Raw genomic sequence first — 143366 nt, forward strand, 5'->3', positions numbered from 1 at the left:
AAAAACTGAAAAATTGGGCGTGCAAAATTATTCAGCCCCCTTAAGTTAATACTTTGTAGCGCCACCTTTTGCTGCGATTACAGCTGTAAGTCGCTTGGGGTATGTCTCTATCAGTTTTGCACATCGAGAGACTGACATTTTTTCCCATTCCTCCTTGCAAAACAGCTCGAGCTCAGTGAGGTTGGATGGAGAGCATTTGTGAACAGCAGTTTTCAGTTCTTTCCACAGATTCTCGATTGGATTCAGGTCTGGACTTTGACTTGGCCATTCTAACACCTGGATATGTTTATTTTTGAACCATTCCATTGTAGATTTTGCTTTATGTTTTGGATCATTGTCTTGTTGGAAGACAAATCTCCGTCCCAGTCTCAGGTCTTTTGCAGACTCCATCAGGTTTTCTTCCAGAATGGTCCTGTATTTGGCTCCATCCATCTTCCCATCAATTTTAACCATCTTCCCTGTCCCTGCTGAAGAAAAGCAGGCCCAAACCATGATGCTGCCACCACCATGTTTGACAGTGGGGATGATGTGTTCAGCTGTGTTGCTTTTTCGCCAAACATAACATTTTGCCTTGTTGCCAAAAAGATCAATTTTGGTTTCATCTGACCAGAGCACCTTCTTCCACATGTTTGGTGTGTCTCCCAGGTGGCTTGTGGCAAACTTTAACAACACTTTTTATGGATATCTTTAAGAAATGGCTTTCTTCTTGCCACTCTTCCATAAAGGCCAGATTTGTGCAATATACGACTGATTGTTGTCCTATGGACAGAGTCTCCCACCTCAGCTGTAGATCTCTGCAGTTCATCCAGAGTGATCATGGGCCTCTTGGCTGCATCTCTGATCAGTCTTCTCCTTGTATGAGCTGAAAGTTTAGAGGGACGGCCAGGTCTTGGTAGATTTGCAGTGGTCTGATACTCCTTCCATTTCAATATTATCGCTTGCACAGTGCTCCTTGGGATGTTTAAAGCTTGGGAAATCTTTTTGTATCCAAATCCGGCTTTAAACTTCTTCACAACAGTATCTCGGACCTGCCTGGTGTGTTCCTTGTTCTTCATGATGCTCTCTGCGCTTTTAACGGACCTCTGAGACTATCACAGTGCAGGTGCATTTATATGGAGACTTGATTACACACAGGTGGATTGTATTTATCATCATTAGTCATTTTGGTCAACATTGGATCATTCAGAGATCCTCACTGAACTTCTGGAGAGAGTTTGCTGCACTGAAAGTAAAGGGGCTGAATAATTTTGCACGCCCAATTTTTCAGTTTTTGATTTGTTAAAAAAGTTTGAAATATCCAATAAATGTCATTCCACTTCATGATTGTGTCCCACTTGTTGTTGATTCTTCACAAAAAAATACAGTTTTATATCTTTATGTTTGAAGCCTGAAATGTGGCAAAAGGTCGCAAAGTTCAAGGGGGCCGAATACTTTCGCAAGGCACTGTACGTGTGTGTGGGTTTGTGTGAGTGTCAGCGTGTGAGTCTTTTGAGTGTGCATAGTCAGTGCAAAATAGTGTCAATACAGATAGTCTGGGTAACCATTTGATTAACTATTTAGCAATCTTATGGCTTGGGGATAGAAACTGTCTCCGACCCTGTTGGTCCGAGACCCAATGCTCTTGGGTTGGAAGTCTTTAAAGAAAATGTTCAGGCCTTCCTCTGACACCGCCTGATGTACTGGGCTGTCCGCACCACCCTCTGAAGCACTTTGTGGTCGAGGGCGGTGCAGTTGCCATACCAGGCGGTGATGCAGCTAGTCAACATGGTCTAGCTGCATGTAGTGTTTCTTGACCTAATGTTCATGAGCTGAAATAAACAATGTAATACGACCAAAAAGCTAATTTCGCTCAAATTTTGTGCACAAATGTGTTTATATCCCTATCCACATGACAGGTGTGACATATTACACAGGTGCACCTTGTGCTGTGGACAATAAAAGGCCATTCTATGATATGCAGTTGTCTCACAACACAATGCCACAACATATGTCTCAAGTTGAGGGAGTGCTACTTTAAGCCGCCTCTAAAGTAGTTTTAGACAATTTGGCAGTATACCCAACCGGCCTCACAACCGCAGACAACATGTAACCACGGCAGCCCAGGACCTCCACATCCGGCTAGGCAGGCCATTATTTGGGATGTACTGGACCGTCCGCACCCCCCTCTGTAGGGCTTTGCGGTCGAGGGCAGTGCAGTTGCCATACCAAGCAGTGTTGCAGCCATTCAAGATGATCTCAATGGTGCAGCTGTATAACTTTGAGGATCTGAGGGCCCATGGCAAATATTTTCAGCCTCCTGAGGGGGAAGAGGTACTGTCGTGCCCTCTTCACGACTGTCGGGTATGTGCGGACCATGTTAAGTTCTTAGTGACAGCCCAGTCGACGTGGATGAGGGTGTGCTCACTCCCCGTTCCCTGTAGTTCACGCTCTAACATTGAGGGATTGTTTTCCTGGCATCACACTGCCAGGTTATGTGCCTTTTCCTACCAACCAGGGTTTCAAGAAAGTTGACAAAGACCTCAAGTCTTTGTCCATAGAGAGCCTCTGAACTTACATGAATGTGTACTTTACAGGTTAGTCCTACTGTTGCTTAGGCTGCTGCTCAGTCAAGACTAAGATATTATCCTTCAACCATTTAATTAGTTCATTCAGAAAAACTTTGTACTCTGCTCTGAACTACTGCATATGACATACTGTACTCACCCATACTAGAATCTCTTTCTTTGCAGAGTCAATGAAACATTCTCAGCTCCTTGGCTCCAAAGCGGCTTCAAATCAAATTATTTTCCTCATTAAATGACATCGCATTATTTTTTGTTGCCATTCATTTGCATTTTAGTTGGGGATTGTGTGGTGACTAACCACAACCTGTGAAATAATTTAAGCAGATGAGAAGTTGTAAAATTATGCATCTGTTCTGCTGAAAAATGTAAATAAAGTGAATGTACACAAGTGCGTCAAATTAGTTGCAAGTGTCAAAACAGAATTCAAGAAAATCACTTAACAAATATTCCTTTTATTTTCAAGACAGCAAATAGCCAATCAAATATAAACATGAGTGAAATTAAATACACATTTCATTTGCAGGGAATAATTGTCTTGTCCAGCATCATGGCATCATTAGAGAAGCTAATTCACTACCCCAAAATGGAAAGGTTTAAAGACAAATGACATTCACCTGACACCACATTAGATAATGCATATCCACTAACACTGCCCAAGTGTTTCATACCTGTCAAGAGGATTGATATCAAAATATCAGTCCTCTTATTAAATATACTGAAAATTATGTGGAATCAAAAAGGAACTTAGCCTCCCCCTGCCTAGCAATGTGACACGGTTTGTTATAGTCAATGTTTTCTACATAAAATTATAAAAAAGACAAGACTTATCCGTTTTTTTTTTTTTTTTTTTATCGTCAAAAACAGCAACCGTCCTTGGGTGTTCCGGAGTCCACATTAAAATGTTAAACTAGACACGTTGTTGGGAGTTCTGGAGGCAGCAGAACATCGTTGGCGGTCAATCAAGGGCACTTTCTGTCCACACACTGCTTACCGCCCTCCTCGTACTCTTGTTTCGAGATCCACATTTGCTGGAAAGTTCCCTAGGGTAAAAGAAAACATGACACTTATTAGGTCAAAGTAATATAATGTTATAATATATATATATATATTTTTTTAAATCAGGCAAACACACAAATCATAGTGAGCTAGTGACCAGAAGCGTTGCAATACAGTAAAAGTATATGGAAGTGAACTCACTAGTGATGCCAGGATTGAGCCTCCTATCCAGGCACTGAACCTGCGCTCCACCGTTGTGTTGTTGGCTATCAACTTCAGCCTCATGCTCTGAACAGAGGAGAGAAGACGGGCACCATGATTACTAACCTTAAGAGTACCACAAATGGATGAAGTAAGTAATTGAGAAATAGTTTAGTGTAGCACTCACAGGGGGGGTCTTCTGAGAGAGTTCTCTGGTGAGACGGTCCGTGAAGCCAGAGATGAGTGTGTTGCCGCCGGTGACCACCACACTACCATAAAGACCCTGGGACAAAGATCAAAAGTAAGTTCTGTAGAACCTCTTCATTCAAGTGGGGGAAAAAGGTCAACTGGCCTCAACATGTCATTCTGAATAACATAAACATACCAAGTGTCACTCTCAAAATACATAGGTCTTGAATGTAGGCACCTACCGGCCGAATATCAATGTCACACATTCCCACACTGGTGGTCACCACGTGGCCGACTCCCAACATGGTGTTGCCAGACAGACCCTGTGGAGGAGAACCGGAACAGACGGTTAGAACACTGAACATTCTGAACACCACATTTCAGACAGGTCCGGTCACATAGGATGATTAAGGCTTTTTGACAATCAGCGATTCTTACCTTAGCATTGGAAGGGTCGAAAAGGCCCTCTGGAATCTTCAGCCTCTCTGCCCCAAAGTCACAGTTGTATCCATTGGGCAGCTCGTAGTGAACTGTGGGCATCTGGGCTGCAACTCTGTGGGAGAGAGGAATACATTTCAAAACAATGAGAAATAACCCTTTAAGGGACGGAACTATTCTGCGGTGGTTATTGTGAAATGTTTGAATGAAGTAGATTATGGTGGACTCACTGTTCATCGTACGGCGAGTCTGAGACCTGCAGCACGGAGGCCTGGAAGTCCTGGATCACAGTCTGGAGACAGGGCAAAAAACATCAAATACTCAAGCAGCAGGGCTTGACATTAACTTTTTTAGCCACTTGTAGGACAGATTTTTTTACTTGTCCAAAAGCTCAATTCACTTATCCCACCCCCCCAAAAAAGATCCGTTATAAATTAAGAGGGGCGATCTAAAGATGCATCAAAGAGCATGGGCAATATGACTCGGATTATGGCCTTTGACTGATTGTTGATTTGAAAATGAATAGAGTTGATTTGCAAATGAATAGAACATAAGAGAAATGATGGTTTCAATGACAAAGTGTTTTAAATAATTTTCATGGTCGTATTTTTGGTTAGGCTAGGTTACTTTAAAACAAGGTGAGACACGATTTATAAAATGACATAAAACGTTCAGGTTTTAAACAATAACATTTATGGTTAAATAGTTTCCAAATGCTGACCACCTACGCACAGACTCAAGGTGGGTGATGTGCAAACAGGCACTATTTTATCTAAATGAACCGTGCCTCGAGTACATCGACAGAAACAAGCCTTTAGATGTTAATGTTAATTATCCTTCATTATGTTTGTCAAAAAATGACTGGCATTGAGCGTATATTTATGTAATTAGAAAGTCTCATTAAAGTTTGGCTACATTTTCTGGCGCCTCGCTCGTGTCGGCATCAGTTTAGACATGAGCCTGTAGGCCATACGCACTTACAGGGCCTTCAGAAAGTATTCACACCCCTGTGACTTATTCCACATTTTGTTGTGTTACAGCATGAATTTAAAAAGGATTCAATTGAGATTTTATGTCACTGACCTAAACACAATAACATAATTCCACTTTGACATTATGTTTTAGATTATTTACTTTAGAAAATTAATACAAAATTGAAAAGCTGAAATGTCTTGAGTCAATAACTATTCAACCTCTTATGGCAAGCCTAAATAAGTTCAGTAGTACATTTTTTTTGCTTAAGAAGTAAGATAATAAGTGGCAAGGATGTACTCTGTACAATAGTGTTAAACATGATTTTTGAATGACTACCTCATCTTTGTAACCCACACATACAATTATCTGTAGGGTCCCCCAGTAGAGCAGTGCATTTCAAACACAGATTCAACCACAAAGACCAGGGAGGTTTTGTAATGCCTTGCAAAGGGCACCTATTGGTTGGTAGATGGGTAATAGAAAAATATATACACTACCGTTCAAAAGTTTGGGGTCACATAGAAATATCCTTGTTTTTGAAAGGAAAGCACATTTTTTGCCCATTAAAATAACATCAAATTGATGTTGTAAATGACTATTGTAGCTGGGTCAAAATGGCCAGAAACTAATAACTTTCTTCTGAAACTCGTCAGTCTATTCTTGTTTTGAGAAATGAAGGCTATTCCATGCCAGAAATTGCCAAGAAACTGAAGATCTCGTACAACACTGTGTACTACTCCCATTACAGAACAGCGCAATCTGGCTCTAACCAGAATAGAAAGGGGGTGGGAGGCCCCGGTGCACTGAGCAAGAGGTCCACCTGTACATTAGTGTCTAGTTTGAGAAACAGACGCCTCACGAGTCCTCAACTGGTAGCTTCATTAAATAGTACCCGCAAAATACCAGTCTCAACGTCAATAGTGAAGAGTCGCCTCCGGGATGCTGGCCTTCTAGGCAGAGTCCCTCTGTCCAGTGTCTGTTCTTTTGCCCATCTTTTCTTTTATTGGCCAGTCTGAGATATGCATTTTTCTTTGCAACTCTGCCTAGAAGGCCAGCATCCTGGAGTGGCCTGTACGAGATTTTCAGTTTCTTGGCAATTTCTCACATGGAATAGCCTTCATGTCTCAGAACAAGAATAAGACTGACGAGTTTCAGAAGAAAGTTCTTTGTTTCTGGCCATTTTGAGCCTGTGATCGAACCAACAAACGCTTATGCTCCAGATACTCAACTACTCTAAAGGCCATTTTTTTGCTTCTTTAATCAGAACAACAGTTTTCAGCTGTGCTAATATAACTGCAAAAGGGTTTTCTAATGATCAATTAGCCTTTTAAAATGATACACTTGGATTAGCTAACAAAATAAACTTAATCACAGAGCCAAATATACACTGGGGTTGCTTACCAAAGACGACATTGAGTGTTCCTGAGTGGCCTAGTTACAGTTTTGACCTAAATCAGCGTGAAAATCTATGACAAGAATTGAAAATGGCTGTCTAGCAATGATCAACAACCAACATGACAGAGCTTGAAACATTTTTTTTTTAAGAATAATGTGTAAATATTGTACAATCCAGGTGTTCAAAGTTCTTTGAGACTTACCCAGAAAGACTCACAGCTGTAATCGCTGCCAAAGGTGATTTTAACACGTTGACTCAGGGGGTTGAATACTTATGTAAGCGTTTTTTCATTGGTATTTTATTTTTTTGCCTTTTAAATCCATTTTAATCCTACATTGTAACAAAACATTTTGGAAAAAGTCAAAGGGTTGAGAATATTTTCCAAAGGCACTGTAATAATAAATCCCCTACACTTTGACATGTAGCTAGGTTTTATTGTTTATGTACATGAAAATGTGATTTGAATATTATTCCAATGTTGGCCTCTGATCCAGTTCTGATTGGAGTAATTGTTTGATAGGCCTACTGTGATTTCCCCCACCCCTTCTTGTCCATACAGACAAAGTAAATCTATATTCTTCTCCAACAAGAGGACAAGTGTTAACTCACGAGCCCTGTAGCAGTAATGAAAATTCACTAAAGAAAATGTAAATGATGAAGACAGGTTTATATCACGTCTATGATCCATATGATTCGGTGACACCTAGGACTGTTTATGACTTTCTGTTTATGATAGCACACATAACTACTTACATTACACATGTAGTTGTGCCAGGAACGGGTGACTTGGGGTAGTTTCTCCTTCTTCTTCCAGCTTGCTGGGGCTCCTTCACGTACTGCATCCTACAATGAGAAACGCTAAGATTAGCAGTGTGCCATCTCAATGAAAGAGAAGTACCCTGGTCCCAGATCTGTTTGTGCTGTTTATGGAAATGACCATAGGAATTGGCGAGACAGCACAAACAGATCTGGGACCAGGCGTAAGAGAGTGTAATAATACAGAGCCAGGGATAAAAGGCTACCAAGTCTTGATGTCAGGAATATCAGGAATTCCTGATAGATTCAGAGAAATCGCATCTCAGAGTGTGACGGGTGAAGACAATCACAGGAGAATGAAGACTGTCACATTTTGTGGTATGAGAAATCAAAATATGAAGGATGAATGGGATTCCTGTGAAGTCGGGTTCCTAATCATGCAGATACCCAAACAGACCCAAGTGACTAATGAAACGTCGAGCGGATGAAGGGAAATCCATGAGACAACATGAATATGTAAAGATATTTTTTAAATATCTAAGTACTTACACCACCCCACCACCGTAACTTGAGGAATAGCACCAAAAAAAAGTGAGATGTGGAATCTCTGAAATGAGTAGTTTTGACTTACTTTAGCAGGTCTCACCTTTGAGGCAATCATGTAAGGAGGGACTATTTCAACATTTAACTCTTGAAATAGCTCTCTACATTGCATGCTCATAAAATCCCCAGCAAGGGGAGACTTGACAATGCCTGAAACAAAATATCAAAAAGGTGTCACTGATTGTTTTGGGGAAAGGATATTGAAGACAGCATCATTTTCGTTTGTCGTCATGTCCAAAACACATATTTAGACAAAATAAATGCTGTATCATCTATCATTTTATTTTCCTATCATTGGAACATACACTCAGTGCACAAAACATTATGAACACCTGCTCTATCCATGACAGACTGGCCAAGTGAAAACTATGATCCTATATTGGCGGTCACCTCTTAATCTACACTGATTTAAGTGAATGTATGCTTTTTGCTGGGGTTTTCACGCTCAACATTATCCTGTGTGTGTGTATCAAGAACGGTCCACCACCCAAAGGACACCCAGAGAACTTTACAACTGTGGGAAGCATTGGAGTCATTGTACACTCAGTGTATACACCAGCTAGGATGGCTTATAACATCTATGACATATACACAGGCCAAGAAAACTGAATGACTTAGCACCATTGTGAACGGAGGCATCGTGTCCTCATGTTTGTCCTCTAACGACCCTAACCTAATACTCCTTTTCCGAATGAACATTCCCTCATATTATATCAACTAAAAAGGCTTCATTGATTTCTGGGTAACACAATCCCCTAATTAATATGCCAGCCTGGACTCCTTGTGCCATTCTCCTCAGTCTTGAATTTCAATGCAGCTCTGACTCAAATGGCCTCACTGCAGAAAGCCTAGCCCTTGATTCTTTGCCAAGATGGTTGCTATAACCTAATAAAAAAAAAATATATATATATCTTTACTGTAAGGGGATGATTTGGAGGTGGATACAATGTCAAACCTCTTTCCTGCGTCTCTTTACTTAATCTTACTGCTACCATACTTTCTATGGGGGTTCAATTTGTTGTAGGGAGGGACAGAAGTGTTACCCAGTTAATAGATTTTTGGGGTTTCCACAAGCTTGGTATTCAAAACCAAATCTGTATCTATATTAATTCATTTATACCCACATCATGAGACACAATGGCTTCAATGTGGATGGATGACATTTCTGGTCAAGTGTGTCCAAAAAGATTGTTATTGCAACTAACTCATAAGGGTAAGAGTTTATCATTCCTTTATTAGACAAATGTGTGGACATGGCCCATGAAAAGTAAAAACCACAAACCAAAATAGGAAGAGAGGGTGGTCGAAGAAGTGACAATTTACCTTGCTGAAGCACGTAACCGTCATGCACTGGAATGGCTGTTGTGTGTGTGGCTCCGCTGTCTAACACCAACCCTGTGGATCGTCCATTGGCAAAGCTCAGGCACTCAGAGTTAAGGAAAAGGCACATTTCCACAGAGATCAAAATGTATTTTAGCCCAAACCCTTGTGTCAAAGTCACATGAGCAATAGCTAATGGCAAAATACAAATCTACTTTGGATGAGAGAAGTTCTCAATGAGACAAACCTGGATAAATAAAGGTTAAATAAAAGGAATAGAAAAACAAAACTGTTAAGGAGATGTTGGGGGTCATTATTACACAGCAGATTAATCGAATTTGACTAGTGTTTTATTACAGTAACACCACCAATCCACCACTTCAACCTTCCAACAACACCCCCATTTCATGTCAATCTACTCTGCAAGCCTGGATGGCTTAAGGATACGAAGACAGCACTGCCGTTTTACACAGGAAGAAGGCGGGAATGTTGTAATGCTCAAACATTAGCTCGGTTAGCTTCTCCCGCTTGGCTCGTGTGTTCCACTGCACAGAGATGAGAGAAAGAAGGGAAAACAGTGCTGTGTTCATTAGGGCACCATAGCAAAACGTTTTTCAACTGAAAACGTGAACTAGGGTTTCTTACTGAACAAATATAGATAGTACCTTCTGTTTCAGAGTGTTTTCTTAATTTGGTGCCTAAACCAGCAGGACACCATATATACTTAATACCATATATCACAGTACTATATCACAGTATAGTAATTCCATAGTGGTTTGTTGTGATTCAAAATCAGGTGAGCCCCTTTGGACATTGATGGCACGAGTGGCAGTTGGTGTTCACTGTCATTTCAACTTACATGGGGCTCATTCCATACTGAATGAGGTTATCACAAAACCAAAGCACTATTACGGGGGGGTGTGAAAAAAATGACATGAGGCTCATTCCAAACTGAAGGTAAGGCATACTCACCGAGGCTTCTGACATGAGTACAGGATGCATGCTGGGTTCCGACTTGAAGTGCATCTTGTAGGTGTGGTCTAGGATGGCCTGGAAGCTGTCCCAGTCCTCGACTTCACAGATAAGAAAACAAAAATGCAAATGAATGAGTAAGAGGATGTCACTGGTAACCAGTGAAAAATTGGCACAAGAAAATCTATAGACAACAGGGTGGGCCAAGATAGTTTTCCTTGTATAAAAAATAATAATAGACCGGGCTCGACATTAACACAAAAAAATAGTCGGACAATAAGAATATATATTTGAGTTGTCTGAATGGACATGAAAAAAACAACACACAAATCGCAATATCAAACAATTACTCCAATCAGAATTTGATCATTGTTCTATGGATGCAATGTATTGCTGTTTTCCCAATTTCTGCAGAGCACATCAAGTAGGATTGTATTGCATTGACAGGCAGGAGAGGGCTTTCAATCATCCCCAGTTGTGCGCTTTTGAGATCAAAGCATGTGTGCACATTTGTTGATATTCCTTGCTAATTAGTGCGTTACTTGCACAGTTAAGAGTTGTCACGATAGCAGAATTTTGACTACGATGCCAGGTTTAGTCAGGCGTTGGAACTGGTTCAGGGAACAGAACTGAAAACAACTAAATTATTCAAGCAACAGAATCAGAACGAAAGTGAACTTTTTTTTTGTTCCGGGCATTTTATTCCAGTCCCACAAAAATCACAACAAAACGTTGTGAAAAAGTCCTTACTCGGTCACTTAGAAACATATTCCAGTGTCTGCCTGCCAGCTGGAAATCTTTGCCGGTGGGTGTAGGGTACCTGCCCCTCTTCCTCCAAAGCCTAGGTTGCAGTAGCCTACTGATGATGTAGAAGAATGGATAAACTTTTAATGATAACTTTAGTTGGGCTATCACGTTTCACATTGGATTAATTAACCACAAAAAGGTAAGAAGTGTTTTTAATTCTAGTGCTGCTCTGCACACACAAGCTAACTAGCTAAAGTTTGCTCTGGTCCAACGTTAAGACAAGTCTCTGAAGTTCAAAGACTTGTCTGTCCATGGTGACTGGCAGCACAGTGCACAGTGTGTACGTTTGTTTTTCATTATGATTAAACCATGCTTTTATGGCAGAAGACAATTTGCCCTTCACGGCTTTCCTATAAAGATTAAATAGTTTACCTGCTCTATAACAAGCTGCTCTATCTGCACTGATTGGTGAAGTAATTTAATGTCGAGCTAAATGAACAAAAAAAAAGATTGAGTTTTAAAAACTAACAGAGGAGCGATATGGGCCTCCCGAGAGGCGCAGCGGTCTAAGGCACTGCATCGTAGTGCTTGAGGCGTTACTACAGACCCGGGTTTGATCCCAGGCTGTGTCACAGCCGGCCGTGACTGTGAGACCCATGAGGCGGTGCACAATTAGTTTATCACTTTTGTGATTTTGGATATCTCAGAATTTGGGAGAAAAGGGGTTAAAAGTACAACAAAAATTATACAAATTATAATAATTGTATGAAAAAAAAGGAATGACTATAAACCAATACTTTTTTTGATACGAACCGGTTCAGAACTTTATTTTTCTGGTCAGAACAACAACACAAAAAATAGTTATGTTCAGAACGAAACGATGGGGAAATAATTTGTTTCAATTCCTGGGTTTACTATCACGAACACAGTACAAATATATAAAACGCAACATGCAACAATTTAAGATTTTACTGAGTTACAGTTCATAAGGAACACAGTCAACTGAAAGAAATCTATTCAACTCTAATCTATGTATTCCACAACTGGGAATACAGATTTGCATGTTTTGGTCACAGATACCTTAAAACAAAAAACAAAAAAGAGTTAGGGGTGTGGATCAGAAAACAAGTCTGTTTCTGGTGTGACCACCATTTTCATGCAGTGCGACACATCTCCTTTGCATATAGTTGATATTGCAAAGTTTGCTTGATATTGTCAGGAACTGGAACACGCAGTCGTACACGTCGATCCAGAGCATCCCAAATATGCTCAATGAGTGACATGTCTGGTGAGTATGCAGGCCATGGAAGAACTGGGACAATTTCAGCATCCAGGAATTGTGTACAGATCCTTGCGACATGGGGGAGTGCATAAGCATTCTGAAACATGAGGTGATGGCAGCGGATGAATAGCATGGCCATGGTACTCAGGATCTCATCACCGTATCTCTGTGCATTCAAATTACCATTGATAAAATGTGTTCGTTGTCGGTAGCTTATGCCTGCCCATACCATAACCCCACCATCGGTCACTTTGTTCACCCATCTACACTCAATACCCAATAATGACAAAGTTAACATGTTTTTAGCAAATATTAGCTAATTTATTGAAAATAGAAATATAGAAATATTTAATTTACACTAAATAATTTGTAGAAACACCTTGGGAGTTTTTCTGGGTAAGACTCGAAGAGCTTTCCACACCTGGATTGTGCAACATTTGCCCATTATTATTTTCAAAATTCTTCAAGCTCGGTCAACTTGGTTGTTGATCATTGCTAAACAACCATTTTCAGGTCTTTGCCAAAGAATTTAAAGTAGATTTAAATCAAAACGGTAACTCGGCCACTGAGGAACATTCACTTTCTTCATCGGTAAGCAACTCCAGTGTATATTTGGTCTTGTGTTTTAGGTTATTGTACTGCTGAATTCATCTCCCAGTGTCTGGTGGAAAGCAGACAATCAGATTTTCCTCTAGGATTACATTCATTTTTTTATCCTGAAAAACTCCTCAGTCCTTAACGTTTACAAGCATACCCATAACATGATGCAGCCACCATTGTGCTTGAAAATATGGAGAGTGGTACTTAGTAATGTGTTGTATTGGATTTGCCCCAAACATAACACTTTGTATTCAGGACAAAAAGCTTTGCCACATTTTTTGCAGTATTACTTTAGTGACTTATTGCAAAGAAGATGAATGTTTTGGAATATGTTTTATTCTATACAGGCTTCCTTCTTTAACTGTCAATTAGGTTAGTATTGTGGAGTAACTACAATGTTGTTGATTCATCCTCAGTTTTCTCCTATCCCAGCCATTAAACTGATAACTGTTTTAAAGTCACCATTAGCCTCACGGAGAAATCCCTAAATGCGGCTTCCTTTTTCTCCGGCAACTGAGTTAGGAAGGACATCTGTATCTTTGTAGTGACTGGGTGTATTGATACACCATCCAAAGTGTAATTAATGACTTCACCATGCTCAAATGGGTATTCAATGTCTGCCTTTAATTTGTATTTATATATATATATATATATATATATTTTTTTTTTAAATACCCTTCTAACAATAGCTGCCCTTCTTTGTGACGCATTGGAAAATCTCCCTGGTCTTTGTGGTTGAATCGGTGTTTGAAATTCACTGTTTGACTGAGGGACCTTACAGATAATTATGTGGTAGTCATTCAAAAATCATGTTAAATACTATTACTGCACACCGAGTGAGGCCATGCAACTTATTATGACTTTTTTAAAATATAAAATGTACATTTCTAATCCTGAACTTATTTAGGCTTGCCATAACAAAGGGGTTGAATACTTATTGACTCAAGATGTTCCTGCTTTTCATTAATAAAAAAAATTTATCATAACATAATTCCACTTTGACAATATGGGGAATTTTAAATTCAGGCTATAACACAACAAAGTGTTAAATAAGTCAAGGGATGTGAATACTTTCTGAAGGCACTGTATCTCTTTGGGCAAGTCATACAGGTCATTTGCTGCTACAAATAAGGCCCAGTACTTTTGAATAATTAAGGTGTGCATGCATAGTGCATACGTCTCGTCACACAACTGAATTTTATTAGCCTACCTCTCATCTCTGTTGCTGGGTCGGATACTGGAGAAAAAAAAAGAAGACTGATGAACTTTGCTAATTTTAGCGAAGTGTGCGAATAATGATCCAGGTCAGCACTCTAAGGAGGTCTCTGGTGCCATAGTGCTCCTCTGCGCCAATTAAGATTGCTGTCACACTTCTCTAAATAGTCCAACTCCCCTGTACTGAATTCAGATTAACGTCAGTCAGGTCATCATTACCTCCATATCGACAGCTTGAAGGACCATGTAAGCAATGTCCTAAATGGCAATCTCATAAAAATATTTCAAATGGGGTGGACAAAAACAACACCTCGTTTTCATTTACTTCCTATTTCCCATTTGAGATGGCTAGCCTGTTATATTTACTGGCATCAAATCAGCACCATGGAGAGTTCGTGAGAAAGAAACCCAACACCTACGCCATGATGGCTCTCAGTCTGACCAATGAACAACCATCATTTCTCTTTTCTAACAAAGACCATCATCTTCATAAACCTCGAATCACTGTTGAATGCTGATCATTTCAACATAGTGGCAAAGCATATACACAGGGGAAGCCTCTGGAAACACTGACCACAGACAAACTGAGCAGTCCAGATAAGGATCCTCTCCCAAAACATTGTGCAGTGTCATACATGATGAACGTTATCACTGAGCCTGGCATTCCCCCTACCATACTATCTAGGGGCCACTTCACAGGACCAGCAGCATTTGCTCCACCAACTTTGAGGATTTTAATTTCATCACAGCAGAATGCTGTCTATACAACTTACACATTGCCTACGATCAAGTCGGGGAAGAGAGACTCACTCATGCCGTTTTTGAGCGGTGACATGACCTCCATGTTCTCGCGGGCCACCCTCAGCTGGTTGGTGTCGATGAAGTAGTTGGTGCCCTGCTTGCCCTTGTCCCCACCGTCTGTCTCCATTGGGGTGCTGCCATCCTCTCTGTCCAGGGTCACGCCGATCACTGTGGGGAAGTCAGCCTATGTGCAGAAAGAAATGTATATAACATGGGCCAACTCAGAGGAATGGAGCAGGAGCACTCGGTTGTCTAAGTAGGCTAATACTTGGGGCAGGTCTGAGAGAATGGCATTTTAATCCATTGTTTCTATCACTACTGTCCAGAATACTGTCAGTGAAACATGACTGTATTTTCTCCAACTAAAGGTGGAACACCTTTTTGCTAGTTTGCAGAACAATGTAATTTGTTATGGCAAACAGCATCAGCAACAATGAAACAACTATAGCTTCGCCCTAGCCCTTGATCATGACTCTCAGTTCTATTACATTACACATGTGGGGGTCATAAGGCAACACGGAGAACACCAACGCGTTCGTGAGATTCTCATCTTTCCATATAGTGGTCATATATTAGGCTGTAGACCGCTTGGACGCTACAGACATTTTCGTGAGAAGACCAATTTTCGGGACGTTTCATGTTCTGACAAACACTGCTGTAGCCTGGCCGCCTTCCACCGCAGATGTAGAAGACTGACACAGGCAGATGGATTGAGACGCAGCCTATTAAAAAAAAACATATCTCTAGCGTAAACTAATTTTGATGGGGACTTTTTTTAAATTATGTTACTTGGATTGGTCAACAGACTTCTTAATAGAACATGTAAGGTCCTTGGACTAAGAAGTAATGTTAGGCTATCCTATAGTTCAATATAGTGTATTCACTGGGAACCAAACGGAAGCAAACGGCCAAAACAAGGAGGGACTAACCTAAACTTGCCCAATAAGAAACAACTTTTTGTTGATTATGGTTTACCGTTGCCAACTGTTTCGCTACTGTGTGCACTAATGAATAGACCCCTAGATAGTGGCACCTTCATGTCTACTGATGACAGAGGTGTTATTTCTATTAATGGAGTTGGGCAAATGGGCAATTCCAGAACAGTGATTCTGAGACTCAGATTTTGCAAACAAAAAAACAATTATTGCAATATTAAATCCTAAAACAATGCACAAGGACTGCTTTTAACAATTTCCACATCAAATGTTACAAAAACATAAAAGTTTTTGGTAACACACCATTTCAAAGTTTGGTAACACCATTCTGTTATCAAACTTTGTATGGACTGTTCTTCAAGTCTCAGCACTTTGTTACCATGGAATTGCCCAAAAGCAAGTACGACAGAAACTGACTACCTAAACCTAATTCATGCTCACTGTCATGGGTTACAGTCCTCATTTCCTGACATTGATATACTCTCTAAATTAAAATGTAGAGGAAGATGCATAGTTAAATCAGGTCACTAGACTAGGACACTTACCTTGGGACAATCCTCTCCAGCATAGCCAGCTCTCACTGTGTATGATCCTATGTCAAACACCAGGGCTCCAACCTCATCTGCAGAGAGAGTAAGCACAAGTGAATAAATGACAAAACAGTAAGCAATGTGTTTACTACGTCAAGACTAGAGGCTAGCTTAATTGACCACACTTGGCAACTAACGTTAGTTACATTTCTACTAAGACAGCTAGAGAACGTTTTAAAAAGTCACTGCATGCAATCTAAACTTGTTTTGGTAGAACTTGCAGATAGCCTAACTAGCTAGCTAAAATAGAAAGCAAGCTAACGTTAACGTGTAATTCATCTGCAAAGGGCTGTTAGCCATGCAGCTAGCGAGTTAGCTAGTAGCATCTTTCAGTCATTGTTGGCAGGCACGCTGGCAGTTATGTTCGGTAAATCACAAAGTAAGAAGTGCATGAGAGAAAATAAATGATTATGCCCGTCATTGATAACTAGCTATTAAGCTAGCTATTTGCTAAAGATAACACCAGTCTGCAGATCACCTACTAACAGGTTAGCTAGCTAGCAAGCTAGTTGTATGTAGTTGTCTCCTACTACTGTTAGCTAGTTACTGGTAGCTAACTACGGCACAACGTGGCGAGTTCATTCATTTAATTTTGACCACAAAATCACACTCACCGCCTCCATACACTCCGCCACTCATCCTCTCAAATTATAAAAACAGACAAATATAACTTTGCGGATAATACGATTTACGAAAATTTCCCGTCAGCTAGCTAAACGTTTTGTCACAACAAAAGAAATTCATAAACGTGAATCAACCTAACCGGCGCCACATAGCTGTTGCCAGGCAATCCAATCAAACGTTTAAACGGCACCACTAAATCCGCCTCTGTACGTGACGTCAAAGTTAAGTTACTATGAGAGGAAGAGGGGCTGTTTCAGATGACAGGGAATACAATTTGATAGAGTGAACCTAACTGTGTTTGGCATTGTGTAAAATTTGAGCACAATTCAGTCCCTATATATCAATGGTTAGAGACTTGAAGAATAGTATGGTAAATATGACCAGTCAAATTGTCCATATTTGTTCATTTGTTTTAGTGTAATGGGCCTTATTATTTGACTGTCAATTGGTAGGGCAACTAACTGTGTTTGTGTGTGTGCGCGCATGCATGTCAAAGACATTAATTTATAAATCAAAATAACATTGTATTTGTCATAAACTTTGTAAACAACAGGTGTAGACGAACAGTGAAATGCTTACTTACGGCCCTTCTCAACAATGCAGAAACAAAAAAAGAGAAATAGAAAAATAATAACACATGGAATAAATACACAATGAGTAACAGTAACTTGGCTACTATTAGCAGCCATTATCATGTATTTGCATATTTTGGCCAGGTGATTAATTGAATCAGGTTGCTGTCAGCTCTGACGGTTGCAGTGTGCAACTTGCATGGTATTTTAATGATTGCCATTATCAAGCTGCCCTCAGAAATAAAGTTATATCCCTTTAAAAAAAGAAATACTACCCACGGTCTCTTTTGCTCATGCCCCCCTCCACCACTCACCACCACTCACCCCCACCCACCCACCCACCGCCTGCCAACACACACACACACACACACATCCAGCCCTCAGCCTCATGCATCAGCTCTCTCTTACATTACTGCTCTTCCTTGCAACATCCACAGTCACTGAGCATAGAGGAAGAACTGAAACCACACACCGTCTGTCTGCTTACAGTCCATGTACTTAAGGACGTATGTGGAAAACGCCTACTTCCTCTCCCACTTATCTGCACTGAAAAAAAGGTAAAAGCTGAATGTGTTTTACTGTCAATGCTGTTTTTGTACATATTGTCTTATGTGTGTATGGCATGAGAAGATTTTGTAGTAGGCAAGACAGACTCACATCAGCTGTGAGTGTGGCTCCAAGCAAGGTGTGTTTGTGTTTGTGTGTGTGTGTGTGTGTGTGTGTGTGTGTGTGTGTGTGTGTGTGTGTGTGTGTGTGTGTGTGTGTGTGTGTGCGTGCGTGTGTGTGTGTGTGTGCGTGTGTGTGTGTGTGTGTGTGTGTGTGTGTGTGTGTGTGTGTGTGTGTGTGTGTGTGTGTGTGTGTGTGAGTATGTGTGAGTATGTGTGAGTATGTGTGAGTATGTGTGAGTATGTGTGAGTATGTGTGAGTATGTGTGAGTATGTGTGTGTGTGCATTTGTGTGTGCATCATTGCCACACAAGTCTGAGGTAATGGCTTGGTCTTTTCTTATGTCTTGAGCCTGGGGTGCACCAAAATGTCAAATCAAATTAATTGCGGGCTTATACTTACTAATGAATTAGTAATCGGGTATCACAGGGTTTCGACTGTGAAGGGAGGTGCAGTCTTTTTTTGTGTATCATTTTTTGATGAAGAGAGAGGGGCCAAGTGGAATTCATTTTTTAAATATCTTGACAGTTAATAGAATCAGAACAGTTACTGTCAATTCAGATCTGGAATGACCTTTTCCTAATTTCTCAAAAAGATATGGAGAGCATGTCTCTGTTGAACATTTCAGAGATTCAACAGAGACATGACTTTGTCCTGAGTCATTTCATGGGAAATATACTGCAGGTCAGCTCAAGTCTTGTATTGTTAATTACACCTCTGATTTGAGCAAGTCTTATTGGGATTCCCCTGGACTGCCACACTGTCCTTTTCTCACTTCTTCTCATAGTCCATTTCCTCTTGAGCTTCCTCCCTAAAAACAAAAACAAACACTCATGCAGTTTAAGAGGCTACATCGCCTCAATTTGGTTGTGGTCTTTGAATATGGAAACACTGCTGGTAGGTTCTCCCACAATGTCAGAACCATTTCAAGTAAGGCATCATAGCAACTTTCCAGTGTATGTGCTTGTGTTTATCCCCTGGCAGTGTACATCTGGTGTATACTTGGCCAACTCAATCTGCATAGTACTGAGGTGCACTATTTCGATAAGTGTCACGCTTCTCTAGTGTGTGACTCAGACACCGCACGAGAGGCATTATCACAGAAATGATGAGGACACTTCAGCAAGCTGCCACTGTGACAGCCTCTTATGGGCCAACAATAGCTCTGAGATAAGACATTAACCTTCCAATGGAGCAGAGGTATTGCCTGTAGTTATGCTTTATGTTCACCAAGATATTCGGATTGATTAATTGTTTTGGAAAACTACAGCATCAGTGGGTCCCGTTGGAATAGGTTATAGGGTTTATCACGTTTAGGATAGGGAGCGAGGTTTACTGTTCATCTTATTGTCTTTTCAGACTTTGTTTCAGTGAGTATACAATCATCTTATGCATACACATGTAGAAATACAGAGCAGGGCCCATATTTTCTATCATATGCAAAAGAGCACCAGTGTATATATCAGCAACGCCCGCACACAAGGCGAGACCAGCCATCGCAAAACAATGGATGACAAATTATATAAATGTTAAAGGATTTATTTTACAGTCTGTTCATCAGATGGCGAGATGGTTGATGAATAGTTGTTCCGAATGGCTCATTTCAATGGGTCGGGCCATGCCAGGCAGTGAAAGCATGTGCAACTCTAGATGTGTCAATGTCTATTCTCCTCCACAGATGTAGAGTGGCAGAGAGGGAGGCGCTGAACCAGAGAGGTGCGCATATTTTAAGTCACTTTAGCACTCTTCAAGAGGGCCTTTTTCAATGATCCATTATGCATACAACTCTGGCTCTCCCTGGTATTTCTCCTACCTTCTTGACGTCAGTTGCCATTTGTGAGGGTTGCCCAGGCAACGGCCAACCTCCCCTGGAGATATGTCTGATGGCCTGATATAGCCTTTTAAGGGTTTACTGTTTGCACACGTTTTAATTGCCTTTGATACACTGGCAGTACTACATGTAGGTCATTGGAGTACATCAGGCGTGAAAAAAAAAATGGGAACGCATATAAAAATAGCATATCAAAAGCTATTCTGGCATGATATCCCATTAGTGCTTCTCATCTCCTCTCAACTTGGGCACCTACATATTGTGTTAATGGCTGTTTCGGAGCAGTCCTCCAAGGGCATTACAGTATGTACCCTAAAATGGTAGCAATGAAGTTCAAAGTGAGATTATGTGATCTGGTATGATTGCTTGTTGCAGGCTATTAATTTGTAACACCCTATGTGTGCTATTATAGTGTATGTTATTAAAGTAGGCATTGCCAAATTATTTTACCTACACTTGTATTATTACAGTCACATTTTTTACCATAATGTAAATAATTTCAGCAATCAAGGGGACATTTGTTAATTAAGGATATCAATGCATCATCTTCATCAGATACAATATTTAAGCAAGCAAAATTCCCCAATCTCTCAATTTTCTCCTAAGTGTTTTACGAAGTGTTACTGTGTCTCAGTTTTAGACAGTTCCCATTGCAACGGTAGGTTAGGATGTGTGAAAATGGTTATCTGTCATGGCTGGAAGACAATAGAGATATTGTACACACAGGGTACCTGGTCCAGAGCTCTGAGGCTATTTATAGCTTCTGCAACATCTCTTTTTTTCCAGACATCAAGCTATTGATGTTCTATTTTTACAGTGCAATTCGCTCCCTCCCTCTCCTTTTGGTTGCCAAGCAATTGACCAAGGGATCAGATTGAAGAATGATGTGCCGCTTGCTGGACACCCTGACTCTGATTTTCAGTTGGTTAATGAACTCTTTCAATATGGGATGGATGACACCTATGAGATGGTTGGAGGGTTGATTACAAAAACGATTACAAAAAACCCCAATGTGATTTAAGATAATAAATGACATTGCTATTTTACCCTTCACATCTAATCACCAAGCCCGAAAGAAAGAAAGAAAGCCACTGGGATGCATTTCAGTTAATTTACTTGATAGTTTACTGACTTGATTGTTATGGCCTTGCTTTTATTGGAAATAGAAATCTGTTATGATTTTTCATAGATTCATCTGAATTTGATTATTGGCTACAAAGCTACTAACATTATTGTGTAGTTGTCAAGGTGAGCCAGGTTTGGTCTCAACAACATTTATATACGGCAATATTAGGGCTGCCCAGGCCAGAATATTGCATTTAGCCACACCTAGGTGAAAAGGTTACAAAACAAAACTAAATGTAATTTGCCCTGTGTTGTGTTACAGGGGACGTGACTAACACCTCTTTTTTTCGGAGAAACGAGAGATATCAGCTAATATTGGAATATATGACGTTGATATAAAACTGCGAGAGCACTGCCAAAATTTGACAGGAATAGATTATGTTCTGTCTTGTTGTGGTGATGTTCACACCTCAGAATAGTTAAATGTTACATCATTTCAGACATGAATTGGCAAAATCATTCAGTTGCATTTAAAATTATGACATCCTGTGATTTTCATCAGTCTTTTTGATTTATGTTAATGGCCTCCACAGCATATCAAACCCTGCAACATAGGCCTACATCCTCGAATTAACAACATGTGACTCTCTACTAGCTATTATTTTAATCCTAATCCCTATAATGCATTTAGGAAAAGGGATCGACTGAGGTAATCTACTGCTGTGTGAATTCAATTAGACTTAATCTGACCCCATGCTATTCCAAAAGGAAACCAAGGGCTGTGCAACTTTCATCTCCCCTTCATTGATTATAGCTCTCGCAGAGATGAGGAAAAGCCTATCCCACTGTTCTCTTTCATTGGCCCCATAAAAAATTCAGCATGTCCTAATGGAGAGAAATCCTATTCTACTATTTACCCCCTTTACACTGGAGCCAGACCAGACACACCTTTCCCTGGTGCTATCAAGAATGATCAGAAATGACTAAACACGTACATGATGAATCATATGATACAGGTTCAGAACACCAGAAACATATAGCTAATTTTAACTGGCACTTTTAGTGTGTGCACAATGTGAGAGATCTCCAGGATTGGATGAATGTGCAGGCCTATAGGTAGTCTGTATAAGTATGCCCTAGGTGTGTATAATGGTTATCCCAATAATCATTTTATTTCACTACTACAATATATCTAGATAATTAATTGGTACTTGCCTACATAAGCCAAAACATTTAGCCTATTACAGTAAGAACTAAGTGTTTTGTATTGTAAGAACATAGTATTCAATATGGCAATTCATGTTTTGGTTATGTTTTGCATATCAAGAGAAAAATAGTGAAGGCCTAATCACACAGAACTGACAAAGTCTTCAAAACAACTTGCATTGATAATCACTTATGAACATTTAGAAAACACTGAATTACATTGTAATTGCCTGATAGTAAAGCACTATGTCATCCCCTTCCTGCACACTTTAGCCTACTTCCCAATGCTCAATCCACTGTATGGCTCAGAAGCCACAACTGTAACCATACAACATGATGAAGAAAGGAATAAAACATGTAGTCGGCGTTACAAGCTCCTTAAACCAAGAATAACATTTTAAAACAATATCGTATCGTTCAGACCTCCGCGATAGGTGTTCACCTACACTGTAACAATTTGTTTCCTGTACTCAGTTATTTATTTTTGTTGAGGGAGCTGACAGTCAATACCATTTTCCTGTGGGTGAAACAAAGATATTGCGACACGATTGATTTGGTCCTTATTGTACAAGAAAACGGGACACTTCTCTAAGTGGAGAAAAATCACTGATATAAATCAAGATATTGTCTTAAGAATACGTTTAAACGTGTTTTAGGAATGAGTAAAATGAACATGTACGACATCTCTGCGAGTGCACCCCTCGGTGTAGGCTGTTGCCATGTTCCCAGTTTCTTCATGGGTGTGGTGATTAGATTGCTTGGTGAACGTTCAGTCTAATCCTGCCAGAGTTGCGCGACTGGCTGGCCCTTTAAATCTGTTAAATTGTCTGAAAACTAATAGCGCTATCTTGACATTTCTTTCACAGCTGGGACCATGTATGCCATTTGAAAACGGACTACTGTGGCACAGATTGGAACGACGTGGAAATCCCCCCCCCCCCCAAAAAAAAAAATCAAGTTTCAGGTAATAACGTGTGCTCTGGAGAGCTGTATCTCTTAGCATTTTCTTGCCTTTTATTTCCTGCTTTGGGTAAACCCTAGGCTATAGCCTACAATACTGCGTGATGTCGGCCTTTGTTTTGCATTGAGGTTGCAAAACATTAGGGGGGAAATTGATACGTTAAAAAGCGACGTGTTGAGTAGTGGTCATCTTAATAGCTAATTATATCTATTTCAAGGCTTGCTGTTTTTCTCGGTGAAGCTTTTATTGGTGAAAATTCGGTGTTATCGAAACGCGGCCTTTTACTGTCAAATCACCGTCGGACGGAAATTAACTAGCCTACTGTAGGCTATAGGATAAAAATATATATTCACGAATATAACGAAGCCTTATTCAGATATGTAGAGCAAGATACCGGGAGTATTATATATATTTACATTATTTACATTAATCAATTATAGATGACATTCTGCCTTCATTCGAGCGGCAATTTGTAGCAAGGCTGCCAATGTAACGGCGCGCATATTGCTTAGTTTCATAGTCTTGAAAATGCATGCCACCATCATTGATATTGTTTGGAGATTATATCAAATCTAATATATCTCAATATTTAATCTTGTCAAAGCAACACGTGTTCAAGATTCTGTCAGAACACTGAGAACAGATAACCTTCCAGTTCTCTCTCTCTCTGTGTGTGTGTGTGTGTGTGTGTGTGTGTGTGTTGTGGTGCTGTTACAATGTAACAATATTGTAACAACATTGTAACAGTATTGTAACAAAGTTGGAACTTTCATGTATCTGCTAACGTTATCTGTCTAAAATTATCCACAATCCGCATTGAAATTACAGCCATCTTTTTAATCGTTATAGTCTAAGCCTATAACTAGCCCAGTGTTTGTTTTAGCTGTATGCCTATCAGTTATTGTTATACTTCTGCAGTATTATAGAGTTTTAAGCAATATCCTGACAAGACGGCTTTAATGAGTCCTCCAACAAGATCAGTGAGGTACAGATGTAGGACCTTAATTTGATCGCCCTGTTGCAGGAGAACTTGCCTGCAATGCAGGACATTTAAAACGTGTAGTGTATTGGAGGTTTTAAAAGGCTTCTGAAGTTTGTAATTTTAACTTTGACATTTCAGACTTTATTTTCCCTTACGAAAATTGATCAACCCTTCCAAAAATGTCCATTAATTATAATTCACATAATAATTCACATTTCCTTATACTTTTTCTGCTGTAGCAAACTGGCTCAAATTAAGATCCTACATCTGTAGTGAAGTGTTGTAAAGGGTAAACAGCATTACAACTGCTGTTATCATAGTATGCAAACTTTGACCAGTAATACTGTAGCTCTTTGTGCACAGGTAGGCTGTAGAAAAAACATACTGGGCAAATATTTTCATGGTCACAATTACAGTGGATTTGTGGTAGGCCTAAGTGGCAAATGATTTATTAGAGAAGATATGAAGATCATGATTGATATCCATATGCGTCTGTCATATACTGAATGTATTTAATGTATTTCCCAATGGCTGCACTTGACCAATGTAAATACTCAGCTTGTCCAGCAAATCATTTGGGAAGTCAAGTCACCTGATATTTCCGCCATTCTCCAGATGTTTTGAATGTTCTGTGAACTGAACAAGTCGTCACCTGGTGGGGCTGCCCTGCCTCCTTTTGCTTTCACCCAATGTTTAGGCCACCTCCACCTCTCTGCAGAGATGTGTCACCTCATTGGAGCTAGAAGAACATACACATGGACATACGATTTCATCCCAAGAACATGTGCACCTACACCCGCTCAAACACAACACACACACACGTGTATGCACACAATGTTGTTTAATTCTCTCAAGACATTTCCTACTCATATCACACTTTCATTGCATGATATGACCAACATCTACCACTCCAAACATTAACAATAACAAACATGGCTTTAGCCTATTGCAGGGGTTTTAACATGAAATCACACACATATCAGACCAAACCCATGCATTACACGTTAATGATTCCTATTCAGCCAGCAATACCTATTCACCAGAGACAATGTTAATTGGAAAATCAATCAATATCAATTGATTGATCAATTGATCAATCAATATCAATATCAAATCAATTCAATATGAAGCTGGATACATTACACAAATATGAAACCATGGTAATCCCTAGGATTAGGTTACAGACAAGTCTGACATGGTGACCTTCCCAGGAGAGGTCATGTTAATGGCCTTGTGATCAGACACAATATTCCCAATAGTATTACACTTCAAAATTGTAACTAAAAGTGGGTGTGCTAATTTCAGGTGCAAGTGTAACGGTACAAATAAAAAATCTATTACTGCTCGGGCGACGTTGTTTAAATGGAGCGGATGTCAGGGAAGATGCAGCCTGGTAGTACTATGTGCTTTGAGGTCATCTAGGTGAATTCTGCTTTACCCCAGCAGACATAGCGTCAGTGTGTGTCTGTGTCTGTGTTTGAGAGAGAGTCATATGCACGTATTTATGTATTTCATGTTGATTTGTGAATGCATTTATGCGCACGCACGCGGGTGTGTGTCTCGGCATTGGTTACATTTGTGCTGAACAGGGCGGGCGGGCGGTGGCTGTCTTCACTGGGTAGAGTGGAGAGCTTCCCACCCATGGCCAGTCTTAGGGCCTGCCTGCTGAGGTGGTGCCAAGCAGCACTGCCACACACTAAACAATAGGGAGCCAGCGCAGAGCTCCCCTTTGTCATCCCTGTCTCTGTGCCATTCTCTGGGCCTCCCAATCTCCCACCACTGGAGGAAAGCTGCTCGGCCAGTCTGTATCCCACACACCACTAAATATGGGCAATTCGATTCTGGAACGGGGCATAATTTGACCACAAACTGAAGTTTTAGAGTAGTTTACAAAATGCGAGAACAATTCAAATTGAACCATTAGGGCCGACTTTTAAAGTCTGTTGTTGTAGAAATGTAGTACTTACCTATTGAGGATTGTTGTTTTCCATTTGCATGTCATATGCGCAAACAGGTTTAATTAAGCTTTTGTGCATAGTCTTCTGCCTAATAGTTTAAATTAAATGAGCTTTTATGTTGGCCAGTGAGACATGTACACTAGTGTATAGCATAGGACCCACGGATTATTGTTATATTCAACAGTGTTTAAGAAATATATTACCTTCAACAGTTTATTTATTTGATTTATTCTTATTTTCAACGATGGCAGTGTTTGTTGTTCAGGGGCAGAACGAGTTTTACCTCGTCAGCTCGGGGATTCGACCTCGCAACCTTCCGGTTACTAACCCAATGCTCTAACCACTAGGCTACCTGCTGCCCCTAACAGTGTAATCTTGTGATCAAGCCATGTTTTGTGATTACTGGTGTCGTAAAAATGTTAGCTAACGGGTTACCAATTAGCATGTTTGACATTTCAGTGGAAATACTACTACTATCAGCTTTTTGATAAGCGGTTTAGCAACAAAAATACTTCCCGTATTATCAGCAGTTATTTGGCTACCTTACTATTTTGTTCAATTACAAGATATATCTGTTTAATTTTGTTCTTAAAAGAGACACCAACCTCGTATCCGAAGTGTTTACTTGATAGTTGACTAAAGTTAGCTGCCTAGCCTTCCAGTAAAAAAAACAAAAAAAGACTTGCCTGTCAACTTTTCAGTGCGTAGCCTGGTGCGCCCTCCTGTAGACTTCTTCAGTGTTGTAACCAAATAATGTCTCATTATTTATTTTACAGATTAATCTTATGTTTTGAGAAAGTAGATTGACAGTTTAATACTAACATATAAATGAGTATGAATAATGTAGGTAAAAAATTGGTTATTAAATTGTGTAGTCTGTCGCGCAGTCGAATTTTACAATATACAGCGTGTCCCACAAAATGTGCATATATATATATATATATATATATATATATATATATATATATATATATATGACTTATTTGAAGACTCTCAAAACCTAACTTAACTATACATACGCTGCAATGAAATTGGTGGTCAGCTAGCTAGAAGGGTGTCTTTAGTAGCAAAACGTACCGTTATTTTCCCGGCCATTTAACTGTTGAGCTCAAAGTGATTTAATCCTCCAGCCGCTAGAGAGTGTCCGAAATTAGGGCGTGTCAGATGTTGGGGGGAAATGAGCTAGTGGATTATTTATTCAAGGATCAGATTGCATTAAGGCACCAGCAGCAGCATTTCACTGGTAAACTGACGTCAGGGGCTCTGCAGGTGGCTTGCGTCAGCAGGTGTCATGAAGGAAACGTAATTCCCAGGCAAAAGTCTTTCTTTCTCCACTGTCTTATTTTTGTCAGTGCGCTTCCTACCTGACGCCAAAAGCATGCAGACGTACATTTTTTGTAATTCTGCAGTCAGAAAAAATGGCAAACAGTCTTGACCTAAGCCCTAAATAATGTCGATTTTGAATGAAGTTGTAAAATAGCATTCAAGTGCATGTGCATTATGTAGGCTATATGGAAGGAGTATGCTGTTATGTAAATTAAGATTATTTAAAACTGGGCAACCTGACCAAATTCACATAGAAATGTGTGTTAGATCTGTCATTCTAAGAAGTCTTAAGAAGTGGTAAATCTGTTCTATGTGCGCAATTTCTGTGCTTCCCGTTCTTAAGTTTAGTTTTTAAGTTTAGTTTTTCCGTCTGTTCATTTCGGTTTTGTACACCAGCTTCAAACAGCTGAAAATACAATATTTTTGGTTATGAAAAATATATTTCACAGTGGTTTAGATGAAACAATGATTCTCTACACTATACTTGCTTGTTGTGTCACATAAACTGGAATTAGGCAAACTATTCAAATTTTAGCTACCAGGAAATAGTGGAGCGATTTCTGCATAGTGCAGAACATGGTTTAACATGGTTATTAGCGAAAAGGCCATTGACGCTTGGTTATTAATGCTTATTTAACACTTATTTGTTAACCTTATTTCATAAAGCATCATACACCCATGGGCATTCAATAAACAGAAATACCACCTGCTATGAATGCTTTGACGAGCACTATTAAATGTGTAGCAAATCTTTTTTTTTTACTACATCATGAACGTTATTTGTTTTCCAATGTGGAACAAAAAAAATACATCTTACAGGCATGCTGCCCTAGCTGCTAATTATAGAAATGGAACTAAAACATTAACCCAGGGCTGTAATTCTGGACAGCAGGCTGCAAAATGTCCTGGAAAATGAGGGGGGCCCAGCGCTCCAAAAATTTCTGGAGAGTGTGTAAGTGCCTCGTGACCCACATTCAGAATCCCCTAGGTAAAGGATGTGGCGACACACACACAGCCCAGTGTGTGTATGTACAGTATGTGTGCGTGCGAGCGTGGGTGTGTGTATAAACGCAATCCACTCAATAGAGCTACAGTACAGTTACACCCCTCCTTTGCACGTCAAATTATATTCAAACAGAATCAATTGCAGGACAGGGAGCTAAAACAGCACAATGCAAAACACCCGGTTGATTGAATTGAAAAGGTCAGCGACTCAGAGCCTTGTGCATTTAAATGGCCTTTTGAACCAGACTGGAGGTGATTGGTGCCTGTGTCTGGGCACAGGCCGGCGCCCCACAATTCAGGCTAAAGCAGCCCCATCCGCAGGATGTCCGTGTTTGTTACAGCCTAGGGAAGTGCTCCTCTGAAAGTGTGTCTGTCCGTCTGACTGACTGTCTATCTATCTGTCTGTGTTTTTCAGGTGTCAGCTGGTCTGTGTGATTTTTACAAACCCAGTTTTCCAAGTGGAGCGTGGCCTGAACACATCACAGAGGGACAATGAGCGAGCTGGAACAGTTACGGCAGGAAGCGGAGCAACTACGCAATCAAATCCGGGTATGGGGCGTGTGTGTGTTTGAGTGTGTGTGTGTGTGTGTGTGTGTGTGTGTGTGTGTGTGTGTGTGTGTGTGTGTGTGTGTGTGTGTGTGTGTGTGTGTGTGTGTGTGTGTGTGTGTGTGTATTGAATCCTTGACTCAAGAAATCTGAACAGTAAAGTTTCAGGTGATCATTTGATAGTATTGCTTGGCATTTTCAATCAGCCATTTAAATCATATTATAATATTAACACTAGACCACTTTCTGCAATATACTCTTTCTGTCTCTCGCAAACTCTGAACATTGCCATGTTGCTGTTGTGTTACAGGATGCTAGGAAAGCCTGTAGTGACTCCACTCTTTCGCAGGTAAGGGATTCAACAAATTAAGATTACACATTTACTTACAATACATTTAAATGCCGGTTATAGCTTGGATCAAGCTATCATGTGTGCTTGATATAAAATACAGCCAAACATTTACCTTTGTCTAAATAAACAGGACCCCCCTTAGGCTCTTTCCAATCACAACCAGTGAGCAGGTTTTTTTTTTTGTTACACTTGAATTTGATCCTCTTTTGACCACCTGAAATCCCAAGGTCTTTGTAGTCTTACCATGTACCATGTATCAGGGCGTACCATGTATGTCCAATCAAATTGTAGAAACATCTCAAGGCTGATAAATTTAATTTTTTTGCTTTGTCATTATGGGGCATTGTGTGTAGATTGATTAGGGGAAAAAACAATGTAATTCATTTTAGAATAAGGCTGTAACGTAACAAAATGTGAACAAAGTTGAGGGGTCTGAATAGTTTCCGAATGCACTGTAGGTATAAAGCAAATAGCCTAGCAATTAGTCTATGAAACTCACATGTACATATTTGGACTAGTGTGAAGTTTATGAATGATGTTGTTTCCTTTGGACCTGGCGTATTGGTAGATCACAGCTGGTCTGGACTCAGTGGGCCGGATACAGATGAGAACGCGACGCACTCTCAGGGGCCACCTCGCCAAGATCTATGCAATGCACTGGGGCACCGACTCCAGGTCTGACAATACTACTGCTACTACTACTACTACTGCAATACTTCTACTGCTACTATGCTTCTACTGCTAATATACTTCTACTTTTGCTGTTGTTACTTTACCCCCTTGATTCTAAATTATATTTTATTGTCTTTTTATTGTTGCATAAGTCCTATGAGGTAACTCTAATGAAAAGTACTATACAAATGAAATGTATTATTATTATTAGTACTACTACTAGTTAGTACCACTACTACTAGTACTACTACTGCTACTATCCTACTAATATACTACTACTACTACCACTACTGCTTCAAAACTACACAACTACTACTACTACTACTACTACTACTAAACCTCCATAGTCTTAAGCACTGGCTGCTTGTGTCCTGTGGGTTTTGGACAGAAACTTTGTTCCAAACCAAAGCCATTAACATTTTAATTACAAAAAAAAGTCCATAGACTGCTAGTTCAATACTACGGCACATAGAGCAGTGGCACATTTTTACCAGTCAGTGTACTGTTGCCAGTCACACTAGTACAGTTGGACCGACTGATTTCCAATTGAGGCTCGATTTATATGTGAGCCATGGGACTACAAGTATGTATGCTTACCAGCTCATTCTTACTGCTCCCAAATACTTCTGAGTGTGCGTCTGCACTCTGGGTGAACCACCTGGAGGACAAACAGCCTGTGTTTATTTTATATACAGCAGTTGACATTTCAGCGGCACAGCTCTCCCTTTATTGTGTGCTTGGCTCGCTACAGATGGGTGCCAACCCGCTTCCTATCACTGGAGAGACGGAAACACAAGCAGTTGGTGGCAGGGGGATGGGGGGTGGGGCAGGCTCTCTGTTTATCTTTCTCCCTCTCTCTTTCTTTCCTTCATTCTCTCTATCACCTCCCCTCTCTATTCTTCCTCCCTCTTTCTCTCTATTGTTTCCCCCCCTCTCTCTCCACTTTTCTCTTGCTCTCCATCCCCTCCTCTATCCTTCTCTCGTTCTATCTCCCTCTGTCTCTCCCTGCCCCCCTCTCGACTGTAGAGCCTTTCAGATGACTGAGCCCATGAATATTACATGAAATGGCTCATCCAAAGTGGTCGCTATCCTGGACGGTTCACACTGCGATCCTGGCATGTGGGGTGTCCCACCGGAGGGAAGGAGGGAGGGAGGGAGAGAAAGAGGGAGAGGGCTCTGGAGTTCACACCACATTTAAACTGCTTTGGAAGCAGCAGCTTTTCTGGCTACATTAGTTATGCATGCATTAGGTATGCTCTAACTAGTTTCATTGCTTTTTTGTTCCTGTGAATATATGCCAGTGTGCTGTGCTGACAGGTCAATCTCTTCAATATATTGAAACCATTCTCTTTTTTTAAATGGCGTCTAGGTTACTTGTAAGTGCCTCCCAGGATGGCAAATTGATCATTTGGGACAGCTACACAACAAACAAGGTGAGACCTACATTAAACTGCACCTGTGTAACCTTTCTCAAATAACATCAAAGACAAACAATCACCTGTAAAGTATCCTCTATATCTCCCCTCACACTGTAGCAAACAGTACCATCCTCGTTGTCCTTGATTCTCCTCTGTATACTGCATCACATTCCACTCCCCTGGGTGATTGAGCTAAGGCACGTTTGGGGTCAATTCAATTACCATTTAGGTTATATTAGGAAGTGAATTCGCCTGAAAATAATTTCCTCCTATTTTCTACCAGGATATTTCTATTCCCAAATTGAATGTCAATTCACTTCAGAAAGGTTCCTAACATAAGATCTGCACGCGTAACTTGCAGATCAGGTTACAGGTTATGCGTTCAGATCTCAAGTTAGGATTTGGTCCTTCCTTTCAAGTCTTAACGCTTATGAATTTTTGATTGCAACCCTGGAGGTAACAGACGTTGATCGTGTGTGTGTATTCCGTAGATGCATGCCATCCCGCTGCGCTCCTCCTGGGTGATGACCTGTGCATACGCGCCCTCTGGGAACTATGTGGCGTGCGGAGGCCTGGACAACATCTGCTCCATCTACAGCCTGAAGACCCGTGAGGGCAACGTGCGTGTCACCCGCGAGCTGCCCGGACACACAGGTACACACTGGAGAAGGCTCTTTTTAAGAGGCGGAATCCCTCAATTTTAGAAAGGAAATAGCACAATTTCACCTCATCAACTTTTTGGAGTGGTTTAAACCCAGATAACCTTTTTTAATTCCAAAAGCATTTCTCACCTCTGCCCTTATTCAATATCCCCTGCAGATCTTGGCCCGTTTCATAAAGCATCTCGGAGTAGGAGTGCTGGTCTAGGATCAGTTACACCCATAATTAATATAATCTTATTCATTATGATCTAAAAGGAAAAAACAATATTAGATCAGCAGTCCTACTCTGAGATAGTTTATGAATACGGGTGAGACTAGTTCTTCTCCATATTGTTTACACCTGTCCACTACTGTCAAATATGTGGGGTGAACAAGGGCAGTGGATGCACTGAAGACCACAGTGATGGCTTGTTATGGTATTGATGTGAATCGTGTGGATTAAGCCTGCATGGTTATTTTCATCCTTTATTTTTCAGGCTATTTGTCTTGCTGTCGTTTCCTGGACGACAACCAGATTGTGACTAGTTCCGGGGACACCACCTGGTGAGTTTGTTGATCTAGTGTGGGAGGAACACTTATTTGGGGAACACAACTTGTGTCTAGATGATATCCTTTGTCCAATAGCTTTGCATCCACCGCTCTTATAAGGCTTTGTCTTGGTTTTGTTCTGGTTTCTGGTGCTACAAAAGCCCTCTCTACGCCAGCTCCCGTGAATACTACTCACACAGACTATTAGGGTTATGATAATACGATAGCATCTTCTATTGACGATGATTGACATCCATCGTCAATGGTAACGGCATCGTGATGTGACCGACAATGCTTTAGCCTATTTGAACTTGACTGGTTGCCCCGCAGTAAAGAACGGGAGTCTCCAGCACACAGCAGGGCAGCACACAAGTGACATTCCAAGTAATTTGCTTATTCCTATTTGCTATAACCTATTTCAATAAATATGTTGTATACAGAATGCAAGGGAGGAATGTAGGGTAAACAGAGCAGAGAATTCCACCAAAACAGTACAAAAGGTCCAATATTCTCTCGCTCTCTCTCTCTGTCGGATGCATTGGCTTTTAGTCTATAGCCTGAACCTATTCATTTAAAAAACATTTTTTTTAAATAAGACAATCCTTATTAACTATCTTGTGTTTAGCTGTTTTAAAAGAACGTAGCCTATATTCCCTTCTCTCTCCATTCGATAGGCTACGCTTCATCATTTTATGCATGGCTTTCTCCCGATAAAACAATGAATGTAACGGCATTCCGTCTCAAAACGTAATTTGAGCCTAAAAACACAAGGTAGCCAGGGGACTAATAATGAGAGAGAACAAACAATATCAATAGCCTATAGAAAAATTTAAGGACAAGTTTAATCAAGTTTGAGTTTATTAAGAAAGAAATTATCCATATGGGCCGGGAAAATCCCTCCAAACGAGATTAAAAAACCAAATGGCCAATAACTTATCCTCATTCCTCTTACTGGCCTATCATAAAAGCTTTAAGGCCAATTCAAGTTATGAGCAGCGGTTTAATTCCCAAATATTCTAGCCTACGAAGATGTTGTCCTAAAGTTGTGGCTTTCAAGAATGAAAGTCTATAGCCTAAGCCTAGGCATTTATGATAGATTGTATGATAGATAGAACAAACAATATTATTTATTTTTCTATTATTTTACGAGGCAAAATAAAGCAATTATTATCCAGTTTTGAGGACTGTAGACTGTTTCTATCCAGCCAATGACGTCACTGCGTTAAGACAGCCCATTCCTCAGAGAATCACGGCTCCATCCCAGAGCTCCAAACAGACACACACAAACCTGCTCCATGCTGAAGCTCCTCCACCAGAAAGGAATATTAGGACAAGATTTGCCTGCACTTAGCCTCTGCCCAGGATATTGTTGTGACCCGTCCAGTCACATTCGATTTCACTCTATAGCCCAACTTATTTTCAATAAAAAAACCTCAATCAAATTGGGTTGGCCAATATGGGGCGATAGCATCGTATATCACAATGATTTATGGGTTACATAATCACGATAGGACAAAGGTTGACATCGCTCCACCCTACAGACTACACTGACACACACACACAGAGAGAGAGGAGAACCCAGTGCACCTCCCCATTCATCATCAATTCATTTCAAGTCTTAACATTTCCATTGTACACTCATACCTCCTCCCATCCCCCCCACTCTTGCTCTCAGCGCTTTGTGGGACATCGAGACTGGCCAGATGGCCACCAGTTTCACGGGCCACACGGGGGACGTGATGAGCCTGTCCCTCAGCCCTGACTTCAAGACCTTTGTGTCGGGGGCCTGTGACGCGTCCTCCAAGCTGTGGGATGTCCGGGACGGCATGTGCAGGCAGTCCTTCACTGGTCACGTGTCCGACATCAACGCCGTCTGCGTGAGTAGGAGGCACAGGAAATATATGTATCGTTTTGTTATGAAGAACCTTACATTGTAGGACGGTACTGTAAAGCAGACAAACATCTGTTACCAGACCGGTTACCAAACTAGATATTCAGTTTCTTTGCTAATACTGCAAGAATTTGACACAGATTTGTCTGACTATGTCATGTTAATCCTGAAAAGAGAAACTGAGCCTCAATTCGTTGGTGGTATGGACTCTACAAGGTGTCGAAAGCATTCCACAGGGATGCTGGCCCATGTTGACTCCAATGCTTCCCACAGTTGGCTGGATGTTCTTTGGGTAGTGGACCATTCTTGATACACACGGGAAACTGTTCAGGGTGAAAAATCTAGCAATGTTGCAGCTTGACACAAACCGGTGTGCCTGAGACCTACTACCATACCGCTACAGTGCCTTCAGAAAGTGTTCAGACACTATTTCCACAATTTGTTTTTACGTTACAGCCTTATTTTAAAATTGATTAAAACAATTTTTTCCCTCATCAATCTACACACAATACCCCATAATGACAAAGCAAAAACAGGTTTTTCTAATATTTTGCTAATAAACATTAAAAAAAAATGAAATGACATTTACATAAGTATTCAGACCCTTTGTTGAAGCACCTTTGGCAGCCATTACAGCGTCGAGTCTTCTTGGGTATGAAGCTACAAGTTTGGCACACCTGAATTTGGGGAGTTTCTCCCATTCTTTTCTGCAGATCCTCTCAAACTCTGTCAGGTTGGATGGGGAGCTTTGCTACACAGCTATTTCTAGGTCACTCTAGAGATGTTTGATTGGGTTCAAGTCCGGGCTCTGGCTGGGCTACTGAAGGACATTTAGAGACTTGTCCCGAAGCCACTCCTGTGTTGTCTTGGCTGTGTGCTTAGGCTCGTTGTCCTGTTGGAAGGTGAACCTTCGCCACAGTCTGAGGTCTTGAGCACTCTGGAGCAGGTTTTCATTAAGGATCTCGCTGTACTTTGCTCCATTCATCTTTGTCTCGATCCTGACTAGTCTCCGTGTCCATGCCGCGGAAAAACATCCCCACAACATGATGCTGGCACCACCATGCTTCACCGTAGATGGTGCCAGGTTTCCTCTAGACATGACGATTGGTATTCAGGTCAAAGAGTTTAATCTTGGTTTCATCAGACCAGAGAATCTTGTTTCTCATGGTCTGAGAGTCCTTAAGATGCCTTTTGGCAAACTCCAAGCGGGTTGTCATGTGCCTTTTATTGAGGAGTGGGTTTCGTCTGTCCATAAAGGTCGGATTGGTGGAGTGCTGCAGAGATGGTTGTCCTTCTGGAAGGTTCTTCCATCTCCACAGAGGAACTTTAGATTTCTGTCAGAGTGACCATCAGGTTCTTGTTCACCTCCCTGACCAAGGCCCTTCTCCCCAGATTGCTCAGTTTGGCCGGGCGGCCAGCTCTAGGGAGAGTCTTGGTGGTTCCAAACTTCTTCCATTTAAGAATGATGGAGGCCACAATGTTCTTGGGGGCCTTCAAAGGTGCAGAAATGTTTTGGTATCCTTCCCCAGATCTGTGCCTCGACACAATCCTGTCTCGGAGCTCTACGGACAATTCCTTTGACCTCATGGCTTGGTTTTTGCTCTGACATACACTGTCAACTGTGGGACCTTATATAGACTGGTGTGTGCCTTTCCAAATCATATCCAGTCAATTTAATTTACCACAGGTGGACTCAATGGAAATAGGATGCACCTGAACTCAATTTCGAGTCTGATAGCAAAGGGGCTGAATACTTATGTTATTAAGGTATTTCAGTTTTTTTCTAAACCTGTTTTTGCTTTGTCATTATGGGGTATTGTGTGTAGATTGCTGAGTATTTCCTTTTTCTTAAAAAAATAAAATCTATTTTAAAATCCACGTAACAAAATGTGGAAAAAGTCAAGGGGTCTGAATAATTCCGAAGGCACTGTACAATCCATTTCTCAATTGGTTTAAAAATCCTTCTTTAACCTGTCTCTTCCCTTTCATCTACACTGATTGAAGTGGAATTAACAAGTGACATCAATAAGGGATTATAGCTTTCACCTGGTCAGTCTTATGTCATGGAAAGAGCATGTGTTCTTAATGTTTTGTACACTCAGTGTATATTTACTGTTTGGGGTATCTCTACTCGCTCGACCCTGTCGTGTTACGGCATGCTTCCCAGCCGAAACAGTTCGGTAGAGTTCGTGCATATATTATGATGACATTTTGTGACGTTTTCGTTTCGACTTTTCGGGCACACAGCATTTATTCTGGATGCAAGCCGATGTTTGGAGCCGACGTCTTCGGCGGTGATTGGTCAACAGTAGGGATTCTTCAATAAAGTCTTTGTTGTCATTCAACGAGAGACGACTCGTTTTAATGTACATTTTTTCATTGTAAAATACTGCACCAACAATCTTAGTTAGATGTAAAATTGCGTGACTAACACCTCTTCGGCAAAAACGTCAAAATTAATGACAGATTTCTTGAGTTATCTTAAATTAATTCTGACTATTTTGAGGAAGTGTATACTGACTACGGTGTGGACAAACAGTGCTATTGCCGCTTTTTTGTCATTTTTCAAGCAAAGGTCTTTTAAGGGAGTATGCCAGCACGCTTGTTTGTTTCGGCTAGCCGAGTTCGCTTGGCGCCAGCTGAGCTAGAGCATGCTGACTGACGCCTTTAAAAAGGAACACCATAGAATATGACTGATACAGTAACACAAATTATTACAAAACATCATGTCATAGACATTAGATTAAACAGTGAGTATGACACAATACACTATAACAAAAATAACTTAATTCAATATACCTAACCCATTCTCTCTGTCTCTGTGGTGCAGTTCTTCCCCAACGGCAACGCCTTTACCACGGGCTCGGACGACGCCACCTGTCGACTGTTCGACCTGCGTGCTGACCAAGAGCTAATGATGTACTCGCACGACAACATCATCTGCGGCATCACCTCGGTGGCCTTCTCCAAGAGTGGCCGCCTGCTGCTGGCTGGCTACGACGACTTCAACTGCAATGTGTGGGACACCCTCAAGGCCGAGCGTGCAGGTACAGTGGGGGGAGCTGAGGGAGCTAGTGCACGGATTCCAATCCCTTTAAAAAATAAAATAAATGCAACCTTTTCTTGTTACCTCCCTTGAGGTTAGAGGAAGGGACATAATGCAGATTTTTGTGCTAGGCACTCTTTTGGCAGTCACACTTACGGACAGCAACTTACAGTCAGTACATACAGTAGTTGGTGAAACACTGTCTGTACTATGACTCACAATGCCTCCTAATCACCCTTAAATTGTTTCTTTCCCTCTCTCTTTCTAGGTGTCCTGGCCGGTCACGACAACAGGGTGAGCTGTTTAGGCGTGACAGACGATGGCATGGCCGTAGCTACGGGCTCATGGGACAGTTTCCTCCGAATCTGGAACTAAACCCTCCACATCACCTCCACCTCCTCCTCTATCCCCCCCTCCACCAACCCACCCACCCACACCACAGGGCTGGACTTGAGGGTGAACACTGTGTCTTCTCCCCTCCCCACCAACCCACCACCAACTCCACAACACAGGCAAAGTCCCCCCTGTCCAACTCATCCCCTCACCCAACCACCCTCCAAGCCACAGCCAGCGCCGCTGTGGGAAAGTAACAACTCTTTCTACCTTTCCAAGTGACGTTTTTTTACCCACCTATTACACAGAGGTTTTCAAGTACGTACAGTTAGTCCAATAAAAAATAAATGATGAGACGAGATTTTAAAACATTTGCAAAAAAAAAAAAAAAAAAAAACCTGGCATCCCCTCTTCTTTTCAGACAGGGGGAATAGAGCGCATGTTACCATGGTTACCGCCAAATTAGAGGACAGTCTGTGTATGTAAATGTATATATAAATACAGTATATATGTATAGCATTATGTGTGTATATATGCATCATATATCCACATATAATGTGTATGTATATACTTTTGTAGTTTATTTCCCACCCTTGAGTTTTTTTTGTTTTGTTTAGTTTTTTTTGCCTTATGTTTTACTTGTTTAATGTATATAATATTCACAGTACTACACGATAACACAATTCCGATTTTGTCACTTGCCCCATGTACAACATAATGTACATGTCAGTATGCATGTGTGTGTGAGTGTGTGTATGTGCGTGTGATGGTCTACCGGCAAAGGTATACACACGTTCTATAACTATAATACTGTATATTCATATGTTGATGATTGCGGTAACGATAGGAGTTGTGATCTGTTGGCATTCCTCTAAACAAACATGGCTTTCTTTTCTAAACAGAGCCGTTGTGGTCGTTTGTAGAGACAGCTTCTAGACTACAAAGGTTAGGTTTTAGTCTTGGCGGCGTTTTAGCCCAATCCCTTTTCTAGAAACTGGTTTAACTAGGTATTGATACACAGCTCCCGTAGTTGTTTGGAGGCGCAGTCTCGCTAAGCCCCTCTAACAAACTCAAACAGCGTGAAACGACAGCCTAGAGAGACTCGCAGGGGTCTCGGGCTGTGTTCAAAACCGCTGTTGTATGGCGAATAGTATAACATCACTCCCACGCCTTGCAAATCAACAACAGTGTGATATGGAATAAATATGTTGCGATCATTCACTAATAGAGACTTTACTGCATATACCCCAAAGCCTTTACGTCTCCACTGCGGATGGAGACGGGGGCCGGTCTGAAACCTAGGACCAAAAGGTCTGAAACGTAGGGCCCCAAACTGACAGGGGGGGGGGGGGGGGGGGGGGGGGGGTTACTAGGAATGTGATCCTGGAGCTAGCTCAAGCCTGTATCGTAAGACTAAATAAGTACTGAGAACCAGAAATGCTGGCAGTCTATACAATCTCTACCATAGGCTGGTCAGTAGAAGCATTGTGAAAAGATGTGAAAAGGAAAGACTGCTCACTATATGAGCAGTGAGTGACTCTCGTAATTCCTTCCCTATGAGTGGACATGAGGGAAGATGCCTGTAATAGCTTTTTGCTATGTCCTCTTCAATTCTAGGGATTTAAAAAAAATTCTTGATGACCATCAATAGGGTGGTTTAGTTGAGTGTGGAATGTAACGCTCTTGGTTCAGAAATCTCGTCAGCCACTCAAAATCACACTAGTGCCACCACGAGCCTGTAAAAAAAGAAATGCTTGAAAAAAAAATTGTCTGTATTTAACACGTAACGTTTCTTCTCACCAAAACAAATGTTATGAACAGTTTTAAATACTTAAAACTGCTAGCAAAGAAAGTACACTTGGTAGAGAGCTAGATAATACACAACAAACTGTAGTCCAAATGTAAGCAAAGAGCACATGCAACATACTCATCAATAGAGGAAAGGGAGTATCTCTCACAATACTTTGTTAGTTTGTGCATCAGTCATTTTCCGTTTTCCTCGCAAGATAACTTTGGTTGGGAGGCAACGCTTCAATAAGGGTGCCTATTTTTGAGTTATACACCATAACATCCTAAAATATCTAGATAACAGTACATGGATTGGATCCATGTGGAATGGATCAGAATGGTCTGTGGCTTGAGATCAGTTAAATCTCCATTCTGCCTTACTGTACATGCTACGAAGCCAATCCCATTGCCAACATTGACCGGAACTGGTCAGGAACTCAAATGTTGGGCCTGCTTGTTCAAGACTTTGGCTTTTTATCTCCACCTGTAGGCAGTTCACTTGACCTTTATCCCTTAGTCGCCTAATGAGGCTCCACTATTTCAAGTGGGCCCAAGAGAATGTGAAAGTAATTGTCCAGTGAAAATCTTATTTTTAAAAGTTAATATTCTGTCAACTTCTGTCGACTCATCCTATACTCGTATTTGTGGCCAAAGCTTAACTTGGGGACAAAACACTTTAAAAATAATAATAATAATAATTTCCTCATAGAGGATGAGCTGGCCAATCAGCGGGCTAATCTTTTTAATGATCGGTCAATGCCCACACAGTTCTGTTGTTGGGGTATGCCCACACCATTCCAACACAGAAAAGCTGCTTTTTAACATACAATAAAATAAGTGATTATAGGTCATATTTCATAGAAATCTGGAAACACTGGACAGTTACTTTAAAAGATAATTGTCTCCTTTTCAAATATTGGCACTGGGTAAAGAATGAGGCAGGCAGCAATAACCTGCTATAACAAAGTCAAATGATTTGCTGAAATCAAGCAATTGTGAAGCACAGAGACTTGTCAGTACTAGAGTAAACACTAAAAGCCAAGCTTACAGATGACCACAACCGAAGACCTGCAAACAGCATGCATCTTCCAATAGCTTCTCGAAAGTGCTGTACATTATTTTATACAATTCTGCTTTCTGTCGTACAATTTGTTGTATTTATTGATTACAAAGAAAACCCTTTGATCATTTAGTGATTTATAGTAGCCGTTTATTTGGTTGTACGTTTTTAGCTGTTTTACCTGGCTTTGCATTAATTAATTTGAGAATAAATGTAAAAGAAATGGCTGGCGGTTTATTAAGCCCCAAAAACACAAAACACATCCTTGAGCTGACTTGGATGTAAAATGTATTCCATATCAGTGTTGAAATTCTCACTGATCTGTGTGGGTAACATACATGCCGGTAATAAGTGTTACTTTTCGCATTTGTGCCAATGTTACCCACTGACCCTGAGCTGTGAACTGAAAACATGTCATAATTGACAACTCATTGTGTTTCTTCGCTTGCTTACAGAAAGTGCCAGCTTTTTCCCCCTGAATCAAAATCTAATCTGTGTCATTTTCTTTACACTTGGCCTGTAACAAGGTCCTCTGTTGACTTCATAAGGTGCCCAATAAAAGAGAAGTGTCCAGAACTTATGGATATTCCTTCAATGTTATTGAATCACTTTCTGTTTTGCTTTCATTTCCCCATATGAAATTAATCTACCCATTGTGAATGATGAGGATCCAATGAGAGAACGTAGCCCTTTTAAGACAGGAAATACAGATGGCAGATAAAAAGGCAGGATGAAGTTTGGTCATTTTACATCAACATGGCTGCCAGGGAACCTTACCCAAACTCCCGAAAGCAACTTTGAAGTTGGTTGTGTTGATTCTTCAGCTCAGACATCATCTGTGACAATACAGCACCACAGCCCTTACTAGCCAAAAAAAAGTATATTCTGTAACACAAAGAACACCCCAGAGGCTTGACCACAGTGCTCAATAAGATGCAACAGTATTATTACTAAAATAGTGACCGCATTAACATGTGCCTGTGCAGTCCCAATGACCAGGTTAGTTTGCTGGGACCAATGGTTTCTAGGCATCAATAGTCAAAGGTGCTCAATCTCCCTGTATTTGACCATGTCATTGTATTTCCTTTGTCTCCTTTAGTTGTATTCATCATATGAAACAACTATGTCATAAGAGCAGTCGTGACTGCATGTGCTCTACCGGATGGGATGCCGAGACCCAGTCTGCAACGAACGCAGCGTGTGTTGGTTTTCAAATCTCCTTGACATACATAGCCAAAGTAATTGAAAAGCCTGAGCTTGTACTTGCCTGGATTTACAGGTCTAAGGGAAAAGTAAGTAAGTAAATCAGCATGTGTTGCGTTTACATGTGAACTGTTTACTCGTGGACTGAGGTGGAATATTATCCATGCATCGAAGCAGTGTTTTAGAGGGGTTCTTTTAAAAATCGTAAAACGGAGTAGCGCATATCGAGAGAAACAAACACACGAGAATCAAACATTGAAGTTGTACCCCAGCTGTCCTTTTGATAATTAGCGTTACATTTTGCGATCACCACAAACACAAATGAATGCACTGCCTTTTGGCTCTGATCTATTCTGACAGTCTTATTTATTTTTTGTGTTTTAAAGCTAGTGAAAACCAGGGACATGGTGCCATGATTTCTCTTACAGTGCTATTGTGTGAAATTATAATCACTTGTTATGGAATAATTTTTTATAGTCTTTTTCACACCAATTCTTTTTGTGTATTTGTACAGTGGCTTGGTGATACTGATATGTTGCCATGAGTTGATATTGTAACCAATAAAAAAAGCTTTAACCAAGGATTGTGTTGAAGCCTGTTATGTAAAGAAAAAGAAACTTGAGGTTAACAAATTACTTTTCAAACATAGTTGCTTGAATGCTGACCATCTACCATTCAGTAAAAGTGCAGTCTGAAGATTGTTGTGAAGTTTAATGTTGTTTCCATTAGAGATTCTACAGCAAAGCTACCCCATGTGAAATAACAAACAGAATCAATGACATAGAATATTATTTTAATAGATTCAGGTAAATCAGGATGCATTTCAATTCAAATTCATCATGAAAGGAAAACACTTTTTTACAAAGTGGAGATTGTTCAAATGTATTCTCATGACATGTCAAATTAGTTGAAACGGCAGAGGAAGTTATACAATACTTCTATTTATCAAAACACTATCAGCCGGACGTTAGTAATTTTGATTGTTTTTTTCTGAATTCAAATGGATTTCCTCTGAATTTATGTAGGTCCTTCACAAAAAAACACACACAATTCTATTTTTTTTGTGTAAACCAGAACAAATTCAGATCTGAATGAAAATCACATGCCTACATTTTTCTACCACACACACACACACACACACACACACACACAGATAATTACTTCAGGAGTTAGTGAAAGGCATATTCACAGTTATAAGAACAGTAGTATCAATGTACAGGCTACAGCACCCAACCTTCAATCTCATGCCAACCGAGTTTATGTCCTGACCTTCGGAACTGTATTCACACGACTGATTCACACACTTACACAGAGTTTGTATTTGTGTTACAGGCAGTTTGGTTTGTTGAACTAATGGGCAGTTTGTTCTCTGCAAAGTGCTTTTCTAAAGTGTGTGGAAGACTGGACACACTTCGACAAATATCTTAGAGAAACATCTGTTCGGAGGTGGGGGAATCCCAGGAGCAATATTGTCGAGGGTGGACCTATTTTCTCTGAGTGGAGAGGGGAGGTCAGGGGGGGAGAGTCAATTCCATTTGCTAAGACTGAGTCGCTAGGGGAGCCAGTAGAGCCAGAGAGAGAAACCCAGTCCATCATTTATGGGGATTCAGATACTGGTCTGTAAAAGCCTCCAATTGCCTCTCAAACTCTGTGGCTTTGTGCCTGAAAATATATAGAAAAAGATGTTTACACATAGACCAACATCTATTGGCACACTAATGATGTACAACCAATTATAATGAGGTGAAAATGCCTATCCAAATGAACCGTGTTGAGGTTTACTGACAAATGAATGCTGTTCACCTCAAGTGAAAAAAAAAAAAAAACTACACACATTCAGTTCAAATGGCATATCTCTGACCTTGAACCCTCAATACAACCAACAGTGAAGTAACCTATCGGAGCAGGCTTATAAAGACACCCAAGCAGAGTTCCCACTTCTCTTTTTCAGGGGAAATGGAAGTTAGGTTGAAAATATGCCAATGGTGAATAAATGCCAAAATGTGACAATATATTTTTCTAGGAAAGCAAGACAGACTACCAAAGCACCATAAGCATCAAAATGTTAAATCAAATGCATTGGGGATGTAAATGTTTTAGGGGGGGGGGGGGGGGGGGCAATAGAGCTATGCAAGGGGAAAAGGTATGGGTTAACACTGGACATTGGAGGTAGCTAGACTGACCGGAGGGTCTTGGAGTGGCTCTGGACGGTCTCCAGAGTCTGGACCTTAGCGGTCAGTCGGCTGATCTCTCCCTCCAGCTCCCTCTGTGTCAGGTCCACCTGCTGACACAACCTCGCAAAGGTCGTGGCCATCTCCCTGGGCAACAAAGGTCAAAGCACCCTATCACTTATTTATTCACCACTTCACAGAAAAGAGGGGAGCGGGAGGGAAGTAAGGTAGCAAGAGATGCATAGATTTGGCTTTCAGCAGATTTTTGCACTTAATACACATCAGTAGTGAATCGGTTCATAAAGCCAGAGTGTTTAGAAACATCTACATACGAGGCTCAAACATTAGTTACTGTACTGGGATTGAGGCCTGTAGATGTGTCCTAATGCAGGGAGCAGGGGCCCAGGCAAACCGGCGACCCATCAAACGTTAGCAAAATAAACAAAAACGTCATGTCTAAGGAGGCTAATCAACATTTTAAAATGAATCGATTTGGTAGACAATTGTCATTATTTTGACCTCCCCAGAGTTCATTGGAAGAGGAAGTGTAAACTTAGAAATGTATCTTGGCACCATAGATAAAATGCTGCTGTTGTAAACACATTTTTCAGCAATTCTACAAATTGTTTCATTCAACTGAGATAATATTTTGCAGCTTTGAAGCAAATTTACAGCAATTCTACACAGTTTAGCTGTAATTATCTCCAATGACTTATTTCTTCCATATTAAAATGGAGTTTGAGATTTTGGCAATGAAGCCATTTGTCTACTTCCCCAGAGTCGGATGAACAGTCATTGTGCTAACGCCAGTTAGCATTGGCTAGTGAAACTACTTCTAACTTCCTTCATACTGGACGCAGAGACATAAAAATAGTATTCACAATGGTATTCTGTTGCAGTTACGCAAGTCATGAAAAAAAAAAATCACATAAAATGCCAATAGTGTGCAAAAATGTCATCAAGGCAAAGGGTGGCTACTTTGAAGAATCTCAAATATAAAATATATTTGGATTTATTTTAACACTTTTTTTTGGTGACTACATGATTCCATATGTGTTATTTCATAGTGACGATGTCTCACTATTATTCTACAATGTAGAAAATAGTAAAAAATAAAGAAAAACCCTGGAATGAGTAGGTGTGTCCGAACTTTGGACTGGTACTGTATATTGTTTTTGTTTACAATATAAATTGATGGAACACCTGCAGTAACTGATCCCAGTTTTAAAACTTGTGTCCTATTGCACACAAAAGGATCTGATAACATGGAAATACTGATTGTCAGCCACTTTCGATAACTCAAAACTGGTTTAAAATAGGAACAAACCTAGATTTTAGAGTGAACTTCCCCCTTTAAGCTGATCCTTATTCCCAGAAATGGCATTTATACAGAATACAGCCTGGACTTACTGCTGGACCTGGTGGCTGCAGTTGGCACTGGTGAAGCGGACAATGAGTTGTAGTTTCTCTGTGGCGTAGTCCACAAACTGGCGCTTGAGCGCATGCTCCTTGGCCTTGGTAGTCCATGTGAGCTTCTCCCACAGGTAGAGCAGGCCGTACATGGAGGCCGACAGGGCTATGAGCCGCCAGCCCACTGTCCGGCACACCTAGCACACACACGGGTAAGAGAGAGGTGGTTTTCATCTTTTTTGGTAGTGGAACTCTGTATGGGAAGCAGCACCCATATTAAATCAGCTATATCTGTTGTGTTGGTTACACATCTGTATAGAGCCATACATATACAATATACCAGGATTCTCGTGGAAAAATATTTTATTTTAGTGTGTGCTAAATATACTTATATATTTATATACTATAAATCAAATAGTCTAGATAAGGGATTTATTTTTGCCACTTCATTTAAGATGGATTGAGATGTATGGATGCATGTATAGAGCCTGGTCCGTACTGTATAGCCCATTATAATGACAAACGGGTTGCCAGATTAGGTGGGAGTACTATTACGCACCACTCCTCCAACGATGACCACAGTCATGGAGGTGCGGGAGGTGAGGGAGGCCAGGTTGGTGGCCATGGACATCATCAGCTCCTCATGGGAGAGCGCGGCGTCCTGGGGATGTGCTACCGCCACACAGGAGGGGCCACTGGAGGGCGTGGTGGACAGGGAGTGTGTCATCTTTAACAGAACAAGAAGGAGGGACAGAGTAATGACAAAGTAGACATTTTTGAAAATGCATGAATAATAAAAAAATTTAAAAAACGGGAATATCATATTTACATAAGTATTCAGACCCTTTACTCAGTACTTTGTTTAAGCACCTTTGGCAGCGATTACAGCCGAGTCTTCTTGGGTATGACACTACAAGTTTGGCACACTTGTATTTGGGGACTTTCTCCCATTCTTCTCTGCAGATCCTCTCAAACTCTGCCAGGTTGGATGGGGAGCGTCGCTGCGCAGCTATTTCAAGTCTCTCCAGAGATGTTCGATCAGGTTCAAGTCCAGGCTTTAGTTGGGCCACTCAAGGACATTTAGAGACTTGTCCTGAAGCCACTCCTGCATTGTCTAGGCTGTGTGCTTAGGGTCGTTGTTCTGTTGGAAGGTGAACCTTCACCCCAGTCTGAGGTCCTGAGCGAGCAGGTTTTCATCAAGGATCTCTGTACTTTGCTCCATTCATTTATCTCTCGATCCTGATTAGTCACCTCCCTGACCAAGGCCCTTCTCCACCGATTGCTCAGTTTGGCTGGGCGGCCAGCTCTAGGAAGACTCATGGTGGTTCCAGACTTATTCCATTTAAGAATTATGGGGGCCACTAAGTTCTTGGGGACCATCAACGCTGCAGAAATGTTTTGGGACCCTTCCCAGATCTGTGCCTCGACACAATCCTGTCTCTGGGCTCTACGGACAATTCCTTCGACCTCATAGCTTGGTTTTTGCTCTGACATGCACTGTCAACTGTGGGACCTTATATAGACAGTTGTGTGCCTTTCCAAATCATGTCCAATCAACTGAATTTACCACAGGTGCCCTCCAATCAAGTTGTAGAAACATCTCAAAGATGATCAATGGAAACCGGATTCACCTGAGCTCAATTTATTTCGAATCGCATAGCAAAGGGTCTGAATACTTAAATAAAGGTATTTCTGTTTTACATTTTTAACTATTTGCAAATAAAAAATGTTTAACTGTTTTCCTTTATGGGGTATTGTGTGTAGATTGTTGAGGGAAAAATATAATTTTATCAATTTTAGAATAAGGCTGTAATGTAACAAAATGTGGAAAAAGTCAAGGGGTCTGAATACTTTCTGAATGCACCTTATCCTATACCAGGGATGTTATTGGGACAATGTACTGTAGGAAAGGAGCTACCAGCTCATTTGAATTTCTCCATTGTTTCACTGGTGAACTATCAGTGTGTGCGCGCATGTGTATGTATGTATGTTTGAATTCAAAATATACAAATATCAGCATATCAGTTAGGCCAGAATATGAAGGGGAAGAATAAGTTCACAGGCCTAATATTGGAGAATGACAGGTTTGGTTGAAACTGTATTTTAAAAGTGGTATCGACATCCTGTCTACTCTACATTATCCATTACACACTAAAACATATTGATTAGTGTGTATTATATCTAACCCATGTGTTTCAACTGTGGTTACCTGAAAGTTCTTGTTGACCAGCATCAAGACTATTAACGATCTATTAGTCGTATATCATATCACACTACAGCTACAACATAGACATGACCAAAGGTATGTGGACATCTGCTCGTCGAACATCTCATTCCAAAATCATGGCCATTAATATGGAGTTGGTCATCCGTTTGCTGCTAACAGCCTCCACTCTTCTGGGAAGGCTTTCCACTAAATGTTGGAACATTGCTGCGAGGACTTGCTTCCATTCAGCCACAAGAGCACTAGTGAGGTCAAGCACTCATGTTGGGCGATTAGGCCTTGCTCGCAGTCTGGCGTTCCAATTCATCCCAAAGGTTTTCGATGGGGTTGAGGTCAGGGCTCTGTGCAGGCCAGTCAAGTTCTTCCACATCGATCAACAAACCATTTCTGTATGCACTTTGCTTTGTGCACAGGAGCATTGTCATGCTTAAACAGGAAAGGCCTTCCCCAAACTGTTGCAACAAAGTTGGAGGCACAGAATCATCTAGAATGTCATTGGATGCTGTATCATTAAGATTTCCCTTCGCTGGAACTAAGGGGCCTAGCCCGAACCATGAAAAACAGCCCAAGACCATTATTCCACCTCCACCAAACTTTATAGTTGGCACTATGCATTGGGGCAAGTAAAGTTCTCCTGGGATCCGCCAAACCCAGATTAGTCTGTCGACTGCCAGATAGTGAAGCGTGATTCATCACTCCCGTTTCCACTACTCCAGAGTCCAATGGCCACAAGCTTTACACCACACCAGCTGACGCTTGGCATTGCGCATGGTTATCTTAGGGTTATGCTCGGCCATGGAAACCCATTTCACGAAGCTCCCAACAAACAGTTCTTGTGCTGACGTTGCTTCCAGAGGCAGTTTGGAACTCGGTAGTAAGTGTTGCAACCAAGGACAGAGTATTTTTATTTGCTACCCACTTCAGCACTTGACTGTCTTGTTCTGTGAGCTTGTATGGCCTACCACTTCGTGGCTGAGCCATTGTTGCTCCTAGATGTTTCCATTTCACAATAACAGCACTTACAATTGACCGGGGCAGCTCTAGCAGGATAGATATTTGATAAACTAACTTGTTGGAAAGGTGGCATCCTATGACGGTGATACGTTGAAAGTTACTGAGCTCTTCAGTAAGGCCATTCTACTGCCAATATTTGTCTGTGGAGATTGTATGGTGTGTGCTCGATTTTATACAACGGTCAGAAACGGGTGTGGCTGAAATAGCCAAATCCACTAACGTCATGGGGTGCCCACATACATACCTTTAACCAAAGTACCTATCCCCATAATTTCTCACCTTTGTATCTTACTGGAATAACGAGAAGTTGCCCCAAGACCCTGATCCTGGGACATTTTTACATTTCACCCACTAATGGTTAAGGTTAGGACTGTGGGAGGGAAAGCAGATCCTAGATCTGTAAGTTGGGGAAACTTCACCCTGTAGCAGTCTTACCTGCGTTACTTGAAAGTTCCTGTCGACCAGCATGAGGGCCCGCTTTGCATTGGTAGGCCCCAGGAAGCGGTTGACCAGTGCCGTCCAGCCCATTGAGAACTGGAACTCAATGTTCTCCTGGAAGTCTGAGCAGAGCGTGGCGCAGTTCAGGTTGTAGCTCAGGTCAAATTTGCGGCTTGGCACAAGAGTTTGTATCTGGCTCTGAACAGCAGGGGGCAGCAGAGGCTGCAGACTCTCTGGTGGTGGGGAGAAACAAGGAAGGAAACAGACAAGTCAGGTGACGTCACTGAAATCGTCTAGATGACTTTTGATCCAAATACTTCCTGCTTCCCTTGTTCCTTGCAGTCCTCAGAGATCTGACAGAACTGGATCAGTGGAAGCAATGTAGTAGAACCTTCTGAATAGGCCCCCTACCCAATTGTGTTAGATTATATAAAAGAAGGTAGGATTTAAAACAGGGCCTTCCTTTCCATGACCGTCTCTAAACACACAATGATCTGAGAGGAATAAATGGGTGAGAAGTGCGCTGGGTGTACTTTTCCTCAACCAATTGGTTTACTCCCTCAAAGTAATTTCATAGAGATCCATTAGATCTTTGTCAATCTGCTTTATGACTGGTTGCCTGGTCACACACACGGGATCGTGACCCTATGAGCCTGTGTCATGACCAAACCTGAACCCAGATCTGCTTGTGTTGTCATGCCAACTCTTGACCATAAGAGTTGGCAAGACAGCATTAACAGATGTGGGACCAGGCTAATCATGACCAGGGCTAGCCTAAACACAGCCTGTTTTATGGGGTGGTGTTACGTGCTGCACCAACTACCTACCGATCATGTCTTTCTGGGAGGACTGCAGGGAGGCGTTGACGGCATTGGAGCAGCGGAAGGCCAGGTTTTTGCCCATGCCCTCTTCAATATGGCTCAGTAGATCCTGTACACAGGGTGAGGGTGGGCAACCGCAGCACATGGTCAGAGATGGAACAGTCAAGGAATGGTCATGGAACGGTCACAGAAAAATAGGTCACTACTACGTGTTAGAGTCATGATGGTCCTAACCTAAATGCTCAGTCTGTTACATTAGCGACAAAGCTTCAATTTCAAGGTGAAGCTGCCATAGAAAGCAGACCTGTGTCCGCCGTGGCAGTCTATGGTGTAACGAAAAATCAAACTCACTGATTTGTAGAGCTTGAGGACGTGGGGCGAAGGTTGGAAGTCCGAGTGGAACTCCTCAATTAGCACGTTGAGACGACAGATCTCTTCGCCCATGGCGCTAGACACCTAGAGAAAACGGTTGTATTAGTGCCTGGGAAAATGTAAAAAAATAAAAAAAATAAAAAAAATGTGCACCACTTGTGGTAACCCTTGGAATGGATTGAGAGTTCCGGCTGTAATAAATCCAGATATTGTAGTTGGCAGTATGACCCTGGAGGGACAGAGTTGTGCTTCCCTGCACTGTTAAGAGGCTTAGGATGGGCATATTTCACAAAAATATTGAAAAAAATTCATGTTATCAGAATAGCATGATTTACCTTGCTCTCCACCTCTTCTGTAATGGCCTTGATCTTCATCTTGATGTCCTCTATGAGCAGGCTGAGCTGGTTCTTCACAAACTCCAGACGATCCATCTGGTATTCACGGTCCTCCAATGAGGCCACTCTATACGGCAGACAGGAAGAGGTAAGGTGAGACACAGGAAGTCAGTGCTTCCACCAGGAAGTACACGGATTGCGATCCAATGTCCATAGCATACGACTAAACTGCTATTACAACAGATACCAAAGTATCGTAATATTCATTGGATAAAAATATTGAATTGTAATAAAATGCAAAAGTGCAACAGGAACATTTGGCAACGATTAAACAGAAGACCACCCGAAAGAACAGAGTGATGTGAGCAGGGATGGAACGGGGGACACACACCTCTTCTCTGCCGCCTCGATGTTGATGGCATCCATGATGGCTTTGACCGTTTCAGTGATCTGCTTGGCCCTTATAGTGTGCTGCTCAAACTTTGTTTTCACTGCTGACTGCGAGATACACTCCTGCGAGGCCATATAATAGCACACACACGTCACTGTGAATGGGGTCTGCGAAACACACACACAGGGTGGCGACACACACAGTGGTGGTGGGACGAAAGGGGACAAGATAGACAACTGCTGAAGCAATTTAAGAATGTGAAAAAAAATAAAAATGTCATTTGCCGTCAGCAGCTCTGTATCAAGAGTCCCACAGCCCCGTTGGTTCTAGGTTCACAGTAACGTGTTAATGAAGCAATAGCAAAATCATAGGAACAAAAGTCAACACAAGAAACAACAATCCTAAGAAAAGAGGATTACTATTTAAAACATAAAACTCAGAAAATACTAAATGCAGGCAACAGAATCAAACATGAGACAGGGTGAACAGAATGAAAATGTAACTGAAAGAAACAGATGATCCTCGCCTAAGCAAATCTAGACTTCAGCAATGAAGACGCAGATTGATGGCAATGTGCACATTGATTGACCTAAGCAGGGGTTCTGAGGCGCCGGCTTGGCGACTCGCGATTGGTGGAGAGAGACTAGTAGTTCGGAGATGAGCTGGAGGTCGAGACTAGAGGTTTCTCTCGCAGCACAGGATGATAGAGATAGAGTGATTAGAATGGTTCACCGCTCACATCTGTAGTGAGTACAAAGTACAAATCGGTCGTTCTGCCCCTAAACAGGCAGTTAACCCACTGTTCCTAGGCCGTCATTGAAAATAAGAATTTGTTCTTAACTGACTTGCCTAGTTAAATAAAGGTAAAATAAAAAAATAAAAAGTGGCACGGGACAGAATCTAGTTAACATCCTATTCAACAGTTTTTCCTTTAGGTGTCCGACCCAATAAAGAGGTAAACGGTATGAGGCAGCATAACTACAGAATATTCTCTCTTGCAAATCTTTTCTATACCATTTCTCCACACACACGCACACATCCCCAAACAGCAGCAGCTACCATTGTGCTTGAGCAGGTGCCCCTGGAAAATCTCTGTCACTTTAGGTGGAAGATAACAGGGCTGGGAATAGCCAGGGACCTTACGATACGTAGGTGCCGATATGATATGTATTGCGATTCTATATGCATTTCCATTCGATACTGTGATTTTATTGCAATTTGATGGTCCAAACATTGCTCACTATAGGTCTGCTGCAGAGAGACGGGAGAGCATGAGAAAATGAGTTTTGATCAGTCAGGGAAATAAAAGTGCTGAAAACATGTTGGCTCACTATTTAAATAGAAGATGGAGAACAAACTATTGGATGAAAAATAAAATCGTTTTGGCACTACCAATAGAGGCAAAAGTGGAGTCAAATACAGTGCCTTGCGAAAGTATTCGGCCCCCTTGAACTTTGCGACCTTTTGTCACATTTCAGGCTTCAAACATAAAGATATAAAACTGTATTTTTTTGTGAAGAATCAACAACAAGTGGGACACAATCATGAAGTGGAACGACATTTATTGGATATTTCAAACTTTTTTAACAAATCAAAAACTGAAAAATTGGGCGTGCAAAATTATTCAGCCCCTTTACTTTCAGTGCAGCAAACTCTCTCCAGAAGTTCAGTGAGGATCTCTGAATGATCCAATGTTGACCTAAATGACTAATGATGATAAATACAATCCACCTGTGTGTAATCAAGTCTCCGTATAAATGCACCTGCACTGTGATAGTGTCAGAGGTCCGTCAAAAGCGCAGAGAGCATCATGAAGAACAAGGAACACACCAGGCAGGTCCGAGATACTGTTGTGAAGAAGTTTAAAGCCGGATTTGGATACAAAAAGATTTCCCAAGCTTTAAACATCCCAAGGAGCACTGTGCAAGCGATAATATTGAAATGGAAGGAGTATCAGACCACTGCAAATCTACCAAGACCTGGCCGTCCCTCTAAACTTTCAGCTCATACAAGGAGAAGACTGATCAGAGATGCAGCCAAGAGGCCCATGATCACTCTGGATGAACTGCAGAGATCTACAGCTGAGGTGGGAGACTCTGCCCATAGGACAACAATCAGTCGTATATTGCACAAATCTGGCCTTTATGGAAGAGTGGCAAGAAGAAAGCCATTTCTTAAAGATATCCATAAAAAGTGTTGTTTAAAGTTTGCCACAAGCCACCTGGGAGACACACCAAACATGTGGAAGAAGGTGCTCTGGTCAGATGAAACCAAAATGGAACTTTTTGGCAACAATGCAAAACGTTATGTTTGGCGTAAAAGCAACACAGCTGAACGCACCATCCTCACTGTCAAACATGGTGGTGGCAGCATCATGGTTTGGGCCTGCTTTTCTTCAGCAGGGACAGGGACAGTGCAAAACTGATAGAGACATACCCCAAGCGACTTACAGCTGTAATCGCAGCAAAAGGTGGCGCTACAAAGTATTAACTTAAGGGGGCTGAATCATTTTGCACGCCCAATTTTTCAGTTTTTGATTTGTTAAAAAAGTTTGAAATATCCAATAAATGTCGTTCCACTTCATGATTGTGTCCCACTTGTTGTTGATTCTACACAAAAAATACAGTTTTATATCTTTATGTTTGAAGCCTGAAATATGGCAAAAGGTCGCAAAGTTCAAGGGGGCCGAATACTTTCGCAAGGCACTGTATCAATTTAATATTATTGTGACATGCAACTATCAATTTATTTCCCCTAGTCACTAGAAGATAAATGTGATAAGTGCCAGTTCTGGCCATCCTCCCAGATCGCTCCAAAACTAAGTCCAGTGTCACACTGGCAAAAGTCAGGAAGGCGAATTCAGAGAGAGAGAGTTTGACTGAGGAGCCATGGTTGACTGGACTACACACCAATTTCACTTCATTTCGAGAGAAAACAAAATCCTAAGTAGTTCTGCCATTTAATTTTAAATGAATTACTTCATACTGCGGGGGTTTTCATATACATTTCAGAGGAGTTGGAGACGTTGCATTTAATCATTAAACAATCTCCATGTTTGAGGCTGAGAACGAGTGGTGTTAGACGTCACACACACACACACAAACAGACACGCACACACTAGAACTTGCCTCAAATATCCTCTCGAAACTCTGGAACTCCTTGAGCCTCTCATGGAAGCCTTCTGCTAAAGCTCCACCTAAGAAAGCGGCACACTGTCAAACAAAGACCACCACATCACAGGAGCATTATCTCTCCATAACGGAGTGTAGCACACTGCCATTTTGGCTACAAACTCCTACAAAAAGAAACCATTTAAAAAGGACAGTTCACTTTCGTTGTATCAGATAGCGTTGAATTCAAAGTAGGGTGACCACATTTAAAATACCTTATATCTTTCAGTCTATTTACTTACTTTCATAGCTCTTCGTTAAAGCCCACTTTTTGTAAGTAGGTAACTGTCCTCTCCAAGTTTAGCTGGAATTTAGCCCGAAAGCATTTGAAAAATGTGATTGGTTGACAATGACATTGGTCTACATTTCGTCTTGCGCTGCGCAGAATATCCGATTTCAACACCGATTGGAGGAGTGTTTAGTACCGCCACATCCTTATATCTTGTCATAAACACAACTTTACTGCAAAAGAGAGATTGGAATGTCCTTTCTTATCAAATTAATGGGAAGACTGACTGAAATATGGGACTAATCGACCTTTTCTGTAAATTAGTGGTGTTTTAATTTGTTGATAAAATGCAAGAAACAATTGTTTGATTGCATGACAAAGGGCCAAAACGCTGGATTGTCGCACAATCTGGGACATGTGATCAGCCTAATTCAAAAGGTATGAGGAAAGAGCTCTGATGAGTGGCACTCTCCCCATGCTTTTGAACACATCACTAACTGATGCAATCCATTTCCACAAGCATTGCTACACTCAAAAAAGTATACGCCATTAGCAGGGTTGGATGGATTACTTGAAAAATGTAATCTGCTACTAGTAACAGTTACATGAAAATAAAGTAATCAGTAACATAATCCTTTGGATTTCTGAAAAATAAGTAACATACTTTTGGATTACTTTAACTTCTAACAGCCAGGCATACAAATGTGAAACAACTAATTATTTAATTTAGTAACATGACTATTTCCAATTTGGGGACTAGTGTGGAAGCATACTCTAATTTACATAAGAGCACACACATCTGCCATACTAACTTTCTCCTACATTTTCAGTTGGTGCCACAAGCCTATGATTTGGTTGCACCAAAACCTTGTTGTGGGGTCAGGCATTTTATGGGCTGTATGGTCACTGGAGATGGCTTGAGCTGACAAATGAGTTAAAGACTGCATTACATAGACAAGATGTGGTGGGTTTATCCGAGATAGTGAGGAATTGTTCTAACTCCTCCTGGCTGTCTCAAAATCATCCTTGCATCTGGGAAACTAAGCAAAGGTGGGGTTAAGACAACAACCCACGTGCAGATAACAACAGGATGAACCCAGAGTGGCTTATGATGCTCCTTGGTCTGCATGAGGGGGGTTAAACCAACCATGACTGAGCATTGTTAGTGCCAGCTACATATAGTACTCTGCACTTGTGTAAAGGTTAGGTTACTCGGTCCAACACTCAAGGGGGGGGGGGGGGCGACCAGACTCATTACTGCAATAATTAAATCGATATTAAATAAAGATGCTTGTTTGAAGAAATGACCAAATCTTTCTCAGTACTGAATTTCCACGACACTACCCACTGAACTACTTACTAGAGGTGTGAACGCTTAAACATTTAAATGAAATTGGGATCCTTAACATTAATAATTTTTAAGTGTTTTCCCCCACAAAATTTGAATCACAGCGCAGTTATCACAAAACGTATTTTCTGTGTTATAGCCTAACTAACTGTAAAGGGCAGAGTGGGTCAATTTCCGCAACAATTAAGACCTGGCTACCACGCTGTGAACAGCGTGAATCAAACCCGTACACATGAGCAGATACTGTGTGACCGTGAAGTGCTGCATCTTGCCTATTTGTTGATGATAGGCCCTGTTTTACTGAAGTTGTGAGACATCGCAAGCCAACAAATTGTGAGATACAGCACTGCAAGATTTTGATTGCCGATAGATAGGCCTAGTGCACAGTTCTGCCTGGTGGCCGACCTGCCTATACTGTGCCCCTCCCCTCTCTCTCCATCCCTCACTGGCACACTGAAAGATGCAAGTGTTTGTGTTTTCGGAAGTATGGCTACTAATCAGTCTCCTCCGTTATAAAAATACATCATCTTAGGAGTCGATTCCGGTATCTTGACACTCAGAAATGGGTATCGACATGTAAGGAATCGAGGAATCAATTACTTTGGAGTCGACTCTCACTACGTCATCGTCGTTAACAGTTGGAAAAATGGCAGAGAAAGGCGAGCGACAGCAGTAAAATCCTGTATGGCAATACTTTGAGAAGTTAAATGAGAAGGAAATGCGAACTTTGCGCGGTGGAGTTGAGGGACAGTAATGGTAGTACAGGTGCAATGCTTAACCATCGAAAAGGGATGCAGCGTGAGACCGGTGCTGGCAGCAGCACAGCTGCGTTGTGAATTCACATGGAATTTTAAGATTGTTTCGGATTGTTTTACCAGAAAACACAAAAAATGGCCGTTTAAACATTAAGAAAACTATGTGACATCCTTACTACCTACCAACAACAATACACACCTGGTTTGACCACTGCGGACACCAAAACACACACCTGCCTACCCACCCATCAACACACACACACACACACACACACATCCACACCCGCTTGCCTACCCACCCATCGACACGCCCACAGCCTCCTGGTTTGACCACCGCGGGGCTTACCGGACTCTGGCATACCCTGAGCTCGCTGCATGCGGGAGTTGAGCACCTCTTTGGCCGACACAAAAAAGATGCGGTTGGGCGCCTGCTCCCGGTCCATTACCTTCAGCTCATCCACCAGGAAGTTGACACAGCGGTCCGTGTGCTGCTTACGCACCTGTAGGGGGAAACGTTACTGCATCATTACTACAACATTACCACATAGCACTAACAAAAACTCTCATGGAGTCATAAACGTAATTTGCACTTCAGCTCGAGGCTTGAGTGGTATACTGTATATGCCATATATGGCAGTGGAGGCTCCTCAGAGGAGGAAGGGGAGGACCTTCTCCTCAGTGAATTTCATAAAAATAAATAAACATTAAAAAAAGTTATCCTTTATAAATAAAACAATACTAAATATACAGTTGAAGTCGGAAGTTTACATACACCTTAGCTAAATACACTTCAACTCAGCTTTTCACAATTCCTGACATTTAATCATAGTAAAAATTCCCTGTCTTAGGTCAGTTAGGACCACCATCATTTGTGAAGTGCACCAGTCCCCCCTGCAGCAAAGCACCCCAACAACATGATGCTGCCACCCCCGTGCTTCACGGTTGGGATGGTGTTCTTCGGCTTGCAAGCCTCCCGCTTTTTCCTCCAAACATAACGATGGTCATTAGAGCCAAACAGTTCTATTTTTGTTTCATCAGACCAGAGGACATTTCACCAAAAAGTAAGATCTTTGTCCCCATGTGCAGTTGCAAACCATAGTCTGGCTTTGATATGGCGGTTATGGAGCAGTGGCTTCTTCCTTGCTGAGCGGCCTTTCAGGTTATGTCGATATAGGACTCATTTTACTGTGGATATAGATACTTTTTTACCCGTTTCCTCCAGTATCTTCACAAGGTCCTTTGCTGTTGTTCTGGGATTGATTTGCACTTTTTGCACCAAAGTGCGTTCATCTCTAGGAGACAGAACACGTCTCCTTCTTGAGCGGTATGATGACTGTGTGGGCCCATGGTGTTTATACTTGTGTACTATTGTTTGTATAGATGAACGTGGACCTTCAGGCATTTGGAAATTGCTCCCAAGGATGAACCAGACTTGTGGAGGTCTACAATTGTTTTTCTGAGGTCTGATGATTTCTTTTCATTTTACCATGATGTCAAGCAAAAAGGCACTGAGTTTGAAGGTAGGCCTTGAAATTCATCCACAGGTACACCTCCAATTGACTCAAATGACGTCAATAAGCCCATCAGAAATTTATAAAGCCAGGAGTTTTCAAAGCTGTTTAAAGGCACAGTCAACTTAGTGTATGTAAACTTCTAACCCACTGGAATTGTGATACAGTGAATTATAAGTGAAATAATCCGTCTGTAAACAATTGTTGGAAAAATTACATGTGTCATGCACAAAGTAGATGTCCTAACCGACTTGTCAGAACTATAGTTTGTTATTAACAATACATTTGTGGAGTGGTTGAAAAAATATGTTTTAATGACTCCAACCTAAGTGTATGTAAACTTCTGACTTTCAACTGCACATATTTTTTTTAATAGCATCCCCTTGTCTGTACTGCCGGTAATACCATATGCCCAGGTACGGTACAGGAACAGAATAAAAAGGTATGAAAATCTTGACACTGCTCAACCCTATTTCAGCACCAGTGGCTAATTCTTCTATTCTGAACTTTCAAAAAATGTATTACTGCACCGTTATTGTTTGTAAGACACTCACATCCTCCATGTACTCTGGCTCGCTGGCCGAGGCATCCCAGCGGTTGTTGAGGATGAAGATGTTAGGTTTGGAGAGTTTCTCGTTCACCTTGTGGAAGAAATGCTTCTCCTGGAGGACACACAAAAAAATACATGGTCAGAAATAGTTAGCGCACCAACAAAGAAACACCGTTACTAATATCAAAGTGCTGTGTTAACCTTTACTTAAAAAATATATATATATCATAAGGAGAATTTTATTGATTTCATTTGACAGGACAGTTGGAAAAGAAATCGGTGGATAGATATTGGAGGAGGAGGCACAGACAGGAAGGGCACAGACAGTTGGTCGAGGTGGGGCTCGAAAACCCGGTTGCCAAGGACGTATGAGTGGTCCGGAGTCTAAAACTTTACCGACTACACCAGACTGTGGCACGTGTTTAACCTTTAGCCACAATTCAGAGATAAGGTGTCCCAATGTACTGTGTACATACAGTCTGTGTGTGTAGGTGACCCACATACATAAACACTCCAATACAATAGGGAACGTGTAGTATACACACACACACACTGACTCAGTCAGACTATACGGGAAGGAGATGTGCCAAGGGCTTTTGTCAAGTGTCACAAAGATAGGTCATTGGCTAATTCGATAGAGAAGGGCTCCATTCATTGAAAGACTGTTATTGTCTGTTGTTTATCAAACAGTTTCATTCAAAAACTAAACTTAGCTAGAACAACATTCACTTGAATAAGACATTGTGTTTGTCCAAGAGCAAGGTATTATCAGTCAAATAATGCTTTTCTACTATATAGAGTACTTCAAATATATAGGGTTCTATGATTTAATTAAACAGAGGCTGGGTATCCTAGGGTGCTTAGTCAAAGAGTGATTTGGCACAGATAACGAGCGAGCTCGGTGATTGACTATGTGCCCTGACATTCTGTGAATGCCTCGGCAGACAAACAGAGCTGGTCCTGAGTGCTGGACAAAATGGAGACGGCCCTATCCTAGACTATAACAAGCCTTGGAAAGAAAACAACCTCTCCTTCCTCACAAGAAAACACTTCCTTTAGTGTGTCAGTTCACATACCAATTCTCACACTTAGTTCAAATGAAATACCCTTAGATTAAAGAGGCATCATTCCAATATGACAATTGGGTACAAGCTGCTTAATATGCACAGATTTTCTTGAAAACATTGTTGAAATATGTTGACAATTCCTTCTAGTTGTTCGAAGAACAATTTTGCTAATTTGTTGCTTCATAGAACAGAGTGCATTAGGAAAGTATTAAGACCCCTCGATTTTTTCCACATTGTTACGTTACAGCCTTATTCTAAAATGTTTTAAATTAAATGTTTTACTCATTAATCTACACACAATACCCCATAATGGCAAAGAGAAAACAGGGTTTTAGAAATTCTTGCAAATGTATTAAATTATTATTATTATTTTTTAAATACCATATTTACATAAGTATTCAGACCTTTTGCAATGAGACTCGAAATTAAGCCCAGGTGCTTCCTGTTTCCATTGAACATCTTTGAGATGTTTCTACAACTTGATTGGAGTGCATTTGTGGTAAATTCAATTGATTGGTCATGATTTGGGAAGGAACACATCTGTCAATATAAGGTCCCACAGTTGACAGTACATGTCAGAGCAGAAAACCAAGTCATGAGGTCGAAGGAATAGTCTGAAGAGCTTCGAGACAGGATTATGTCGAGGCACAGATCTGGGAAAGAACATCAAAACAGTTTTGCAGCATTGAATGTCCCCAAGAACACAGTGGCCTCCATCATTCTTAAATAGAAGAAGTTTGTAAACACCTAGATCCTTCCTCGAGCTGGCCGCCCGGCAAAACTGAGCAATCGGGGGAGAAGGGCCTTGGTCAGGGAGGTGACCAAAAACCGATAATTACTCTGACAGAGCTCCAGAGTTCCTCTGTGGAGATGGGAGAACCTTCCAGAAGGACAACCGTCTTTGCAGCACTTCACCAATCAGGCCTTTATGGTAGAGTGTCCAAACAGAAGTCACTCCTCAGTAAAAAGGCACATGACAGCCCGCTTGGAGTTTGGCAAAAGGCACCTTAAGGACTCAGACCATGAGAAACAAGATTCTCTGGTCTGATGAAACCAAGATTGAACACTTTGGCCTGAATGACAAGCTTCACATCTGGAGGAAACCTGGCACCATCTCTACAGTGAACAAATGTGTAAAGTACTTAAGTAAAAATACTTTAAAGTACCACATAAGTAGTTTGTTGGGGTTTACTATTTATATTTTTGACAATTTACTTTTACTCCACTACATTCCTAAAATAAATAATATACTTTTTATTCCATACACATCCCTTACACCCAGAAGTACTCATTACATTTTGAATGCTTAGCAGAACAGGAAATGTTTCAAATTCACACATTTATCAAGAGAACATCCCTGGTCATCCCTAGTGCCTCTGATCTGGTGGACTCATTAAACACAAATACTTTGTTTGTAAATTATGTCCGAGTGTTGGAGTGTGCCCATGGATATCAGTATATTACAAAAAGAAGAAAATTCTGCTGTCTGGTTTGCTTAATATAAGAAATGTGAAATTATTTATATACTTTTACTTTGATACTTAAGTATATTTTTGAAATTACAATTACTTTTGATACTTAAGTATATATACTTAAATACTTTTAGACTTTTTCTCAAGTAGTATTTTACTGGGCGACTCACTTTTATTTGAGTCATAAGGTATCTTTACTTTTCCTCAAATATGACAATTGGGTACTTTTTCCACCACTGATGGTGAAGCATGGTGGTGGCAGCATCATGTTGTGGGGATGTTTTTCAGGGGCAGGGCCTGGGAGACTAGTCAGGATCGAGAGAAAGATGAACGGAGCAAAGTAGAGAGATCCTTGATGAAAACCTGCTCCAGAACGCTCAGGACCTCAGACTGGGGCATAGGTTCACCTTCCAACAGGACAAAGACCCTAAGCACAAAGCCAAGCATAATCACTTTACCTCTACCTACATGTACTTATTACCTCAATTACCTCGACTAACCTGTGCCCCCGCACATCAACACTGTACCCCCTGTATATAGTCTCGCTATTGTTATTTTATTGTTGCTCTATCATTATTTGTTATTCTCTATTTCCTTATTTATAATTGTATTTATTGTTTACTTCAGTTTATTTAGTAAATACTTTTAACACTCTTATAACTGCATTGTTGGTTAAGGGCTTGTAAGTAAGCATTTCACTGTAAATTCTACACCTGTTGTATTCGGCACAAGAAACAAATACAGCTCTGTCAAGATCCCATCGGGATTGGTCAGATCTGTCTAGGTACCACCTGGAGGATCAGCTTGCGAGCACTCTTACCGTGTTCATGAGGGTTGATTCTGAGTTTGCCACCAGCACGAAGACATCGGCGTCCAGGCAGAAATTGTCGATCCAGCTGTCCAGCTGTGTCGTGACATCTGTCCCAGGGCTAAAGAAGATGGCGGATAGGGTTAGAAGGTCAAGGTCATAACGTCTCCTAGTAATTTTAGTCAACCTCTGCTTATTGATGGTCAATCCTTCCCATGGGACTTGGGACACCGGTGGATGACGGCTAGTCTAGTTAGGCTATTTAACAATACTTATGGCATAGCTACAATTGCAATAGTCATATACAGGGACACAGGAAAGCAAAACAGATTCACGCAGGTTCACTTCTTCAGGCTTTTATCGCTGTTCAGTTGATAGGTGATCCCCATACACAGTGTTTATTTGAATAAAAAAATATATACAATAGTGTATATGTAGCTATAAAGCCATATCTAGCTATATAGCCTCTCAACGTCAGTAAGACCAAGGATCAGTCACTTTAACTATACATTCATGTACATACTACCTCAATTGTGCCGACCAACCAGTGCTCCCGCACATTGTCTAACCGGGCTATCTGCATCGTGTCCCGCCACCCGCCAACCCCCCTTTTACGCCACTGCTACTCTCCGTTCATCATATATGCACAGTCACTTTAACCATATCTACATGTACATACTACCTCAATCAGCCTGACTAACCGGTGTCTGTACGTAGCCTCGCTACTTTTATAGTCTGTCTTTTTACTGTAGTTTTATTTCTTTACTTACATATTGTTCACCTAATACCCCTTTTGCACTGAAAGCATTTCCTGTAAGTAAGCATTTCACGGTAATGTCTACACCTGTTGTATTCGGCGCACGTGACAAATAAACTTTGATTTGCTCTGATCGTGGACTACAGGAAATGGGGGGGTGAGCACGCCCCCATCCACATCGATGGGGGCTACAGTGGAATGGGTCTTGAGATTCAAGTTCTTTGGTTTCCAAATTACTAATTACTTAAAATGGTCCACACATACGGAAACAGTCGTGAAGAAGCCACGACAGCAGCCATTCCCCCTCAGGTTTAAAAGATTTGGCATGGGCCCTCAAATCCTCCCAAAAAAATCTTCAGTTGCACCATTGAAAGCATTTTGACTGACTGCATCACTGCTTGGTATGGCAACAGCCCTCAATCATATGGCACTACAGTGGGGGATGCAGACTGCCTAGTACATCACTGGGGCCGAGCTCCCTGCCATCCAGTGCCATTGGCACTGACCCTGTATACACTGAATATACCAAAAATTAGGAACACCTTAATATTGAGTTGCACAGCCCCATTTTTGCCCTCAAAACAACCTCAATTCATCGGGGTATGGACACTACAAGGTGTCGAAAGCGTTCCACAGGAATACTGGCCCATGTTGACTCCAATGCTTCCCACAGTTGTGTCAAGTAGGCTGGATGTCATTTTGGTGGTGGACCAACAGGAAACTGTTGAGCGTGAAGAACCCAGAAGCACTGCAGTTGACACAAACCCACTATCATACCCTGTTCAAAGACACTTAAATATTTTGTCTTGCCCACTCACCCTCTAAAAGGCACACTTAGACAATCCGTCACAATTGTCTCAAGGCTTAAAAGTCCTCCTTTAACCGGTCTACACTGATTGAAGTGGCTTTAACAAGTGGCACCAATACAAATTACATTTAGCTGTGTTTTTGTAGCAACGGTGATGGTAGTTTGCAAAACAAATAACTACTGGATAGATGCAAATAATCATGATATCCTTTTGCCAGGTAAGCACAGCCTACTTTGTAGTTAACATTTCATTGAGAAGGTTTTTGGGAAAGCCTTGCCATCCATCAGAAGATTTTTCATTAGCATCATCACTAATGTGGTAGATACGCGCACCGCACATACACAGACAGGGGGAATTCTTGTTACCTCTTCATAAAGTTGCAGGAAATGCCAATCACTTATGCATTCTGTTCATGTCTTAACATAAACTTGGGAAAATTAATGAATTTCCAATACATTTAGTTTATTCCCTACTAAGTTCAATACATTTTTAAACATTGTTGAATTCCATTTTAATGTCTGGTTTCTGTGATTCCGTCCGTGTTCTCCACATCGCGGATTTTATAGGGCCCTACTCTTAGGACCAGCGGTGTAAATGGAGGTCAAGTGAGGTCATTGGCAGCATTCCGTTGCCGTACCTGTCTACGAGAACCAGATCGTCTCTGAGCAGGGCACACTTGGTCTTGGGCCAAAATACTCGGACCAGGCAGCCTGCGTCCAGACTCTCGTCCATGTGCAGAGCGTGACCCAGCTGGTTCACAGTCTAGAACGAGAGAAGTCGTCACAGTATCATTTACTGGATTTCAATCAATCTCAAACTTTGCTTGCCTTACAATTTGTATGTAATGTATAATGGCAGAATCAAATATAGATTTTTTTATTCCTCAAAACAACCAGAGTAGAGGTGCTATTACATATTTAAAAAAAAAAAAAAAAAATGAAACATACTGCACGTGAAGGTGAGGCATCTCTTTCCCTAAAAAAAAAAATACTGTTTGATAACGCTAATGCTCTGGTCCCCCGGATGCAGATGTGAAAACAATTAATGTGTTTGAGTGTTACAATCAACTGGAGGAAAAGTATCTGCTGATTTTTTTATTTTTTTCTTCTTACAAAGGTTCTAATGGTCTCTACAGCATTTTCCAATAGACAGTGTGTTATATCATGGATAATAGGTTGAGGCTGAGGGTAGCTCTAGCTTAGATCTCTGTATTATGGATATCTTCCATACAGGGTTCAAGCATGTCCATTCTTTAATGCATTCCTTCTACCTATATTTGTCCTGTGTAAACACAGGCTTTTGTTAGGGTGTTGAAATCCATAGTTTTTTATATTTTTCCAGTGGAGTAGAAAGTTACGACTTCAAGTGTGCACTACCACTCGATATTTAAAAAAAATATCCTTTATTTAATGTTTACCTGTGATTGTCCTGATTGCAATAACCTTATCTAGACTAAAGTTGTTTAATGATTAATTGCTTAGTCAGAAATCAAAACGTGACAGTGAGGGTACACTTTATGAGTGGTAAAACGAGTTAATCACCTTCAAGTAACTCAATCAGGTAGCCCAATTCCAACCTCACTGAGGATGTATTGCCTAGTATATGAGTGGTAATAAGAGCTAGCCTAATCTTCCATGCATCTAGGCCTAAGCCAATATATCCACATCTCCGGTGAACTTACCTTGATGCTCTTCTCCTCCTCGGAGCCCTCGGTCTTGAGGTAGGCGTGGTCCGCGTCCGTGCCCTCCACACTCAGGAAGCAGTTGGTGGTGTGACCCATGCCACTGGGCAGCACCCGGTCCCTCAGCATGGCATTGACCACTGTACTCTTCCCATTACTCGTCCTAGGCACAGACGATCATGTAAGAGGAAGTCTAACTACCTTGCTTTTACCTCATACATACAATCTCAAAGAATTTTTAAATCAAATGATTGGTTACTTTTATTATTATTTTATTAGGTATTTTTCTTAAAACTGCTTTGTTGGTTAAGGGCTTGTAAGTAAGCATTTCACTGTAAGGTTAAGATTACCACACCTGTTGTATTCGGCGCATGTGACAAATAAGATTTGATTTGAAATCATTATTACAGAAATGTTGGCCAGATGTGATTTACTGGATTATGAATAGGCAATCATGTCATGATGAATCTTGTCAAATAGCTAGTTTGTATGTATACAGAGTGATAGATTACCACAAAGTAATCACAAAATACAGACCGTATGATTTTCAATACCGTGAAAAAGAAAGTACTTTTTGGGGAGTTGGGGGCACCCCCGCCATGCTTGGGCTGTGGAGGTGCGTACTATGCCACTGCTTATAACAATAAGTTAAGTATATCTATAAGAACTCTAAGACGTGTCAAATAGCTAAGTGGTTAGATGTCAAGAGAAAGCTTCTTGGTTAGAGCAGAGACATTCAATACCCTCCTGGATCAAGAGCCCCGAATAAAACATTTTGTGCATCCCGCAAAAAAAATAGCGCACCTTGCGTGCACTTCCGGTAATACCGTATACCCCGGTATGAAAATCTGGATACCGCCCATCCTTAAAGTCAGTGCCGGTTCTTGCCATTCTGCCTCCATAGGCAAGACCAAAAAATGAAACCCCTCGCAAAATTAGAATAGTCCCAGTAAGCAAAATGACGTTGAAAAGTCGTCTAAAATACTTATTTTCCAGACGTTGAAGAGGTTCAATTTAGGCTCTGAATGAAAGGTGAAAAGGTATTTTCCATGTGTTAAAAAATACATATTTTCTAGAATGTTGAAAAGGCATATTTTCCTGAATTTGAAAATTACTTATTTTCAAGAAGTTGAAAAATACATATTTTCCAGAAGTTGAATTCAGGGTCACTTTCAGTACTGAAAGAAAGTTGAAAATAAGTAATTTATAGACGTCTATGTTTGGGCCAAATTAAGGCTGGTCCAGACCGGAAAAAAATCGGAACCAAACATAGACATCTATGATGGACCGGACCACAAATCTATGTCCGTGGACATTGAAATCAAGGCTGGTCTACACTGCACCAAATCTGAACTAAACATAGACCTATGGTCGGTTCAGATTTGGCCCAGACCCGACCAAAAAACAATGTCCATGGATGCGGAATCAAGGCCGGTGCGGAACTGCACCAAAAAAAAAGACGTCCAAAAGGCATCTGTCCGTGCTTACTGAGGTGTAGCCTACCATGTCGACATGCAATAGAATTTTGTGGTAAACCCATAATTTGTAAAACAGGCCATTGCATTGGCTTTATTAGTCCTGATTCTTGTGACTAATCAAGTTGGCTATTTAAGCACTGAATATCAGCTACCCAACTTTATCAGGAGTTATCGCAAGCCTATTTAAACAGCAGGAAATGCACAAGTATTTCATTTTTTACAAATTTGAAACACCTGATCATGACAATGAGGTGAAACTCCTGGACAACAGTTGTGATTGTCCATTCCATATTGTCCATTTTACTTTGACCTGTCCTGTTTTTAGGATATGTTGCTTTGTTAACATGACAGCTCATCTTTTGGGGGGGATTGAGCGCCATTTAGGTTAGACTACTTGATCGGAGAAACCAGCATGATGTAAAAAGTGTCCGTGTCATTACATTGTCATACATTTTATCTCTAGCCTGTATGCTACAGAAAAGGCCACATACTCTTTCTACCATTTCCTATATCTGCTACATGATTTATGTCATTTTTGACTGAACGTTGGTGGAGTGCTGTAGAGATGAGTCTCTCCAACAGCACCCTGGAGAGGCATGCTGGGAATGGACAAGCAAAATATTTTGTGCCCCTGCCTTTGACAGAGTGGGCACTGCTTATCAGAGCGCTCACCTAAAAAGCCCTTATGCCACTAGATGAAAGAAATTGTCATGGTTTTTGTTCAGAATTGTGAGGTTTTATGTGTTGTTGGAGGTACGTCTTAGTCAGTTTAGCTCAGAAAATGCCGCCCTCGTCAATCTGCCTCCAAATCCTGCCTAATGAGCGGACCGGCCGTGCCCAAAGTATGCTTCAATAAACCAGCAATAAAAAGGACACTGAGTCGCACGTCACATTTTCTTCATTATCCTCAATTAGCAATGCTGAAAGCGTGGGAAATAAGCATCTACTACAGTACAATACAGTGCTTTGTATCCATGGTGTAATGAGAATAATCTAAACTGATTAATAAAAGCAAAACTCAATATCATGATGCATTGATCTCTTAACTGCGGCTGTCTGTTATCTACCCATATTTTTTAGTCTCTAAGCTGTGTACTATGGATTTGACAAATGGATCATTTTGCTTCAAGTTTAAATTGTCCAGAAAAAAATCTGTGTCAAATTACAATGCGGAATAATGGTCCGATTACATATGTATGACCACTAAGGCAGGGCAATTAAGTTATATCTACCACAACTCTTTACAGACATAGAACGCAGCTACAGTAAAATGTTGATTGCGACAATTGATAACTTTTCAGACAATTTTTAAAAAAGTGCTGCATCAGGTCTGTACATTTTTAGACAGTAGAATTCTGCTCCAGCGTAAAGTAATCTTTTTCATGACAAGAATAAACGTTGCTGACTGATGTGCTGCTGTGTTGTTTTTTTATGCAGTTTTTTTAATGGCATGGTAGCTAGATGTGTTTTATTTCTACTAAATGTTTTGGTAAATCACAGTATTTAACTTTTTTGGGAGGTAGAGGTCTGCGAGCAGCAGCTTACAATTATTTGATTGACAGTTCTGGTTGCCTATTGATGGACTTTAGTCCTGCTTCAGAAGCGGCATTCCTTTACAGATAAGTAAAATGTCTGTTAATATCACCAGAGGTTTCGTGTCCACATTTAACAAACTGTAGTGTAGCCTACCTTAACAGACAGACAAACACACCGTTTCCGAGGCCCTTTCAAGCGGCCACATTCCATTATGTCTGAAAAGCGTAATTGATACAGGCTACCAGTAGCCTACTCTATTTTATGAGGCAAAAACGAAGTAGGCTACCCTGTGCTCACAAGACTGGCCCGAAGACATCGGTGCCATGAATAGGCTAGGATATTCTACACACAACAGACCAAAAGATTGAACACACACTTGCATCCTTAGCAGGCAGGCCAGCAAGAGAGAGAGAGAGGCAGAAGAAGGCAGAAACGTACTCATATTTTGGTCATCTGCATCTCACAATGGCTCGTCTTGCACGCCTTGCAAATTCACCAAGTAGCCTAAAGTTCGCCTCTTCCTCTCTGGTTTTACTTGAATTACACAACTTCCCCAGGCCTTTATATCCTATCGGCTATAACACAAAAAAATAATATGTTTTGTGATAACTGAATTGTGATTTTAATTATCTGGGGAATAAAACAAAAACTTGGTTATGGTTTTTTACTTAAAGTTAAGGATCCCAACTTCGCTTAAAATGTTCACACCCCTACTGTGTACACTAAACTCAAACTAAGCACATGCAAAACAGTGGAGAAATCAAAATGCATCCGACTACACTTATTTACCTGCCAAAGAAGGCCACCTTCATGTGTCTGCGTGCAAGCACATCTTTGATAGTTTGCAGTTTGCCAGCATACGCCTGAATCTCCTCCTGTTGGTCACGACTTGCAATGTTCTCCAAGGCTTCATTCTGACACGTTTCTGACAATCACACAAGGAAAAGTGAGAAGAGAACAGTGTATTAATTAGCCTACTTTGGAATTCAAAATGTTGCCAACATACCTGATTTACTATACACACTCACTCACCTTCTACAAATGCTGAGCCTTCCTTCACATACTCCAGCAGTTGCTCAAACACATCACCGATCTTCTTTTTGGCCACTACAAAGCGTTTTAGTGGAGAGAAATTCCCCTGAGCTGAATCCATGCTTCAGCTTTCTGACCTTGGAGAAAGCATGCAAATTACAAAAGGTGGAATGTGTGTCATACTTTGTGCACTATCAAGTGGCACCACATATCGAGCTATACAATACGGACATGTCTGTTACTTGACATATTCAATAGCCCTAGTGTGTGCCTTAACCAGGACAAATGCTAGAAAGAGCATATTGTCATTACTTTCATACAGGAACACACAGCTTGCTAAGTGAAATGTAAGACCACGACAACAACTTCAAAATAGCTACAATAATTAAAATGTCAACCTTCATGAGTCGTATACATGTGACTATTCATTGCATGTACGTGGAGAAAACTTGCTTGCGTCCCCCAAAAAATGTGCAACTAGTGTTGTGTTATGAAAGCTAATAGACCGAAGTATGAAACTGTTGGCTAGCTACTGTACTTGTCTGGCTAGCAAATATATATATATATATATTTTAAACACTGCGGTTGGCTACAAAACATCTCATCAGTAGACAACATTACCAGCTAGTTAAAGCACGAGTAAGTTAATCGTACACCGGCAAGACAGATATTGTATGACACATGTCAACAAACATATTTAGCTGAAACTGGCTAGCTAACGTTAGTTAGCTACTGTATACTAGCTAGTTGCACCGTTAGCTAACTAGCTAGCAAGTAATTAGCGGAAACAAACTACACAAGAGTGACATTTCTTTACATAAACTGTTATTTGTTATATCACATTACTAGCTAACTAGCAACTTCGTGTATTATTGAAATGCATCGGTTTTGTAACGCGTGTCGTGGCATGCTCTCCTGTCAGGTATCTACTGTAACGTAGCTATAGTTAGCAACTTTCATGTTTAATGATGTTAGTCCATTTTCCCTTACCACAACTTCAGGCGAGATGACCAAAGTTACCTTTTCATACCACAGACAGGGGTAAATCCTTTTGCCGAAAATGAATGGTCAATATTTGGTAAAGTTACTAAGGTCGCCAGCTAACCTTTCATCTGTTATTCGTGTCTCAGTCAGCAGTAGCTCCTCGCAGCCAGGGCAAAGGGGCGGGGCTATAGATCAACGCGTTGATGTGTGACCAATCAATGGCAAATAAAATGTTGACAACCCCTTAGTGTACCCTCTTCCAGGGTTGCCAGGTCAGAATAACATTTCTAGCCCAATGACCAAAAAAAACCTGTCCAAGAGGACTGACAACGAGCCCCCCAAAATGTTTTTTTACAGAAACTGGGGAGTTCCCATAGTGGTACAATAAAACATTTTCATTTGAGCCGATTAAGGAATATCGTTGTAACTTGTAACGACGTTAAAAGCTAAATTCGGTTTTCCTCAAAGTAATAATTATTGCAAGCTATGACATGACATAATAAAGGAATTTGAATATGTAGAAAGACAAAAGATAATTCGCCCTTATTAAACTCCTCAAATAATTTTCCATCCATGGATGTCTGCTATAAACTCCAGGAGGCTGGCCAGAAACTAGCCAGAAGCTAGCCAGGAGCTAGCCCAGAAGCTAATCAGCTAATCAGAAGCTAACCACGGTTTGTGGTCATCGGCTGTCCTTTAGTTCGAAAATCTATCGCCAGTTTTGTACGGCGCAGCGCGGCTCGGAACGGAACATACCGGACCAATTTTTCTCTCCATGTCCCTGGATTTCAACTGCTCTCTGGACATTCATACCCGGATCTCACAGCTAGCTAGCTGCTATCCGTGTGACAGTCGGCTTTCGTCGATTCCGGAGCAAACATCGATTGTTCCGGTGCTAGCCAGCTCCGTCAATCACGCCTGAGTTCCATCATTCACTCCTGGGCTGCAGTCACCTATCCGGACCCGTTTCACTGCCTACGCGGAGCCCCACCGGGCCTTCACAACCGGACTGCCGACGTTATCTACCTGAAGGAGATCCGGCTGGCTCCTCTGTCGCGACGTTACCGGAACGCCCATCTGCGGCCCGCTAACCGTTAGCTGTCTTTCCGGCTGCTATCTGAATAGACAATCGGACAATTTATTTATTTGAATTATTATGTTTTCTTCTCGGGCCTCTATAACTATATCTATTGTTCTTATTTTTGTTGTTGTGTGATTTGGATTAATCCCCTCTACCACACGGAACCCCACTAATCTACTGACCGAACGCAAGAGGTGGCTAACAACAGACTCCATCCTATGCTAGCTTGCTACCGGTTGGCTTGGCTAGCTGTCTAAATCGCCGTGACCCTAAACCAACCTCTCCACTCACTGGACCCTTTTGATCACTCGACTAAGCATGCCTCTCCTTAATGTCAATATGTCTTGTCCATTGCTGTTCTGGTTAGTGTTTATTGGCTTATTTCACTGTAGAGCCTCTAGTCCTGCTCACTATACCTTATCCAACCTATTAGTTCCACCACCCACACATGCAATGACATCTCCTGGTTTCAATGATGTTTCTAGAGACAATATCTCTCTCTTCATCACTCAATACCTAGGTTTACCTCCACTGTATTCACATCCTACCTTACCTTTGTCTGTACATTATACCTTGATGCTATTTTATCGCCCCCAGAAACCTCCTTTTACTCTCTGTTCCAGACGTTCTAGACGACCAATTCTTATTGCTTTTAGTCGCACCCTTATTCTACTCCTCCTATGTTCCTCTGGCGATGTAGAGGTGAATCCAGGCCCTGCAGTGCCTAGCTCCACTCCTATTCCCCAGGCGCTCTCTTTTGACGACTTCTGTAACCGTAATAGCCTTGGTTTCATGCATGTTAACATTAGAAGCCTCCTCCCTAAGTTTGTTCTATTCACTGCTTTAGCACACTCTGCCAACCCGGATGTTCTAGCTGTGTCTGAATCCTGGCTTAGGAAGACCACCAAAAATTCAGACATTTTAATTCCAAACTACAACATTTTCAGACAAGATAGAACTGCCAAAGGGGGCGGTGTTGCAATTTACTGCAAAGATAGCCTGCAGAGTTCTGTCCTACTATCCAGGTCTGTACCCAAACAATTTGAACTTCTACTTTTAAAAATCCACCTTTCTAAAAACAAGTCTCTCACCGTTGCCGCCTGCTATAGACCACCCTCTGCCCCCAGCTGTGCTCTTGACACCATATGTGAACTGATTGCCCCCCATCTATCTTCAGAGCTCGTGCTGCTAGGCGACCTAAACTGGAACATGCTTAACACCCCAGCCATCCTACAATCTAAACTTGATGCCCTCAATCTCACACAAATTATCAATGAACCTACCAGGTACCTCCCCAAAGCCTTAAACACGGGCACCCTCATAGATATCATCCTAACCAACTTCCCCTCTAAATACACCTCTGCTGTCTTCAACCAAGATCTCAGCGATCACTGCCTCATTGCCTGCATCCGTAATGGGTCAGCGGTCAAACGACCTCCTCTCATCACTGTAAAACGCTCCCTGAAACACTTCAGCGAGCAGGCCTTTCTAATCGACCTGGCCGGGGTATCCTGGAAGGATATTGACCTCATCCCGTCAGTAGAGGATGCCTGGATATTTTTTAAAAATGCCTTCCTAACCATCTTAAATAAACATGCCCCATTCAAGAAATTTAGAACCAGGAACAGATATAGCCCTTGGTTCTCCCCAGACCTGACTGCCCTTAATCAACACAAAAACGTCCTATGGCGTTCTGCATTAGCATCGAACAGCCCCCGTGATATGCAGCTGTTCAGGGAAGCTAGAAACCATTATACACAGGCAGTTAGAAAAGCCAAGGCTAGCTTTTTCAAGCAGAAATTTGCTTCTTGCAACACTAACTCAAAAAAGTTCTGGGACACTGTAAAGTCCATGGAGAATAAGAACACCTCCTCCCAGCTGCCCACTGCACTGAAGATAGGAAACACTGTCACCACTGATAAATCCACCATAATTGAAAATTTCAATAAGCATTTTTCTACTGCTGGCCATGCTTTCCACCTGGCTACTCCTACCCCTGTCAACAGCACTGCACCCCCAACAGCAACTCGCCCAAGCCTTCCCCATTTCTCCTTCTCCCAAATCCATTCAGCTGATGTTCTGAAAGAGCTGCAAAATCTGGACCCCTACAAATCAGCCGGGCTAGACAATCTGGACCCTTTCTTTCTAAAATTATCTGCCGAAATTGTTGCCACCCCTATTACTAGCCTGTTCAACCTCTCTTTCGTGTCGTCTGAGATTCCCAAAGATTGGAAAGCAGCTGCGGTCATCCCCCTCTTCAAAGGGGGGGACACTCTTGACCCAAACTGCTACAGACCTATATCTATCCTACCATGCCTTTCTAAGGTCTTCGAAAGCCAAGTCAACAAACAGATTACCGACCATTTTGAATCTCACCATACCTTCTCTGCTATGCAATCTGGTTTCAGAGCTGGTCATGGGTGCACCTCAGCCACGCTCAAGGTCCTAAACGATATCTTAACCGCCATCGATAAGAAACATTGCTGTGCAGCCGTATTCATTGATCTGGCCAAGGCTTTCGACTCTGTCAATCACCACATCCTCATCGGCAGACTCAACAGCCTTGGTTTCTCAAATGATTGCCTCGCCTGGTTCACCAACTACTTCTCTGATAGAGTTCAGTGTGTCAAATCTGAGGGTCTGTTGTCCGGACCTCTGGCAGTCTCTATGGGGGTGCCACAGGGTTCAATTCTTGGACCGACTCTCTTCTCTGTATACATCAATGAGGTCGCTCTTGCTGCTGGTGAGTCTCTGATCCACCTCTACGCAGACGACACCATTCTGTATACTTCCGGCCCTTCTTTGGACACTGTGTTAACAACCCTCCAGGCAAGCTTCAATGCCATACAACTCTCCTTCCGTGGCCTCCAACTGCTCTTAAATACAAGTAAAACTAAATGCATGCTCTTCAACCGATCACTACCTGCACCTACCCGCCTGTCCAACATCACTACTCTGGACGGCTCTGACTTAGAATACGTGGACAACTACAAATACTTAGGTGTCTGGTTAGACTGTAAACTCTCCTTCCAGACCCATATCAAACATCTCCAATCCAAAGTTAAATCTAGAATTGGCTTCCTATTTCGCAACAAAGCATCCTTCACTCATGCTGCCAAACATACCCTTGTAAAACTGACCATCCTACCAATCCTCGACTTTGGCGATGTAATTTACAAAATAGCCTCCAATACCCTACTCAACAAACTGGATGCAGTCTATCACAGTGCAATCCGTTTTGTCACCAAAGCCCCATACACTACCCACCATTGCGACCTGTACGCTCTCGTTGGCTGGCCCTCGCTTCATACTCGTCGCCAAACCCACTGGCTCCATGTCATCTACAAGACCCTGCTAGGTAAAGTCCCCCCTTATCTCAGCTCGCTGGTCACCATAGCATCTCCCACCTGTAGCACACGCTCCAGCAGGTATATCTCTCTAGTCACCCCCAAAACCAATTCTTTCTTTGGCCGCCTCTCTTTCCAGTTCTCTGCTGCCAATGACTGGAACGAACTACAAAAATCTCTGAAACTGGAAACACTTATCTCCCTCACTAGCTTTAAGCACCAACTGTCAGAGCAGCTCACAGATTACTGCACCTGTACATAGCCCACATATAATTTTAGCCCTATCAACTACCTCTTTCCCAACTGTATTTAATTTATTTATTTATTTTGCTCCTTTGCACCCCATTATTTTTATTTCTACTTTGCACATTCTTCCATTGCAAAACTACCATTCCAGTGTTTTACTTGCTATATTGTATTTACCTTGCCACCAAGGCCTTTTTTTGCCTTTACCTCCCTTCTCACCTCATTTGCTCACATTGTATATAGACTTGTTTATACTTTATTATTGACTGTATGTTTGTTTTACTCCATGTGTAACTCTGTGTTGTTGTATCTGTCGAACTGCTTTGCTTTATCTTGGCCAGGTCGCAATTGTAAATGAGAACTTGTTCTCAACTTGCCTACCTGGTTAAATAAAGGTAAAATAAATAAATAAATAAATAAAATTAGGCACTAAGACACAAGGGGGTATGGTATATGGCCAATATATCACTGCTTAAGCATCACGACACCGTGACTGGATACAGTCGTTATCCGTGGTATATTAGCCAAAAACGTCAAACCCCTGGGGTTTGCTATTTTATACAACCGGCCAGTGTCTATTCCACAAGTTACCACCGGCTAAATCTATGACTTTAAAATGCCTATTTACTTTGTTCCATCTGGCTGTGTCTCATCAGCCCAGGCAGGGAAGTTATAAACTTGATCTCCACTATAAAAATCATCTAGACCATGTCAAACTCAAATACCCAGTGGGCCAAAATGTAAAACCTGAACAAAGTCACGGGCCAACATTGAACAAATTAACCTTTTAATATGGACCCGAACAAGTTTTGCTTTAACATTGAATATGGAACAAGCATCGCTTATTACCATACAATATATAATTTAATAGTGGAGACATGCAAAATCGAATTTCAAATGAAAAAACACATCAATGGCATTCATTTATTAAATAAATAAAATTGAAATAAAAATTGTATGCCTCTTTTCTATTTGCAGCCTTCTGATTTAAATACCAAAATAAACTTTTTCCACTGGCTAATAATTTTACAAATAAAATGATAATAAATCAATCAACCATTCAAGCCCATGCCTTGTAGCAAGAAAAAGTGCATAAAGAAAACGTTAATTATTGCACACTGGTCTAATCTGATGTGCCCAAGCCAGATACCTGGCATCTCTTCTTGGATGCTAGTTCATCAATGTCTGGGCTCAAGCTCTGAGCTGAAGAAATCCTCAGTATCGAGCGAAGATGTTCATCAGTCAGACGTCTCCTGTGAGTTGTTTTGGTCATTTTCATCGAGGAGAAAAGTTGCTCGCATAGATAAGTGCTGCCGAACATGGAGAGCATCTGAGCAGCTTGGGTGCGGAGCTGAGGCATTGTGTCAGGGATGAACCGTGGAAACTGTGTGGCGACCACAGCATCATACTTTGACTTCAGCGTGTCGTTGCACTGGAGTTCAATCAGCTCCATTTGGATGTTGGTTGGTGCATTTTCCACATCAACTGCGAAGGGATTACTAAGCAGTTCAAACTTGCATTTCTGGGCATCGAAGTCGGCAAATCGCCGGCTAAACTCAGCGGCGAGAACACTGAGTTTTTCAACAAACTGTGCGCATGGGAACACGGCGGTAGAGATCTGTGCTTTTATGGATTGGCAGCAGGGAAAATGGCAAGGGTTTCCTTGCAGCATCTGATTCTCCCACAGGCACAGTTTAGTTTTGAAGGCCCTCACTGCAGCGTACATGTCTGTGATGATGCGCCCCCGCCCCTGAAGCTGCAGGTTCAGCGCATCGAGATGGCTCGAGATGTCACAGAGAAAGGCCAGCTCACACAGGAACTTTTGCTCCCGGAGCTCTGCTGTATCCTTCCCTTTGGTTTCCAGGAATTGACATATTTCCTCACGCAGCTCGAAACATCTGTTCAGTACTTTTCCTCTGCTTAGCCATCTCACCTCTGTGTGATACGGCACGTCTGCGTATTCCGAACCACACTCCTCCAGAAAAGATTTAAACTGGCGGTGATTTAGACCTTTGGCTCTTATAAAGTTAACTACCTGTGTTACTGTGGTCATAACATGTTCCATATTTAGGGCTTTGGCACACAGTGCTTCCTGATGTATGATGCAGTGGTAAACAGTTAGCTCACCTGCACAGTTCTCTTCCCGCATCTTCTCCCGAACCATGCCCACCAGTCCACTCTTTTTACCGCACATCGCTGGCGCACCATCTGTCGTTAATCCAACGAGTTTATCCCACGGCAGCTTTATTTCAGTTACACATTTGGAAACCTCCTCAAAGATTTCCTTTCCTGTGGTTGTGCCATGCATTGATTTGAATCCTAATAGCTCCTCAGTAACACACAGATTTGAGTCCACTCCACGGATGAAGACTGACAGCTGAGCAGTATCAGATGCGTCGCAGCTCTCATCCACAGCGAGGGAGAACGCAACAAAATCTTTTCCCTTTTCCATCAGCTGGTCATACAGATTGGTGGCAAGATCACATGTGCGATCAGCTACTGTGTTCCTGCTCAGGCTCACGTTTGAAAATGCTTGTTTTTTCTCTGGGCATACGAGGTCACAAACCTTCATCATGCAGTTTTTCATGAACTCTCCCTCATTAAAGGGCCGGGCTGATTTTGCGATCTCTGCTGCCACTATATAACTAGCCTTTACAGCAGCCTCGCTTTGTGATGTGGCTTTTTTAAACATATTCTGTTGTGAAACCAAACTTATTTTCATCTCCTCTACTTTCTGACTCCTTTGAGTCATGTCCAGGTCCTTGTATTTGTCATGGTGTTTCGTTTCATAGTGTCGTCTAATGTTGTACTCCTTACTTACAGCCACGTTGACTCCACAAACAAGACAAACAGGTTTGTCTTTTACATATGTAAACAGATATTCTGCCTCCCACTTGTCCAGAAAGCTCCTGTTTTCTGCCTTTCTTTTCGCCATTTTTGGGAAGGGTTAGCTCGCTGACAGTTGTAGCGTCTATGTTGCTATGACTACTGTCACAGAGGAGAGAGCGTTTCTGGGTCCTGTCCTGATTGGCGCGCGAAAACAGCAGAGCATTATGGGATTCGTAGTATTAGTGGTGAATGCGCTGTATAATACCGGCGGGCCAGCTCTAGTAGTAATTTGGTATTGTCTCGCGGGCCAAATATAATTACCCCGCGGGCCAAATTTGGCCCACGGGCCAGAGTTTGACACCCATGATCTAGACATTAGCTCACATTTCTTTTAGGCTAACATTAAGTTTTCAACAGCGGAGATTTGCATAAACCTCACTGTCTGCCTCTCCGACATTTGCAACATTTTTTCAATATTCAAATTCGTTCTCCAACTGTCCCATAGTAATGAACGTGTAGGTGTCGGGACGAGAAAGAGAGGCAGACAGCAAAAAGACTGAACGACTGTGTCGCATCTCTGGCTACGGAACCAATATAACGAACGACCAGCCGGCTTGGGTAGCAACCGTAGATATGTTTCAGGGCTATATATTGTGGAAGGATGAAATAGTTTGAATAAATGAGTCAATATAACGTTTTTAAGGAAAATATGGCAATCATTATTGGAATATGTTGGTAACCCTGCCTAGAAACTTCCTGCCGGTGTTTGGAGGCTATATTGTCACGGTTTGCAGGTCTGAGACAATAACAACACCTGTGCCAATATATCCTCCAAACACCAGCTTCCCGTGCATTATCACTTAAATAAACTGGTTACCAACATAATTAGAACAGTAAAACTTATTTTTTGGTCATGCCCTTGTTAGGGTCTACATAACAGAGTAAGAACTTGACAGACACTGTAAAAGCTCCAACCAAGTTTATTCATTCAAAGGATCGACAGCTGAACAGACAAAGACATATTTCCCCCAGTGGTAGTATATATACCCCAATTTCGGTGGAAACTCCTCTCTAAACATGATATCGCTATTGCTAGGCAGGAAGTGAAGTGATACAGGCAATAAACTGTTCCTTCTTACTTAATGTGACCTGACCTCAACCCCCTTCCTCACTAAACCACTTCTCTCCACTCTTATCAGTGCCTGCCACATTTGATTGCCCATCCATTACTCAATACATTCCAAGCTTAATTGCCTCATATACCACATACATTCCTCCTACAGATAACCATTAACTTCTGGTGTTGACCCTAGACTATAGCACTCAATATTTCAATAGGATACCTCATAATTATCAACATTCCAAGTTTAGGAGTCAGAACCCATCACCGTGGTATGTGGTCTGATATATATATAAAATGCTCATCTAGAGGCGGCGCTCCTAGTGGCCTCATTTCTTACACGTGCAACCAGAGGAAAAAAACAAAGCTCCCCTTGCCCTCCATTTGGAAAATCTGACAATAACTCTATCCTCATGATTCCTGCTTACAAATAAAAACTAAAGCAGGAAGCACCAGTGACTCGCTCAATATGGAAGTGGTCAGATGACGCAGATGCTAAGCTACAGGACTGTTTTGCTAGCACAGTCTGGAATATGTTCCGGGATTCTTCAGATGGCATTGAGGAGTACACCACATCAGTCACTGGCTTCATCAAAAAGTGCATTGATGACATCGTCCCCACAGTGACCATACGTACATACCCCAACCAGAAGCCATGGAGCGGGACTCTAACCCGGACGCTTATAAGAAATCCCACTATGCCCGCCGATGAACAATCAAACAGACAAAGTGTCAATACAGGACTAAGATTGAATCATACTACACCAGCTCTGACGCTCGTTGGATGTGGCAGGGGTTGCAAACTATTACGGACTACAAAGAGAAACACAGCCGCGAGCTGCCAGTGACAAATTCCTATCTGACGAGCTAAATGACTTCTATGCTCGCTTCGAGGCAAGCAACACTGAAGCATGCATGAGAGTACCAGCTGTTCCGGATGACTGTGTGATCACGCTCTAGGTAGCCGATGTGAGTAAGACCTTTAAACAGGTCAACATTCACAAGGCCGCAGGGCCAGATGGATTACCAGGACGTGTACTCCGAGCATGCGCTGACCAAACGGCAAGTGTCTTCACTGACATTTTCAACCTTTCCCTGACCGAGTCTGTAATACCAACATGTTTCAAGTAAAGTTTGACCGATTATGATTTTTCAATGCCAATACCAATACCGATTATTGGAGGACCAAAAAAAAGCTGATACCGATTAATTGGTCAATTTTTATATATATATTTGTAATAATGACAATTACAACAATACTGAATTAACACTTTTATTTTAACTTAAAATAATACATAAATAACATCAATTTAGTCTCAAATAAATAATGAAACATGTTCAATTTGGTTTAAATAACAAAAAACACAGTGTTGGAAAAGAAAGTAAAAGTGCAATATGTGCCATGTAAAAAAGCTAACGTTTAAGTTCCTTGCTCAGAACATGAGAACATATGAAAGCTGATGGTTCATTTTAACATGAGTCTTCAATATTCCCAGTTAAGAAGTGTTAGGATGTAGTTATTATAGCAATTATAGGAATATTTATCTTTATACCATTTGTATTTCATAGTCCTTTGACTATTGAATGTTCTTATAGGCACTATAGTATTTCCAGCCTAATCTCGGGAGTTGATAGGCTTGAAGTCATAAACAGCGCTGTGCTTCAAGCATTGCTATGAGCTGCTGACAAATGCAGGAAAGTACTGTCACGCCCTGGCCATAGAGAGGCTTTTATTCTCTAATTTGGGTAGGCCAGGGTGTGACTAGGGTGGGCATTCTGGTTTATTTATTTCTATGTTTTGGCCGGGTATGGTTCTCAATCAGGGACAGCTGTCTATCGTTGTCTCTGATTGGGGATCATACTTAGGCAGCCTGTTTTTCCACCTTTGTTGTGGGTAGTTGACTTTGTTAATGGCACTATAGCCCTAGTAAGCGTCACGGTGGTGCTTTGGGTCTTGGTGACATTTACAGTGGGGCAAAAAGGTATTTAGTCAGCCACCAATTGTGCAAGTTCTCCCACTTAAAAAGATGAGAGGCCTGTAATTTTCAACATAGGTACACTTCAACTATGACAGACAAAATGAGAAAAAAAATCCAGAAAATCACATTGTAGGATTTTAAATGAATTTATTTGCAAACTAAGGTGGAAAATAAGTATTTGGTCAATAACAAAAGTTTATCTCAATACTTTGTTATATACCCTTTGTTGGCAATGACAGAGGTCAAATGTTTCCTGTAAGTCTTCACAAGGTTTTCACACACTGTTGCTGGTATTTTGGCACATTCCTCCATGCAGATCTCCTTTAGAGCAGTGATGTTTTGGGGCTGTTGCTGGGCAACATGGACTTTCAACTCCCTCCAATGATTTTCTATGGGGTTGAGATCTGGAGACTGGCTAGGCTACTCCAGGCCCTTGAAATGCTTCTTACGAAGCCACTCCTTCGTTGCCCGGGCGGTGTGTTTGGGATCATTGTCATGCTGAAAGACCCAGTCACGTTTCATCCTCAATGCCCTTGCTGATGGAAGGAGGTTTTCACTCAAAATCTCACGATACATGGCCCCATTCATTCTTTCCTTTACACGGATCAGTCGTCCTGGTCCCTTTGCAGAAAAACAGCCCCAAAGCATGATGTTTCCACCCCCATGCTTCACAGTAGGTATGGTGTTCTTTGGATGCAACTCAGCATTCTTTGTCCTCCAAACACGACGAGTTGAGTTTTTACCAAAAAGTTCAATTTTGGTTTCATCTGACCATATGACATTCTCCCAATCTTCTTCTGGATCATCCAAATGCTCTCTATCAAACTTCAGACGGGCCTGGACATGTACTGGCTTAAGCAGGGGGACACGTCTGGCACTGTAGGATTTGAGTCCCTGGCGGCGTAATGTGTTACTGATGGTAGGCTTTGTTACTTTGGTCCCAGCTCTCTGCAGGTCATTCACTAGGTCCCCCCGTCTGGTTCTGGGATTTTTGCTCACCGTTCTTGTGATCATTTTGACCCCACGGGGTGAGATCTTGCGTGGAGCCCCAGATCGAGGGAGATTATCAGTGATCTTTTATGTCTTCCATTTCCTAACAATTGCTCCCACAGTTGATTTCTTCAAACCAAGCTGCTTACCTATTGCAGATTCAGTCTTCCCAGCCTGGTGCAGGTCTACAATTTTGTTTCTGGTGTCCTTTGACAGCTCTTTGGTCTTGGCCATAGTGGAGTTTGGAGTGTGACTGTTTGAGGTTGTGGACAGGTGTCTTTTATACTGATAACAAGTTCAAACAGGTGCCATTTATACAGGTAACGTGTGGAGGACAGAGGAGCCTCTTAAAGAGGTCTGTGAGAGCCAGAAATCTTGCTTGTTTGTAGGTGACACTTATTTTCCACCATAATTTGCAAATAAATTAATTAAAAATCCTACAATGTGATTTTCTGGATTTTTTATCTCTCATTTTGTCTGTCATAGTTGAAGTGTACATACAGTATGATGGAAATTACAGGCCTGTCTCATCTTTTTAAGTGGGAGAACTTGCACAATTGGTGGCTGACTAAATACTTTTTTCCCCACTGTACATAAATATAGGGAAAATGTACACTCACCACTTATTCTTTCCAGGAAGACGCCCGTGACAACTACTGTTTGAATGAATGCTTACGAGCCTGCTGCTGCCTACTACCGCTCAGTCAGACTACTCTATCAAATATCAAATCATAGACTTAATTATAATATAATAAACACACAGAAATATGAGCCTTAGGTCATTAATATGGTCAAATCCGGAAACTGTCATTTCGAAAACAAAACATTTATTCTTTCAGTTAAATACGGAACCGTTCCGTATGTTATTGAACGGGTGGCAACCCATTGCACAACCTTCAATGTTATGTCACAATTATGTAAAATTCTGGCAAATTAATTATGGTCTTTGTTAGGAAGAAATGGTCTTCACACAGTTCACAACGAGCCAGGCGGCCCAAACCGCTTCATATACCCTGTTGGTCTGACGTGATTAATGAGGAGCATCTAGACTCTGCACTTGATTAATTTATGAATTTACTTCTTCCAATTATTGATAAACATGCACCTGTTAAGATACTGACTGTTAGTACTGTTCAGGCTCCATGGATTGATGAGGAACTGAGAAACTATATGGTTGAAAGAGATGGGGCAAAAGGAGTGGCTAATAAGTCTGGCTGCACATCTGACTGACTGACGTACTGCAAATTGAGAAATTATGTGACTAAACTCAACAAAAAGAAGAAGAAACTATGTTATGAAGCCAAGATCGATGATATAAAGAATGGTGGAAAAAAGTTTGGAGTACTTCAAATGAAATCATGGGCAGAAAGACAAATTCAACTCCAATTTTCATCGAATCAGATGGCTTGTTCATCACAAAACCATAAGATTACTTCATTGGCAAAGTGGCCAAACTTAGAAAATGTAGAAAATGCCAACAACAAACAGTGAGCCATCTGTATTCATGCATAAAAAAACGAATAATGAAAGAACAGCATTGCAAGTTTGAATTCTGTAAAGTTAGTGTGGGTGGAAAATTATTGTTATCGATCAATAATGACAAACCTCCTGGCATTGACAACTTATATAGAAGCTACTGAGGATGGTAGCTGACGCTAATCATATCTGTCATATCTTTAATCTGAGCCTAGAGGAAAGTCTTTGTCCTCAGGCCTTTAGGGAAGCCAAAGTAATTCCGCTTCCCAAGAGTGGTAAAGCAGCCTTTACTGGTTCTAACAGCAGACCTACAAGCTTGCTGCCAGCTCTTAGGAAAATATTGGAAAAAATGGTGTTTGACCAAATGCAATGCTATTTCTCTGTAAACAAATTAACAACAGACTTTCCGCATGCTTATAGAGAAGGGCACTCAACACTGACACAAATGTTTGATGATTGGTGGGAGCTGGACTGTTAGATTTCAGTGCAGCCTTTTATATTATTGACCATAACCATTTGTTGAAAAAATGTACTGTGTGTGTTATGGCTTTTTAACCTCTGCCATATTGTGGATTCTGAGTTAACTAACTAATAGAACTCAACGGGTTTTCTTTAATGGAAGCTTCTCTAATGTCAAACATGTAAAGTGTGGTGTACCGCAGGGCAGCTCTCTAGGCCCTCTTTTCTATTTTACCAATGACCTGCCACTGGCATTAAACAAAGCATGTGTGTCCATGTATGCTGATGACTCAACCATATACACATCAGCAACCACAGCTAATGAAGGCACTGAAACCTTTAACAAAGGATTGTAGTCTGTTTTGGAAAGGGTGGCCAGTAATAAACTGGTCCTTAACATCTCTAAAACTAAGAGCATTCTATTTGGTACAAATCATTCCCTAAGTTCTAGTCCTCAGCTGGATCTGGTAATGAATGGCGTTGGCGTTACCTTAGATTGTAAACTTCATTGGTCAAAACATATAGATTCAATAGCTGTAAAGATGGACAAAGGTCTGTCTGTAATAAAGAGATGCTCTGGTTTTTGACACCACACTCCAAAAAGCAAGTTCTGCTCTAGTTTGGTTTAATCTTGATTATTGTCCAGTTGTGTGGTCCAGTGCTGCAAGGAAAGACCTAGTTAAGCTGCAGCTGGCCCAGAACAGAGCGACACATCTTGCTCTTCGTTGTAATCAGAGGGCTGATATAAATACTATGCATGCCAGTCTCTCTTGGCTAAGAGTTGAGGAGAGACTGACTGCATCACTTCTTCATTTTATAAGAAACGTTAAGGCGTTGAAAATCCCAAATTGTTTGCATAGTCAACTTACACACAGATCTGACACACACACGTACCCCACCAGACATGCCACCAGGGGTGTTTCACAGTCCCCAATGCCGTTCCATCTCATATTGCTAAAATAAACAGTAAACCTAGTTGTTTTTTAAACAGATAATGCAGAACCTCATGGCACAACTCCTCTCACCTATTTGACCTAGATAGTTTGTATGTATGCATTGATATGTAGGCTATGGGTGCCTTAAACATTTTTTTATGTAGTTCTGTCCTTGAGCTGTTCTTGACTATTAATGTTATGTATTATGTCATGTTTCATGTTTCATGTTTTGTGCGGACCCCAGGAAGAGTAGCTACTGCTTTTGCAACAGCTAATGGGGATCCTAATAATATACCAAATACTAAATACATCGGCTACGGAGAGCGTGATCACACAGTCATCTTGAACAGTGCATATGTTCCTCTACCTCTCCAGGTTGATAGTAGGCTAATTACTAGAGAGACACTGGAGTAGATCTACTGTGGATAATATTGTGACATGCTTTATCTGGCACATTCTGCAAGAAGTTTTTGTTTGCAATTTTTGTTGTTGTTGATAAGTAGAGGAGCAGAAGAAAAGTGTGCACCTTGACTCTTGACAATGCTTCTAGAAGTAGGTATACATATTAAAGGTGCTACACTAGGTGAATTGCAACAGCACTCAAAACAAATATCCCCCTTCCCCCACATCCAATTTCCCGTAAAATGGCAGAGACTCGCACTTGAGCTTTTTACTGTTGGTCCACCAGCTTTTTTATTTTTTATTTATTATTTGTATTTTTCACCCCTTTTCTCTCCCCAGTTTCATGGTATCCAATTGGTAGTAGTTACAGTCTTGTCTCATTGCTGCATCTCCCGTACGTGCTCGGGAGAGGCGAAGGTCGAGAGCCATGCGTCCTCCAAAACACAACCCAACCACTGCTTCTTGACACAATGCCCATCCAACCCGAAAGCCAGCCGCACCAATGTGTTGGAGGAAACACCGTAGATCTGGTGACCGTGTCGGCGTGCACTGTGCCCGACCTGCCACAGGAGTCGCTAGTGCGGGGATGAGACAAGGATATCCCTGCCAGCCAAACACTCCCTAACCCAGACGACGCTGGGCCAATTGTGCGCCGCCCCATGGGCCTCCCGGTTGCGGCCGGCTGCGACAGAGCCTGGACTTGAACCCAGAATCTCTAGTGGCACAGGTAGACCTGTGATGCAGTGCCTTAGACCACTGCATCACTCAGGAGGCCCCAGTCCACCAGCTTTAAACATCTGTAAAAGCAAACATTTAGAAGGTACAATGATTCCCTACTCTATTCAGTGTTTTTTTTTTATCTCACATATGAACTGAAATTGAGCAAACAGTGTAGAATTTTAGAAACCAGGAAATGACAGTGATTTTCACTAAATAACACAGACACAAAGTCAAAACAGCTTTCCCATTTTGACAGCTGATGCCTCTCCGGCAGCAGAAATCAATACGCCAATATCACAGCCAAGCACAACACTGGCGGGAAAGTAATACTGTGAAACACTGTCATTCCACTATTACTGCAGGTATATTATGGACATTTTCTGAAATTATAATGTAAAAATATAAATAAATCATATCTGTAGCACCTTTTATATTTTCACCTTCATTTTGAACTAGCCTAGGCAGCCGAAAGTGGGCGCTAGATCTGCACTATGTTTACATGCACACCTATATCCCGTTATTATTCAGGATAGTCAAGTATTCTGTTTTTGAGTTGACACATATAAACATCATATCCTGTTTCTAATAAACCCCAAAAGCTTGTATTCGGATATGCTGATCTTAGATGGAATACTGTGGCATGTAAACATCTTATCCCGTTTACTATAGTTTTTTTGCAGTCTGCACAGGCTCAGCTTCACATATCATGTGTGTTGTGTGTTTTCATCTGATTGACAAACACATCTTACCTGCGCAGTTCGATCCACCATAATTCCATAATAAATACTTTTCCTGATACTCAGTACTGGACCGTATATCCTACTGGCCACTTTCACCCCTAATTAAGACGACTGTCATGACGTGCCCTGGGGGGAGGATAATAGCCCCCACTCTCCCTCTCTCTCTTTCTCCACAGTTTTATGATTTAACGACAGGTCGTACATTCCTGGTAGGGACCCTCTCCCCCTTTGGACATGCAGTATTGAGGGAGAGAGAGAGAGAGAACAATGATCTTGACTTGGCCAAACTTCGAATACCCAAAATGGGAGAATTAAATAATATCTCTACTTTTGAGAATGTGGGAATGGTCCGTGGACACTTAAGGGACAGTTATGACGAGTGAGTTTCATTTGGTGATCTCATGGAGGACAGGAAACACACATAACGGTATCTCTTAAAGTGTACATTTCCCAGCTGTCAGGTTTACATCTGAATATTGTGAAACTTATGTGATTAAACATGAAACTATTTGTGAAAAGTTGTAATGTCATCTTAACCTTCTAAATGAGATACCGATTTTCATGTAAAGGTTAACTAGTCAGTGGCCACACCCCCGTGAGCCCAGACATCACATTAGGCGTTTTAGGACCGCCCTTTTCTCTGAAGAGAATAAAACCCACTCCTGAAGAAATTCACACCAGACCAAAACATGACAGGTGACGCTGGTGTGTAAAGTGGTTTAAACTACAAGATCCCAAAGAGACCCTCGGTAAGCCGGACGTCTCGAATGGTTAAGAAGATTAGAAAACATGTAGCTAAAGCTACGTGTGAAATGGTTTAAAACTACAAGATCGGAGACCAAACAGCTGTAGTTTGGCTACACGGCTGGAAATGGTGAGACAGTCGATCACTACAGAATAAGAGCAAATCTTAGACGCATAATTACTAGTCTGCAGCTAGAAATGACCTAAACCTAGAATGAGAATACAGACAACTGCCGAAGCATCTATTCTATGAACAAAAGATAGCGACTTCAATGAAAGTTAACCAGAGACTCTGATGAACCCTACAGGACAAATGAGGATTCCAACAGAGAAGACGACAACAACATACGGGCGTAAATATATATACATTGCAATTATTCTCTAATGAGCTCATTCTCTAATGAGCTCATTCTCTAATGAGCGTTCATGTGCAAAGGATTGACATTTTAATTAATATAATTATAGACTGTGTGTTATGAATCCATTTTGTCTTTCCCGCTCTTTCTCAGTCTCACCCCTTTCCTTTTTTCTACCAAGCTGTCATGTCGGCTTAGCCCACTAGGGACTTTTCTATCATTGCTAGTAACCAATATCTATGGTTTGTTATGTATTTCTGTGATTATTTAGTTAGTAAAAAAAAAGTTAAGCCAATTTGTATATTGCTGATTCATTATGGAAACTAGGGTTCGTGCAGATAACCAAGAATTTTGCAACATTCAGATGAGACTGATAGAAGGTAAAGAATAATTAATGACTGATGACTGAAATGTAAGAGATCTGTCACAACCTGATCTGTTTCACCTGTCCTTGTTATTGTCTCCACCCTCTCCAGGTGTCGCTTATTTTCCCTGTGTTTCCTTTCTCTCTGTTCCAGTTCGTCTTGTATGTGTGTTAAGTCAACCAACACGTTTTTTCCCATACTCCTTTTTCTATTCTCTTTTGCTAGTCCTCCTGGTTTTGACCCTTGCCTGTTTTCTGGACTCCATTCCCGCCTGCCTGACCATTCTGCCTGCCCTGACCTCGAGCCTGCTTGCCCTTCGGTACCTACTAGACTCAGAACTGGTTTTGACTTTGTGCCTGTACACGACCATTCTCTTGCCTAACCCTTTTTGGATTAATAAACATCTAAGACTCCAACCATCTGCCTCCTGTCCCGTTCTGACCTTAGTTCCTTTGATTTGTCTTTGTTTCAGTATGTTCAGGGCGTGAGTTGGGTGGGTTGTCTATGTTCTGTTTTCTATGTTGTGTTTGCGTTTGGCCTGGTACGGTTCTCAATCAGAGGCAGGTGTCATTAGTTGTCTCTAATTGAGAATCATACTTAGGTAGCCTTTTCCCACTTGTGTTTTCTATGTCTGTGTGTTCCACACGGAACTGTTTCGGTTGGTTATTTCACGTGTCGTTTATTGTTTTGTTTCAGTGTTTGCTTGCTCCTCGTTGGAGGAGGAGGAAGACAGCCGTTACACCTCCTGTGTCTGCATCTGGGTCTCGCCTTGTGCCCTTATAAGATCTTGAGATCTCTAAGAGTTAATTCGGAAGACCGAACTCCTTAAATAAACTTCTCTGTGGTGCCCCAGGTCATTAATGAGTAAATTGTTGCTTGATTTAATTAAATCATGTAATCAATTAAACATTAGGTAATCGATTTGATAAAATAGTATGTCATCACATTAAGGATACTAAAGACACGACACAACTTTCTGCTTTTGGTAAGCCCATTTGTTTGTCAACTATATTTAGATACATGCAGCTTCTCTTCTGTCATAACTTGTTGCTCCAGAAGACTAAATAAATGTGTTAACCAGAATGTCTTACATTGATAGAATGAATGCATTAGTAATCTATTTAACACTGATAAATGTCTTTTCTTTTAGGGACCAGGGAGAAAACACCATAACTCCAAAACAATGGAAAGACTGTCCCTGTGCAATATGTCCAAATGCCAGTTTGGTGGGTTTTAAGGAAATGAAAAGCTGAGAAAACAATGACCATTTTTTCAGTTCTTCTTGGGTGCATATTTTATTATTGCTGATCTTTTTGACCTTCCTGTGACATCGGGTGCAATAGGTGTGTCCTGGAGGGCAGGTAGCTTGCGTTGTGCAGACCGCACCACCCTCTGGAGGGGCTTGTGGTTGTGCAACCTCCTGAGGTTGAAGAGGCGCTGTTGCACCTTCTTCACTACACTGTCTGCGTGGGTGTACCATTTCAGTTTGTCCGTGATGTGTATGCCGAGGAACTGAACTTTCCACCTTCTCCACTGCTGTCCCGTCGATGTGGATAGGAGGTGTTTCCTCTGCTGTTTCCTGAAGTCCATGATCATCTCCTTTGTTGACGTTGAGTGAGAGGTTGTTTTCCAGACACCACACTCCGAGTGCCCTCACCTCCTCCCTGTAGGCTGTCTCGTCATTGTTGGTAATCAAGCCCACTACTGTTGTGTCGTCTGCAAAATTGATGATTGAGTTGGAGGCGTGCATGGCCACGCAGTCATGGATGAACAAGGAGTACATGAGGGGGCTGAGCACACACCCTTGTGGGGCCCCAGTATTGAGGATCAGCGAAGCGGAGATGTTGTTTCTTACCTTCACCACCTGGGGGTGGCCCGTCAGAAAGTCCAGTAACCAATTGCACAGGGTGGGGTTGAGACCCAGGGCCTCAAGCTTAATGATGAGCTTGGAGGGTATTATGCTGTTGAATGCTAAGTTGTAATCAATTAACAGCATTCTTACAGAGGTATTCCTCTTGTCCAGATGAGATTGTGCAGTGTGATGGCGATTGCGTCGTCTGTGGACCTATTGGGGCGGTATGCAAATATGTTTTATTTATTGAACCTTTATTTAAATAGGCAAGTCAGTTAAGACCAAATTCTTATTTACAATGACGGCCTAAACAGGGAACAGTGCCTTGTTCAGTGGCAAAACAACAGCTCGGAATGGGTCTATCGTGGCAGGTAAGGTGGAGGTGATATGATCCTTGACTAGTCTCTCAAAGCACGATGATGACAGAAGTGCTATGGGGCGATAGTCATTTAGTTATCTTTGCCTTCTTGGGTACAGGGACAATGGTGGCCATCTTGAATTATGTAGGGACAGCAGACTGGGACAGGGAGAGATTGAAAATGTCCGTAAACACACCAGCTGGTCTGCGCATGCTCTGAGGACGCGGCTAGGCATACCATCTGGGCCAGCAGCCTTGCTTGGGTTAACACGTTTAAATGTCTTACTCACGTCGGCCAAGAAGAAGGAGAGGGGGGACCCGCAGTCCTTAGTAGCGTGCCGTGTCGGGGGCACTGTATTATCCTCAAAGCGGGCAAAGAAGGTGTTTAGTTTGTCTGGAAGCAAGACGGTGTCTGTGACATGGCTGGTTTTCTTTTTGTAGTCAGTGATTGCCTGTAGACCCTGCCGCATATGTCTCGTCTCTGAGCCGTTGAACTGCGACTCCACTTTGTTCCTATACCGACATTTTGCTTGTTTGATTGCATTGCGGAGGGAATAACTACATTATACTCGGCCATATTCCCAGTCCATCTTTCCATGGTTAAATGCGATGGTTCGCCCTTTCAGTTTTGCGCGAATGTCGCCATCTATACACGGTTTCTGGTTAGGGTAGGTTTTAATAGTCACAGTGGGTACAACATCTCCAATGTGCTTCTATTTGAACTCTCTCACTGAATCAGCGTATAAATAAATGTTATTCTCCGAGGCTGCCCGGAACATTTCCCAGTCTGCATGTTCAAAACAATCTTGAAGCGTGGATTCCGATTGGTCAGAACAGCATTGAATAGTTCTTGTCATGGGAACATCCTGTTAGAGTTTCTGCCTAGTATCAAAATGGAGTCGTCGTCATATTTGCCGAAGGGAGGGCAGGGGAGGGCCTTGTATGCATCGCGGAAGTTAAAGTAGCAGTGATCCACTGTATTACCCACACAAGTGCTACAATCAATATGCTGGTAGAATTTAGGTAGCCTTGTTCTCAAATTTGCTTTGTTAAAATCCTCAGCTACAATAAATGAAGCCTCAGGATATATGGTTTCCAGTTTGCATAGAGTCCAGTGAAGTTCCTTTAGGGCCGTTGTAGTATCGGCTTGAGGGGGGATATACACGGCTGTGACAATCACCGACGATAATTATTTTTGGAGATAATATGGTCTGCATTTAATTGTAAGGAATTCTAGGTCAGGTAAACAAAAGTACATTCCTGTATGTTGTTACGATTACACCATGAGTCATTAATCATGAAGCATACACTGCCACCCTTCTTTTTCCCAGAAGGGAGGTTTATTTCTGTCGGCGCGACGCATGAAGAATCCAGGTGGCTGTACAGACTCCGACAACATATCCTGAGAGCCATGTTTCCGTGAAACAGAGAATGTTATAATCTTTGATGTCTCTCTGGAAAGAAAACCTTGCCCTAATTTTGTCTACCTTGTTGTCTAGAGACTGGACATTGGTGAGTAATATACTCGGACGTGGTTGGTGGTGTGCACACCTTTGAAGTCTGACCAGGAGGTCGTTATGTCTACCTCTTCTGCGGCGACGTTGTTTTGGGTCGGCCTCTGGGGTTAGACCCAATGCTCTGGGTGGTTGTGCAAACAAAATATCCACTTCGGGAAAGTCGTATTCCTGGTCGTAATGTTGGTAAGTTGACGTTGCTCTGATATCCAATAGTTCTTCCCGGCTGTATGTAATAACACTTAAGATTTTCTGGGCTAACAATGTAAGAAATAATACATTAAAAAAATAAAAAATACTGCATAGTTTCCTAAGGACTAGAAGCTAGACAACCATCTGTCGGCATCATCTTGCTTGTGGTTGAAATACTGTCTACTTGCATACAGTGTCAAAGAATGCATTACACAGGCTTTGCATTTTCTCAAGAGATGCTGAAAGAAATAAATTATATTTCTCCACTGCTGTTCCCGAGACAAAATTAACATTTGTTGTATCATTTTACTGCAAGAAATGCATAATTCTGCAGGAGTTAATATTACGCTACATGTGAGAGGTTATAGGCCTACAGTCGGTGTCCAGATTTCAGTTACTATTCAATTTAGGAATATTCTGTTTTTTCATGGTTACAGATATATTCGTGGGTGTCATGTTCTGACCTTTATTTCCTTTGTTTTGTCTTTATTTAGTATGGTCAGGACGTGAGTTGGGGTGGGTGGTCTGTTTGTTTTTCTATGTTTGGTTTCTGTTTCAGCCTAGTATGGTTCTCAATCAGAGGCAAGTGTCGTTAGTTGTCTTTGATTGAGAATCATACTTAGGTAGCCTGGGTTTCACTTTTGAATTGTGGGTGTTTGTTTCCGTGTGAGTGTTTATCGCCACACGGTACTGTTTCGGTTTTGTAATTCACGTCATTGTTTATTGTTTTTGTTCGAGTGTTCATTTGTCTATATTAAAATACATTATGGACACTTACCACGCTGCACCTTGGTCCGATCCTTCTTCCACCCAAGACAACCGTTACAGTGGGCAGGATATCAAAGGTGCATGTTAACAGATTAACCCGAATATGACCTTACGAGTTACTATCTGCAATACTGTAAATGCTAACTAGCTAGCTAGCTAGCATTCGGGGCGGCAGGTAGCCTAGTGGTTAGAGCATTGGGCCAGCATTGGGTAAAAATGTATTGTTCTGCCCCTGAACAAGGCAGTTAACCCACTGTTCTTAGGACGTCATTGTAAATAAGAATTTGTTCTTAACAGACTTGCCTAGTTAAATAAAAAATACCCATGGGTAACATTGCACCTGTCATTTAGTAGCCTACAAGATTTGCCCAATACCGCTGACTACATGAAATAGCCTAAATAAAATAAATACAGACAGGTAGGCTACGTACTGCCCTCCTGGGAGAGAATTAGTGTATAACTTAAGAAAATGGTCTATTGGAATTATATTACAGCCTATTCAAAACAGACCTCATTATAATTCATTACATAAAAAAATATTCAAGGCTCAGCCACAAACTGACTTATGTACATAATTTCCATGCCAGTGATGATAATTTGTTGCAGGAATGGTCAGTCATCTTACTACATAATATCAAAGCATTCTTTATTGATACACTATGAATACACACTGTCAGTGCTGCTATGGAAGGGACAGCCTTCTAGCATCAGTGAACTGTGGCAGTAACCCGGTGACTGTCATCATCTGTCAAAGTCGATACCATACCACGACGTATGCACATGAAACACTACCTACCTGCAGGACCTCAAGCACCGCTTCAATTTTCACCAAGCAATCAGAGGGACTCTAATCCGAATAAGTTAGATTTTTCCCTCAGATAACCGACCATCACAAGGACTTGGATTGAATTATTTCCCTCATCTGACTTTCAAAACGTGCGGCTATAAATCATGGAGCACTAAAATGGAGAGGAAGAAAAAGGTGTTAGTGTTCGAGTAAGTATTACTTCTTTGTTTTTGTATACAGTTGAATAGTATTCTGAAGTTGTAATAAAGTAACACACTTTTAGGCTATAGGACCTACATTGAATTATGTCAAGTATAATTTAATTTGAAGTACACAAATATTTATGTGCTCATTTTGTAAATAACATCACTAAACATGGTTTAATGTTCCACCACATAGCTTCAGACTTATGAATTAATGATAACATGGATACACACATAGCTCTCCCAGGATGCTATAGATTTCATCACATGCCAGGTGTACTCAGAGATATTCTCTGTGTGGCCGAATACAAATGTATGGACATTTTATCTTCCCTTTACATGTATTGGACTATATTGTCTCTAATTTTACACATATATGTTCTTGAACTATGACTTTGACACTCATTATAAATGCTCCCTAAACATTTATAAATGTTTTTCCCCCCCAATGTCAAAGTCTGATTACTTTCAGTGGTGACAAACACATTTTCTGTCAGTTTCTCTATTATGTAGGTCCCATTGTGACTGTGCGTGGCACAAGAGCTTGGTGTATTGTCTCTGTGTGTATGTGTGTGACCTTACCCACTACATTGTACCCTGTTCTCCAGCACTTTCTCTCTCTGTGAAATTAGATCACCTACCATGATCGAAGAATATTACCACAAAAGAAACATCAAAATTCAAGTACATTTTATCGTCTCTCTCCTTTCCTTTTTTATTGATTGAACATGTTTTTCAGAGAATAGTTGTTATGAAAATACCATTTGGGTATGGCACAGATATGCATAGTAGGAATGCAGTCAATAGCACAAGGATAACTATAGCAGTGTTTCCCAGCCTTGGTCCTCGAGTACCTCCAACAAGCAAACATTTTTGTTGTAGTCCTGGACACACACCTCATTCAGCTCATTGAGGGCTTTATGATTATTGTGACAAGCTGAATCAGGTGTGCTTGTCCATTGTTATAATAAAAATGTGTACTGTTGGTGGTACTCGAGGACCAGGGTTGGGAAACACTGAACTATAAGGTCTACTCTCAAACAGATGGTGATGGGGGGGGTGACATGGTTTCATCCATGTTTCTTCTTTCAGAATTTGTGGAAGCATGATGTGGGATGGATAGAAAAAGTGCAACCTCTACTGTGAGTAACGTTTTGTGTGCGAAAGTTTCTTATTTTCACCTCAATTGTCTTTGGCATGATTAATATGTATAGGCCTATATCTACTGTATGTCTATGACCCTGTTGACCTTCAACTTAGCTACTGTATATGGGGCAGGTTGGGAGATAGACCCTTATATGGATGGGAACATTTTGCTATTAGGATTTAATTTTCTTGAATTACAATTATTATTATTTTTCTTATTAAATGTATAACTAATTCCCTTGAGGACTGACTTGAAATTAATTGTCTGTAGAGTGTGCAACTGCCATTCTCTACACAAAGTCTAGAAATAAGAAAACTATTTGTGATTCATTTAAATAAATAAATACATGTGCACTCACCAAATACAGTTTTTATTTTTTATTTAAACCAGTAGCATTAGTCACAGACACTGATGTGTTTTAGGGTATAACTTTTGTCAGTGTACATGGTACTCTGGTGATATAGAGGTTAACCCATTTGCTGACTTCTGCAACCGTAAAAGCCTTGGGTTCATGCATGTTAACCTCAGAAGCCTCCCCCCTAAGTTTGCTTTATTCACTGCTTTAGCACACTCCGCCAACCCTGATGTCCTAACCGTGTCTGAATCCTGGCTTAGGAAGGCCACCAAAGAATTTGAAATTTCCATCCCCAACTACAACATTTTCCGCCAAGACAGAACTGCTAAAGGGGGCGGAATTGCAATCTACTGTAGAGAGAGCCTGCACAGTTCTGTCATACTATCCAGGTCTATGCCCAAACAGTTCGAGCTAGATCCATCTCTCCAGAAATAAGTCCCTCACTGTCGCCACTTGTTATACAGTAGATCCCCCTCAGCTCCCAGCTGTGCCCTGGACACCATATGTGAATTGATTGCCCCCCGTCTATCTTCAGAGTTTGTACTGCTAGGTGACCTAAATTGGGATATGCTTAACACCCCAGCCATCCTACAATCTAAGCTAGGTGCCCTCAATCTCACACAAATTATCAAAAAACCTACCAGGTACAATCGCAAATCCATAAACATGGGCACCCTCATAGATATCATCCTGACCAACTAACCCTCTAAATACACCTCTGCTGTCTTCAACCAGGATCTCAGCGATCATTGCCTGCGTCTGTTATGGGTCCGCGGTCAAACGACCACCCTCATCACTGTCGAACGCTCCCTAAAACACTTCAGCGAGCAGGCCTTTCTAATCGACCTGGCCTGGGTATCCTGGAAGGGTATTGACCTCATCCCATCGCGAGAGGATGCCTGGTTGTTCTTTAAAAGTGCTTTCCAGATATAGCCCTTGGTTCACTCCAGACTTGACTGCCCTTGACCAGCACAAAAACACCCTGTGGCGTACTGCACTAGTATCAAATAGTCCCCACAATATGCAACTATTCAGGGAAGTCAGGAACCAATACACAGAGTCAGTTAGGAAAGCAAAGGCTAGCTTTTTCAAACAGAAATTTGCATCCTGCAGCACTAATTCCAAAAAGTTTTGGGACACTAAAGTCCATGGAGAATAAGAGTACCTCCTCCCAGCTGCCAACTACACTGAGACAAGGAAACACTTTCACCACTGATAAATCCACAATAATCGAGAATATCGATAAGCATTTCTCTACGGCTGGCCATGCTTTCCACCTGGCTACCCCAACCCCGGACAACAGCTCTGCACCTCCCGCAGCTACTGGCCCAAGCCCCCCCCCCCCCCCCCCCCGCTTTACCTTCACCCAAATCCAGACAGCTGATGTTCTGAAAGAGCTGCAAAATCTGCATCCCTACAAATCAGCTGGGATAGACAATCTGGACCATCTCATCCTAAAATTATCCACCACCATTGTTGCAACCCCTATTACTAGTCTGATCAACTTCTCTTTTGTATCGTCTGAGATTCTTAAAGATTGAACCGCGGTCATCCCCCTCTTCAATGGGGGAGACACGCTATACCCAAACTGTTACAGACCTATATCAATCCTGCCCTGCCTTTCTAGAGTCTTCGAAAGTCAAGTGAACAAACAGATCGCCGACGATTTCGAATCCCACAGTACCTCTCCGCTATGCAATCTGGTTTCCAAGCTGGTCATGGGTGCACCTCAGCCACGCTCAAGGTCCTAAACAATATCATAACCACCATTGATAAAAGACAGTACTTGTGCAACCATCTTCAATGACCTGGCCAAGGCTTTCGACTCTGTCAATCACCGTATTCTTATCGGCAGACTCAACAGCCTTGGTTTCTCTAATGGCTGCCTCGCCTGGTTCACTAACTGCTTCTCAGATAGAGATCAGTGTGTCAAATCGGAGGGCCTGTTGTCCGGACCTCTGGCAGTCTCTATGGGGGTGCCACAGGGTTAAATTCTTGGGCCGACTCTTTTCTCTGTATATATCAGTGATGTCGCTCTTGCTGCGGGTGATTCTTTGATCCACCTCTATGCAGACGACACCCTTCTGTATACCTCTGGCCCTTCTTTGGACACTGTGTTAACTAACCTCCAGACGAGCTTCAATGCCATACATCTCTCCTTCCGTGGCCTCCAACCGCTCTTAAATGCTAGTAAAATGAAATGCATGCTGTTCAACTGATCGCTGCCCGCACCCGCCCGCCTGACTAGCATCACCACTCTGGACGGTTCTAACTTAGAATATGTGGACAACTATAAATGCCTAGGTGTCTGGCTAGACTGTAAACTCTCCTTCCAGACTCACATTAAGCATCTCCAATCCAAAGTTAAATCTAGAATCGGATTCCTATTTCGCAACAAAGCCTCCTTCACTCATGCTGACAAACATACCCTCGTAAAACTGACTATCCTACCGATCCTTGACTTCGGCGATGTCATTTATAAAATAGCCTCCAACACTCTACTCAGTAAATTGGATGCAGTCTATCACAGTGCCATCCATTTTGTCACTAAAGCCCCAAAGTGCATTTATACGGAGACTTGATTACACACAGGTGGATTGTATTTATCATCATTAGTCATTTAGGTCAACATTGGATCATTCAGAGATCCTCACTGAACTTCTGGAGAGAGTTTGCTGCACTGAAAGTAAAGGGGCTGAATAATTTTGCACGCCCAATTTTTCAGTTTTTGATTTGTTAAAAAAGTTTGAAATATCCAATAAATGTCATTCCACTTCATGATTGTGTCCCACTTGTTGTTGATTCTTCACAAAAAAATACAGTTTTATATCTTTATGTTTGAAGCCTGAAATGTGGCAAAAGGTCGCAAAGTTCAAGGGGGCCGAATACTTTCGCAAGGCACTGTACATACCTCATCCCCATATTTGTTTTTCTGCTCTTTTGCATACCAGTATTTCGACTTGCACATCCTCATCTGCACTCATCGCACCGCTTTGCTTTATCTTGGCCAGGTCGCAGTTGTAAATGAGAACTTGCTCTCAACTGGTCAACCTGGTTAAATAAAGGTGAAATAAAATTAAAATAAATATACATCTTTGGGACCTCAGAGTACATGAATATTGTATTCAGGGAGAAAGGGGTTACTCTCCTCATTGAACTTCATTGAACCCATAGTGATAGGAGAGAGTTTGATGGTTAAATTAGCAGCGGTGACCTCAGCCCCTTACACATGTGGAGAGAGGTTGTGGTTTGTAAACCATTTGAGTGTTTTTCGATACTAAATAATAGTATGTTGATTGTAAATGGAGGCAATATCCTACATTGTTGAGCATGTGTGTAAATCTTCTGACATCACTTCCTTTCCCTATAGATGGCCTCTAATGACCCCAACCCTCTTGACCCCCCTGGGACCCCCCAGCCTGGTGACCTCATTGAGATCTTCAGACCGGCCTATCAGCACTGGGCTCTGTACCTGGGAGATGGTTATATCATCAACTTGACACCTGTTGGTCAGTGAAAGCAGTGTGGACATGAGGGCAAATCCTAGCTTGAGTTAGGATATGTTGTATGTGTGTCGTATTGGTGTTTTATGTATCATATTGGATCTTACAGAATGTGAACGCTTCAAATGCACTAACTTGCTCAATACGTTTGAGTTTTAAAAAAAAACACACGCATAACAAGTCAACACCCCTTTGTGAATGTATTCAGCATTGTGAAAGGGTGGGATTCACTCAAATCCACATTTATCCATGCAAGTTTGAATGAATTCCAACCACTCAATAACCATAATAATGCTACCCCTTCACACCCATTTAATATTGTCTCTCTCCTGTAGACGAGAGTCAGGCTGCAGCCATCTCCAGTGTGAAGTCAGTGTTCAGTCGAAAGGCAGTGGTCCGAATGCAGCTTCTAAAGGAAGTGGTTGGAGATGACTCGTACCGGGTCAACAACAAATACGACGACGACCGCACTCCATTGCCTGTCGATGACATAATTCAGCGATCTCAAGACCTCATTGGCCAGGAGGTGTCTTATGACCTGTTGGGCAGTAACTGCGAGCACTTTGTCACCTTGCTGCGCTACGGGGAGGGGGTATCTGAGCAGGTCTCTCAATCCTTCTTTCTCTCTTTCTCGCACTCTTCCTGTCTCTATCTTCCTGTGTATGCTCTGTATTCTCTCTCTCAATGTCTTCGCTGATGCCCAATCCCAAATCGATACCCAGCCACTCCCCATAGGTTTCAGTGTCCAATCATGATTTGATAATAGTTTACCGGTATTATACCTTCTTACAGGGCAGGTAGAGTTTCCACTATATTTCATATACTTATATAATCCTCTCAGATTTACATGCATAAGTGCCTCTGTGACAATTTGGATATTTGGCATTACTCTCTCCTTTTTTTCTAATGTATAAAATGCCATTCTAGCCCTCATCACGACTTGAAATCTATATATTGTGGTATAAGCCACTATGTTGTCTCCCTTTCCACCACCATACACTTATAATTTCATGATACTACATTAGATGTTATTGTATTCAAGTTACAATTGTGTTTTTCCCACGTCCACAGGCCACACGGGCCATTGGAGCTATCAGTTTGGTGACGGCTGCAGCAAGTGCCTTCTCTGTTCTTGGACTGATCAACACACGCTCCAGAAACCGACCCTTCTGAAGCCCCTCAACAACAGCAGCACTGTCCTGTGCTACTACTGTTCTGGGAAACAATCTTATTTTGGTTAAGAAGATAAATGGATACTCATCTTTACCCACTGTCATAAAACATGGATGCAATGACCCTTTGTATCATCATTTGTATGAGGCCAAGCAGACAAAGTACTGTATACAGTAGAGATGTTGCCAACATTACAATTAATGCAGTATCTTGCTGGAGATACACATTTGGAGATGTTCAAAGGATTGGTTGTGTGAGAATGAAGTTAGAATGAAATGTAAAATGTAACAAAAGAATAATTAATAAAGAACTGAAGTATCGCATCCATTACGAAAGAAGACTGCAGTTAGAGTGCAGTATAACTACAGTATGTTGCAAATACTACGTCCAAAGCAACAGTTTTTTTTACTGCAGTAATTTTGCATTGTAACTGCAGTTAGAGGGCAGTATAACTGCAGAATAATAGAGCAGTTGAACTGCAGTTATAATGCAATTACAGCATCCAAAATACCACAGTCAACTGCAGTTACTGCACGTTTACTGCAGTTTCAAAAATCTTTATTCTTTATTATGTTGGGTTTGATTCTTCATATAATTCAATCTTGTCAAGCACAGACAGTTTAAAACATCATCTAAAATTCTAACGATAGAAAAACTGACAAAACGAATTGAATAATAATCAAAAAACAATGTAACGTGAATGTACTTTACATATACAAATTAAAGGCCTACTGTTTTTAGTTACAACAACTCAATAATGTTTCCAGGCGTCAAACTGTTATGCGAGTTAGATTTCATGCGCAGAGAAGCCACACGTGTTCCGTTTTAATGAAGGTGGTTGACGATATGCGTCAGTCATATGTAAATCATATTATTCCAAAGGAAACGCACAATTTTCGTCTTAAGTGATCAACAACGCCAGCAAACTTGGGGAACAAACTCAAAGTTGGAAAGACCAGAAAATATCATTTCCACCACTTAGCAAAGGAAACAGGTAGGATCTGTTATCTTTCTCCAGACACATCGTGCTATTAGTATTAACGTTAGCCCCATTTAAATGGACTAACTTAACTAGCTAGCTAAAGATACAGAAAGCTACTCTGGCTGTACTGTGTGCTTCTGAGTTTGAGAATATATAATGTACCTAATGTTGCCAACCAGTGATTCGGGTGCACTTGACCCATATACTTAGCCATCAATACTCAATAACATAGCTAGCTAGTAACGTTAGAAACTAACTGGCTTTTCAGGGTTCTGATACAGTAGTTGAAGCCAGCTGGTTTGTTTTGAAACAGCTAACTTAGCTATGTAGACATTGGCTTGTTATATGTGTTTAATACTTGCTTTCCACTCCTTCAGGATATCGTTCACGTTCTTCCTTTAAACTTATTCAGTTGAACCATAAATTCCAGTTCCTGCAGAAGTCCAGGGCTCTTGTGGACTTGTGTGCAGCTCCAGGTGGTTGGTGAGTAGCAAGCATTGTCACCTGTAAAGTATTTCAATATACACTCAAACCCTACTAAGTGATAGTCAAGTTGTACTTTAGCAATAGGATTGGGTCAGCAGGTAGCACAGCTGTTAAGACTGTTGGGCAAGGTCACTGGTTCAAATCCCTGAGCTGACTAGTTGATAAATATGTCGATGTGCCCTTGAGCAATGCACTTAACCCTAATTGCTCATGTAGGTCTCTCTGGATAGGAGCATCTGCTAAATAACAAAAAATGTCAATCATAGACCTATCATGTCTTCCAATGAAGTATTGTTGTTTTTGCTTGTTTTGAATAGTTGCTACTGTATTGTTAATATTTTGTTTACATTCTTTCTCTTGATCATACCTTAGGTTACAGGTGGCGTCCACGTTTATGCCCGTCTCCAGTCTTATTTTTGGGGAGCCAAACCTCCTCTCTTCCACCACTAATATACAGTGCATTCGGAAAGTATTCAGACCATTGACTTTTTCCATATTTTGTAACATTACTTTTGTGAAATTGATTAAATACATTTTTTTCATCAATCTACACACAATATCCCATAATGACAAAGCAAAAATTATTTTCGCTTTGTCATTATGGGATATTGTGTGTAGATTGAAACAATATTCTCTGATATATATATATATATATATATAAGTATTCAGACCCTTTGCTATTAGACTCGAAATTGAGCTCAGGTGCATCCTTTTTCCATTGATCATCCTTTAGATGTTTCTACAACATGATTGGAGCCCACCTGTGGTAAATTCAATTGATTGTACATGATTTTCAAAGGCACGTACCTGCCTATATAAGGTCCCAAAGTTGACAGTGCATGTCAGAGAAAAAACCAAGCCACGAGGTCGAAGGAATTGTCCGTAGAGCTCTGAGACAGGATTGTGTCGAGGCACAGATCTGGGGAAGGGTACCAAAACATTTCTGCAGCATTGAAGGTCCCCAAGAACACAGTCGCCTCCATCATTCTTAAATAGAAGAAGATTGGAACCACCAAGACTTCCAAGAGCTGGCCGCCTGGCCAAACTGAGCAATTGGGGGAGAAGGGCCTTGGTCAGGGAGGTGACCAGGACCCGATGGTCACTCTGACAGAGCTCCAGAGTTCCTCTGTGGAGATGGGATAACCTTCCAGAAGGACAACCATCTCTGCAGCACTCCATCAATCAGGCCTTTATGGAGGAGTGGCCAGATGGAAGCCACTCCTCAGTAAAAGGCACATGACAGCCCGCTTGGAGTTTGTCAAAAGGCACCAAAATACTCTACGATCATAAGAAACAATATTCTCTCATCTGATGAAACCAAGATTGAACGCTTTGACCTGAATGCCATGCGTCACATCTGGAGGAAACCTGGCACCATCCCTACACTGAAGCATGATGGTGGCAGCACCATGGTATGGGGATGTTTTTCAGCTGCAGGGACTGGGAGACTAGTCAGAATTGAGGGAAAGATGAATGGAGCTAAGTATAAAGATCCTTGATGAAAACCTACTCCAGAGTGCTCAGGTCCTCAGACTGGGGTGAAGATTCACCTTCCAAAAAGACAACAACCGTAAGCACACAGCCAAGACAATGCAGGAGTGGCTTCGGGACAAGTCCCTGAATGTCCTTGAGTGGCCCAGCCAGAGCCCAGACTTGAACCGGCTCAAACATTTCTGGAGAGACCTGAAAATAGCTGTGCAGCAACGCTCACCATCCAACCTAACAGAGCTTGAGTGGATCTGCAGAGAAGAATACAGGTACAGGTGCGCCAAGCTTGTAGCGTCATACCCAAGAAGACTCGAGGATGTAATCGCTGCCAAAGGTGCTTCAACAAAGTACTGAGTAAATTGTCTGAATACTTATGTAAATGTAATATTTCAGTTTTATTTATTTTTTAAAGCATTTACTAACATTTAAAAAAAGTTTTTGCTTTGTGATTATGGGATATTGTGTGAAGATTGAGGGGAAAAAAAAAAATTGTATCTATTTTAGAATAAGGCTGTAATGCAAAATGTGGGAAAAGTCAAGGGGTCTGAATACTTTCCGAATGCACTGTATACCAACTAATTCATTTTATATTACTACTATCGCAGTTAAACATGATGTGATAGTTTTTTTATGGCGTTATGACGTTCCTCTCTTTTCTCAGGTGTCGACTTGGTCCCAATCGAGGCTATTCCCAATGTGGTCGCTCTGACAGAGGACATCACCACAGAGTAATGCCGACAGATAGCATAAGCACCTAAGGTCAGAGGTCAAATGAGTGTCAGTGTGTTACTTGACCATACAGGATTGCGGTTTAAATTTTAAATACTACAAGATTCTGGCAATAACGTTGTGGCCAAGAAGGGCTCCGGAACCAAGCTGTGCGGCGTCAAGGGGAAGTTCAAAGTGGTGGACTGCCGCATGAAGAAGGACATGCGGGGCATGCAGAGGAAAGATCAACGCGAGAGAGGGGGCAAAAAGTAAGCATTTCCCTGTAAGGTGACCTGTTGTATTCGGCGCATGTGACAAATAACATTTGTCACGTGTGGCAAGCCTTCCCAAAAGAGTGAAAGCTGTTATAGCAGCAAAGGGGGACCAACTCCATATTAACGCCCATGATTTTGGAATAAGATGTTCGACGAGCAGGTGTCCACATACTTTTGTTCATGTAGTGTATCTTAGATTTGATTTTAAATTGATATTAGATGGCACCGTCTATTATTTGACAGATTCCAATGGGGGTAATGCTGGTAGACATTGTCACTTGGCTTATGACCAAATTATGCACTTTACGTGTGGTCTACAGGAGCTTCGCTCAGATGTAGAAGGCTAAAGGGTCAGGCGGTATTCAAGGCGATGCCAACGGTGATGACTTCCAGGTGGTGCTAGTGGAGAGCACCAGTGAGTAAAGAAAACATGGCTAGGGGGAGGGCCTTACAGAGTGACTCATAGCTGTTTCGACCAATGGCTAGATTTAATCTGTTCTGAAGCTTTAACTGGTGTGCATGTGTTATCCCAGGCAAGCGTGTTTGCGTCATGAATTCAGAGGGTATGGCCCTGGGCTGTCAGATCGCCACGTCCAAGAAGCGAGAGAGGGACCTGGTAGATGGCTCCTTTCACAGGCAAGATTAGATGATTACTGTGCGTGTGTGTTCACTAATGACGCTTGCAGGCACACTATATGAATGAACAATAGTAATTTTATTTAGCCATGCCTTGTATTATTTCTGCTTTCAAGTGTGACGGTGTGTGTGTTCAGGTTTGTGAGTTCGGAGGACCAGTGCGAGGTGCTTGAGTGGTTTGTGGATGACGAGAAAAAACACAGGAATAAGCCCATCCTCGTCACCAAGGAGATGGTGGAGGAGAACAAGGCAAAATGGAAGGAGATCAACGCCAGGCCCATTAAGCGAGTGGCCGAGGCTAAGGCCAGGAAGAAGAGCAGGGTAAGAGAGGGAGCGATGGGGATGGAGAGGGGGAAATTATGGGATGTATGGTGGAAGGAGAGAGGAAAGGTGAGAAAGGAGGGGAAGTGAATGAAAGGAAGGGAGAGGGGGAAAGAGAAGGGAATTGAGAGGAACCTAGCAGTTAAGAGCATTGGGCCATTAACCTAAAGGCTGCTGGTTCTAATCCCCGAGCCGACTAGGTGAAAAACCTGTCGATGTGCCCTTGAGAAAGGTAAGTCACTCTGGATAAGAGCGTCTGCTAAATGACTAAACATTTAAATGCAAAAGGTGGGAGCAGAGGGAGAAAGGGTGAAAAAGGCAGTGTGGGAAGAAAAGGGTAAATAGAGGGAGAGAAGGAAAGTGGAAGAGGGGGGTTGATAGCTGTATATTCAAGAGGGGGGTTGATAGTTGTTTATTCAAGACAAAGATGGAGGATAGGCAGTAATATATGACCTGTTTGTGTGGTGTGACAGATGCTGAAGAAGATGGAATCAGCCAAGAAGAAGGCAGAGGCGGTTGTCAGCACAGTGGACATCGGTGAAAGGGAGAAGATGGCTCATCTCAAGAGGTACTGCCATTTTAAAGAGCTTAAAAGACCTCAAGCGGTACTCCATTTTAAAGAGCTCAAGAGGTACGACCGCCACCATAAAAACCACATGCACCATAAACATTTTACACTCCTACATCTGTGGCAACGACATGTACCATCACCAACTTTTACTTTACTATACCTGTGGCAGCCAGCTACATCTCCTCTGGCAGTGGCATGTACCACCACCATTTTACATTAGCAAGTGAAGTTCATCCTCTCTCCGGGCTCTGGCTGGGCAACTCAAGGGCATTCAAAGACTTGTCCTGAAGCCACTCTTGCATTGTTTTGGCTGTTTGCCTAGTTTCGTTGTCCTGTTGGAAGGTGAACCTTCCTGAGAACCTGCTCCAGAGCACTCAGGACCCCATTAAGGATCTCTCTGTACTTTGCTCTGTTCATCTTTCCCTCGATACTGACTAGTTTACCATGCCCTGCCAGTGAAAAACATCCCCACAGCATGATTCTGCCAATACCATGCTTCACCTTAGGGATGGTGCCAGGTTTCCTCCAGGCGTGGTGCTTGGCATACAGGCCAAAGAGTTCAGTGTTGATTTCATCAGACCAGAGAATCTTGTTTGAGAGTCCTTTAGGCGCTTTTTGGCAAACTCCAAGTGGGCTGTCATGTGCCTTACAGAGGAGTGGCTTCCATCTGGCCACTCCTCCATAAAGGCCTGATTGGTGCAGTGCTGCAGAGATGGTTGTCCTTCTGGAAGGTTCTCCCATCTCCACAGAAGAACTCTGGAGCTCTGTCAGAGTGACCATCGGGTCCTTGGTCACCTCCCTGATCAAGGCCCTTCTCCCCCAGTTGCTCAGTTTGTCTCGGGCGGCCAGCTCTAGGAAGAGTCTTCCAAACTTCTTCCATTTAAGAATGATGAAGGCGGCTGTTCTTGGCGACCTTCAATGCTGCATAAATGTTTTGGTACCCTTCCCCAGATCTGTGCCTCAACACAATCCTGTCTCAGAGCTCTACGGACAATTCCTTTGTCCTCATGGCTTGGTTTTTTCTCGGACTTACACTGTCAACTGTGGGACCTTATATAGACAGGTGTGTGCCTTTCCAAATCATGTCGAATCAATTGAATTTACCACAGGTGGACTCCAATCAAGTTGTGGAAACATCTCAACGATGATCAATGGAAACAGGATGCACCTGAGATCAATTTTGAGTCTCATAGCAAAGGGTCTGAATACTTATGTAAATAAGGTATCTGTTTTTAAAACATGTTTTCGCTTTGTCATGAGGGAAAACATTTATTTAATCCATTTTAGAATAAGGCTCTAACCTAACAACATTATGAAAAAGTCGAGGGTCTTAATACTTTCCGAATGCACTGTATTTCAACCTGAGTGTCAAAAACATTAGGAACACCTGCTCTTTACATGACAAAGACCAGGGTTCCCCAAGCTGGCGGGTGGTTTTATTTGGCGCCAAAGTTTTCTGAGCAAAGAAAATTGTTGGACACAAAGTGATTTTATGTTACAAAGTCTGTTCCTGTGTATTCTCATGCATAATAGAGAGACAAGATCATATACAAATTGGAAGCAAGGTTTGCAATGATTATGTCTTTGTCAAACATGTCTGTTTGGGCTTCTTGCAGTCAATTTGCAGTCTACAAATGATTTGTAATTAAGTTCAGGCCCCCCGACCATCCACTCAAGGAACAAATCGTCCTGCAGCTGAATCTAGTTGATGATCTCTGACAGACTGACCAGGTGAATCCAGGTGAAAGCTATGATCGGTTATTGATGTCACTTGTTAAATCCACTTCAATCCACTTTGTGACAATTGAGACATGGATTGTGGAATGCTTGACATCTTGTAGAGTTCATGTCCCCAAAGAAATTGAGGCTGTTTGGAGGGCAAAAGGGCGTGCAACTCAAAATTAGGAATGTGTTCCTAATGTTTTGTACACACAGTGTACCGTTTAATTTCATCCTTACTGCTAGCTGCAAGTCCCTGCCTCCCATCTACTCATTGGTTTTCACAAGCATTAAAACCCACGTAGGTGCTTGAAAGATGAACGAGGAGAGATTAATCAAAGATAACTAACTAGGATTCCACTTTTATCTGTGGATTAATCATCAGAGTAGAGAAACACACAATTTTATATGACTCCAGGTCACACAAAATAAAATACAAATACAAATATCCAGATAAAAAAGGATCAAATGCACTTAAGCTAAAATAATATCCCACAACAAACTAGTTAGCAACAGCAACCTAGCTAAATGTCAATGAATGTTTCATGTGTGTTTCAACCTGGACCCAAATTAATACAGTTATAGTTGATTTTGGTATTTTAACCTGCGTGTCATTAAAGCATTTGGCGGGGATAGACAATCGAAATGCTTGATGGCCGAGACACGCGCAGCTGGTCTGGCGATGTCAAACTAACAGATGTCTTCAGGTCTCCGGCAAGGTTCTCATCATAAAGCCATGGATCATCAAACCACACAACCAACAATGGTCACCAACTTGACAAAAGCGATAGCTCGAACACTCCCAAAACCTCAGTGGGACCAACATCACATGTGCACATGGAGCAGCAGTGCTGATGTCATCACGCCATACAAAAATGTGGAAAGTGTTATTCGGCTTCCTTGGGATGTCCCTACCCTAAACTCTAACCATTTTAAATGTAACATTTAACTGGCTAGGGTTGTTCCAAGTATCCCGGAAAGCACGAACCGATATAAAATGTTAATGGACTTGTTCGACATTGCAGTCGACAGTGCAGGCGACTGCCAATTGACTGATCTACAAATCACCTTGCATCATAAATAACGACTCATTGTTATTTGTAGCTCTGTTAGTCACAATTTACCCATGATACATCACAATTTTGATTCTCCGAACACGACCTGTGAGTGACACATATTTGAATAATCCAATGGATGTTTTGTGCACAAAGGAGATGACAAGTGTCTTATTAGGAATTTTCAAATCTGACTTCTCTAACCGCTGAATTAACACGTTAGAATCTTTGGCAGCGATTACAGCTGTGAGTCTTTCTGGGTACGTCTCTAAGTGCTTTGCACACCTGGATTGTACAATATTTGCATAATATTATTTTAAAAATTCTTCAAGCTCTGTCAAGTTGGTTGTTGATCATTGCTAGACAGCTATTTTCAAGTCTTGCCATAGATTTATAAATTTTTAAGCGGATTTAAGTCCAAACTAATTAGGCCACTTAGGAACATTCAATGTCATCTTTGTAAGAAACTCCAGTGTATATTTGGCCTTGTGTTTTAGGTTATTGTCCTGCTGAAAAGTGCATTTTTTCCCCAGTGTCTGTTGGAAAGCAGACTAAACCAGGTTTTCCTCTAGGAGTGCCTGTTCGTAGCTCTATTACGTTATTTTTATCCCAAAAAACTACATAGTCCTTGACGATGACAAGCATACCCATAACATGATGCAGCCACCACCATACTTGATAATATGAAGTGTTACTCAGTGATGTTTTATGTTGGATTTGCCCCAAACACAACACCTTGCATTCAAGACAAAGTTTCTTTCTTTGACACATTTTTTGCAAACAGGATGCATGTTTTTGAATGTTTATATTCTGTACAGGCTTCCTTTTCACTCTGTCATTTAGGTTAGTATTGTGGAGTAACTACAATGTTGTTGATCTGTCGTGGAAATTCTTGACTCAAAGTCAATCTTAAATTAATCATTGTTTATTTGTCAGCGCTGGAGAGGTTCCAACCAACTCAATGCACCATAGTACACATGTCAATCAGGAGCTGTGCCTGGGCTGTCCCAACAGTTGTCTTATATACAGCTATACACAGACAAGTTATATTTGCATAATGAATTAATCATTACCGTTTCATTCATGTGACCGACCAATACTGTATTCATAACATGTGACAGACCAATACCTCACGAGGCTCCTTCTCTCTAAGCTGAGACCTTAAAACTGAGATGTCTTTCGTTAATTCTCAAAACAAGGTCTGGGCGTATGCCAAATTGCAGCTACTGATAGTGAGGATTTGTTCAGTCAGCCACTTGCATGAACACAGATATTGGTTTATAGAACAGCACATAAATAGAACACAGAAATTAGTACAAACATTACAATTCCATTACAGATCCATCCTCAGTTTTCTCCTATCACAGCCATTAAACTCTATAACTGTTTTAAAGTCACTATTGGCCTCATGGTGAAATCCCTGAGCGGTTTCCTTCCTGTCCGGCAACTGAGTTAGGAAGGATGCCTGTATCTTTGTAGTGCCTAGGTGTATTAATACACCATCCAAATTGTAATTAATAACTTCACCATGCTCAAAGGGATATTCAATTTGTGCTTTATTTTTATTTTTTACCCATCTACCAATAGGCATCCTTCTTTGCGAGGCATTGGAAAACCTCCCTGGTCTTTGTGGGTGAATCTGTGTTTAAAATTCACTGCTCGATTAAGGGACCTCCCAGATAATTTTATGTGTACAGAGATGAGGTAGTCATTCAAAACAAGTATTTAGGCTTGCCATAACAAAGGGGTTGAATAGTTTGCGATCGCTACCGATCTATGCGGTAGCGAGGTGCGTTGTAAAACAGAGGAAGAGTTGGCTTTTTAACTTACAAAAATCAAAATGACATATTTAAATGTTCACAGAATGGTACTCGGCCGGTTCAAGAAAGGGTCAAACAAAATCCTTGCTCAGTTCAGAGCACTTCACTGACAAACCAATGATCCTTTCGAAAATCAACAAATTGTGGCTAAGCTTGGCTTTTGCTCGCGGCTCCGGGAAGTCGCTCACGCACATTTTGGGGAATCCTGTGACATGGACGTTGGAGGAAAACATTCGAAATCTGGACCATTGAATGGTAGCTGAGTTTTTGTCAGGGTGGAACAGCGGCACAATGCTGTGAACAGGACAAGATGGCAGGTAGAACTACGCCCAAATGGTTGTCGGATTTGGAGATGGCCACAGAGCAGAGGAACCCATAGAGGTCGGTAAGAAGGCAGGCAGGGAAAAAAGGAAGAAAGCTCAACATATTAAGAGTATATACGGAGTGCTGTAGAAGGAAATTTAACATAATGAGAGTGAGGATGAATTAACTGCGGTGGCAGGTGGAGTGAAGACTGCCGAGATGGAGCCTCATTCAGATGGTGATGAAGATGATATTGGCCTAGTGGGAGTGAGGTTTTTGGCGAGAATGGATCCTTGTATTCTGGCTGATCCATATGTGGTGTCAAATTGGTTGGAGAAGAGGTTAAATGTTGGGTCGGTGACTCAAATTGGAATCGTGTAGATTTTTTTTTTGCCTTTCTGCAATCCAGAGGGAGCCTGCGCTCCGCACCACACGACTGGGGACAATAACTATGACTTACTTTCATCTCCGGTGCAGGACACAGTTGAAAGGAGTGATAACTGGAGCGACGTTAAGTGTAGAGGAGGGTCAACTGAAGTTGTAATAGAATCTCACAGTTCTGTCTGGCTTTGGAATGAGAACTATCGGACTAGACCAGGCGCTGTGGGACGACATGATAACTCTCTCACTCCCTCTCTGGCAATTTACAGGGATTCTGTAAGGCCTTAAGTTTACTCTCTTGCCTAGCTCTGTGTATATATGATGCTGGATGTGATCTGTATTCCCTGGGAGGGAAGAGGATACCTCCTGGTGTCAGTCCACTAGGGCCCGTAGGTTCTCCTCTGGCGGAGGTTGCTCTTGTTGGGAGCAGAACATCTCAATTTCTTTCATGGTACTCCTTCATAAGGTTGATGTGGTATAGCTGTTTAGGTTTTCGTTGAACTGGCTGCTTAACTCTGTAGTTTACAGGGGATACTATTGCTATTACTTCGAATCGACCCCTCCACTGAGTTAAGAACCTATGTTCCTCTGTCGGAATTTTAAAGGAGTAGTTTATCTCCTACATTAAAACGTTGGGTCTGCGCAGTCATGCTGTAGGCTCTCTGTTGCGCTTGCTGCACGCTCTCCATGTGTTCCTTCACTTTTGACCACACCGTAGCCATCTGTTCTCGCATTAGGGTAACATGCTCAATCAGATTTCTGTGTGGACATGGCTGGGCTTCCCACCCCTCTTTGGCGAGGTCCAGGATCCCTCGGCATGGCGTGGCCTCCATTATAACAGCTTGAATGGGAGAAGCCCATTGACGACTGGGGCACCTCCCTAAGAGCAAAAAACATGTGCCAGTTCCTCCCGTCCCATTTCATAGCCTTTTTAGGCTTTAGTCTTTAGTGTTTTATTCAAGCGTTCTCCTAAACCATCTGTCTGAGGATGATATACACTTGTCTATTTTTTTAAATCTGGTACAAGACACACAAGTCTTTCATTACCACCAGTATATATATTTGTGGCCCCCGGCCAGATCCATGGCTACAAGCTCAAAGGGCGTTTCAGTGATGGAAGGAGGGTGAGCGGGTTTCTGTAATTTACTTTGGGGGCTTTCTTTTGGCACTGGTAACATGGCACTGGTCACATTACTCCTTTACATCACTTGTAATTCGGGTCCAGTAGAATCTACTCATGATGCGCTCTTTAGTTTTTCTACTGCCAAGTGGCCTCCCAACACATGCGAATGCACCACGTACAACTCAGGGTCTCTACAGTATATGCTCTAGGCACCATTAAGAGCTCTAGCACTTCACCCCTTCTCTTAACCACCCAGTACAGCAAGCCCTTCTTTATGCAGTAATCCTTTTGGGGATGCGTTTTCTCTGAGTGTACCAATGACTGCTTCACATTGCTTATGCATCACCCCCACCTTCATAGTGCACTTGCCTCGGGGAGTAACTAACGTAGCCTGCACCACTGGGTGTTTACACGTATCCCCATGGATACAGGAGACTGACATTTGTTCCTGACACAAATCTCTCTCCTGTACTAAGTGTGACAGAACTAGGGTAATCATACTACCTGTCCTCCTTGGACAATCATGGACGGGGCTCCCTCTGCAGTCCAACACTGTGGGGATATAGTACATGGACGCACGCCCCTTGGACCGGAGGAAGGGTCGATGGGCATAGATTTGTCATTAAGGGGACACTGCCGGGAGACTGGCCTTCTAGGCAAATTTGCAAAGAAAAAGCCATCTCTCAGACTAGCCAAAGAAAAGAAAGATTGAGATGGGCAAAAGAACACAGACACTGGACAGAGATGTTTTTTTCTTTGCAACTCGGCCTAGAAGGTCAGCATCCCGGAGTCGCCTCTTCACTGTTGATGTTGAGACTGGTGGTTTGCGGGTACTATTTAAAGAAGCTGCCAGTTGAGGACTTGTGAGGCATCTGTTTCTCAAACTAGACACTAATGTACTTGTCCTCTTGCTCAGTTGTGCACCGGGGCCTCCCACTCCTCTTTCTATTCTGGTTAGAGCCAGTTTGCACTCTTCTGTGAAGGGAGTAGTACACAGCGTTGTACGAGATCTTCAGTTTCTCAACTAGTCTAAAGAAGGCCAGTTTTATTGCGTCTTTAAATCAGGACAACAGTTTAAGTGTGCTAACATAATTACAAAAGGGTTTTCTAACGATCGATTAGCCTTTTAAAATGATACACTTGGATTAGCTAACACAACGTGCCATTGGAACACAGGAGTGATGGCTGCGGATAATGGGCCTCGGTATGCCTATGTAGATATTCCCTAAAAAATATGCCGTTTCCAGCTACAATAGTCATTTACAACATTAACACTGTATTTCTGATCAATTTGATGTTATTTTAATGGACAAATGCCTTTCAAAAACAAGGACATTTGTAAGTGATCCCAAACTTTTGGACGGTAGTGTATGCCCGAGCTCCTTGCACCGGAAAAATAGTCTCTCGCAGATCTCGGGTGAACGGGTATCTCCTCTGTGCTGGTTCGGGGAATGTTCTACGGTGCTCTCTCGCCTCCTGTTCAGGTCTCCCTGGGGCCTTTCTGGCGTATTCTTTAGACTGGGCATTGGTACCGGTGCAGGCCGATCTGCTCTAGATGTGCTCACCAGCTCTGCGGTGGCTTGGAAAGTCTTTTAGCTAGACCAGTTGATCTGCTGTCTTGGGGTTGCCTTGCCCTACTTTGAGACACCTGTCCATAACCAGTTTTTCGATGACTGCATCGGTTCCTTTCTCTGGTTCTAGCCCATGCCTGGTCAGACGTATTAATTGGTACATTTGGGCTCCTACTGACTCGTTGCTATCGAAGGTCCATGTTTGGAAATGCTTTGCCGTGCCCATGGATTCAGACAGTACCAGGATAAGATTTTGGCCTTTAGTTTCTTAGTCTTCTGCAAGATCTGGGTTTGAAATACGCAGCCTGCGCATGCCCGGACAGAAAGGGGACCAGCATCCCTGCCCACTGCTCCGGGGCCCATAGTTCTCTTACTGCTTGACCTCTCGAATGAAAACAAATAGGCCTCAATCTCATCTTGATCTTGTAGCCTTGGTTTATGGGTCCCAACTCCAGGCTTACTGTCCTTCCCCGCCTAAGCTAGCCTAGCTACTTCAGTTCTCAAGAGGTTTTTGTGCAATGGTGCACGTAGCCAACTGTTTTAACAATGCGCAGTCCATCCTTATTATAACTTATAGTAAACTCTGTCATCACTTCTGTTGCCTGCATTCTCCACTCCTCCTGCATCTCAATTGTTCTATTTTTTTCCCCTATGTGTAATTGCCCCGTCCCTTCCCATTGACCCCCACACCTCTGAATGGTTCACAACTTAATGACTGCAGACAAACATAATTCCACATTATGGGGTATTGTGTGTAGGCCAGTGACACATAAAATCTACATTTAATTCATGAAAATTCAGTCTATAACAACAAAATTTGGAAAAAGTAAAGCGGTGTGAATACTTTTAAGGGCAATGTAGGAAAGTTCTAGACTCGTTTTTAGTCCAAGTGAGGGTTTCAGAATAATGTAACCTGAGAAGTCTCCATAAATGTCATGGATGCACTGGGTGAAGTGATGTCGGTGAGGGTTACAAAGTGGGCTTATTTCGATTTCAGAATACTCAGGCCTCAAGACGATATGAGTGGAAGTTGTGTATGGATCGTAGAGAGCCAATCAAGGTTCTCTCTGGGGGTGGCACATAGTGTGTGCAGATGTAATACCTGAGGAAGTAGGTGGTGTGGTTGGTGCATGTCAACTGATCCGTATGGTAGATGGCGTGATGAAGAAATTCACTTCATCCATACTTTTTTGTTCTTTGATGAAGAGTCACTCCTTTCTCATGTAAAGTTGGGCTATATGAGATACCCTGTAAGAGCATTCAAACCCCTTCAGTGCCATAAATGCAAAAAATGTCAAATCAAATTTTATTGGTCACATTCCCATATTTAGCAAATGTTATTGCGAGTGTAGCGAAATGCTTGTGTTCCTAGCTCCAACAGTGCAGTAGTATGTAACAATACACACAATCTAAAAGTAAAAGAATGGAATTAAGAAATGTACAAATATTAGGATGAGCAATGTCGGAGTGGCATTAACTAAATACAGTAGAATAGAATGCAGTATATACATATGAGATGAGAAGCAGTATGTAAACATTATTAAAGTGACTAGTGTTCCATTATTAAACTGGCCAGTGATTTCATGTCTATGTATATAGGGAAGCAGCCCCTAATGTGCCTGTGATGGCTATTTAACCATCTGATGGCCTTGTGATAGAAGTTGTTTTCAGTCTCTCAGTCCCAGCTTTGATGCACCTGTACTGACCTCACCTTCTGGACGATAGCGGGGTGAACAGGCTATAGCTAGGGTGGTTAATATCGATGATCTTTTTGGCCTTCCTGTGACATCAGGTGCTGTAGGTGTTCTGGAGGGCAGGCATTGGGCATCAAAGCTGGGAGTGAGATACTAAAAAACAGCTTCTATCTCAAGGTGATGCGTTGGCCAGTGGTTGAGGACAGTTTCCGTACCAGGCGATGATACAGCCCGACAGGATGTTCTCAATTGTGCATGTGTTAAAGTTTGAGGGTCTTAGGGGCCAAGTCAAATTTCTTCAGTCTCCTGAGGTTGAAGAGGCGTTGTTACGCCTTCTTCACCACACTGTCTGTATGGGTAGACCATTTCAGATTGTCAGTGATGTGTACGCCAAGGAACTTGGCTGAACTCCACTGCGGTCCCATCGAAGTGGATAGGGCGGGGTCCTCCCTCTGCGATCAGCTCCTTTGTTTTGTTGACGTTGAAAGAGTGGTTATTTTCCTGGCACCACTCTGCCAGGGCCCTCACCTCCTCCCTGTAGGCTGTCTCATCATTGTTGGTAATCAGGCCTACGACTGTTATGTCGTCTGCAAACTTGATGATTGAGTTGGAGGTACGCAGTCATGGGTGAACAGGGAGTACAGGAGGGTGCTGAGCACGCACCCTTGTGGGCCCCCTGTGTTGAGGATCAGCAAAGTGGCGTTGTTTCCTACCTTCACCACCTGGGGGAGGCCCGTCAGGAAGTTCAGGACCCAGTTGCACAGGGCGGTGTTCATACCCAGGGCACCAAGCTTAATGAAAAGCCTGAGCTGTAGTTAATGAACAGCATTCTTACATAGGTATTCCTCTTGTCCAAATGAGATAGGGCAGTGCGATGGCATCGTCTGTTGATCTATTGGGGTGGTGAGCAAATTTGCTGGTGTCAGGTAAAGTAGAGGTGATATGAACCTTAACTAGCCTCTCGTAACACTCACTTCTGTCATCATGAAGTGCTTCGTGGCGATATGGATATTGGTCAAGTGTATGCAGACGGGAAGAGTATTGAATGCCAGTGGAGGTTAGATGTTGCAATTGTAGTGGGGAACATGTGCCTGAATTCACAGATTGCCCTGTTAGGGTGAAGGAGACAGAGGTGGCAAGAGTAAGGGCTCTCCAGTGTGTCTCCTACCTGGAGGTATTGAGAAGAGTTGGAGGAGCGAGTGGAGCTGAAGAAGTCATGGTAGTAGAGCTCACATCAGTGAATGTTTCTCTGCAACCGAGGGATGGTCATAAACTGCACAGCACAAATGGAGAAGAAATCGGAGAAAATTGCAGCAGGGCACTTTTTGGGACTGAGTTCACAGCCGAGGCATTGCAAGTAATGTCAAAGGATGTTCCGCCCTCACAGGCCCCTTAGCCTGTGAGGGATGTGACTTGAATTGTAATGTGACTGAAGGAGTGGGATGGGTTTTTTAATACGTCTATTTTTTGGGTATTTTGGATGATAACGTTTCTTTCCCCCCCTTTTCTACAATGTTTTTTTTTCTTCTATAGTTTACCACCAGTACAATAGGTGATGGCATGCACCTCTAATGATTGTTTGCAGTCTGTCACAATACCATAGAAAAAGAAGTGGTTTAATGTGGGTGTTATGTCAATGTTGCAAACACAGCTGAAAAGACGAGGACATTTAGCTACACTGCTTCCAAGCATATTTTTTTGTTGAATTAATATGGCCTATTAGGAAGTGTACACGTGTGAGACTAAATTTAGAAAGCAAAAAATTGGTTTGCACCTTAGCCAGGACTTCCACTAGAGGGTTGTGGCTACTTCTTCTTCTAGAGAAGTAATGATAACTATACGTGAAAGTCAGAATATTAGGTTATTGAAATGTTTGTGCTATAAATGTTTGTGCTATAGTTTGCTGACTTTGCTGATAGCTACTATATTGAGGAAAAGTGTACTTACTATGCCTGTGATGTTGTCACGTTTCTTCAAAATCAAACCCAGAAGCAGACCAGGACAAGGAGAGTAGGAAGAAGGTGAGTATTTATTTACAAGTGAATGGGTAGATATATCCAGGTGGCGTAGCGGGCAGCGGTGGTGAGTTGATGGGAGTAAATAGGTGGATCCAATGGGGAAGCGGAATCCTCCGACGACCAGGCGGGAATGGGGTAAATGATCCAGGTGAGTAACTGAAGACAGAACAAACGGAGGTAAGTTTGAGGCAATCAATACGTAAAAAAAACAAATTCTATCCAACTTGAGGCTGATACTATGGCACAACATACTGTTCATGGCTAATGATCCGGCAGGGAATGGATGTCAGGTCCGGGCTTATGAAGAGGAGAGATGATGATCAGGACCAGGTGTGCAGATAGCTGATGGGATACAGGTGCGGGTAATCAGAACTCCCAACTGGCTACATTGCCCGGCAACCAGACAGGGTGCGTTCCAGGACGCCGGAAAAAACACTCCAGGACAGAACACAGGCAAAAAACAGACTCAGGAAACGGGATTCGTGACAGATGTGGTTGTCCCACCTAGATGAATGCACTTACTGTAAGTCACTCTGGAGTAGAGCGTCTGCTAAATTACTGAAATATAAAAAATGTAAAAATCATATCCACCCCTCTTTTTTTTGTCAGAGTCATTCAGGTGAGAAGTAAGGAGTATGGACTTTACCGAGTCTCACAGCGACACCGTGTCCAGCCTTGCTGTTGCAGCGTGGCAGCACATGAGAGGAATGTCAGGCGTGTGCGCTTACTGATCCGTAGAGGCTGCAGTGTGGACAGCAGTGTTGACAGCAGGGACAACCGTGCCTGGAACGTTCTCCAGGAGACTGTATGTGTGCGCCAGCAACTTAAAAGGCTCTGCATGGTCAATCCAACATCTGAAGTGGCCACACAGAATTTACTGCGATGCAGCCTCTGTACATGTCAGGGGTTTCATAATTATTGTGCTAGTGGAGCAGAGCAGAGCTATTGTGAAGGTGATAAAGGAATGTATATGTTTAAAGTAATGACTAAAGGATTCCACCCTGAAATCATGTAATTGTATGGAATGTGTTAGAGTAATAATTCCATAATGTGTGTGACTAGACCATTGTGTTACTATTTCGCAATATGAGCTGGGTAGAGTTGAGACATTCAAGGCCAACTGAACTGTCAACTTGTGATAACTCTGAAAACTGACAACAGGATAGAGGGCCCGTCCAAAGCCCCTCTAATCTAGGGAGGAGAGGAACGGCTAGAAACTGCCAGGCAGGTAGAAAAGTGATAAACTGTGTGTGTGTGTGTGTGTGTGTGTGTGTGTGTGTGTGTGTGTGTGTGTGTGTGTGTGTGTGTGTGTGTGTGTGTGTGTGTGTGTGTGTGTGTGTGTGTGTGTGTGTGTGTGTGTGTAGGGGTGGGAGTTATAAAATGACTGTGTTTGCATTTTTGACTTCAGAGTACTCTGAACAAAGAACTAACCTATTGCAGACTGGGGGCTTTGTCTAATTCTTCATTAACCAGGGTATTACAAACTTCTGGGAATTGGTCAAAGCTATAGTGATAGTTGAGTTCAACCATTGGGATAAACATTCTCATGACAGAAGGAAGTTGTCAAGTAAGTGAGTTTGTGTTTATTAAGGACGTACCACCCCCACCTATCATCAACCAATCATGTCAAAGCTATATGGAGCCCTCTGCATCGTTACAAAATTTGACAGGCGCACAGCGATACGGTACGGAGCTTGATCGAGCCTCTGCATGCCTCCGGAAGCTCTGCAATTGTGTCACATGAAGCCTCCGACCACATTTTTGGATCAAGCATAAATTGGCATTTAGGCTGTCGGTAAGGATTGTGTAAGTGCACCATCATTCTCTTTCTATGGCTCTTCCTCAATTGTGAAAGCCAACCTAATGATGAGCTAAGTTGACGACTCACTAAATTATTCCGCTGCTTCGCTATGTACTTTAAAGCACACGGGTAGGATTGTCAAATCGTTGCCTGCCGATGGAATTTTGCCTGCCGTTCCTAGGTGAGACAAAAAGCAGAACTACAATAGTCCCAGTATGTAAAATTATGTTGACAAGATGTTCCATCAGCAAGGGCATTGAAGATGAAACGTGGCTGGGTCTTTCAGCATGACAATGATCCCAAACACACCGCCCAGGCAACGAAGGAGTGACTTCGTAAGAAGCATTTCAAGGTCCTGGAGTGGCCTAGCCAGTCTCCAGATCTCAACCCCATAGAAAATCTTTGGAGGGAGTTGAAAGTCCGTGTTGCCCAGCAACAGCCCCAAAACATCACTGCTCTAGAGGAGATCTGCATGGAGTAATGGGCCAAAATACCAGCAACAGTGTGTGAAAACCTTGTGAAGACTTACAGAAAACGTTTGACCTCTGTCATTGCCAACAAAGGGTATATAACAAAGTATTGAGATAAACTTTTGTTATTGACCAAATACTTATGTTCCACCATAATGTGCAAATAAATCGTTTTAAATATACTGGTAAATTGACTGGTAATATTGACTGGTAATATATCGTTTTAAAAATACTTAAGAATAAAAAGTAATTGGAATTGCTAAAATGTACTAAGTATCAAAAGTAAAAGTGTAAATAATTTCAAATTCCTTATAATAAGCAAAACAGACAGCACAATTTAAAACTTTTTTAATTTTTATTGACGAATAGCCAGGGGCACACTCCCAACACTCAGACTTAATTTACAAACAAAGCATTTGTGTTTAGTGATCAGATGCACACAGTAAGGATGAACAGGGATGTTCTCTCTTCAAAATGTAACAAGTTATTTTGGGTGTCAGGGAAAATGTATGGGAGTATAAGGTACATCATTTTTTTCAGCACATTCCAGTGATTAAACTGGGGGGAACAAAATTGCTTTATTTGAAAATTGCACCCCATATTTATTACATTGCCATGATTATTGCTGAATAAATTGTTCACCTTTGCTGGCATAAATTTCTTTAGGAATGTAGTGAAGTAAAGGTAAAAGACAGTAAAGATACCCCAAAAAACGACTTAAGTAAAACCTACTTTAAAGTATTACTTAAGTACTTTACACCACTGCTTTCAAATAATTTAAAAAGGCCTAATTGCTGCATCCCACACTTCTATGAAAAGACGAATTGTTGTTCAATATTTTGTTTATTAATAGATAGAAACACAATCTCCTGCCTTGGTATAGGCTATGATGTAGTGCTCAGCAATACTGTAGTCTACCCATACTGTCAACTATTTTAAATAGGCTACCGTCTATTTACATTAGAGCATACTTGACTATTTAATGGATGAATGGTAATAGTTGTTGTCTAGTAGTGGGAATAAACTTGTCAGAAAAGGAGAGATGTACTGGAATACGATTATTAAAAAATAAACAAAATAAAATAAACATGAGGTTATATGCTGCTCCTTACCAACGGCAAATGCACCTGTTTTATCATTAGGCCAATGTCTTAATGTTTATTAGCCTGCCCTTATTATAATTCCCATGCATCAAACACCTCCATTTCCCCCTAAATTATATTGATGCCTTAGTTCAATGGTGCCACCTGTCAATGATTTGAGGGACGATTGAAATGTTTGGATAATCCAGATATGTTTACAATTGTAAGATATGTAGATATGACACATTCCGACTACTGATCATAATCAGTTATTCTACATGTACCAGTCTAAAAATGAAGGCACAATCAGAATGTGGACGAGATCTGGGCCCGTATCCACAAAGCGTCTCATAAGGAGTGCTGATCTAGGAACTGTTCATATGATCCAAAAGGCTAAACTGATCCTAGAGCAGCACTCCTAGATTATTTGTGGATACGGGCCCAGGACACATGTTAGGACCAGGTATAAACAGGGCAATGAACTCCAGCTCAAGCTGCTGATTAGTGACAGATGACAAAGCTTGCTTGGTTAGCAGAAAGTTAGAAAAAAGTGCATGTCGCAGAGTCTTGTATCAACAGAAACCATGAGCCCTCGTGACAGTTTGAGTCACTCATCCACCTTAGTTCCACTGATCTTCATGTCATCATGAATAGACTGACTCATCTCACACACACACACACGTGTTTCACATATCAATACAAATGTACTGTCCATTACAGTGAGAAACAGAAATGTATCTTCTGCTAATTTCTCAGCCCCCGATAGCACACATCAAATACACAGTTGAGAGGAGCAGATGGTCAAGCCACAGTGCATATACACTGAACAAAAATATAAACACAACATGTAAACTGTTGGTTCCATGTTTCATGAGCTGAAATAAAAGATCCCTGATATTGTCCATACTCACAAAAAGCTTATTTCTCTCAAATGTTGTGCACACATTTGTTTACATCCCTGTTAGTGAGCATTTCTCCTTTGCCAAGATAATCCATCCACCTGACAGGTGTGGCGTGTCAAGAAGCTGATTTAAAAAGTAGGGTCATTACACACATGAACCTTGTGCTGGGGACAAAAGGCCACTCATGGCCCCACGTCACAGGGATCTGTACACAATTCCTGGAAGTTAAAAATGTCCCAGTTCTTCCATGGCCTGCACACACAGGATTCATGTCACCCATTGAGCCGGTTTGGGATGCTCTGGATCGACGTGTACGGCAGCATGTTCCAGTTCCCGCTATTGAAGAGGATTGGGACAACATTCCACAGGCCACAATGAACATTCGGATCAACTTTATGCTAAGGAGATGTGTCGCGCTGCATGAGGCAAATGGTAGTCACACCAAATACTGACTGGTTTTCCGATCCACGCCCCTACTTTTTTTAAAGGTACACTACATGACCAAAAGTATGTGGACACCTAATTGTCAAACATCTCAAATTATGGGCATTGATATGGAGTTGGTACCCCCTTTACTGCTATAACAGCCTCCACTCTTCTGGGAAGGCTTTCTACTAGATTTTGGAACATTGCTGCGGGGACTTGCTTCAATTCAGCCACTAGAGCATTAGTGAGGTCAAGCACTGATGTTGGGCAATTAGGCCTGGCTCGCAGTCAGCGTTCCAATTCATACCAACGGCGTTCAATGGGATTGAGGTCAGGGTTCTGTGCAGGCCTGTCAAGTACTTCCACACCGATCTCAACAAACCATTTCTGTATGTACCTCGCTTTGTGCACGGGGACATTGTCATGCTGAGACAGGAAAGGGCCTCCCCAAAAACTGTTACCACAAAGTTGGAAGCACAGAATCGTCTAGAATGTCATTGTATGCTGTAGCATTCAGATTTCCCTTCATTGGAACTAATGGGCCTAGCCCGAACCATGAAAAACAGCCCCAGACCATTATTCCTCCTCCACCAAATGTTACTGTTGGCACTATGCATTCGGGCAGGTAGCATTCTCCTGGCATCCACCAAACCCAGATTCGTCCGTCGGACTGCCAGATGGTAAAGCGTGATTCATCACTCCAGAGAACATGTTTCCACTGCTGCAGAGTCCAATGGCGGTGAGCTTTACACCATTCCAGCCGACGATTGGCATTGCGCATTGTGATCTTAGGCTTGTGTGCGGCTGTTCGGCCTTGGAAACCCATTTCATGAAGCACCCGACGAACAGTTATTGTGCAGACGTGGCTTCCAGAGGTTTGTAACTCGGTAGTGAGTGTTGCAACTGAAGACAGACGATTTTTACGCGCTTCAGCACTCAGCGGTCCCGTTTTTGAGGCTGAACCGTTGTTGCCCCTAGATGTTTTCACTTTACAATACCAGCACGTACCGTTGACCTGGGCAGCTCTAGCAGGGCAGAAATTTGACGAACTGACTTGTTGGAAAGGCGGCATCCTATGATGGTGCCACATTGTCACTGAGCTCTTCAGTAAGGCCATTCTACTGCCAATGTTTGTCTATGGAGATTGCATGGCTATGTGCTCAATTTTACATACCTGTCAGCAATGGGTGTGGCTTAAAAAGCCAAATCAATTAATTTGAAGTGTCCACATACTTTTGTATATATATAGTGTATCTGTTACCAACAGATGCATATCTGTATTCCCAGTTATGTGAAATCCATAGATTAGGGCCTAATGAATTTATTTAAGTTGACTGATTTCTTTATATGATCTGTGACTCAGTAAAATCATTGAAATTGTTTAATGTTGCATTCATATTTTTGTTCAGTATAGATTGAAACAGCATAGTTGTAGAAACCTCATAGCAGCAATTAAAATCCCAAAAGGTGCTTCAGTACACAACAGAAATGAATAAGGAATTTTGGTCGTTCTACAGAAGCTCATATTCCTCTCAAGGGAAGCTTGACAAGCAAAAGCTGGAACGCTTTTTGACAAACTTAAAACTACTTCATTTATCAGAAAAGGACAAAGCAATGCTAGAACAACCCATTGAGTTACAGGATATCTTACTAGAGGTGTTCAAAGACTCCGACACACTTCCTCCCTCGATGCACATAGTCATTATTGCTTTAAATTCACAAGACCGGGAAAGAACCTCTGGCTCTAGGCAACAATACCCAATTTCTCTCCTCCCCTCTGATGAAAAGGTGCTGGCTAAAGTACTTTCTAGTAGACTGTCTAAGGTAGTGGGTATTATCATTAACACGGACCAGTCTGGGTTCATACTACAAAGATTTAGACCAGACGACTGGTCAACCTTCAGTAGCCTATGCAGGACAACTTCTCCAAGTATTGCTCTCTCTCTCGATGCCAAAAAGGCTTTTGATGGTGTTGAATGGGAATATTTGATGTAGAGAAACATATTTTGATTTTGTAATCATTGTATTTAATGGATTAAGACTTTATATAATGCCCCTTCTGCCTCTGTGTTAACAGCCTCCTCTCAGAGCCCTTTGAGCTTCAACGTGGGACCAGAATAGGTTCTGCATTGAGTCCACTAAATCAAAACCAAATTTTATTTGTCACATGCGCCGAATACAACAGATAGACCTTACAGTGAAATGCTTACTTACAAGCCCTTAAACAACAATGCAGTCAAGGGGGAAAAAAAAACTTATGGAGCAACAGTATAAGTCGCTGTGATATGTACATGTAAGTGGAGGTAAAGTGACTATATATGGATAATAAACAGAGTAGCAGCAGCGTAAAAATGGGGGGTGGGTTGGAGACAATGCAAATAGTACGGGTAGCCATTTGTTTAACTGTTCAAGAGTTTTATGGCTTGGGGGTAGAAGCTGTTAAAAAGCCAAATAAATAAATAAACTATATATTCAAAATAAAGCAGCAGTGCAGCGCCCCTGGATGGACAGCATGTTCTGATCTCACTCTTAGAATATACTATGTTATTAGCCATGCTCCGTGTAGAAATATGGTACCCTCTACAAAAGTGTTCCTCAGTTCAATGATTAGGCCAGGATTCAATACAACCGCAGTCACTGCTGTCTTAAAGGCATTAAAGGCAATGTTCCCGCATTCGCGGAGATCACGTTCACAGTTAACACTGCATATGTCTGGTTGGACATTGCCTTTATTAAAAGTCACATTGCCTGTTACCAGTGAGTGGATTTAATCCCGGTTTTACTCAATTTGGCTTGATGTTCAGAACACTGCAGATAGAAATACAAGGTGTACGCAACTCTCTACTCCACATGATATAGTCCATTTTATGCATTACATTTAGATCTGCAATACTCTGAGCTGCTCTGCATCCTAGCATTACTGCAGAACTGCAGGTGATGGACCATGGCAGGCATAAACAAACATAATTCCAATTCTAACTGGGATATTCTCTGCATTGTCTGTTGGGGCAGTTGAGCCCGCCAAGACCTACCCTAGTGACCAGAGGGTTACCACTGACTAGTGCAGGGTTTGCCAAATCCGGTCCCGAAGAGCTTCTAGTTGTTCCAAGTGTTCAATCCAGCCCTGTTATAACACACCAGGTTAAATTATTCCATATGAAACTATCAATCAGTGTTACTATAGGGCTGGACCCTGGACCAGTGAGTGACCATGTACTGTACAGCATGACATGCTGACCCTGGATGGTACCCACTTCCCACCATGGCGGTGAGGACATGGTGAACCCAGCCCTGGCATGGCCGAATCCGGGTGGTGTTGTGGCCCTCTATCCACAAAAGAGTCCTACGACGCCAAGGGCTGCCTGCCAGGGCAACTCAGCCACTCTCTAAGAGGAAGGCAGAATAGGTAAGGAGGAAGAGGCCATGAGTGAAGGTGTAAGAAATGCAGATGGAGTGAGCAAGCAAGTGTACAGCTTCGAGGGAGAGAGTGGAGGCAACGGGGTAACGGTGCGCGATAGAGGGATGGAGAGGGAGTGAACGAGAGAGAGAGAGAGAGAGAGAGAGAGAGAGGGATTACCTTCATTCTCGTTGCACTCGATCATTCCCTCTATTGTACAGGCAGACAATGAGGGCCATGGGTAGAGGGTTTAAAAAGGATAGACTCACGCAGACAGCAAACCACCCAGCACAGAGACAGCAACCAACAGGTATCTGCAAACGTTCCTTTTTTTTTTCTTCGTGGATATAAATGGACTATATTTTCAAAAACACATTATAGCAACAAGAATATGAGGGAACTGCTCTTTGGAGAAAACTCACTTTATATATTTGGTCTGTTATTTAAGCTATTTCAATCAAAAGAACAAATAAAATTTAGGGTATAAATGGGCCAGTTAACATTTGATTGAGCTTTTGGTCTTCGGATGCATTGAGGCTGCTGCAGGAATTGAAATGGCAACTATGGAATATAGTACCCTTTCTTCACCATCGTGCTGCCCCGAACGGCTGGGATATTTCTTCACCATCGTGCTGCCCCGAACGGCTGGGATATTTCTTCACACCAGATCTTTTCACATTGCCCTTCCAGCAGGGTTCCAAGCAGCATATGGTGGATGGTTTGGTTCGGCTCAGTAGTTTGGAAAGGGTATTGGTACCCCATCACGCTGGTCACAGAGCAACATGCTGACAGATCTATTGCTCAGCATTAGAAGATTAGTTGTGATGCGCTGGGGGAATTAGTTGGAAACAATGGTTTGAAATCAGCCTGTTCAGCACTCTCATTGACATGCAGCCATTTTGGTTAAGTGCTTTGTTTGGTTTGGCAAAATGTGCAGGTTTTTGATTTTGTTCTTGGTGGCTCTTGATCAGATAGGTGGAAATATGCATTCAATAATGTTTAAATGACATTTTAATGGATTGGAAATGGAGTTAACTTGAGCAATCTTTTTTACAAAGACGCTTTGCATGGTGACTAGAAGTGCAGTTGTTGTTAGTGTGCTTATAGGTAGGTGTCACAACCACATAGCATTAAAACTTGATGTGTCCGCTCTGAAGCCCAAAGGTGTTAGTGTTGACTTCCAAATGAAGGCCCTGCTTGAACTTCAAAAATGCATCCTTCCTTCAGTTCTTCCTTCAAGCCTAATCACAGATTAGACTAAACTGCTTTCGCATATGAAAGGATGTCAGATAAGACCCAAGTAAAGATGCATTTCATAAAATTGAGCTCAAGGCTGTTTGCAATGCCACCATTGTAATGTTCACCCCAACACATGTCCACCCGTGTCCCCCCCCCCCCCCCCGGCATTTTTGTTGTTACTTCCTCACCCAGTCTTCTATCCAATGTATGCCATAAGTTCTAAGCGTGGTTCTTTCCTTCTGATCTGTTCGACAAACAGGTGGTAAAAACTCAACACATGGTACACGTTTTAAAAGTAACAAATGTTATCCTCCACTTCGATATGATTTTGTTCAAGCTTGTATTGGTTAGAGTGATACATAGTGATGAACTCTTTCAAATCTTCATTTATTTTTCATTTTTACCTCAAAACAGTTGAGGTGCATTTAGGAGGACTGTGCTATCCCAGGCTTCTCCTTGATGCTGTACACTTTAGCAGGAGGGGGCACACTCTGTGGTGTGGCCGCCCTCGTGCTCCTCATAGTCTCCACGGCAACCGACTTCTGGATGCAGTACCGCTACTCAGGCGCCTCGGCCAACCAGGGCCTCTGGAGGTTTTGCATCAATCACAAGTGCCATGCCCACACCATCACTGTGGGTGAGTAGTACAATCTACCTTTAACTAATAATTTAGGATCCACTATGAATTTTTCTTACTTTGAGGGGATTTTGGCACGCAAATAAGAGCATGCTACCTGGGGTCCATTGACAACAAAAAAGCACTGAGAATAAATGCTAATGTGGCTAAGGCAGATAGTAGCTATGGTTATTTATAAGCTGGGTGGTTTTGAGCCCTAAATGCTGATTGCTTGACAGCCATGGAATATGAGACCGCATACCACGGGTATGACGAAACATTTATTTTTACTGCTCTAATTATGTTGGAAACCAGTTTATAATAGCAATAAGGCACCTTGGGAATTTGTGGTATATTGCCAATATACCACGGCTAAGTGCCGTGTCCAGGCACTCCGCGTTGCTTCATGCCTATGAACAGTCCTTTGCCGTGGTATATTGGCCATATACCACATCTCCTCAGGCCTTATTGCTTAAATATACATTATTTTTCTTGGCCCATAAACTACTTTCAAGGTAAGGAACCTACAAGTTATTTTGTATTTTTGGTGAACTACCCCTTTAACCTCAACTCTTGTGATCAAGAGTCTGTTTTTGGCCTAACCACTAAAACTGACCCTGAACGATAACAATTATGAATAGCCTATAGAGATACTGTAAGGTGAGTCAAATTATAGTTACATAAAACTGCTATTTGGATTTTTTTAATCACTCATAACTACAATACACATGTTGGCCTACATACCAACCTATAAATAAAACACTTTTGATAGCTACGAAGGAGATTTCTTACCAATGCTAATATACTAAAGTATTCAGATCCCTTGGCTTTTTACACATTTTGTTACTTTACAGCCTTATTATAAAATGGATTAAATAGTTTCCCCCCTCAGTCTACACACAATACCCCATAATGACAAAGCAAAAATAGGTTTAGAAATTTGCGAATGTATTAAAAAAAGTGAAATATCACATTTACAATAATCAGACCCTTTACTCAGTACTTTGTTGAAGCACATTTAGCTGCGATTACAGCCTCGAGGCTTCTTGGGTATGACGCTACAAGCTTGGCACACCTGTATTTGAGGAGTTTCTCCCATTCTTCTCTGCAGGTCCTTTCAAGCTCTGTCAGGTTGGATGGGGAGCGTCGCTGCACAGCTATTTTCAGGTTTCTCCGGAGATGTTCGATCGGGTTCAAGTCCGGGCTCTGGCTGGGCAACTCAAGGACATTGAGACTTGTCCCAAAGCCACTCCTGCATTGTCTTGGCTGCATGCTTAGGGGTTGTTGTCCTGTTGGAAGGTGAACCTTCGCCCCAGTCTAGGGCCTTAGTGCTCTGGAGCAGGTTTTCATCAAGGATCTCTCTGTACTTTGCTCCGTTTATATTTCCCTCAATCCTGACTAGTCTCCCTGCCACTGGAAAACATCCCCACAGCAGGATGCTGCCACCACCATGCTTCACCATAGTGATGGTGCCAGGTTTCCTCCAGACGGTTTCATCAGACCAGAGAATCTTGTTTCTCATGGTCAGAGTCCTTTAGGTGCCTATTGGCAAACTCCAAGCGGGCTGTCATGTGCCTTTTACTGAGGAGTGGCTTCTGTCTGGCCATTCTACTATAAAAGGCCTGATTGGTGGAGTGTTACAGAGATGGTTGTCCTTCTGGAAGGTTCTCCCATCTCCACAGAGGAACTCTTGAGCTCTGTCAGTGACCATCAGGTTCTTGCTCACCTCCCTGACCAAGTCCTTCTCCCCCGATTGCTCAGTTTGGCCAGGCGGCCAGCTCTAGGAAGAGTCACTGTGGTTCCAAACTTCTTCCATTTAAGAATGGTGGGGGCCACTATGTTCTTGGGGACCTTCAATGCTGCAGAAATGTTTTTTGTACCCTACCCAATCCTGTCTCGGAGCTCTACAGACAATTCCTTAGACCTCATGGCTTGGTTTTTCCTCTGACATGCACTGTCAACTGTGGGACCTTATATAAACAGGTGTGCCTTTCCAAATCATGTACAATCAAATGAATTTACCAGAGGTGGACTTCAAGTTGTAGAAACATCTCAAGGATGATCAATGGAAACAGGATGCACCGGGGCTCAATTTCAAGTCTAATAGCAAAGGGTCTGAATACCTATGTAAATAAGTAATTAATATATATATATATATATATATATATATATATATATATATATATATATATATTTATTTTTTTGCTTAAAAATATAAACCTGTTTTTGCTTTGTCATTATGGGGTGTGTAGATGGATGAGGAAAATAATTATATATATTTTAGAATAAGGCTGTAATGTAACAAAATGTGGAATGTCAAGGGGTCTGAATACTTTCCGAATGCACTGTATATGACTTTGTCCTCTCTGCACAGCCTTCTGGGATGCGACGAGGGCCTTCATGCTGCTGGCCGTGCTGAGCTGCTTCGCTGGCGTGGTGCTGGGCCTGAGTGCCTTTGCCAATGGCACCAAGAGCAGGAGGGTCCGGATGGGGGGCATCGCTCTGCTCCTCTCAGGTAAACACCAGGGGCCATATTCATAAAGCGTTGCAGAGTAGGAGTGCTGATATAGGATCTGTTTTGGATTTTAGATCACAATGAATAACATTACATGGACATGGGGGACCTGATCCTAGATCAGCACCTACTCAGATGCTTTATGGAAAAGACAGGAAAGGAGAAAGCATGGAAGGCCAACAGGGGGTTTGCCTTGACCTGTCCAGTTCCTTCAAGGAGAAGACACCAGTTTACACAATGGAAGTAGAAAGTATGGGATAGCGGACCAGTCAGGAAAAAATATAGTGGGGAGAACAAGTATTTGATAACCTGCAAAATCGGCAGTGTTTCCTACTTACAAAGCATGTAGATGTCTGTCATTTTTATCATAGGTACACTTCAACTGTGAGAGACTGAATCTAAAACAAAAATGCAGAAAATCACATTGTATGATTTTTAAGTAATTTGCATTTTATTGCATGACATAAGAATTTGATACATCAGAAAAGCAGAACTTAATATTTGGTACTATTCTGCCCTTGAGTTGCGTTCCCATGCAAAACTAGACAGATAGCTAACAACTAAGTCTTCAATAAAACTCCCAAGGCGTGACTTTTCTTGAATGAATATATTGAAAACGTTTATGTTGTGAAACTGCAAAATACAGAAAAGAATATACTTTAGTATTCAATTCACACCGACAGTAGCTGTACATTATACATTTGAAGTTGCATAAATACAAAGCACGCGCTAAGGTACCATGCATCTGGCATGATGCCAAACCATATAGCTAATTGTTACTCATATGGTAATTGGCTCCTTTCATTACTCTAATAATGTACAACCATTTATGTAGAATAACAAAGCATATTACACTAGGAACAGTAACAAAACTACAGTATTGTATATTTTACAATTCGTTTGCATGACGCACGAGCAAAGTAATACTGCTAACGCATACATGAAAAGCATTGCAATTTGTGAGTAAATGCAACCAACATTGACATGTAAGCAACTCTATCAATAACAAGATTATAATCATTAGCTAAATGCTTGAATTGAACTTACAAACAAATATTTTCCAAGGCTGAAGCGTGACAAGAAATAACTACAATGAAAGACCTGCACCGTAGCGTTGTTTGTAGCTGCTTCTATGCGTGCAGAACAAATTCTCTACTTCCTGTTTGCGTTGTCTTTTTAAGTACCAGAAGCATCCACTAGGGGGCAAATAACACCATTGCACACAATGAAAATCCAATTGAACCCTTGTAATAAAATAATCTGTTACCTTCTAACAGGATGGCAGCACAGGTACAGAAACCTTTGTTTGCAAATACAGAGATCATACGTTTCCTGTAGTTCTTGACCAGGTTTGCACACACTGCAGCAGTTGGAGTGTACCTATGATAAACAATTACAGACATCTACATGCTTTGTAAGTAGGAAAACCTGCAAAATCGGCAGTGTATCAAATACTTGTTCTCCCCACTGTATTTATAATAAATCAGGAATTACATTTTGTAGAATTGTATAGACTTGAACAAACATCAACATTATTTAAAAAAACTTCTGTCTTGGCCACATCAACATGTTTCTCTCTTTTATCCCACCACATTTTCTTTCATCCCTCAGGTGTTCTTGCTCTGTTAGCTCTGGCCATCTACACGGGCGTGACTGTCAACTTTTTTGGCAAGCGCTTCCTTGATTGGCGCTTCTCCTGGTCCTACATCTTAGGTTGGGTGGCCATCATCTTAACGTTCGTTGCTGGTAAACTCCTCTAATAAACCCGTTGGTCTTTAAAGGGATAGTTTGAGATTAAAAAACCCTCTGGAGTCTAAGCGGGGTGGTCATACCAAGAATCATTTAGCTATTTGATTGAGTTTTAGGACCCCTTAACTTATCAAATTGTTTATTTTTATTTGGCCTTACTGCTATTAGCCCATAGAAATGCCAGTGGTGGAAAAAGTACCCAATTGTCATACATGAGTAAAAGTAAAGATACCTTAACATAAAATGACAAGTAAATGTAAAAATCACTAGTAAAATACCACTTGAGTAAAAGTCATTTGTTTTAAATAGACTTAAGTATCAAAAGTTTAATCATCCCATTCTTTATATTAACCAAACTGCACAATTTTCTTGTTAACTTTTTATGGATACCAGGGGCACACTCCAACACTCAGACATAATTTACAAACAAATCATGTGTTTAGTGGGTCTGCAAGATCAGAGGCATTAGGGATGACCAGGGACGTGCGTGAATTGGACCATTTATGTCCTGCTAAGCATTCAAAATGTAACAAGTACTTTTGGGTGTCAGGTAGTAATAGTTGTCAAAAATATAAATGGTAAAGTAATGTACAAATACCCCCAAACAACAACTTAAGTAAACTTTACACTACTGAGCAATGCATTGAATAACAGCTTTGTACATGCATAATCAGATGGTCCCCAAAAACATTTTAAAGGAAGTTTGTTCTAGATCTGAGATATATGATCAGGATTGTTTTTTGTAATTTACATGCACTTACCCTTTATTTTAGGCACAAAACTATATTCATATATACTTCCATTAATTGTATTTTTATCTGGTACCGTCTACCTCTTCCTAGGGCAAAACAACCGATAAGTATGTGTTAGTGTGTAGCCCAAATGGTTCAGACGCTACAAACAGATGTTGCAGATCGGATGTACGGACCTAGAAGAGTCCCGTGTTCGTGAAAGTCTCACCTTTCCATATAGAGGTCATAATAGTTTGTGGGCCACACCGTCCAGACGTTTGTGAGAAGACCGATTTTCGGGATGTCTCATGGTCTGACAACACAGCTCTAGCTCTGCCACATTTCACCGCAGATGTGGAGGGCGACGTCGGCAGATGCAGCGGATTGAGACGCAGTCCATGCAACAACATGATGCAGCCCATGCAACAACATGATGCAGCCCATGCAACAACATGATGCAGTCCATGCAACAACATGATGCAGTCCATGCAACAACATGATGCAGTCCATGCAACAACATGATGCAGCCCATGCAACAACATGATGCAGCCCATGCAACAACATGATGCAGTCCATGCAACAACATGATGCAGTCCATGCAACAACATGATGCAGTCCATGCAACAACATGATGCAGTCCATGCAACAACATGATGCAGCCCATGCAACAACATGATGCAGTCCATGCAACAACATGATGCAGCCCATGCAACAACATGATGCAGTCCATGCAACAACATGATGCAGCCCATGCAACAACATGATGCAGCCCATGCAACAACATGATGCAGTCCATGCAACAACATGATGCAGCCCATGCAACAACATGATGCAGCCCATGCAACAAAAAAAAAATCTCTAGCTTAAACTGCTGGATTTTGATGTGGATATCTTTGTTATTATGCTAATTGGATTTCTCAGAACCGCAGACACAGACTCTAGGGGGTTAAGCACTTTTTTCTACTTATCCAGAGTGGGTGCAGTTTGAAGGATGTTGAAGGTAGCTTCCAGTAGCTGCTCCTATGGACTTAGTCATTGCGCCAATGCTAGTTAACAGTGGCTCCAGAAACTACCTTCAAACTGCACGCAGCCAGAAGAATGGTATTCATGAGTTCATCGAACTTTAATCTCAAACTATCCCTTTGTGTTTAAAATGTTTTTTTTTAATTTTTTAGTAGGTGTTTGACTGGTACAATCTGGTGTTAGGATCAGCTGCAATCCATTGATTAGCAACACTTCAACGTACATAATGTACATCTTCTGTGGTTAGGATGGATCCAACTTCTGCCACCAACGGACAGTGCTGTAGATATTGTGTCTAGGTCCCATGGGTTAGCTGGGTTGCAACTAGCTTTTCAGGTTGTCCAAATTCAGACTTTAAAAGAAGTCCCTCTCAGCACAGGCTCGTGGAATAGTTTCAATGTTGTGCCTCATCCATTTCATTGTTGCTTGATCTTTCAGGTGTGTTCCAACTCTGTGCCTACCAGAAGAACATTTCCGAACCACCTAACATTCAAGAAAGCTAAATGGAGCACATCTTTTACTTGCACAAAACAATCAACCTCTAGTCTTTACCATTATCATTGATAGCAATGTGACCACATTACCGTTACATTACTACCGGTGTCCTTTGGCAAAATCTACTGAACAGAATAAATAGGAATATTTGACTGTGGCCTGGTCTCTTTACTTCATTGCTTATACATATCTTTTGATCTGTTTTCCGGGTAAATGGACAATGAAGCCACCTTCATTGGGGGGGGGGGGGGGGGGGGGGGGGTCCCCTTTTCAAGACCCTGTCTTTCAAAGATAATTCGTAAAAATCCAAATAACTTCACTGTAAAGTGTTTAAAAACAATGTTTCCCATGCTTGTTCAATGAACAATAAACAATTAATGAACATGTGGAACGGTCGTTAAGGCACTGACAGCTTACAGACGGTAGGTAATTAAGGTCACAGTTATGAAATCTTAGGACACTACAGAGGCCTTTCTACTGACTCTGAAAAACACCAAAAGAAAGATGCCCAGGGTCCCTGCTTATCTGTGTGAACGTGCCTTAGGCATGCTGCAAGGAGGCATGAGAACTGCAGATGTGGCCAGGGTAATAAATTGCATCGCCCGTACTGTGAGAGGCCTAAGACAGCGCTACAGGGAGACAGGACGGACAGCTGATCATCCTCGCAGTGGCAGACCACGTGTAACACCTGCACAGGATCGGTATATCCAAACATCACACCTGCGGGACAGGTACAGGATGGCAACAACTGCCCGAGTTACACCAGGAACGCACAATCCCTCCATCTTCTGCTCAGACTGTCTGCAATAGGCTGAGAGAGGCTGGACTGAGGGCTTGTGGGCCTGTTGTAAGGCAGGTCCTCACCAGACATCACCGGCAACAACGTCACCTATGGGCACAAACCCACCGTCGCTGGACCAGACAGGACTGGCAAAAAGTGCTCTTCACTGACGAGTCACAGTTGTGTCTCACCAGTGGTGATGGTCGGCTTTGCATTTATCGTTGAAGGAATGCGTGTTACACCGAGGCCTGTACTCCGGAGTGTGATCGATTTGGAGGTTTAGGGTCGGTCATGGTCTGGTGTGTCACAGCATCATCGGACTGAGCTTGTCATTGCAGGCAATCTCAACGCTGTGCATTACAGGGAAGACATCCTCCTCCTTCATGTGGTACCCTTCCTGCAGGCTCATCCTGGCATGACAGTGCCACCAGCCATACTGCTCGTGATTTCCTGCATGAGGAGATGCAGCTGTACTTAATGCAGCTGGTGGCCACACCAGATACTCAGTTACTTTTGATTTTGCCCCCTCTTTGTTCAGGGACACATTATTCAATTTCTGTTAAGTCACATGTCTGTTGTGGAATCTTATGTTCATACAAATATTTACACGTTAAGTTTGCTGAAAATGAACACAGTTGACAGTGAGTACGTTTCTTTTTTGCTGAGTTTATAACAAACATTGTATAGATAACAAAACTAAATAATTTTCTGCCACAAGTACTTCGCTCACCTCAGTGGTGCTTTAGTAATGTGTAAAGGTGATATTGGAGTGGTGCAACTATGAACAGAAAGGGAACACAGGGGCTTTCAAATACTTTGCTACATTCCCAGGCCAGAAAAGGTTGCTTCCATGAATATGATATGCATGTATACTCTGTGCAACATTTGATTTATTTGTTTAACAATACCAAAACAAAATCTCACGGAGACAAATACTTTGAATTACACAGAATGCAAATAAATACATATGACCATAGAATTAAGGACATTACAATAATTTACACCACTTCAATAGTGCAAAACCACACATACTGCACTCTTCTTGAGATTCTTGCATTGTATCCGTTTGAAGAAGTGTGCTGTCTCAAGGTGGGGAAGTACAGGAACTGACAGTACTGCTTTATGGCATGTAGTTGAGCCCAACACCTGACTACAACTACCCAATCATTAGGACATAAGACGTCACTTCAACGCATTTAATGTCTCGTCAATAGAGAAAGTGTTACAATTTAATGGATTTTCTTTCTCATGTTTTTCGACCAAATCATCCCATGTCACGAGATAAGTTCAAACAAATCAGAGACTGACATATCGCAAAGTTACAAAGTGATGCTCAATGAAAAGTAGAGAACATTATCGCTCCGATGGACAAAGTAAATGGCGAAAGAAAAGCAGGGAACCTGAAACTGTGGCAGGTTGCCCTCATCCCTGAGAAGAACAAAAGGCCTTAGCGCCATAAAATACTAAAGAACAAACACCTGCTTCCCCACCATCTGTCAAATGTGATGTCTTTGGATTGACAGGTTCCCAACTTTTAAAGTGCGCTTGATCGCTCACGAGCCATTCTTTTTGCTTTATTTTTTAAAACAAATAATAAAATTAAAAAAACTACAGGTTTGCCAATACATCTTTTTGCCTGCATGTTTTTTTGCATATTGAAATAAATTCTCTCGACCACATTTATTTCCTTCGTTGGAAATAGGACCTCCGTAACATCGCTTGATTAAAGTGTGCATAATATATCAGTCAAGTATCTGATGCTCCAGACACATGCAATAATATACAATACATTATGGCGCTTCTTAATCTAAATAGCCATTGAACAGTCCTGAAACAGCCGAACCGGTAGGAACAAGCGTTTAGTCATTGACAGGCCTGTTGAGAACAGAGGTTTGATTCTTTGCTTTTACACAACATCAGTTCATTCTATACAGTACAGAAGTCATCAGATATTAATCTGAACAAGAATAGTATTGGTATATCAAAAACTACTTTGATGATCAAAGTAATAATAAAATAAAAAAAGTTTAACATTTCTACGGCTACAAATGCGACAACACTCAACCTGATCGTACTTTTTTTTGTGCATTGAAGATGCATACATCCAGTGAGACTGGAGGGAGTGGCCTCCAAAAGCATTAATCATTAAAACTGGTTTAAATCATGCGAATGCCAGGCTAAATACTGCTGATCTTTAAAAGAGAGGAGACCTTCAGGAGATAAGCTCAAAATGGCTGCTTGGCTGGCTGATCCGTGGAAGACAAGATAATTCATTGTTATCATTATGGCTGATTACCAGGAGAATCATTCAAGAGAACCCTCAGATGGCTTAGTAGTGAAAGATTAAATACAGATAGACTTAACACCGTGATGAAATGCTGAGATAGGAGGTAAAGAATAAAATGTATCTGTGTACTCATGCCAAAGACGTGCATCTTTGGTTCTGCATAGCACTTGTACCTTACGGTAGGTGTTAAAAAAATTAAAATAAAAAGAAGCAGCAAAACGTAGGACTACACTCAATTTGACTAGTCTGCACAGACCACATGCTCATGAAGAGAATACAAACTGGAAGCGCACACACACGTTTCAGAGTTCTCTTAGAAATCAGAGAAATCGCTTCGTCAATATGATCTGAGAGCAGATGGAGTTGACTACCGCCTTCCTTCAGTTTATTCTTAGTTTGAGAGTTGGCTTTGGTTCCAAGTCACACAGCAGCTCATTTGTGTGCATATGTGTTGGCTTGGCTCCGCTTGCTGCGAGTTGTGGCTGGCCTGGGTTAGCTCTCTTAAATATAGCCCTTTGAGTTTACCCGTCTGTGTTTGAACTCATACAGGGAGGTGCTCCAAAAGTCCTATATGCAAGAGGACAACGGGCCAACTCTGGAACACTTTCAAAATTGCTCCTAGTTCTTATAGGACAGAATATCTTCAACACGAGAGCTCCAGTTGGCGCTATATTGTCACGTCCTCCAAACATGAGTCAATCTCTCCTCTGGCCAATCATGGTTGTGTCTTTGTACCTAAAAAAAAAGAGAAAGGAGGCCGTTGAGTATACTTCGAGAAAGGTTTGAACACACAATACACCCCGACGTGATACAAAAAGATTTGGCTTCGAGTCAACTGAGCTGCACCTCTTATGGGAATTTGAAAGTCACAGCTCTGAAAGGGAGGGAGAGGCAATTTGCATAACCACAAAATATCGTAACTGACATCTTAAAATAATCAGATCTCAGTTACGCCTGTATAGAACAGTCACACACACACACACAGATGAGGCATGTCTTCCAACGTGCAGAAGCCTGGTCCAAGATCTGTATATGGTTTAGCCAACTCCTCTGAATATAGCTGTCCTGCCATGAGCAAAGATATTCAGAGGAGGGCTAAAACCCATCAGGATCTGTTGACACGCAATGAAAATGGTTGTTGTGCTTACGTTCATACATCAAGGATGAGTTTAAATTAAGCAATTGTGGACAAGGCTTGCTTGAGACGTGACATGGTTGCTGGTTGTCACGCGGTTGTGACCTGTTATGTGGAAGTTGTATTATGGTTGTTGTGGGGTTGTCATACCTGCTCTGTAGGGAGAATTCAGGGAGGGCGCCCAGAGAGGTCAACTGCTCCTCCAGAGCCACGATACGGAGGCCGATGTACCCGGATGATAGCAGCAGTAGTACCACCCTAAACACAAACAATGTTTAGTCACACCCGCATATGCAGCTTAAATTAAAACTCACGGTAAATATTGTCCCGCATCAAACAAAGTTCGCAACAGTCAGACGCAGGCGCAGCATGCAACGTGGGTTTTGTTTTGTTTGAAAACATGGCGGAAGGTAGTGACAGCGCTCAGGAGATTTTTATGTCTTCTAAGAGAACCAAATCTGAAGTGTGGTCGTATTTTGGATTTTACAAGAGTGCTGAGGGAAACTTAAAATCGAAGATGGTCACCCTGTCTGCAGAGCATGCAAAAATAAATATCGCTGCGAAAGGGGGTAACACTTCAAATCTTGAGTCATCTTCATGACCACCACCCACTACTTTATAGCGAATGCAAGGTAAGTTCACTTTTATCTCAATGCATGATGTGGAGACTTCAGAATGGGGGGGGGGGGGGGGGTCATTGTCTAGCCAACTTGCCGCTTAGCTTGTCAATAATGTAAACATGCTTTCAGTTTTACCTACTCTTCTAAAAACACTACAAGTTGTTTGCGTCGTGTCTGCAGACTATTCTCCCATTGCACATGATAACACGTAGTCTAGTCACCCAACCAACATATTTTGTTCATTTAAAAAAAGAATCAGTCAGACGTCGACTTGGTTGTAAGTGCTCCAACAGGAGAAACACTATAGACTCCTGCTGTATACAAGCCTGCTGTATAAATACTCATTGTATTTATGTAAATTGTGCATGGGATCATTGCATATACTCAAATGCAACACAGAAGATTGTGTGTAAGTGAATAATAATAATTATAATGTAACACCAATAATACATTTGCTGTCCCCTTGTTTACAGAGTGGGCGTGCAGCAGGTAAACCCAGTGATGCTACTGGTCCCTTCATCATCTACAGTTCTGAGGCTGTCGTGAGGCACGGCAACCTTTATCAAAAGTGAGTGCTGCTAATTTTATTTGTTTATTTATTTGATTACTTTAAAAAAAGGTTGTGTTCATTTAAACCAGCACCGGGGAAATTTTTACCTCATGGCCACATGGTGCCATCTTTAATTGTTAATGTTTATGCACACAAAAAATGCATAGTGCTGCTAATTTTACATTTGTTGGTTTTCAATATAAAACTTGGTGAAATGATTTCAATGGGTGTGTCAGTACTTCCGAACATTTCCAACACATTTTAACAATACCCTGATTTGAAATGTTCATACTGTTTCATCTCTACCTGCAGAGCATAAGCCTAGAAACGCATTGAATAACAAATCACTAAATGGAACAGAATCCCCAAAACATTCTAAGGAAGTTTGTTCTGCAGTGTCTGTCATTCATTCATATATCTTACAGATTCAGGATTTTTAAATATATTTTAAACTATTTAACCCTTTTTTGGCACTAAACAGTCTCCTTATATGTACACAAAAGTATGTGGACACCCCTTCAAATTAGTAGATCCGTCTATTTCAGCCACACCCGCTGCGGACAAGTGTAAAAAAATAAAATAAATCAAGCACACAGCCATGCAATCTCCATCGACAAACATTGGCAGTAGAATGGCCTTACTGAAGAGCTCAGTGATTTTTAACATGGCACCATCATAGGATGCCACCTTAGCAACAAGTCAGTTCGTCAAATTTCTGTCCTACTAGAGCTGCCCCCCGGTCAACTGTAAGTGCTGTTAAGTGGAAAAGTCTAGGAGAAACAACGGCTCAGCTCACAGAACGGGATCGTCGAGTATTGAGGCATAAAAATCATCTGTCCTCGGTTGCAACTCTCATTACAGAGTTCCAAACTGCCTCTGAAAGCAACGTCAGCTGTTCGTCGGGAGCTTCATGAAATGTTTCATGTTCCCATGGTCGAGCAGCTGCACACAAGCCTAAGATCCCCATGAGCAATGCCAAGGGTTGCTGGAGTGGTGTAAAGCTCATCGCCATTGGACTCTGGAGCAGTGGAAACACATTCCCTGGAGTGATGAATCACGCTTTGCATAGTGCAAATTGTAACGTTTGGTGGAGGAATAATGGTCTGGGTGCGTTTTTCATGGTTCGGGCTAGGCCTCTTAGTTCCAGTGAAGGGAAATCTTAACGCTACAGCATATTCTAGACTGTGCTTACAGCTTGGGAAAGGCCCTTTCCTGTTTCATCATAGGCCCTTTCCTGTTTCATCATGGCAATGTCCCCGTGCACAAAACGATGTCCGTACAGAAGTGGTTTGTCGAGATCGGTGTGGAAGACCTTTACTGGCCTGCACAGAGCCCTGACAACAACCCCATCGTAAACGTTTGAACCGCTACAGCCGATTTTGTGAGAACGATTTTTGGGATGTCTCATGGTCTGACAAACACCGTTCTAGCTCTGTCACCTTTCACTGCAGATGCGGAAGTGGGACATAAGCGGATGCGGTGGATTGAGACGCATCCAATGCAAAATAAATAGACATCTCTTGCTTAAACTGACAGATTTTGATGGGGCTTTTTATTATGCAAATTAGATTTTCGTGGGGGCACGGACAATCAACCTTAGGAGGGGTTAAACTGAGCAAATACAGAGTAAGTGTAGAGATAGGAAGTAGGATTCGGTAAATGAGTGTGGAGAGGTTAGAGGTCACTTACAGTATTAGGTAGATGAAGAGGAGCGTGTTGAGGCTGCTGGTCTCTCTGTGGATGAGAAGGGAGCGGGCTTTCTCCGTCACACTCCACACCCACGAGCCACCTGGCCAAGGAGAGAGGGAACGACACAGAGTTGGGCGCATGGGTGTAATGGGCAGCTTTATATGCATTTTCCATCGCCAAATAAAATCAAGCAATCCCACATGACTAACTGTGAAACGACTTGCACGTCAGTGGCTCGCTGTGATAAAGCTTATTTTTGTACGATCACGTGTGTTTCTGTTCGAGTGGGAAAAGGAGACAACCAGACACGCAGGCCTACGTTGTGTGGTTACCTGAGACGTTCTCTAAGGAGCCGTCACTCTGCTGCGTGTGCGTGCTCCTACGGCTGGAGCTGCTCCCTTGAGGCACTAGGTCTGAAGAGTAGGAGAAATAACATACACATTAGTCACTCTAAAAAAACATGACCTTGGACTTTGCATGTGGAGGTCAGGCACGTACACAGGCAACAGATAACGGTCACGCGTAGCCGACTAAAACTTTGTTATTCTACACAATGGGGGTACTTTCAGGGTAGGTTGAACAACGCACCATATCCCTTTAACCTAGACAATTCATTCATTAGGAGAGAACACTCGCATGTAAAACTATCATTCTACACATTAGGGACTACAGGAGAGGTTGAACATAGGGCTTAAGATTAAGCACGCTCAAAAGGAAATTCTCCCTTGAAAGGGATTTTTTAATCTAGGACTAGGCTTAGGCTTACTCTGTGTCCAGGAAACCGGCCCCCAATAAAAATAAAATTTGATTTGTCGCATGTAGTGAATACAACAGGTGTAGACTTTACAGTGAAATGCTTACTCTACGAGCCCTTTCCCAACAACGCAGAGTTAAAAAGTACTAGTCCTGAGTAGACCCCCCAGACTAAAGGCTGATCTTCTTCCAGACTACTATTCCAGTTAGGTTCACTCACCTGTGTGTGGGTTGGGTGGGGGCGAGTCAAGGAATAGCTTGGGGTCTGACCTGTCCAGCTGGTCTAGACTGGACTGACTGGAGTTCTGGGGAGATGGAAAAAGACTGGGTTAAAATCAGCTTCAAAATGGAGGGCAAAACATCTACAGTAGAATATGAGGCAGTAACGTTAGGTTATGAAGGGCTGTTGTCGTATCTGCAGTATTTTCATTCAGGGATAAAAAAAGAATTGAACTTTAGGCAGACAAATACTAGTGATTCTAACTCACCACTAGCTTGCCCTGATCAAAGCTATTGTCCGTAGAAGATAATAAGGGGCTGCTGTTGGCACTTCCATCCTCCAGTCGAGAACAAACGGACCGCAGGAGCTTGTAGCATGCCTCTCGGTTCCGCAAAGACACAAACAGGTACTAAAAATGCACACAGGAGCGAGAGAGAGACATTTCAGCTCGGATGCCCTTTCGTCAAACTGGAAAGTACAAGGTTGCAAACCTTTGCCCTTAAAATGAGCCCAGTTATTGAACAGATTAAAATTGTATATATCAGAGGTCAATGGGTGTTATGTAACTCATCGGTTGCCCTCTGTTGAAGATTGATAATACAACCACCAGTGTAGATCTTATCATTTGATTAAGGGATGGACTATGCAGTGTCAATGTGATAGGTGAGCAAGTGACCCCTGACCTTTTCCCCCTCGATGGTGCGGATAGACAGGGCGTTGGGCACCAGCAGGGCGGTGTTCTGCTTCTTCACAATGTGCACGCTGGTCACCGGGATAACCAACTGCAGAAACACACAGAGGAGCAACAGACCTTCACATTACACTAAGAAAAAGGCTTTTCAAACAATAATCAAGTCAGTAGATGTACCAAGTAAAATGCATATTAAGAAACTGTAGGGTTGGGCGGTATCCAGGTTTCCATACCATACCCCTACAGGCCATGCATGCGGTGCAGAGGTGACCCTAACAGGTATTAATAAAAAATAAAAAAACGTTTTTCTAAAAATGTACCGTACGCGGGGTATCGCCCAAACCTAATAAACTGTGTGCTCAACTTAACACATAATTGGGAAAGAAAGCAGAGGTACAGGAATACATTTCTCCGTTAGCTACGAATAGGATGGCCAAACCATCTATTCACAAGTAGGACCAAGTTCAAACCATGTTTTCAACTGAAAAGCCTAGTCGCCAATCAAGGGTCAGGTTTGCTTACCTTGGTGTCCTTGAGCAGCACGGAAGAGTGGAAGCACGCGTGGTGCTCGGTGACATAGAGCCTGCCGTGGTAGGGCACCTCCTTCTGCAGGGCACAGATGTAGGCTGGGGAGAAAGGGAGGACATGAGAATGTTAGTTACTTAAGGCCTTGCAGCGTGATGACACCGCAAGCACAGGCTGCCGGTCTGACGCTGATGGCCGTAAAGGCTGCCTGATATGGTTTTGTGGCAACACGTGCCGCAG

The 143366-nt window shown here is 41.9% G+C and overlaps 7 protein-coding genes and 1 long non-coding RNA gene across 22 annotated transcripts in view; 5 read left to right on the plus strand and 3 right to left on the minus strand.

The window, feature by feature from the left end:
- Positions 1-2996: 2996 nt before the first annotated feature.
- actl6a (actin-like 6A) lies at positions 2997-17391 on the minus strand. Of its 2 annotated transcripts, none has more exons than XM_021603291.2 (14): positions 17195-17391; positions 16536-16612; positions 15065-15239; positions 10411-10511; positions 9886-9983; positions 9442-9536; positions 8162-8268; positions 7513-7602; positions 4619-4680; positions 4389-4503; positions 4193-4273; positions 3949-4044; positions 3762-3848; positions 2997-3604 (listed from the first exon to the last, which is right to left on the minus strand). In XM_021603291.2, the coding sequence occupies exons 1-14, from the start codon at positions 17217-17219 to the stop codon at positions 3524-3526; spliced, it is 1290 nt and encodes a 429-aa protein (XP_021458966.1). In that variant the 5' UTR covers positions 17220-17391; the 3' UTR covers positions 2997-3523. The 2 variants fall into 2 exon arrangements, with proteins under 2 accessions (XP_021458966.1, XP_021458965.1); XM_021603290.2 differs by having other exon boundaries at positions 8147-8268.
- A 767-nt stretch (positions 17392-18158) lies between these two features.
- On the plus strand, positions 18159-39556 carry LOC110524014 (guanine nucleotide-binding protein subunit beta-4). 3 transcript variants are annotated; one of them, XM_036977773.1, is made up of 11 exons: positions 18159-18333; positions 23410-23507; positions 29191-29324; positions 29632-29670; positions 30242-30348; positions 31715-31778; positions 32255-32417; positions 32902-32968; positions 34629-34830; positions 37675-37891; positions 38159-39556. In XM_036977773.1, the coding sequence occupies exons 3-11, from the start codon at positions 29268-29270 to the stop codon at positions 38263-38265; spliced, it is 1023 nt and encodes a 340-aa protein (XP_036833668.1). In that variant the 5' UTR covers positions 18159-18333; positions 23410-23507; positions 29191-29267; the 3' UTR covers positions 38266-39556. The 3 variants fall into 3 exon arrangements, with proteins under 3 accessions (XP_036833668.1, XP_036833669.1, XP_036833667.1); XM_036977774.1 differs by lacking the exon at positions 23410-23507; XM_036977772.1 differs by lacking the exon at positions 18159-18333 and having other exon boundaries at positions 23263-23507.
- Positions 39557-43048: 3492 nt separating this feature from the next.
- Positions 43049-70843, minus strand: LOC110524016 (mitofusin-1). 6 transcript variants are annotated; one of them, XM_021603296.2, is made up of 18 exons: positions 70759-70843; positions 69654-69790; positions 69411-69546; positions 65608-65770; positions 64564-64688; positions 62373-62481; positions 59018-59125; positions 57299-57452; positions 54579-54646; positions 51451-51572; positions 51060-51186; positions 50704-50808; positions 50359-50461; positions 49529-49764; positions 46415-46582; positions 45856-46052; positions 44458-44592; positions 43049-43936 (listed from the first exon to the last, which is right to left on the minus strand). In XM_021603296.2, exons 2-18 carry the CDS (start codon positions 69772-69774, stop codon positions 43867-43869), a joined length of 2247 nt encoding a protein of 748 aa, XP_021458971.2. In that variant the 5' UTR covers positions 69775-69790; positions 70759-70843; the 3' UTR covers positions 43049-43866. The 6 variants fall into 6 exon arrangements, with proteins under 6 accessions (XP_021458971.2, XP_021458970.2, XP_021458969.2 ...); XM_021603295.2 differs by having other exon boundaries at positions 70674-70824; XM_021603294.2 differs by having other exon boundaries at positions 69654-69785; positions 70644-70823.
- A 22979-nt stretch (positions 70844-93822) lies between these two features.
- plaat1 (phospholipase A and acyltransferase 1) lies at positions 93823-101016 on the plus strand. Of its 3 annotated transcripts, XM_036977779.1 has the most exons (6): positions 93824-94106; positions 94733-94784; positions 95193-95242; positions 98973-99111; positions 99441-99709; positions 100177-101016. In XM_036977779.1, the coding sequence occupies exons 3-6, from the start codon at positions 95216-95218 to the stop codon at positions 100276-100278; spliced, it is 537 nt and encodes a 178-aa protein (XP_036833674.1). In that variant the 5' UTR covers positions 93824-94106; positions 94733-94784; positions 95193-95215; the 3' UTR covers positions 100279-101016. The 3 variants fall into 3 exon arrangements, with proteins under 3 accessions (XP_036833675.1, XP_036833674.1, XP_021458975.1); XM_021603300.2 differs by lacking the exon at positions 94733-94784 and having other exon boundaries at positions 93825-94106; XM_036977780.1 differs by lacking the exons at positions 94733-94784; positions 95193-95242 and having other exon boundaries at positions 93823-94106.
- A 73-nt stretch (positions 101017-101089) lies between these two features.
- Positions 101090-106291, plus strand: LOC110524017 (phospholipase A and acyltransferase 1). 3 transcript variants are annotated; one of them, XM_021603298.2, is made up of 6 exons: positions 101093-101272; positions 101638-101743; positions 103896-104211; positions 104751-104853; positions 104991-105174; positions 105648-106291. In XM_021603298.2, exons 4-6 carry the CDS (start codon positions 104768-104770, stop codon positions 105963-105965), a joined length of 588 nt encoding a protein of 195 aa, XP_021458973.2. In that variant the 5' UTR covers positions 101093-101272; positions 101638-101743; positions 103896-104211; positions 104751-104767; the 3' UTR covers positions 105966-106291. The 3 variants fall into 3 exon arrangements, with proteins under 3 accessions (XP_021458974.2, XP_021458973.2, XP_036833673.1); XM_021603299.2 differs by lacking the exon at positions 104751-104853 and having other exon boundaries at positions 101090-101272; XM_036977778.1 differs by lacking the exons at positions 101093-101272; positions 101638-101743; positions 103896-104211 and adding an exon at positions 104513-104632.
- Positions 106292-117767: 11476 nt separating this feature from the next.
- LOC118964618 lies at positions 117768-119890 on the plus strand. Its single transcript, XR_005051758.1, has 2 exons — positions 117768-117952; positions 118039-119890. It is a non-coding gene; the product is annotated as an uncharacterized LOC118964618 (long non-coding RNA).
- A 5817-nt stretch (positions 119891-125707) lies between these two features.
- Positions 125708-134051, plus strand: LOC110524018 (lens fiber membrane intrinsic protein). The gene is made up of 5 exons (XM_021603301.2): positions 125708-125817; positions 127161-127383; positions 129737-129877; positions 131489-131623; positions 133819-134051. Exons 2-5 carry the CDS (start codon positions 127206-127208, stop codon positions 133881-133883), a joined length of 519 nt encoding a protein of 172 aa, XP_021458976.1. The 5' UTR covers positions 125708-125817; positions 127161-127205; the 3' UTR covers positions 133884-134051.
- Positions 134052-135515: 1464 nt separating this feature from the next.
- The window catches only part of LOC110524019 (GRAM domain-containing protein 2B), a 22190-nt gene continuing 14339 nt past the window's right edge, over positions 135516-143366 (minus strand). For all 3 annotated transcript variants that reach the window (XM_021603302.2, XM_021603303.2, XM_021603304.2), the window contains exons 5-12: positions 143124-143227; positions 142594-142692; positions 142179-142319; positions 141911-141995; positions 141270-141350; positions 140938-141037; positions 138229-138336; positions 135516-137678 (exon numbers count right to left, since the gene is read on the minus strand). In XM_021603302.2, the coding sequence (XP_021458977.2) occupies positions 137639-137678; positions 138229-138336; positions 140938-141037; positions 141270-141350; positions 141911-141995; positions 142179-142319; positions 142594-142692; positions 143124-143227 (758 nt within the window). In that variant the 3' untranslated portion in view covers positions 135516-137638. The remainder of the gene's footprint in view (positions 137679-138228; positions 138337-140937; positions 141038-141269; positions 141351-141910; positions 141996-142178; positions 142320-142593; positions 142693-143123; positions 143228-143366) is intronic.

Source organism: Oncorhynchus mykiss, chromosome 5, assembly GCF_013265735.2.
Source record: "Oncorhynchus mykiss isolate Arlee chromosome 5, USDA_OmykA_1.1, whole genome shotgun sequence".
Taxonomy (NCBI): Eukaryota; Metazoa; Chordata; class Actinopteri; order Salmoniformes; family Salmonidae; genus Oncorhynchus; species Oncorhynchus mykiss.

Bases quoted from the DNA above. Each gene is read 5' to 3' on its own strand.
- plaat1 (XM_036977779.1), top strand. From the start codon at position 95,216: ATGGATAGAAAAAGTGCAACCTCTACT. The intron at 99,112-99,440 runs GTCAGTGAAAGC...TCTCTCCTGTAG, and splicing joins CATCAACTTGACACCTGTTG to ACGAGAGTCAGGCTGCAGCC. The intron at 99,710-100,176 runs GTCTCTCAATCC...CCACGTCCACAG, and splicing joins GGGAGGGGGTATCTGAGCAG to GCCACACGGGCCATTGGAGC.
- LOC110524016 (XM_021603296.2), bottom strand. From the start codon at position 69,774: ATGGATTCAGCTCAGGGGAATTTCTCTCCACTAAAACGCTTTGTAGTG. The intron at 65,771-69,410 runs GTAAATAAGTGT...GTCTGTGCCTAG, and splicing joins AAGGTGGCCTTCTTTGGCAG to GACGAGTAATGGGAAGAGTA. The intron at 64,689-65,607 runs GTAAGTTCACCG...CTCTCGTTCTAG, and splicing joins AGGAGGAGAAGAGCATCAAG to ACTGTGAACCAGCTGGGTCA.
- actl6a (XM_021603290.2), bottom strand. From the start codon at position 17,219: ATGAGTGGCGGAGTGTATGGAGGCG. The intron at 15,240-16,535 runs GTAAGTGTCCTA...TTCTGCACATAG, and splicing joins CTGGAGAGGATTGTCCCAAG to GCTGACTTCCCCACAGTGAT. The intron at 10,512-15,064 runs GTGAGTCTCTCT...TTATCTGTGAAG, and splicing joins ACCGCTCAAAAACGGCATGA to TCGAGGACTGGGACAGCTTC.
- LOC110524018 (XM_021603301.2), top strand. From the start codon at position 127,206: ATGCTGTACACTTTAGCAGGAGGGGGCACACTCTGTGGTGTGGCCGCC. The intron at 127,384-129,736 runs GTGAGTAGTACA...CTCTCTGCACAG, and splicing joins TGCCCACACCATCACTGTGG to CCTTCTGGGATGCGACGAGG. The intron at 129,878-131,488 runs GTAAACACCAGG...TTCATCCCTCAG, and splicing joins CATCGCTCTGCTCCTCTCAG to GTGTTCTTGCTCTGTTAGCT.
- LOC110524017 (XM_021603298.2), top strand. From the start codon at position 104,768: ATGAATTCAGAGGGTATGGCCCTGGGCTGTCAGATCGCCACGTCCAAG. The intron at 104,854-104,990 runs GCAAGATTAGAT...GTGTGTGTTCAG, and splicing joins GTAGATGGCTCCTTTCACAG to GTTTGTGAGTTCGGAGGACC. The intron at 105,175-105,647 runs GTAAGAGAGGGA...GTGGTGTGACAG, and splicing joins AGGCCAGGAAGAAGAGCAGG to ATGCTGAAGAAGATGGAATC.
- LOC110524014 (XM_036977773.1), top strand. From the start codon at position 29,268: ATGAGCGAGCTGGAACAGTTACGGCAGGAAGCGGAGCAACTACGCAAT. The intron at 31,779-32,254 runs GTGAGACCTACA...TGTATTCCGTAG, and splicing joins ACAGCTACACAACAAACAAG to ATGCATGCCATCCCGCTGCG. The intron at 32,969-34,628 runs GTGAGTTTGTTG...TCTTGCTCTCAG, and splicing joins AGTTCCGGGGACACCACCTG to CGCTTTGTGGGACATCGAGA.